This window comes from Amphiura filiformis, chromosome 5 (genome assembly GCF_039555335.1).
Source record: "Amphiura filiformis chromosome 5, Afil_fr2py, whole genome shotgun sequence".
Classification (NCBI taxonomy): domain Eukaryota; kingdom Metazoa; phylum Echinodermata; class Ophiuroidea; order Amphilepidida; family Amphiuridae; genus Amphiura; species Amphiura filiformis.
In genome coordinates, this window is record NC_092632.1 from 70,689,352 (window position 1) to 70,798,453 (window position 109,102).

General features: G+C 37.7%; 2 protein-coding genes across 2 annotated transcripts; both read right to left on the minus strand.

Annotated features, from left to right (window-relative positions):
- Positions 1 to 4,709: 4,709 nt before the first annotated feature.
- LOC140152366 (DNA helicase B-like) lies at positions 4,710 to 21,779 on the minus strand. Its single transcript, XM_072174670.1, has 7 exons — positions 21,560 to 21,779; positions 18,165 to 18,303; positions 15,972 to 16,222; positions 15,210 to 15,379; positions 9,216 to 10,878; positions 8,173 to 8,269; positions 4,710 to 5,049 (listed from the first exon to the last, which is right to left on the minus strand). Exons 1-7 carry the CDS (start codon positions 21,777 to 21,779, stop codon positions 4,812 to 4,814), a joined length of 2,778 nt encoding a protein of 925 aa, XP_072030771.1. The 3' UTR covers positions 4,710 to 4,811.
- A 21,504-nt stretch (positions 21,780 to 43,283) lies between these two features.
- On the minus strand, positions 43,284 to 99,973 carry LOC140153650 (inositol-tetrakisphosphate 1-kinase-like). Its single transcript, XM_072176450.1, is given in 11 exon segments — positions 43,284 to 50,434; positions 51,214 to 51,382; positions 53,209 to 53,276; positions 54,667 to 54,826; positions 57,186 to 57,229; positions 70,906 to 71,010; positions 75,951 to 76,062; positions 78,174 to 78,208; positions 78,211 to 78,298; positions 78,833 to 78,857; positions 99,752 to 99,973. Coding segments are annotated over 11 exon segments (1,179 nt in total). The 5' UTR covers positions 99,829 to 99,973; the 3' UTR covers positions 43,284 to 50,138.
- Positions 99,974 to 109,102: the final 9,129 nt, after the last annotated feature.

Below are 109,102 nucleotides of genomic sequence, written 5' to 3' on the forward strand. Positions count from 1 at the left end.
AGCAGTGGCTGTATCATTGTTATCAGCAGTGGCTGTATCATTGCTTGCAGCAGAGGCTGTATCATTGCTTGCAGCAGAGGCTGTATCATTGTTATCAGCAGTGGCTGTATCATTGCTTGCAGCAGTGGCTGTATCATTGCTTGCAGCAGTGGCTGTATCATTGCTTTCAGTAGCCGCTGTATCATTGCTTGCAGCAGTGGCTGTATCATTGCTTATAACAGTGGCTGTATCATTGCTTATAACAGTGGCTGTATTATTGCTTGCAGTAAACGTACCATAGCTTTCATTCTTGGCGGTAGCAGTGCTTACAGTAGTGGGTGTACCATTGCTTGCTTTATTAGACTTTGTTAAACACACAGATCCATTTTCATTTTTACCACTCCCTGTTTCCGAAGTGCTCCTATCTCTGTCTGTAGATATGTCCAAGAGAGAATCCCCCTGATTGGCTTCTTCCTCCATCTTCAAAATACATTCCATGCGATCCTGTGACCAATCCTCTGACATTTCCTCAATGTGCTCTTCAAATGGTCTTACGTCAATATCAATTTGATCACAGCCCAAAGATCTACCAGGTCCTTCATTTCCATTGCCATCTTCAGCATGATCCATAGACAAACGTATTGTCTTGTCACTTTCTGAAGTTGGTATTTTTGATCCATTGGGTAATTCTGATGGACTTTGAGAAGGACGTTTTGCTGGACTTACGGATCTAGAGCCACTGGGTAATGCTGAGGGACTTTGAGAAGGACGTTTTGCTGGACTTAAAGATCTAGAGCCACTGGAGCCACTGGGTAATTCTGAGGGACTTTGGGAAGGATGTTTTGCTGGACTTACGGATCTAGAGCCACTGGGTAATTCTGAGGGACTTTGAGAAGGACGTTTTGCTGGACTTACAGATCTAGAGCAGCTGCTCTGCATCTGTTGGTCCTGGATTCCAAAACCACCAATGCTACTTCCAGTATCGTCCCCTGACTTAGCATGGCTGTTATGTTTACCTGTGCTTACATTACATATCTTATCTTTCTCATCTGAAATGGTCAACTTTGGCGTTAAAGCCTCATCATCCCCTGACGCGTGCTGTTCAAACAGTCTTGCGATAATATGTGTTTGATCTGAGCCCAAAGATCTATCGGGTCCTTCAATACCATGATATATACCCTTGCCTGTGTTTCTTAAATTGCTAACTTCAGCAGGATCTGATAAGATACCTAAGTTTTCTGAAGTTGGCATTTCTACACGACTAGACCTTTTCACCTTCTTTTTGAAATTGAATTTTTTCTTCTCACTCATCGGTGCTGCTACACTTGTGTCCCCCATTTTGCTATCATTATTGCCCAAGACAGGAGATTGCACTTTATTTAGTTTCCTAATCTTGGGTTCTTTCATAAAGCTTGGTGAATTTCCTGTACTTTTTGATCCACTAGGTAATGTTGAGGGATTTTGGTAAGGACGTTTTGCTGGACTAAAGGGTCTAGAGCTGCAAGGTATCCATTTGCCCTTGGCTTCTGAATCAATGGTACAGCCAGTATCAGCAGCTGATTTTGCATGGCTGTTATGTTTATCTACGCTTACATTACATATCTTCTTTGCCTCATCTGAAATGGTCAACTTTGGCCTTAGAAACTCATTACCTGACCTTTGCTCATCAAGAGCATCTGCCTGTTGCTCCTGCTCTTTACTGATGAGCAATCTTTCTTGCTCCCCACCCAACCTTTGCTCAAGAGCATCTTCCTGTTGCTCCTGCTTTTTACTGATGAGCAATCTTTCTTGCTCACCAAACCTTTCTTGCAGAACAGTGTATCTTTGTTGGGGAGTTTTCTCTATGGCAGTTTTTAAATTATCCTTTGTGCCGATGATGATGACTTTCCGTTTGCCTCGTGTCACTGCTGTGTACACATGCTTCCAACTTTGAACTTTTGACTGTCCTAGCCAGTAAACCACCACATCAGATTCAGATCCCTAATAAAATGATAAATACAAAATTGTTGTGTATTAGGATTGGATTTTTGCATTGGTTGGTACTGTTCTGATATTTCTAGGAGACATTTTTCTGTGTAAAATCTGTGACCACTTGAAAAATCTGTGAAAAATCTGTGTCTGATTGCAGATTTTTCACAGATTTTTTTAAACCGATCACAGATTTTTGTCTCCTAGTGTATTACTCTGGATACCAGAATATAACTAAAATTATATTTTCAAATAGATAATTACAAATCTTGGAGCATTTTGGAAAGCTGTTTAATATTTATCGTTTACTGTGTTCTGTGAATGTAACATAACATGTCTAGTTTTGAAATTAAGGGACAAAAGTGTGTATTTTGACATTGATTTCTATTCACTGCACAAAATCATAAGATTGAAGTAGAGCCCAAAGTTCTCCGTTTTACAGCAAACATAGAAATTTCACGGAATTTCAAGTAGAAAACAGAAAATGGACTTTTGCAACAACATGCAAAATTTAAGCTTATTTGGGTCTAATTTCCAATGTAAATTCAACAGAATGCACAAATCGATTAAATATTTCACTGAAATTTACTTCAAATTTATCATTACTTGCTTTTAGGGGTCATATATTTGCATTTTTATGACTTTTTTTCAGCTATACATCACTGAGAAACTTTTTATCAGTGTTTTTAATATGAAAAAATTGAATTTCCAAAAGTCCTTTTAAACATTAGTTACTACGAAATACATGATACAAATAAGTTTACAGTTACAAAAACAGTGGGTAATGGTGATTCCAACGGACGAGGACACAAAACACATCAAGGATCAATAAGTGATACAAGAGGATACCTTGAACATCAGGAAAGTAAAAAAGCAAGGTACACCAACTTGATGTGGGGAAACAAGTAAAATGCAGACTAGACAGTACGCAGGGGGACAAAACAGTTACAGTTTACTTTGGTCCAAATCCTTAATCTCTGGGTGTTATATTATAGCAACTATCACTTTTACCTGGTATGTGTGTATGGTACGTGCCCATGCATGGCGGATATCTGACAGATTTCTCAGCTCATCCATGGGTACTGTGAATGTCTCTAGCCCTCCATCAGTAATTGTCACTTCTTGTGTGATGAGTCTGTTTCTTTCATCTCTCTTGTCATTTATCTGCAACAGAAAAAAAAATCTGTAATTCTGACATAATTCTGTACAGCATTGAACCTGGCTCTGAAGATGGCACTCGCTAGAGTTCAGAAAGCTCAGCTCTCTGAAAAGGACTTCTCTAGGGAAAGATTAAATCTTACTCATGTTTAGCGTAGAACCTTCTTAACACACAAAAAACCTGATAACACAGTTTTTTAAGATCCCGAGCATAATGCCCTTATACATTATGGCAACATGATAACACATTTCCTGTTAGCACAACATGAACTAAAATCGGAGGCCCTGGCAATTTCATGTTAATGAGGAGAAGTTCTACTCTATATTCATTGAACATTCAGTATTTCTTTCAAGCAAATTTTTACTCTGCCCACAACTAAACAATTAGATGTTCATGTCAGACCTTTGTGCTGGATATCCTATTTCAGGAAAGTGTACGTACAATAGAGGCCGTCGGCCTTTTCCACTGGATCTGCCATCTTGTGGGTACTGCCATTCTACATGTCATGTGTTAGACATTACGCACCCGATTACGCGGAAGTCGCAGCGCATGACGCACCTCTTCAGTCAAGCGTCAACTTAGCAACAAGGCACTCCGTACCCACAAGATGGCTGCGTTGACGTCACAATGACTACCTCTATACTTAAAGGTGGGTGGTCCCATTTTTATATGGCATTTTCTACCTTTAATACATGACACCAAAATAAATCAGAATCCAAGTTTTGTGTTAAATTTCTATTCATATCTCAGGCCAATAAATTTTAAAGAAATATATAAATTTTAAATTTTTTTGAAGTTATGAGATAAAAAAAATGAGATTTGATCAGATGCCAAAATCTCAGTTTTGATGAGAGTTAAGTTGGGGAATGAGGCTGTGATTTCAGACATTAATTGGGAGTACAGTTAGGGTGAGGGTATGGGTATAGGCAAAACAAGGTTGGCAGGGATACAATTAGGGATTCAATCATGTTTCACCGTTGTTCATCACTGTTTAACAACGATGCGTTGCTGTTGTCTGTGTGGTTTATTTGCGAGGGCAGCTTTAGCTGCCCGAGCTAAGTAAACTCACGCAGACGCTGCCGGACGCGAAGTTGTTAAACGGTGATGAACAACGGTGAAACATGATTGAATCCTTTCAACAACGAAAAGAAGCTAAAGATCGTATAATTCACGATTATTTCACGGGAAATGTCAGTTAACCATTGTCAGTAAGCCTTACAAAAACTTCGATGATTTCTCTGTTAATATCATCAATAAAACTACAGAATAAAACAGCAAAATTTAGCCGCTATCTGAAAATACTGAATTCAACTTGTAAGCTTACATATGCACAAAGGTTCCAGGCATGACGAATCTTACGCGCTCTCGCGTAACCTCGCTCGCGTTCGCGTATACGCTACAGTAAAAGTGTGGATTCATCACGGATTAACAACGGTATAGGAGGAGTTGTTGAATTCCAAATTACACAACAGTTTTTTTCAATAATCGGTAACTAACTCCCAATACAATATCCTGTTCAAACATTAGAAATTTTTCTCCCAATTTCCATACCAGTTTTCACAAAGTACAACTTACCTCCTTAATGAAGAATATTTCACCATTACATATACGTCTCAGATATGGAGGTGATTCTTTCTCTTCTTCATGATCATCATCATCATCAACATCTTCTCCAGATGATCCCTCTGACTCATCTTGTTTATCTTCATCTTTCTTTCCTTTTTTCTTGAAAACAAGTTTTGGTTTTTTCCTTCTCTCTTTTCTCCGCCTGCTTCTCATCATCATATGCCTGTTTCTTTTCAATGTCTGTGACGTTGGCATTTCGTCCGGGGCAGATTTTGTCACCTGCCTGGAAATTCAGCTTATTGTCATCGTCGTGCATTTTGTGGTAATGTTTAGCATAGATAGGGCAGCACCACTCATTCAGCTCCTTGCAATCGTCCCTATAAGAATATAATTATGAAAACAAAGGATGTATCGTTTTTATTTATATTAGTTATCAATACATCAACATGGAAGAAATACCAAGATATCCATTACTCTAAACTTGCCTAAAAATGACATTAGTAAGACTCATTCCCTACCTAAAATGACCTCAGGTCTTAAGGGGTGGGTATGAACGTTTGGACAATATTTATTGTGGGACATTAGAGCATATCAGACATTCTGAATACGAAGAATGTCCTTCTGATATCAAATAATTTTGATTTTGTGAAATTTGCAATGTAATACACATTTTATGGCAAATGATTAAAAATTGATATTTTTGATATTTAACAGTACTCAAAGTAAACTTTATAAATCTGATGATTTATACTTGAAGTGTATGTAGGTGGGATGAAAAGCCGACAATCAATTGAAAATTTTGACCTTTCGTATTGAACATATGGATTTTTTCCCAAACCACCAAAATAAATTAGGTCTTTTTGGAAAAAAATCCATATCTTCAATATGAAAGGTCAAAATTTTCAATTGATCATCGGCTTTTCCTCTCAGCAACATACATTTTAAGAATATGTCATTAGATTTATATTTATAAAATTTACTTTGAGGACTGTTATATATCAAAAATGTGAAAAATGTCAAATTTTAATAATTTGTCATAAAATTTGTATTAAATCGTGAATTTCAAAAAATTATTTGATATCAGAAAGACATTCTTCGTATTCAGAATGCAATTCGATATGTCTGATGTGCTCTTATGTCCCACAAAAAATACTGTCGAAACGCTCAAAACTCTCATTCCAGATCCGTTAAAGTATGTGAAAAGTAAGAGCAAGTCTACCTGACCTTCAAACAAAGGGTCAAACATACTAAGAATGTTCAAATATGAAATACAGTCTGTCTATAATTTAGTTCGCTTCAAGTTCGGTAGTGACGCTTTTACGCTGTAGTGCACCGCAAGCATGTCAATAAAGCGCTCTTGTACGCATGAGTGAACACTGCGTGATTAACTTTATGTGAGCAATTCACTATTGCAGCCAGCGAAATATGCACATATGTCACCACCAACTTGAGGTGAACCAAATTACATTTCTCCTGCTGTGAACAGCCCTCGAATTAAGGATCTGAAGGGGCACGGCAACTTTTTTAGGGCAAGTTGAAAATTGCCTTGGATTTTCACTTAAAAGGCAAGGCAGTAGGGCAGTTTGTAATATTTCAAGAGGGCATCATGGCAACTGTTGAAAATTTGAGAAGGGCACCAAGGCAATTTCTCAAAAGTGAAGAAAACACACACAAACATAGATAGATGATTTTATACCCGGTGGGTTTAGTTTGTATTTAAAGGTAGGACGTATGACCGTTCCAGGATTTGAAAATGACCCCTATTTCACGGGGAATCGAGGACATTTGCAGCAATTTTACCCCTATTTTATGCGTGAAATCAAGGAAAATTTGCCCCCAAATACCTCCCCTATTTTTATCATTTCAAGGACGCATTTTCATTTCACCCCCTTATCACGAGGAATCGAGGACATTTTCCCAAAATAAATACCCCTATTTTTACCATTTCAAGGACGCTTTTGAATTTTCCCCCTATTTCACGGGAAATGAGGACAATTTTATCGGAAAATATACCCTATCAATTTTTGTGTGGAACTACTAAAAAACGGACAGAAAAAATACAAAAAACAAAAACTGTAGCGGTAAAACATGGACGAAAGTCCTAGAAATACACCCTATTTTTCATTTCAAGGACAATTTTGCTCCAAAACACCCCTAATTTGGACAATCATGAACAATTTTGTCCTTGAAAATTCGCATGGACATTTCTTGAAAAGTACCCCTAATTGGAACCATCATGCGTACACATTGTCAGTGAAGACTGAACCCACCGGGATTTTATAATGAAGGGGCAGGGCTGGGGCACAGACAGCAACTTCATTAGAGGGCACGGCAAGTGACTGCCTTGGGTAAAGGACATATTTTGAGGGCATTACGGCAGTGGGGGTGGGCACCCACGGCAAAATGCCTTGGGTGCCATGGGTTAATTCGAGGGCTGGCTGTGAATGGTGTTGAATGTTGGGCCCTTTAATGAGGAAGACTTGTTGCGTTCATAGACTAATACAGACTATTCTCCAATAGGTTAAGTCCCAACGAATACATGTAGGGGTGTATGTGGGTGGGTGCGTTTGTAAAATGTGTGAAACAGGGATACATTTGTGTTCCGTCCCGATAAACTGGGGATATGCCAGATATCTCCAATTTCTTACTAATGCTAATGGGGCTACATGTATATAACCCCCTAATCCCCTATTGCACAGTACAGAATCAGACATATACAAATATGGGATACACACACATGATTTTTTTACCCAACAAAGTGGGGACATATCCACACATGCATAGCAACATAGCATATAGCCGCGGTTAGTCCTAGGTGGATGGCTAACACAGATGTCCCCGATTCACACGTTTTACAAGTACGGGTGTGTACGGGGGTATCAAAAAGTTTTAGAAATCGCCCAGAAGTGAAAGAGCTATATCAATGAAATTTTGTCAGTGCAATAACTGGTCCTTATGTACACTATGATGCAAAAATGGTCTCATAAGAATGTTTACTTTTTTTTACAGGCGCTAGATGTCAGTACCTGCCTATGTAACCGCATAACCAGCAAAATGGAGAAAATTGAGACATGTAGCATGATTAAGTTCCATTTTAAGGGTTACCGTGCCCAATCTGTGATGAAATAAAAATTCATTTTCCAAAAAGCAACAGTGACAATATAACAATCACCACCGAAGATAACTTTCATTTCATCATCGATTTTCTAGGCACTGCAACCCTTCAAAATGCAGGATCTTAATAACACTGCTTGCCTCAATTTCCTCAATCTTGCAGTTTATGCGCAGTAACTGGGGCAGCAGGTTATTAGCATCTAGCATCGCCTGTAAAAAAGTAAACATACTTATGAGACCATTTTTGCACCATAGTGTACATAAGGACCAGTGATTGCACTGACAAAATTTCATTGATATAGCTCTTTACTTCTGGCGCATTTCTAAAACTTTTTGATACCCCCTCAGTATGTTTAGGGTATGTCTACCCAGAATTTATGACTTACTTTTTGAAAGAGACAAACTGGGATTTGTGATCATCTTGCAGATCTGGTTCCTTTTGAATCAGCTTCTTCAAAAAATTGTTCTTCTTGGTATGAGTTGCTGAAAAGACAAATTAAATATTGTATAAGTAGGAATAATAATAATAATAATAATACAATCGTATTTCCGTATACAAAAGATAGAAACATAAATTGACAATTCGTATCATTATCAATACCTTTAATATTAATCATATCTTGAGCCACTGTTTGAGAACCCTTCTGGTCAACTTTCAGTGAAATGGAAACATCCATTTAAGTCTCTACTTCCTAACAAATGAATGGACTAATTACACTGGAAACTCCAAATGTCTTAAATTGGAAAAATCGTCCTTCTTTTAATACCCTGGTTGAATGGGGAATTAGGTGTGGCTGACAATAGAACACACTCAAAAGAAGGACCAAAGCAAGCTCAAATTAAGACCAAAATAAGCTCAAAGTTGGATGAATGCACTTGAATGTTGGATCAGTCAATACAGTCACAATAGGAAGAAGTACTTCACTCAAGAGGGCACTCAAGTGAAGTGGATTCAGTAAATTTGGCTTGAATTGGTCTTACTTTGAGCTAGTTTTTGAGTGGTTCAGCTTATTTTGGTCTTACTTTTGAGTGTTTTGGTCCAACTTTTGAGTGTTTTTTATTGTCAGCCAATGCTAATTCCCCATTCAAGCTGGAAGATTAAAAGAAGGACGATTTTTCCAATTTAAGACACTGTGTGTTAACATTGACTTTGTTTTCAGTAAGTCATTGACACTTCACAATAAATTGTTCCACCTTTGAAACCTAAAGCTACTAGACCGGGTTCTAGACTGGGTTCAAAACCGGAGCAGAGAATACAACCTTTCTGCATCTTCTTCCTTCCTATCTGCTTTTCTTCCTCTTAGGCAAAAAACAGAAAGGAATTCTAAACAGCAATCTTGTACCTTTACATATATTTTATGTATGTAGATGAAAAAAATACTTCAAAACATAGTTTTTCAAGTGGAATAAAGCTATAAAGAAACTGTACCTTTGTCCGATAATTTGATGAGCCTGAATGTCTTATCCTTCAAGTCTGGCATCTCCTGGTTAGAAATCCTAATGGCGCAGTTATTAATATGCTGCGATTCTGCCCTGTGGTTGGTCTTCAGCTCTATACAAACATCAGCTTGTTGTTTGAAGTAACCGTAGAGGTCTTCCAGCAGATTTCCTGCGTCGACCGCTGGAAGCTGCCGATAGTCACCCATAAGGATGAGTTTCTTCAGTTTGCCAGACCTCATCAAGGCTTGGAGGACCTGTGACAGGAGAACCACTTCCACCATAGAACATTCATCTACCACAAGGATTTCAGTGTTTCTAAATTCCCATGGTGTATTTGTGTGACGAGCCAAAGCTCTTGTGTAGAGAACCTGATGAAGTGTCTTAGCTTTAATATCCCTACCATTCAGTTGCTTTTCACCTTCAAATGCCTTTCTCAGATTGGAGGCAGCCTTTCCTGTCGGAGCAGCCATTACAATTGAGGCTCCACAGAACTCTTTCATCATGTGACACACTACATGTGTTTTGCCGCACCCACCCCTGCCTATGATGAGAGTGAAAGGATTCTCACGTATACTTTTAGCAGCAGCGTGCTGATCTTTGTCATTCCCAAATGCCAACTGGTCTCTTTCTGCTTGTCTTTCTAACAATTCTTTTTCAATGTTTTCAGGCATGTCGCCTTCTTTTGATGGTAAAGCGGTATCATCACATTTGTCATTTTTCTTTGGAGTCATTTTTGACGTTGAGGGCTGACACTTGATATCCTCACATTTGTCATTCTTCTTTGGAGCCATTTTTGACGTTGAGGGCTTACACTTGATATCACCATCATCACATTTGTCTTTCTTTAAGGGAGTCATTTTCGACATTGGGGGCTTATGCTTTGTATCGTCACATTTGTCATTCTTCTTGGGTGGAGTCATTTTCAACACTGACGGCTTGTGCTTGGTATTATCACATTTGTCTTTCTTCTTTGCGGTAATTTTCGATACTGGCAGCTTACGTTTTCTATCTTCACATTTGTCTTTCTTCTTTGGAGTCATTTTCAATCCAGATGGCTTACGTTTTGGACATTCTTCAAAATCATCATCATCACTCCATGCAAAGGGCTGTTCTGCATTGCTGATACACCCTCTTGTGGTTTCCTCATCAAGACATTCCACCATCTCAACATCCTCCTCCTGACCTTGTTCTGATCCATCAACAGTATCCATGTCACTCGCTCTAACACTGCAATACTCACAGTGGCCACATTTCTTCAAGTTTTGCTCTGAATTCATGATTTCCATCACATTTTCTGCGATACCCTTTTCAGCATAGTAATATTTGAGCAAAAATAGTCTGTTGTCACTTCTCCAGATATTATCAGGAAAGATTTCGGGTTTATCCAGGAAAATAACTTTCACAATTTTTTCCAGAAAGTTCCATACTCTCTTAAAGTCTGCTACATAGTATTCTTTCTTCTCCTCAACAAAATATTTGAGTCTGCTTTGCCATCTATATGTATCACCATATTTTTTACTTTTCTCCTTCAATGCAGCATAGACAAACAATGCATCCTTAATGTGCTTTTGCATATCTTGCAAAAGTCCTGCTTCTTCAAACGTTTTGTATGTTACCTCTGAAAGCAGCAAACCTGTTTCTCTACGTAGTGCCTGTAAGCGTTACAAATGAAAAATATCAAAATAATGTTAATTTTGTTGAGGATGTTGGCACACATCTACAGTAGAAATTTCAATTGAATGAACAGAGCCTGACATAGCGAGATGTTTTTTTTAATATACTGCGTGATGTACGCCAGCGTATGCGATTGTGCGTGGGTAACGCGGAAGTAAATCAAACCATGCCAACGCACTCGTGATTGGTTAGTATCGTATCCAAGGTTGTGCGTTCGTGTTGTAGTTTAAAATATGCAAAATATGATCACGGTTGGATCGAATACTGCTGTTGAAAGCTGCGTTCATTCAATTGGAATTCCCACTGTAGATCGTTCTGTATTTTCAACAATATTTTCCTTAGATCATTTTTGATACAATCCATATACACCAGGCACAAAAAGAAACTCGTCAGTTATATTCATCCTTGCTGTTCAATAACTTGATAATTTTGGATTATTCTAAAATATACATTTTGTTAATTGGACTTTTCTTTCTCATTTGACACCCTGTTCGTGAACATTGAGCAAGAATTGACCAAGATATGCGCCTCAAACTCTCAAACCCCAAAATGAAAAGTTGCAATTTTAACGATTCAATTGTGCCTGTTACACTGTGTGCTTTATTGATTGGCCCGTGGTGCTTGTGTGCAATACAACGATGCGTTCCCATTGAAAATCGTTGAAAATGCAACTTTTGATTTTGAGGTTTGAGGCTTTTGGAGGCGCATATCTTGGTCAATTCTTGTTCGTTTTTCACGAACAGGGTGTCACATGAGAAAGCAAAGTCCAATTAACAAAATGTATATTTCAGAATAATCCAAAATTATCAAGTTATTGAACAGCAAGGATGAATATAACTGATGAGTTTCTTTTTGTGCCTGGTGTACTACCTACACATCTATTCAAGGGTATACAATGGTCTATCGGTTAGGGAGCTTGACCCATGAACACAAGGTTGTGGGTTTCAAGTTACATCAGGACTAATGTTTTGTGTCCTTCCTTCCTTCCTTCAGCAAGACACTTTAGATCGCTTGTTTAACTCCACCCAGTTGTAACATAGGGAGCTGTAAATATGGGGTATGCATACAGATGCCAATATTGTTGGCAGCCAAATAGTCATAGTGTGATATACATAAAGTCTTATTCAGATTCCCTTTTACAAATTAAGCGTACTACTAGCCGTCCAGCGCGTATTATTTGCACAAGGTCCAATGCACACGCTTGACGTCGCGCGCGTATACGCGATGATTAAGCTGTCAAATGAAATCTGAATAAGACTTTAGTGGCAGCGGAATCAATGCAAAGCGCTTTGATATCCATTCATAACCTCATGAATATACCCGATGCGTGAGATCCAATCATATTTCATTATTTGTAAAAACGTGAATGCAAATAGAGGTATATAGATCTCACAATTGACGGCAAAATAAGTAATTGTTCCAACGTAAATATTAGTAACCTCCTTACTTACACGCTGTGTTGTGCATTGAACAAACTGCTCGCGCCATGGCCACCGTATTTGGATTGTGCCCCACCTTATTTGCACAGATTGTGATTCGCACTTCTGTTATTGGCCATCTTGTTTTAGCCTGTTTCGATTTTTGGAAAAAAAAATTAAATTTTTTTTATTTTTACAAACTTTTTGTGTTATTTTTGAAAAGTGAAGAGAAGAAAGTGACGGTTATCAATGAGGTTAATAATTTTGCATCGGTAATGTGTCAGGCATTGTGAAAAATCTAAACATTTTACTTCAGACCTCGGAATATCCTAGGGATATTCCTCGGTTCCAAAGGTAAAATGTTTCGACTTTTCACAATGCCCTCCAAATATCCGAAGCGCAAATATTAGCCTCTAATTAAATTTAAGTTCATACATACTCACGATATAACGACGTTTCTGATTGGATTTGCGCCCTTTTTTGCTGGTCATAAATACCGTTTATGACCAGTACGCAGGGCATAAACAAGCTGCGTCACGCAGCGTTGGAACCCAATTAACACGATCCACGATTTGCTAGTGTTATGCGTACACGCCAAGCATGTCACCGCGCCCATCTCACGCGGGCGCAAAAGATGACGCGTATCACGCTGCGTTGACTTACGGCCGTTGACCTCATGAGCCGAGCTGCTTCCTGCAAGTAGGCCTACTCATTTTCTTCCAATTTATGAAGGAAAACGATATGGAAATGTTATTTAAACTTGTAAACCCTTATTATTTTCATCTGTATTGACTTGCTAAGAATGTTGGGTATGTATGAACGGGGTTCATTCATAGGATTTCGGGCATGATCACTGTTTATGCCCTTGGCTCACGCCTCGGGCATAAACAGCGATCATGCCCTCAATCCTATGAATGAGCCCCTAAATCTTAGAATAGATGCTAGCTATATAAATTCCCACATTCATTTTATACGCAACTACTGCGTATCACATTTACATACTATATTTACTTGCATTAGGCAAAAAAAAAGTTTGTTTCCTGTAGTGCGCGCATTTCGTTTTTGACGGCTTATGTGCGCATTTGAATTTTTTTTCACTTACAAAGAAAAAAACGAAAAAAATAAAACAGAAAAATCGCAAAAAAATAATATAAAACACTACTGGAGTAAACATATACACATTACAACACAAATAAACAATATAAATATTCTTGAATATGAAGAAATATGATTTTTTGTGTGTGTCAGAGAAACCCACTGTAAATTCCCATTCCAATTTGCAGCGAAAAAGGTTTTTTTTTCCATTTCAAGATATGGATTAAAAAAACAAAACGCATTTGACTTTTTGGACCTGCTACAGGAAACAAACATGTTTTTTTTTTTTTTTGTCTAACACACGCGTCGCGTCACGTCACGTCACGTCACGTCGCGTCGCGTCACGTCACGTTGATATCTTCTTAAAAGTTACAAACAAGTCATACGAATTCAGTTCACGATTTCGTTTAGTTTTTCCCGGGTGTTTCCGCGCCGAACCCGTCATTATCCCAGGCCCACAGTGAAATGGTTATCGGCGTGGCGATTGCTGACGGCCGCACACCACCAAATAAGCCCCATCGAAATTATGCACGTAAAAGGGCAAACAGATTCGCGATTTTACCTTCCATGAATTTCCAGACACGATCATTTATTTAAAAAATGACTTTTTTCTATGGCAAAATATTTACTTGTATTTGTATGAAAAAATATTCCTTATTAATTTTACTTGGCCTATACAAATGTAGGTCCTACCAGCTTTAAACCACGATGAGTAGGTCAAAGGTCAAATTAGGGTCATGGTCACACAACATTAATGGGGGTGGTCAGTGATTATTGTGACCAAGCCTGGTCAAAATCCGATGTAGTATACGGTGCTAGACTCATTTTGAAATGTTGCCAGATAGAAGAAAAATCACCTTTGACCCCTTATTTGTGTACATCCTATATGAAGCATGAGTAGGGGCTTCTTCTAAAATATTTTGGTGGAAATCGGCTTAATCGTCTAGAAGCCTTAGTATTTTTGTGTGAAAAAAATCACATTTTCAACTATATAATCAAGGTCAAAGGTCAAATTGGGGTACAAACCATAAATGGGAGTGGTCAGTGGTCATTCTGACCAAGTTTGGTTAAAATCCAACTTAGTATGTGGATGTTATAGCGATTTGAAATGTTGCCAGAAGAAAGAAATGCGGGTGAAAGAAAGCATTTGGCAACATTTGTTGCCAAATGCAAAAGGGAGCAAAAGACAACCGAGACGAGAGCAAATATCCCTACTGCGAATTATATGACCAGCTATTTACACCGCCATCAAAGAAGACCAAATAATACCGCATCATATACCTCACAGATTCTGCAAAAATGGCTAACGTGTTTTATAAGTCTGAAACACGCGAATGAGGTAGCTTATTTTGTTTTGATAGGCCATTTTCACGTGTGTTTCAGTGGGAGCATTATTTAGTGGTGTGCGCACTGTACGTAGCCTCCGTCGCAGGCTACTCGTGTTTTTATCACACTCATAGTTTGAGAAAAGCGAAACGCACCGCCTGCAAAAGAGGCTACACTAAACTAGGATACGGGCTGTGGTTTAAAAGTAGTTCCAGCAATCCCGATTATTTTATTCATTGAAGCTTTGCTGTGCTTTGCGGCATTGATGAAAAGCTGGAATTCCATGGACTATTTCACGGACTATTTATCACGTAGGGAGATAAGGGTAATTGCGGAGTTAATAATTTATTATGAACTTTTGATAACATTTCAACGTGACGCGACGTGACGCGACGCGACGTGACGTGACGCGTGTGTTAGATAAAAGCCTTTTTTTTTGGCCTTATCCACACTTAGTTTCTGCAACTTACGGTTTGGAATCCAAAGAGATACGGTCTACTTTTCAAGATTCCATCCAACTTCAACAACTTGCTGAGTGAACACCTTTCTAGCAATGATGGTAATTTATTGGGTAGAAGTAGTGGCAGCTTTTCCATCAGAGTTGGGCATTTCATGGCATTAACCATAACCCTGTAGTGAACTGTCAAAATGATAAAGTACAAAGAACAACAAAAAATATTTTACATGCTTTCTCGCTCTGAAATATTCATATCATGAAAAATAGAAAAAAATAGCAGCATCATGTTGTATGTTTAATAACATGACCATGCATACAAATCGTTAAGAAAATAACCCTGTTAGAAATAACTTGCTTATTATCATTTTCATGGGGATCCTTAACATGTGTGTTTTGAAATGTAATATTATTTATTTTAAAACTCAAAATTTAAAACTTAAAAAGATGGTTTTCTATACATTTTCACAATGTATAAAATTGAAATTCTGTGCAATAGTGAAATTGTCATCTTTTAATGCTGTTAATACGAATAAATTCAATAAATCTAATGAATGAATGAATGAATGAATGAATGAATGAATGAATGAATGCAATCAATCTGATTCAATCAATCAAATCATAATTGCTTTCCAATCCTGTTTATTACAAATTGAAAAGGTTAATTTTAAAAGTAATGTTGGTATAACCTTCTTGAACTCAACAACCACTATTAATTTGATATATTTTAAGGAATTTATTATTTTACAAAAGTGCCTGCAACAATAAAGTACCTTACCAGACTTCAAAAGTTTTCTCTTCACATATTTGCACAATGATTTCTTGTTCTTCTGCTCCACTTCCTCACATGATTCAATCACATCACAGAGCAGAGTAAAATTGACTATCTCATCTCTCCTCTTGGCTTCCTCTCTCAGATACCTCAAGAAATCTCTCCTCTTTTTTCGCTTGTGAATTTTACATTCGTTCAAAAATATAGCCATCACTGAGCCATCTTCACTGTGATCCAGTTTGTTGTCTGAACGTATCCTGTTGGTTTGGGAGATAAAAAATGTTATACTATTTAGCAGACGATGGTGGCCCACTTCATATCCATGCAGCAACAGCCAAAAACAGATATGCGACAGTAACACTGCCAGCCGTTAAACGCAATATTTGTTTTCGACATTTGTTTTTGCCTCTTACACCCGGGGGGGGGCACTCCCTATCTGAAATGGCAGGGATGTGCCTCGGCCATGTTAAAAGTAGGGGGCATTCAGGTCAAATGTACAATTACAAAAATATGGGGTCATTCAGTACACAACCTAAAAAAAATGGGGTCATTCGGTATTAAACTTTTAAAAAACGATGGTCATTGGGGTAACAAATTGTAAAATGGGAGTCATTGGGTACAGGATTGCCAAAAGAATATCATTAAGTACATATAAATACATTTGTAAGTGCCAAACTGCGAAAAAACAACTTGGCCACCTTGGAAATTTGAGAAATCTCATTATTTCTGGAGGAGAACACAAATGCCACCTAAATTTGGGAATTAAAAAGGGGGGTCATTGGGTAGCAGGAAATAGAAAAAAGGGGGTCATTGAGTACATTTTTAAGGGGGTCATTGGGTAATAGGTAGGACCATAACACAAAAAAGGGGGTCATTGGGTACAAGCCAGTTTGAAAAAGGGGGTCTATCCCGAGGCACATGATGCATATCTGTTATGGAAGTGCCCCCCGGGCTCTTACACAGTATTGTTTCAGAAAAAGGGGCACAAAATAAAGAAAATACTTCCCAATGCAATACAAGCTGTATCAAAATGATTGGTACCCAAGCTTACATTGATAATGGAATAAATGGATGAGTCTGACACATCAAAATTCAACATAATATCCAAATATTTTGTAGATTAATTGTAAAACAATTTAAGTAAGAAACTATACATTCTGGACATTTCAAGAGTATCCAATGTTGTATAAAAGGCACAGGCTTTTCAATAAACATCAAAATTGATGGGTACCAATCAATTTGATACACCCTGTATGTAAATGTTCACATGAAAATAAACAATTTTGGGTTAAAGATGGATAGGAAAAAAAAATAACAAATATTCTCCTGCCAAGGTTTGAACTTGGTTTCCATGCTTGATAGGCATGAGGTGTAACCACTGGACTATCGTACCCAATGCTACTCAAGAGGTAGGAATTTTTAGCCTATAACATTATGTGACCAGCTTCAACAAAACCTGGAACAAGTCACCAGACATGTTTTTGAGTAATAGGCCTTTAAAGATGACATCCCCATAAAAAAAAATTTGAATTCCTAATTTCATGGTATTTGACTATGGACTAAGTGGACTTTCAAATTATTGAAAGTACTTATTAAAAAAAGCTTTATTTAATCAATAAATAACATTTGAACTATGATAATCCCTATTCAATCATGTGAAAGGCAGGAAACTAATTGGCCCATTACTCAGAATAGCAATTTGGCAAAAATATCAAGGTACATGTACAAAATTATCCATATCTTGAAAAGTATTGATGGTATTTATATAATTTTGGTATCATTCTAAAGTTTATGGTTTAGTGATTACAATTTTATCAAAATCATGAAATGTCAAAAATGTGACTTGTTCCTGGTTTTGTCAGAGCAGGTCACATATTGTAGCCACATTCAAAAAAGAGTGAAAACCATTCAAGCTGTACATTTTAATTACTTATGCTTGCAGGGACATATTGAATTAGTATGTCCTATAATGTTTTATTTCACAGGGATCCACAACATGTTCATCTATCAGGGCACCTAGTTCTTTAATCCCAATACATTCGTACATTCATTGAATGTACCTTAGAAAATTTGGGTACAAAAACTCATACTCTGCAACTTGAGGTCAAATTTTGCACTATGAGTCTTTAATTGAGGTTATTGAACTATGCCATTGGGATGAGATGAGGCCATTGTAGTCCATAGTGTTTATAGCCCTACCTGTACACAGGTTTCCCTATGCATTTGTTTCTTCCATAAGCAGGTTCTGTTTCTACAGTCACTTCCCACCATGGCTGAGTGTACATGAATTCACCTTCAACATAACGCTTTTCTCCATTCTCGAGACTTTTGATGCAAACTATATACAAATCAAGAAGAAAACAAGAAAAGGAATTCAAAGTATACTTCAGCAGTGTTGAGATGCATTGCTGCTATATACATTGGTCAACCGGGGCTACTTAGCATGTTTTCTTTCTGCAAGTTGCATTTTTTGTTAGCACCTTTAGCCCCTTAACCATGAATTTTTATCTTTGGGAAAAATATTGCTATCATATCTTGTATTGTTTTCTTTTGATAAATGGGGGGCCAAAATAACCCCACCTTTGGGGCTATTTCGGCCGCACTATATAAAATAGGTGGCCGAAATAGCCCCAATAATAATACAAATACTAATACTATGGTCACAATTGCAAAATTGCTATGTCTTTGTGGTTTATCAAACTACATGTAGAAACTCCCAGATTTCCAATATAAATCCGTTTGAAATAGCCCCTCAGATATCATAATTTTCAGGTGGCCGAATTATCATTTTTGGCTATGGAAATGGAAATCACTGAACCAAGACATTAGTTGATCTAATCATTTTAGTTTAAATACTATTAGTAACAGATAAGGTATGCAACCATGGCATTCCGACTTTTTATGGGCAGGCCAGACCAAATTTTTGGAAGTTTTTTTTTGCATGTTCCAGGTGTAAAAAATAACAAAAATTCCTGTAGAGTCCAGTGTACCCTTTCAATCATGTTGATATACTGCATGGTAAACTAGAACAACAAGGGCCTATAACCATACTTAGAAAATAAAAGTAAATAGTTGCTGTTTACAAATCTTTTTTCAGTGGCTGAAATAGCCTTGTGGTGGCCAGACTGCAGAGTAGCCACAGTTTATGGTACAGTACCACTACATGCATTGTGATGGTATAAGCCCGTTCGCAATTTCAGATCATTCATGGTGCATTATGGGTAATATTTGCGGATTGAATTGGAGATAAACACGATGAGGCTACTGTACATTTTCAATGGGGTGAACTTTGACGTTTGCATAAAAACGTTTTGTAGTTTTGTACTGGAATTTCGCTGACAGTTTGGTCTTCATTCTTTCACAATATTTCACAGGAAATACTAACATATATGTAGGAATGAATAAAAAACGTTTTACAAGAAAATGTTTTTGAAGGAAGTGCAAAGTTCGTCGCCATTGCAAACACACTGCAGCCTCCTTGTGTTTATCTCCAAAAATCGGCAAATATTACCCATAATGCATCATGATTCTGGAATTGCGAAAAGGGCTTATTGTCTAGCTGAACAGGCCCGTAGCCAGCCCTCCGAGTTAGGGGGTTCGTTTTTGCAGATTTCTGTTAGGTATAACTGATGAGTAATGGCCACAAGGGAGTATCGCGCTTGCATGAACATGGTATGGCGCAGAGGGTGTCTGAGGGGGATGTTCCCCCTTCAGAAATGGGAGAATTTTGACAAATGAAGTCCCAATTGAAGGCATTTGGTGCACAATTTTTACATTATTATCAGAAATATATGGTTTCAATTTATTATTGCAAAGAGGCAAATTAGCACGGTTAAAACAAGAAAAAGTTGCAAATCAGGCATACGGGGGATCAGAGCTGAAAAATGTAGACCCACTGGAAGGCATGGTGCACCATTTTTACATTATTATCAACATATTGGTTCAATATATTACAGCAAAGACGCTAATTAGCGCGGTTAAAACAAGAAAAAGTTGCAAATCAGGCGCTGGGGGTGTCTGAGGGGGATGTGCCCCCTCAGAATTGGAAGAATTTTGAAAAATGAGGTCCCAATTGAAGGCATTTGGTGCATTATTTTTACATTATTATCAGGAATATAATGGATATATTATAGCAAAATTAGCTCGATTAAAACAAGAAAAAATTGCTAATCAGGTGCGTTATTTCATCACAAATAATATCAATTATCTTATTTTCCTATGTTATATCACTCCCTTCATCTCTGAACTAAGCTTTCTCGGTTATCGTTTTTTTGCACACCAAATATTTTTTTTAATCTTCAAATCTAGATGAGACAAAGAGGCAAACAATGACTCTGCTGTATTTATAGCATTAAATTAAGTCATAGGCCTACATAAACTGGGCGTCGGGGGATTTTTCAAATCGTCCCGCTAATCTGAGCCTAAAAGTAATAGGAAAATTCGCGCGAAGCGCGAGAAAAATAAAAAATTTTGTGCTAAAATGGTCATTTCAACCACATTTCCCATGTTCTCCTTTTTTTGTGTCAAAATTTTAGGGGGTTCGATCGAACCCCTCGAACCCCCTGGCTACGGGCCTGCTGAATCAGTACTGAAGCACAGGAAGTGCTCAATCATGCATTGATGCACAAAAGATGTGATTGTCACTTCACTTCAATAAGTTCAATAATGATAATTATAACCCAATGTCAATCAAGCACAGACATAGGCCTATAATAAACCTGTTCAATTCATTCAAATGGTAGAAGAATAAAATCTCAGCATGAATGGAGCCGTATTGGTATTATTGTTGTAAGAATGTATTGCCACATTTATCTACCAATACTCCAAATAAGTTTTTGGTTCAGAATAATCATTGATTTTTGTTTTTAATTTGTGTTTCAATAAAGTCACAGATTTGATTGACATGTTTTAAAAATTGATGAGGTAAACAGTTGGAGAAAGTAAAGCTTGATGACTCAACCACGACAAGATGTGATAGGAATGACACCATCCATAGAAATTAAGACTACCATACTTGAGTTTTCATTATATTGTACGTGTGCAGGGAATTGACTTTCAAACTGGCAACAATTTGTTGTACTCATTAGTACATTCATTATCTTCCCTTAAACCCTGATGTGAACAAGCAGCAGGGCTCGCTGAGTATATTACACACTGATATCAATAAATGAACAATCAAGAAATCTATACTGTGTGGATAGAGAGCTACGGTACTTCAGTCACTCAATCATCACCAATTTTCAAACGTATTTAAAGTGAAGTTTAATAATGCTTCTGAAATTTATTTTGATGATTTATCTCTATCTTCAGAGCAAAGTTTGCTCATTTTTATGAGATTAACCATGCTGATAATTCAGTGTCACTTGAGCAACTTTCTCGGAAGCTATAGAATACCCGTCGTGATCAGCGTGGTTTACTTTTTGAATTTCTATTGCTTTACATGGTGTCATGCTTCACTGACTCCGACACGTTTTGAGACAGCTCCAAGTTCTATCCTCATATCCATTCCAACGTCGATTATCAGTGGCCAGTGGCCTGGATTGAGGATAGACTTTTTGATCAAATGAACAATGACTTTTAAAATTTAAGCTTACCTGTTTGACTCTTCAGTTTCTTTGCAGGAATACTGACTGCACTACTCAACATAGCCTCCATTTCTTCCGCGTCAAATGCAGTTCTTTTTTCCTCATCATTTTGTTCGTTTAATTTTTCATCTTGACCTGTTATAGATTCTATATTCTTGTACTTATCAGTAAAAATGTAGCCTCGAAATTTGCGACCAACGGAGTCAACGTCTTTTCTGATCCCCGCCATTGCTTCAAATGATCGATGGGACCGGTTATTGAACGCCCGTCGTCCAATTACTTAGGCGATCATTGCAAACTTCCGGGTTTGCAGGAAAACAAATTACGCAATCATTTCCTCCATCCCGGAAGACAAAATTAACAAAACAAGATATTCCTGAAAAAAATTGATGTCAGTTCAATCGGACACGGTTATTATTATTATTCAATTGCGTGAGATAACAAACAGACTTTTAATGGAAATACATGTATTGCAGAATTTGTATTGAATGACTGGTTTGCATTCATTTCTTTTTATTTAATTTCTTATTTAACCTTAGGGATTTTCAACTGAAATGTTTATACGTTTATCTTGTACTTTATCTGGAAATACTAGTAATTACAACATTAAATGAGAAACAAACAAACAAAAAAATTTTAATTAAAAAATAAAAATAAAAATAATAATAAAAATAAATAAAATTTCTTAAAAAAGAAAAGAAAAAAAAGGAAAACAAATTCTCCCTTATTCACAGTGAAGCTATGCAATTTGGTAGATTGAAATTCACAATGTGCAATTTGATTAGGGGAAATCTATTCCAGAGGGAATACATGTATGTAAATTAAATGACACAGCCATTTAAAGCGGGAGTATGTAAATGAAATGGAACAGCCATTTCAAAGGGAGTATGTAAATTAAATGGAACAGCCAATGGTCAATGGGTATGTAATTTAACTGGAACAGCCTAATTGATATCGATATCAATATTGACGTCACAGATTCGATTTGTCACACGATCGCCAAACCTGAATTTGATAGATTGAAGTTCACAATATCATGCCATTTGATTAGAGTAAATCTATTCCAGAGGGGGTATGTAAATTAAATGGAACAGCCATTTCAGAGGGAGTATGTAAAATTAAATGGAACAGCTATTTTGGGGCCATTATTTCAGAGGGAGTGTGTAAATTAAATGGAACAGCCAAAGGACAATGGGTGTGTAAGTTAACTGGAACAGCCTAATTGATATCGATATCAATATGACCCGTCACAGATTCGATTTGTCACATGATCGTCAAACCTGAATTTGATAGATTGAAGTTCACAATATGCAATTGATTAGAGGAAATCTATTCCAGAGGGAGTATGTAAATCAAATGGAACAGCTATTTTGGGGCCATTATTTCAGAGGGAGTATGTAAATTAAATGGAACAGCCAATGGGTATGTAATTTAACTGGAACAGCTTAAAAGGGCATTTCATCATCCACAGCCTCATCCCCCACTTTTCTCAAAAAAAGTTGAGATTTTTATATCACTGGAAACCTCTGGCTACATAATGTTTATGTACAAAATATTTCTTGCAGATTAATTCGTTTAGCAAAGATATCGTGAAATTTGAATTTCGTTCTGGTGCACCAAATTAGTTATGTAGGCCCTGAGACGAATATACCTACCTGTAGGTATATTCGTCTCAGTGTAGGCCATAACTCAAATTTTATTGCAAAGTATTAAAAATTGATAATTTTTTATATTTTTTGCTATCTACTGAAGATAGCATTTAGCATCCCATTCCCATGCATCATCCATGTCTACTGCACTAGTCATGTTCACATTATTTTCTCTATATTTTCATTTCATCACGTAGCTGCGAATTTTGTTCTAGCCTATCTAGTACATCAATCCCGTTCATAGAATTTTAAACTATATTATAAACTCATCACGTTCCGGAAATAACTATAGGCCTATTTCCCTTTTATTACCTTTTTTTATTAGCTCAGCATTAGACCGAATGCATATTTTAATGCGCACGTGTTAGAAAAGGGGGTAGGGTAGGCCTGTATTTTGATTTTTCATGTTTTTTTTCCTACAGTACTGAATAGCATTTAGCATCTCATCCCGATTCATCAGCTCTAGTCATGTTTTACATTATTTTCTCTATACTTTTCAGTTCTCACATAGCGGGGAATTTTTTTCTTCTTTCTAGTAGTAGCAATCCCCCTAAATCAGTCCCGATCAGAAAATGTTAAGCTATATTGTAGCCTCATCACGTTACGGACCTACTGTATTTTATTTCCTTTTTTAATTAGCTCAGCATTAGGCCGAATGCAGATTTCAATGTGCGTGTGTTAGGAAAGTCTTACATGTAGCATTTAGCATATCATCCCGATTCATCAGCTCTTTCTATACTACATAAGTCATGTGTTACTTTTACATTATATTTTCTCTATTTTCAATTCACCTCGTAACGACGATTTTTTTCTTTCTTTCTAGTAGTAGCAATCCCCCTAAATCAGTCCCGATCAGAAAATGTTAAGCTATATTGTAGCCTCATCACGTTACGGACCTACTGTATTTTATTACCTTTTTTTAATTAGCTCAGCATTAGGCCGAATGCAGATTTCAATGTGCGTGTGTTAGGAAAGTCTTACATGTAGCATTTAGCATCTCATCCCGATTCATCAGCTCTTTCTATACTACATAAGTCATGTGTTACTTATCTATGCCCGTGGAACGGTGGCATAGATATTGTATTTGTTGTGTTTAGTCTTCGGCTTCTCCTTATCTATGCCCGTGCAACGGGGCATAGATATTGTATTTGTTGTGTTTAGTCTTCGGCTTCTCCTTATCTATGCCCGTGCAACGGGGCATAGATATTGTATTTGTTCTGTTTAGTCTTCGGATTCTCCTTATCTATGCCCGTGTAACGGGGCATAGATATTGTATTTGTTGTGTTTAGTCTTCGGCTTCTCCTTCTTCTCCTTCTCCTTCTCAAGATCAGTCCTTTGCACCCCTCTAGCTCAGGAACTAAAGTAGCCCCTGGGCCCATACTTGGTACAATGATGGCCCATGACCCCTAGATACATCCTAGGGCACCCCCCGACCCCAAAGGTCAAAGGTCATGGGCTACAGGGGCAATATGTGTAAAATTTCAAACAGCTCTAGCTCAACTACTATAGCGCCCTCAGGGTTCATACTTGGTACAATGATGGCCTATGACCCTAGAAGTATGCTATGCTAGCCGCAACCCCAGAGGTCAAAGTTCATATGCTTTAAAAAAGCAAAATAGGTACGACCGGTTAACACAGTGTATCGCAATAGGTAGCATTTTGGTAGCTACCTGTATTTGCAATGATGAAGGCTTCAAATATACGTCAAGACGTACAATGGGGTTAAGAGGTTAACCGCTTAAAGGGACACAATGTTTTGGGATTAAAGGGGTATTCTCCAGTCTGGTGGTGTTTCAGAGAGAGTGAGGGTATGATGGAGTATAAGAGAGAGTGATGGCTTGGTGGGGTATTAGAGAGAGTTTGGGCCAGCCTGGTGGTGTTTTAGAGCGAGTGAGTGTCTGGTGGATTATAAGAGAGAGTGAGGGACTGGTGAGGTATTAGAGAGAGTGTGCGCCAATCTGGGGGTATTTTAGAGCTAGTGAGTGTCTGGTGGAGTATAAGAGAGAGTGATGGCTGGGTGGGGTATTAGAGAGAGTTGGGGTCAGCCTGGTGGTGTTTTAGAGCGAGTGAGTGTCTGGTGGAGTATAAGAGAGAGTGAAGGCTTGGTGGGGTATTAGAGAGAGTATGGGTCAGCCTGGTGGAGTATTAGAGAGAGTGAGTGTATAGTGGAGTATAAGAGAGAGTGAAGGCTTAGTGGGGTATTAGAGAGAGTACCGGTATGGGTCAGCCTGTTGCTGTTTTAGAGCGTGTGAGTGTCTGGTGGAGTATAAGAGAGAGAGGGGGGTCTGGTGGGGCATTAGAGAGAGTATGGGTCAGCCTGATGGTGTTTTAGAGCGAGTGAGTGTCTGGTGGAGTATAAGAGGGAGTGAGGGTCTGGTTGGGGTATTAGAGAGAGTGCGGTCCAGTCTGGTGGTGTTTTAGAGCGAGTGAGTGTCTGGTGGAGTATAAGAGAGTGATGGTCTGGTGGGGTGTTAGAGAGAGTGTGGGCCACGGGCATAGATATTCGTGTTTGGTCAAACACAACTGTGGTTTCTAGTTCTCCTTATCTATGCCCGTGCAACGGGGCATAGATATTGTATTTGTTCTGTTTAGTCTTCGGATTCTCCTTCTCCTTCTTCTCCTTCTCCTTCTCAAGATCAGTCCTTTGCCCTCCTCTAGCTCAAGAACTAAAGTAGCCTTGGGGCCCATACTTGGTACAATGATGGCCCATGACCCCTAGATACATCCTAGGGTACCACCGACCCCAAAGGTCAAAGGTCATGGGCTACAGGGGGGCAATATGTGTAAAATTTCAAACAGCTCTAGCACAACTACTATAGCGCCCTCAGGGTTCATACTTGGTACAATGATGGCCTATGACCCTAGAAGTATGCTATGCTAGCCGCAACCCCAGAGGTCAAAGTTCATATGGTTTAAAAAGCAAAATAGGTACGACCGGTTAACACAGTGTATCGCAATAGGTAGCATTTTGGTAGCTACCTGTATTTGCAATGATGAAGGCTTCAAATATACGTCAAGACGTACAATGGGGTTAACCGCTTAAAGGGACACAATGTTTTGGGATTAAAGGGGTATTCTCAAGTCTGGTGGTGTTTCAGAGAGAGTGAGGGTCTGATGGAGTATAAGAGAGAGTGATGGCTTGGTGGGGTATTAGAGAGAGTGTGCGCCAATCTGGGGGTGTTTTAGAGCTAGTGAGTGTCTGGTGGAGTATAAGAGAGAGTGATGGATGGGTGGGGTATTAGAGAGAGTTTGGGTCAGCCTGGTGGTGTTTTAGAGCGAGTGAGTGTCTGGTGGAGTATAAGAGAGAGTGAAGGCTTGGTGGAGTATTAGAGAGAGTATGGGTCAGCTTGTTGGTGTTTTAGAGCGAGTGAGTGTCTGGTGGAGTATAAGAGAGAGTGAAGGCTTGGTGGGGTATTAGAGAGAGTATGGGTCAGCCTGTTGGTGTTTTAGAGCGAGTGAGTGTCTGGTGGAGTATAAGAGAGAGTGATGGCTGGGTGGGGTATTAGAGAGAGTTTGGGTCAGCCTGGTAGTGTTTTAGAGCGAGTGAGTGTCTGGTGGCGTATAAGAGAGAGTGAGGGTCTGGTGGGGTATTAGAAAGAGTGTGTGCCAGTCTGGTGGTGTTTTAGAGCTAGTGAGTGTCTGGTGGAGTATAAGAGAGAGTGATGGCTTGGTGGGGTATTAGAGAGAGTTTGGGTCAGCCTGGTGGTGTTTTAGAGCGAGTGAGTGTCTGGTGGAGTATAAGAGAGAGTGAGGGCCTGGTGGGGTATTAGAGAGAATGTGGTCCAGTCTGGTGGTGTTTTAGAGAGATTGATGGTCTGATGAGGTATAAGAGAGAGTGAAGGCTTGGTAGGGTATTAGAGAGAGTATGGGTCAGCCTGGTGGTGTTTTAGAGAGAGTGAGTGTATAGTGGAGTATAAGAGAGAGTGAAGGCTTGGTGGGGAATTAGAGAGAGTATGGGTCAGCCTGTTGGTGTTTTAGAGCGTGTGAGTGTCTGGTGGAGTATAAGAGAGAGTGGGGTTCTGGTGGGGCATTAGAGAGAGTATGTGTCAGCCTGATGGTGTTTTAGAGCGAGTGAGTGTCTGGTGGAGTATAAGAGAGAGTGAAGGTCTGGTGGGGTATTAGAGAGAGTGTGGTCCAGTCTGGTGGTGTTTTAGAGCGAGTGAGTGTCTGGTGGAGTATAAGAGAGTGATGGTCTGGTGGGGTGTTAGAGAGAGTGTGGGCCACGGGCATAGATATTCGTGTTTGGTCAAACACAACTGTGGTTTCTAGTTCTCCTTCTCCTCCTTCTCCTTCTCCTTCTCAAGATCAGTCCTTTGCACCTCTCTAGCTCAGGAACTAAAGTAGCCCCTGGGCCCATACTTGGTACAATGATGGCCCATGACCCTAGATACATCCTAGGGTACCCCCGACCCCAAAGGTCAAAGGTCATGGGCTACAGGGGGCAATATGTGTAAAATTTCAAACAGCTCTAGCTCAACTACTATAGCGCCCTCAGGGTTCATACTTGGTACAATGATGGCCTATGACCCTAGAAGTATGCTATGCTAGCCGCAACCCCAGAGGTCAAAGTTCATATGCTTTAAAAAGCAAAATAGGTACGACCGGTTAACACAGTGTATCGCAATAGGTAGCATTTTGGTAGCTACCTGTATTTGCAATGATGAAGGCTTCAAATATACGTCAAGACGTACAATGGGGGTTAAGAGGTTAACTGCTTAAAGGGACACAATGTTTTGGGATTAAAGGGGTATTCTCCAGTCTGGTGGTGTTTCAGAGAGAGTGAGGGTCTGATGGAGTATAAGAGAGAGTGATGGCTTGGTGGGGTATTAGAGAGAGTTTGGGCCAGCCTGGTGGTGTTTTAGAGCGAGTGAGTGTCTGGTGGATTATAAGAGAGAGTGAGGGTCTGGTGAGGTATTAGAGAGAGTGTGCGCCAATCTGGGGGTGTTTTAGAGCTAGTGAGTGTCTGGTGGAGTATAAGAGAGAGTGATGGCTGGGTGGGGTATTAGAGAGAGTTGGGGTCAGCCTGGTGGTGTGTTAGAGCGAGTGAGTGTCTGGTGGAGTATAAGAGAGAGTGAAGGCTTGGTGGGGTATTAGAGAGAGTATGGGTCAGCCTGTTGGTGTTTTAGAGCGAGTGAGTGTCTGGTGGAGTATAAGAGAGAGTGATGGCTGGGTGGGGTATTAGAGAGAGTTTGGGTCAGCCTGGTGGTGTTTTAGAGCGAGTGAGTGTCTGGTGGCGTATAAGAGAGAGTGAGGGTCTGGTGGGGTATTAGAGAGAGTTTGGGTCAGCCTGGTGGTGTTTTAGAGCGAGTGAGTGTCTGGTGGAGTATAAGAGAGAGGGTCTGGTGGGGTATTAGAGAGAATGTGGTCCAGTCTGGTGGTGTTTTAGAGAGATTGATGGTCTGATGAGGTATAAGAGAGAGTGAAGGCTTGGTAGGGTATTAGAGAGAGTATGGGTCAGCCTGGTGGTGTTTTAGAGAGAGTGAGTGTATAGTGGAGTATAAGAGAGAGTGAAGGCTTAGTGGGGTATTAGAGAGAGTATGGGTCAGCCTGGTGGTGTTTTAGAGCGTGTGAGTGTCTGGTGGAGTATAAGAGAGAGTGGGGGTCTGGTGGGGCATTAGAGAGAGTATGGGTCAGCCTGGTGGTGTTTTAGAGCGAGTGAGTGTCTGGTGGAGTATAAGAGAGAGTGCGGGTCTGGTGTGGTATTAGAGAGAGTGTGGGCCAGTCTAGTGTTATGAGCATTACATGTATATCAAATGAAAGTTTAAAACAAGGGGTTTCACATGGTGCTCACCAAGTTTTCATTTGTGAATAGGGGACGGGGTTAGGTGTGGTCATCACGGGCATAGATATTCGTGTTTGGTCAAACACAACTGTGGTTTCTAGTTCTCCTTCTTATCTATGCCCGTATGCCCGTGCAACGGGGCATAGATATTGTATTTGTTCTGTTTAGTCTTCGGATTCTCCTTCTCCTTCTCCTTCTCCTCCTTCTCCTTCTCCTTCTCAAGATCAGTCCTTTGCACCCCTCTAGCTCAGGAACTAAAGTAGCCCCTGGGCCCATACTTGGTACAATGATGGCCCATGACCCCTAGATACATCCTAGGGTACCCCCGACCCCAAAGGTCAAAGGTCATGGGCTACAGGGGGCAATATATGTAAAATTTCAAACAGCTCTAGCTCAACTACTATAGCGCCCTCAGGGTTCATACTTGGTACAATGATGGCCTATGACCTTAGAAGTATGCTATGTTAGCCGCAACCCCAGAGGTCAAAGTTCATATGCGTTAAAAAGCAAAATAGGTACGACCGGTTAACACAGTGTATCGCAATAGGTAGCATTTTGGTAGCTACCTGTATTTGCAATGATAACGGCCTGAATCGTACGTCAAGGAAACTGATCACTTGACAAAAACTCCCTTAAAAGGGAATGTGTAGGCATTTTGATTTTGGTTCCTTGGACCACCTCAATAGGTTGTCATGATGGGACAAGGAGTGTGGTTGGTTAAGGGGTGGGGTATAAGAGAGAGTGTGGTCAAGTCTGGTGGTGTTTAAGAGAGAGTGAGGGTCTGATGGGGTATAAGAGAGAGTGAAGGCTTAGTAGTGTATTAGAGAGAGTGTGGGCCAGTCTGGTGGTGTTTTAGAGCGATTGATGGTCTAATGGAGTATAAGAGAGAGTGAAGGCTTGGTAGGGTATAAGAGAGAGTGTGGGCCAGTCTGGTGGTGTTTTAGAGAGAGTACGTGTATAGTGGAGTATAAGAGAGAGTTAAGGCTTGGTGGGGTATTAGAGAGAGTATGGGTCAGCCTGGTGGTGTTTTAGAGCGAGTGAGTGTCTGGTGGAGTATAAGAGAGCGTGAGGGTCTGGTGGGGTATTAGAGAGAGTGTGGTCCAGTCTGGTGGTGTTTTAGAGAGATTGATGGTCTAATGGGGTATAAGAGAGAGTGAAGGCTTGGTAGGGTATAAGAGAGAGTATGTGCCAGTCTGGTGGTGTTTTAGAGAGAGTGTGTGTATAGTGGAGTATAAGAGAGAGTTAAGGCTTGGTGGGGTATTAGAGAGAGTATGGGTCAGCCTGGTGGTGTTTTAGAGCGAGTGAGTGTCTGGTGGAGTATAAGAGAGAGTGAGGGTCTGGTGGGGTATTAGAGAGAGTGTGGTCCAGTCTGGTGGTGTTTTAGAGAGAGTGATGGTCTGGTGGAGTATAAGAGAGAGTGAGGGTCTGGTGGGGTATTAGAGAGAGTGTGGTCCAGTCTGGTGGTGTTTTAGAGAGAGTGATGGTCTGGTGGAGTATAAGAGAGAGTGAGGGTCTGGTGGGGTATTAGAGAGAGTGTGGTCCAGTCTGGTGGTGTTTTAGAGAGATTGATGGTCTGATGGGATATAAGAGAGAGTGAAGGCTTGGTAGGGTATAAGAGAGAGTGTGGGCCAGTCTGGTGGTGTTTTAGAGAGAGTGAGTGTATAGTGGAGTATAAGAGAGAGTGAAGGCTTGGTAGGGTATTAGAGAGAGTATGGGTCAGCCTGGTGGTGTTTTAGAGCGAGTGAGTTTCTGGTGGAGTATAAGAGAGAGTGAGGGTCTGGTGGGGTATCAGAGAGAGTGTGGTCCAGTCTGGTGGTGTTTTTGAGAGAGTGAGGGTCTGGTGGCGTATAAATGAGAGTGAAGGCTTGGTAGGGTATTAGAGAGAGTGTGGGCCAGTCTAGTGTTATGAGCATTACATGTATATCAAATGAAAGTTTAAAACAAGGGGTTTCACATGGTGCTCACCAAGTTTTCGTTTGTGAATAGGGAAGGGGGTCAGGTGTGGTCATCACGGGCATAGATATTCGTGTTTGGTCAAACACAACTGTGGTTTCTAGTTCTCCTTCTTCTCCTTCTTCTCCTTCTCAAGATCAGTCCTTTGCACCCCTCTAGCTCAGGAACTAAAGTAGCCCCTGGGCCCATACTTGGTATAATGATGGCCCATGACCCCTAGATACATCCTAGGGTACCCTCGACCCCAAAGGTCAAAGGTCATGGGCTACAGGGGGCAATATGTGTAAAATTTCAAACAGCTCTAGCTCAACTACTATAGCGCCCTCAGGGTTCATACTTGGTACAATGATGGCATATGACCTTAGAAGTATGCTATGCTAGCCGCAACCCCAGAGGTCAAAGTTCATATGCTTTAAAAAGCAAAATAGGTACGACCGGTTAACACAGTGTATCGCAATAGGTAGCATTTTGGTAGCTACCTGTATTTGCAATGATGAAGGCTTCAAATATACGTCAAGACGTACAATGGGGTTAAGAGGTTAACCGCTTAAAGGGACACAATGTTTTGGGATTAAAGGGGTATTCTCCAGTCTGGTGGTGTTTCAGAGAGAGTGAGGGTCTGATGGAGTATAAGAGAGAGTGAATGCTTGGTGGGGTATTAGAGAGGGTTTGGGCCAGCCTGGTGGTGTTTTAGAGCGAGTGAGTGTCTGGTGGATTATAAGAGAGAGTGAGGGTCTGGTGAGGTATTAGAGAGAGTGTGCGCCAATCTGGGGGTGTTTTAGAGCTAGTGAGTGTCTGGTGGAGTATAAGAGCGAGTGATGGCTGGGTGGGGTATTAGAGAGAGTTGGGGTCAGCCTGGTGGTGTTTTAGAGCGAGTGAGTGTCTGGTGGAGTATAAGAGAGAGTGAAGGCTTGGTGGGGTATTAGAGAGAGTATGGGTCAGCCTGTTGGTGTTTTAGAGCGAGTGAGTGTCTGGTGGAGTATAAGAGAGAGTGAAGGCTTGGTGGGGTATTAGAGAGAGTATGAGTCAGCCTGTTGGTGTTTTAGAGCGAGTGAGTGTCTGGTGGAGTATAAGAGAGAGTGATGGCTGGGTGGGGTATTAGAGAGAGTTTGGGTCAGCCTGGTGGTGTTTTAGAGCGAGTGAGTGTCTGGTGGCGTATAAGAGAGAGTGAGGGTCTGGTGGGGTATTAGAGAGTGTGTGCCAGTCTGGGGGTGTGTTAGAGCTAGTGAGTGTCTGGTGGAGTATAAGAGAGAGTGATGGCTTGGTGGGGTATTAGAGAGAGTTTGGGTCAGCCTGGTGGTGTTTTAGAGCGAGTGAGTGTCTGGTGGCGTATAAGAGAGAGGGTCTGGTGGGGTATTAGAGAGAATGTGGTCCAGTCTGGTGGTGTTTTAGAGAGATTGATGGTCTGATGAGGTATAAGAGAGAGTGAAGGCTTGGTAGGGTATTATTAGAGAGATATGGGTCAGCCTGGTGGTGTTTTAGAGAGAATGAGTGTATAGTGGAGTATAAGAGAGAGTGAAGGCTTAGTGGGGTATTAGAGAGAGTATGGGTCAGCCTGTTGGTGTTTTAGAGCGTGTGAGTGTCTGGTGGAGTATAAGAGAGAGTGGGGGTCTGGTGGGGCATTAGAGAGAGTATGGGTCAGCCTGATGGTGTTTTAGAGCGAGTGAGTGTCTGGTGGAGTATAAGAGAGAGTGAGGGTCTGGTGGGGTATTAGAGAGAGTGTGGTCCAGTCTGGTGGTGTTTTAGAGCGAGTGAGTGTCTGGTGGAGTATAAGAGAGTGATGGTCTGGTGGGGTGTTAGAGAGAGTGTGGGCCACGGGCATAGATATTCGTGTTTGGTCAAACACAACTGTGGTTTCTAGTCCTCCTTCTCCTTCTCCTCCTTCTCAAGATCAGTCCTTTGCACTCCTCTAGCTTAAGAACTAAAGTAGCCTCGGGGCCCATACTTGGTACAATGATGGCCCATGACCCCTAGATACATCCTAGGGTACCCCCCCGACCCCAAAGGTCAAAGGTCATGGGCTACAGGGGCCAATATGTGTAAAATTTCAAACAGCTCTAGCTCAACTACTATAGCGCCCTCAGGGTTCATACTTGGTACAATGATGGCCTATGACCCTAGAAGTATGCTATGCTAGCCGCAACCCCAGAGGTCAAAGTTCATATGCTTTAAAAAGCAAAATAGGTACGACCGGTTAACACAGTGTATCGCAATAGGTAGCATTTTGGTAGCTACCTGTATTTGCAATGATGAAGGCTTCAAATATACGTCAAGACGTACAATGGGGTTAAGAGGTTAACCGCTTAAAGGGACACAATGTTTTGGGATTAAAGGGGTATTCTCCAGTCTGGTGGTGTTTCAGAGAGAGTGAGGGTCTGATGGAGTATAAGAGAGAGTGATGGCTTGGTGGGGTATTAGAGAGAGTTTGGGCCAGCCTGGTGGTGTTTTAGAGCGAGTGAGTGTCTGGTGGATTATAAGAGAGAGTGAGGGTCTGGTGAGGTATTAGAGAGAGTGTGCGCCAATCTGGGGGTGTTTTAGAGCTAGTGAGTGTCTGGTGGAGTATAAGAGAGTGATGGCTGGGTGGGGTATTAGAGAGAGTTTGGGTTAGCCTGGTGGTGTTTTAGAGCGAGTGAGTGTCTGGTGGAGTATAAGAGAGAGTGAAGGCTTGGTGGGGTATTAGAGAGAGTATGGGTCAGCCTGTTGGTGTTTTAGAGCGAGTGAGTGTCTGGTGGAGTATAAGAGAGAGTGAAGGCTTGGTGGGGTATTAGAGAGAGTATGGGTCAGCCTGTTGGTGTTTTAGAGCGAGTGAGTGTATGGTGGAGTATAAGAGAGAGTGATGGCTGGGTGGGGTATTAGAGAGAGTTTGGGTCAGCCTGGGGGTGTTTTAGAGCGAGTGAGTGTCTGGTGGCGTATAAGAGAGAGTGAGGGTCTGGTGGGGTATTAGAAAGTGTGTGCCAGTCTGGTGGTGTTTTAGAGCTAGTGAGTGTCTGGTGGAGTATAAGAGAGAGTGATGGCTTGGTGGGGTATTAGAGAGAGTTTGGGTCAGCCTGGTGGTGTTTTAGAGCGAGTGAGTGTCTGGTGGAGTATAAGAGAGAGTGAGGGTCTGGTGGGGTATTAGAGCGAATGTGGTCCAGTCTGGTGGTGTTTTAGAGATTGATGGTCTGATGTGGTATAAGAGAGACTGAAGGCTTGGTAGGGTATTAGAGAGAGTATGGGTCAGCCTGGTGGTGTTTTAGAGAGGGTGAGTGTATAGTGGAGTATAAGAGAGAGTGAAGGCTTGGTGGGGTATTAGAGAGAGTATGGGTCAGCATGTTGGTGTTTTAGAGCGTGTGAGTGTCTGGTGGAGTATAAGAGAGAGTGGGGGTCTGCCCGGGGTCTGGTGGGGCATTAGAGAGAGTATGTGTCAGCCTGATGGTGTTTTAGAGCGAGTGAGTGTCTGGTGGAGTATAAGAGAGAGTGAGGGTCTGGTGGGGTATTAGAGAGAGTGTGGTCCAGTCTGGTGGTGTTTTAGAGCGAGTGAGTGTCTGGTGGAGTATAAGAGAGTGATGGTCTGGTGGGGTGTTAGAGAGAGTGTGGGCCACGTGCATAGATATTCGTGTTTGGTCAAACACAACTGTGGTTTCTAGTCTTCGACTTCTCCTTCTCCTCCTCCTTCTCAAGATCAGTCCTTTGCACTCCTCTAGCTCAGGAACTAAAGTAGCCCCTGGGCCCATACTTGGTACAATGATGGCCCATGACCCCTAGATACATCCTAGGGTACCCCCGACCCCAAAGGTCAAAGGTCATGGGCTACAGGGGGCAATATGTGTAAAATTTCAAACAGCTCTAGCTCAACTACTATAGCGCCCTCAGGGTTCATACTTGGTACAATGATGGCCTATGACCCTAGAAGTATGCTATGCTAGCCGCAACCCCAGAGGTCAAAGTTCATATGCTTTAAAAAGCAAAATAGGTACGACCGGTTAACACAGTGTATCGCAATAGGTAGCATTTTGGTAGCTACCTGTATTTGCAATGATGAAGGCTTCAAATATACGTCAAGACGTACAATGGGGTTAAGAGGTTAACCGCTTAAAGGGACACAATGTTTTGGGATTAAAGGGGTATTCTCCAGTCTGGTGGTGTTTCAGAGAGAGTGAGGGTCTGATGGAGTATAAGAGAGAGTGATGGCTTGGTGGGGTATTAGAGAGTTTGGGCCAGCCTGGTGGTGTTTTAGAGCGAGTGAGTGTCTGGTGGATTATAAGAGAGAGTGAGGGTCTGGTGAGGTATTAGAGAGAGTGTGCGCCAATCTGGGGGTGTTTTAGAGCTAGTGAGTGTCTGGTGGAGTATAAGAGCGAGTGATGGCTGGGTGGGGTATTAGAGAGAGTTGGGCTCAGCCTGGTGGTGTTTTAGAGCGAGTGAGTGTCTGTTGGAGTATAAGAGAGAGTGAAGGCTTGGTGGGGTATTAGAGAGAGTATGCGGCAGCCTGTTGGTGTTTTAGAGCGAGTGAGTGTCTGGTGGAGTATAAGAGAGAGTGAAGGCTTGGTGGGGTATTAGAGAGAGTATGGGTCAGCCTGTTGGTGTTTTAGAGCGAGTGAGTGTATGGTGGAGTATAAGAGAGAGTGATGGCTGGGTGGGGTATTAGAGAGAGTTTGGGTCAGCCTGGTGGTGTTTTAGAGCGAATGAGTGTCTGGTGGCGTATAAGAGAGAGTGAGGGTCTGGTGGGGTATTAGAAAGAGTGTGTGCCAGTCTGGTGGTGTTTTAGAGCTAGTGAGTGTCTGGTGGAGTATAAGAGAGAGTGATGGCTTGGTGGGGTATTAGAGAGAGTTTGGGTCAGCCTGGTGGTCTTTTAGAGCGAGTGAGTGTCTGGTGGCGTATAAGAGAGAGGGTCTGGTGGGGTATTAGAGATAATGTGGTCCAGTCTGGTGGTGTTTTAGAGAGATGGTCTGATGAGGTATAAGAGAGAGTGAAGGCTTGGTAGGGTATTAGAGAGAGTATGGGTCAGCCTGGTGGTGTTTTAGAGAGAGTGAGTGTATAGTGGAGTATAAGAGAGAGTGAAGGCTTAGTGGGGTATTAGAGAGAGTATGGGTCAGCCTAGTGGTGGTTTAGAGCGAGTCTGGTGGTGTTTGAGAGAGAGTGAGTGTATAGTGGGGTATAAGAGAGAGTGAAGGCTTGGTGGGGTATTAGAGAGAGTAGGGCCAGCCTGGTGGTGTTTTAGAGCGAGTGAGTGTCTGGTGGAGTATAAGAGAGAATGAGGGTCTGGTGGGGTATTAGTAGAGAGAGTATGGTCCAGTCTGGTGGTGTTTTAGAGCGATTGATGGTCTGATGGGGTATAAGAGAGAGTGAAGGCATGGTGGGGTATTAGAGAGAGTAGGGCCTGCCTGGTGGTGTTTTAGAGCGAGTGAGTGTCTGGTGGAGTATAAGAGAGTGATGGTCTGGTGGGGTGTTAGAGAGAGTTTGGGCCACGGGCATAGATATTCGTGTTTGGTCAAACACAACTGTGGTTTCTAGTTCTCCTCCTCCTCCTCCTCCTTCTTCTTAAGACCACTTCTTTGCACTCCTCTAGCTCAAGAACCAAAGAAGCCTCGGGGCCCACACTTGGTACAATGATGGCCCATGACGCCTAGATACATCCTAGGGTACCCCCGATCCCAGAGGTCAAAGGTCATGGGCTACAGGGGGCAATATGTGTAAAATTTCAAACAGCTCTAGCTCAAAAACTATAGTGCCCTCATGGTTCATACTTGGTACAATGATGGCCTATGACCCTAGAAGTATGCTATGCTAGCCACATCCCCAGAGGTCAAAGTTCATATGCTTTAAAAAGCAAAATAGGTACGACCGGTTAACACAGTGTATCGCAATAGGTAGAATTTTGGTAGCTACCTGTATTTGCAATGATGGAGGCTTCAAATATACGTCACGACGTACAATGGGGTTAAGAGGTTAACCGCTTAAAGGGACAATCTTTATAAACTTTTGGATTTGGCGCCCAATTGGGCGCTTTTTTATTTAAAAGGTGCTATGAGGATAATACTTATATCAATTAAAGTTTATAACAAGGGCTTCCACATGGTGGTCACCAACTTTTGGATTTGGCGCCCAATTGGGCGCTTTTTAATTTTAGGTGCTATGAGGATGATACTTATATCAATTAAAGTTTATAACAAGGGCTTTCACATGATGGTCACTAACTTTTGCATTTGGCGCCCAATTGGGCGGTTTTTTATTTTAGGTGCTATGATAATGATACTTATATCATTTAAAGCTTATACCAAGGGGTATAAGTTTTCATTTTGTGAATAGGGGAAGGGGGGTTAGGTGTGGGCACGGGCATAGATATTCGTGTTTGGTCAAACACAACTGTGGTTTCTAGTTTTACATTATATTTTCTCTATTTTCAATTCACCTCGTAACGACGATTTTTTTCTTTCTTTCTAGTAGTAGTACATCAGTCCCGATCATAAAATTTTAAACTAGGCATATGATATAGGCCTACTCATCACGTTCCGGACCTACATATCTCTCAGTGTTCTAACCCTTTTAATGTGGATTTTAATTCGCGCGTGTTAGTAAAGTCTTAGGGTATTTATCGATATTTTACGGTTTTTTCACTATCTACTGAAGATAGTATTTATCATCTCATCTCGATTCATCAGCTCTTTCTACTGTAGAAGTCATGTTTGACATTATTTTCTCTATAAAATTTTAAAATATTATTAACTCATCACGTTCCGGACCTACATAATATATATATCTGTTTTTAGCTTCTTTTTTTATTAGCTCAGCATTATATAGGTCAAATGCATATTTTAATGCTCGCGTGTTAGGAAAGTCTGAGGGTACGTTTGTATTGAATGACTGGTTTGCATTCATTTCTTTTTATTTAATTTCTTATTTAACCTTAGGGATTTTCAACTGAAATGTTTATACGTTTATCTTGTACTTTATCTGGAAATACTAGTAATTACAACATTAAATGAGAAACAAACAAACAAAAAAATTTTAATTAAAAAATAAAAATAAAAATAATAATAAAAAATAAGCTATGCAATTTGGTAGATTGAAATTCACAATGTGCAATTTGATTAGGGGAAATCTATTCCAGAGGGAATACATGTATGTAAATTAAATGACACAGCCATTTAAGCGGGAGTATGTAAATGAAATGGAACAGCCATTTCAAAGGGAGTATGTAAATTAAATGGAACAGCCAATGGTCAATGGGTATGTAATTTAACTGGAACAGCCTAATTGATATCGATATCAATATTGACGTCACAGATTCGATTTGTCACACGATCGCCAAACCTGAATTTGATAGATTGAAGTTCACAATATCATGCCATTTGATTAGAGTAAATCTATTCCAGAGGGGTATGTAAATTAAATGGAACAGCCATTTCAGAGGGAGTATGTAAAATTAAATGGAACAGCTATTTTGGGGTCATTATTTCAGAGGGAGTGTGTAAATTAAATGGAACAGCCAAAGGACAATGGGTGTGTAAGTTAACTGGAACAGCCTAATTGATATCGATATCAATATGACCCGTCACAGATTCGATTTGTCACATGATCGTCAAACCTGAATTTGATAGATTGAAGTTCACAATATGCAATTGATTAGAGGAAATCTATTCCAGAGGGAGTATGTAAATCAAATGGAACAGCTATTTTGGGGCCATTATTTCAGAGGGAGTATGTAAATTAAATGGAACAGCCAATGGGTATGTAATTTAACTGGAACAGCTTAAAAGGGCATTTCATCATCCACAGCCTCATCCCCCCACTTTTCTCAAAAAAGTTGAGATTTTTATATCACTGGAAACCTCTGGCTACATAATGTTTATGTACAAAATATTTCTTGCAGATTAATTCGTTTAGCAAAGATATCGTGAAATTTGAATTTCGTTCTGGTGCACCAAATTAGTTATGTAGGCCCTGAGACGAATATACCTACCTGTAGGTATATTCGTCTCAGTGTAGGCCATAACTCAAATTTTATTGCAAAGTATTAAAAATTGATAATTTTTTATATTTTTTGCTATCTACTGAAGATAGCATTTAGCATCCCATTCCCATGCATCATCCATGTCTACTGCACTAGTCATGTTCACATTATTTTCTCTATATTTTCATTTCATCACGTAGCTGCGAATTTTGTTCTAGCCTATCTAGTACATCAATCCCGTTCATAGAATTTTAAACTATATTATAAACTCATCACGTTCCGGAAATAACTATAGGCCTATTTCCCTTTTAATCAGCATTAGACCGAATGCATATTTTAATGCGCACGTGTTAGAAAAGGGGTAGGGTAGGCCTGTATTTTGATTTTTCATGTTTTTTTTCCTACAGTACTGAATAGCATTTAGCATCTCATCCCGATTCATCAGCTCTAGTCATGTTTTACATTATTTTCTCTATATTTTCAGTTCTCACATAGCGGGGAATTTTTTTCTTCTTTCTAGTAGTAGCAATCCCCCTAAATCAGTCCCGATCAGAAAATGTTAAGCTATATTGTAGCCTCATCACGTTACGGACCTACTGTATTTTATTACCTTTTTTAATTAGCTCAGCATTAGGCCGAATGCAGATTTCAATGTGCGTGTGTTAGGAAAGTCTTACATGTAGCATTTAGCATCTCATCCCGATTCATCAGCTCTTTCTATACTACATAAGTCATGTGTTACTTTTACATTATATTTTCTCTATTTTCAATTCACCTCGTAACGACGATTTTTTTCTTTAGTAGTACATCAGTCCCGATCATAAAATTTTAAACTAGGCATATGATATAGGCCTACTCATCACGTTCCGGACCTATATCTCTCAGTGTTCTAACCCTTTTAATGTGGATTTTAATTCGCGCGTGTTAGTAAAGTCTTAGGGTATTTATCGATATTTTACGGTTTTTTCGCTATCTACTGAAGATAGTATTTATCATCTGATCTCGATTCATCAGCTCTTTCTACTGTAGAAGTCATGTTTGACATTATTTTCTCTATAAAATTTTAAAATATTATTAACTCATCACGTTCCGGACCTACATAATATATATATCTGTTTTTAGCTTTTTTTTTTATTAGCTCAGGATTATAGGTCAAATGCATATTTTAATGCTCGTGTGTTAGGAAAGTCTGAGGGTACTATATAGTAGTTTGATTTCTTACCACAGGACTTACAAAAGTATATATGTGATATCTGAATTCTTCTACACGCTCGGTAGTATATTATGCCTGAATTCTTCTACACGCTCGCTATGAATTGAGCAATGCAATTTTGCTAAAGCTCACTACCATTCGCAAGATGCTGTGAACTACATTTTTTTGTTGCTGCTTTGACCAACAATACATCGTATTACCTTAATTAGCTCAGCATTAGGCCGAATGCAGATTTTAAAGCGCGCGAATGTTGGAGAAAGTCTTTTGGTATATTTTGATTTTTAATTTTTTTTTTGCTATCTACTCAAGATAGCATTCAGCACCTCATCGCGATGACTAACAACATCGGCAGCTGAAATGAAGAGAAGACTGGCTATTGCAAGGACGACTGTGCAAGGTGTGACAAGTATAATTATGGAAATTGCTGTCATATGATTTTCAGATGTGGTGTTTACAGGAAGCTTCTGCTAGTGAAACGGAGAAACAGGAAAACAAATTCCTGGACCCTATAGATAGGTACAGGTTTAACCATCAGAAATGGCATATTGGAGAGAATGCTGAAGTACTTTTACCATATTGTTGTGAAACACGGAAGAGAAAGGCCAAAGTTTGCAAGGAGCTATGGAAGGCTGTCGTGGAAGGGAAGGCGATATCCATCAACATTTTGGACTAATGACATGGTTTTTAACCAAGGAATGCATGGTGCAACACACTTGGCATCAGATCGAGGGAAACTGCGCACACTTGTACAATAGCACCACCGGACAGAGAGAGAGAGAGATACACACATCCCACACAAACGGACATAGAAAAATAACACAAAAACAATAAGTGTATGATAAAAAGTACTTTTATTATAACTTCTTAATGATCAATATCAAAAGCATCAGATATCTATACAATGTATACATACATTATTCTTTAAATCATTATACATTTGAGGAATCAACTAGTTTGCATGCTGATCCTACAACAAATAATAACCATTAACCCCATGTGCACTACTTCCTTACAGAGCCCTTGATTGGTTAATTTCATGGTGTAATCATCTGAATGACCAATCAAAATCAAGCTTTCAGATCTCTTCGCAATTTTAAGTTCAATACGCATCTTTAGGGTTTCTCTACCGGATGTCAATTTGACCTGAAATTACTTGGTACTCTAGGTCGGTAAACACAAGTAAGGTTTGATCTTTCCCTAGAGAAATCCTTTTCAGACGTTGAGCTTTCGGAACTCGAGCGAGTGCCATCTTCAGAGCAGATGTTGATTTGTATCTAAATTCCTTCCCACAAGGTAATAGGCATATTGCATAACAATAGATACAGTTCAGAGGTTAACCCATCTCCTTTGTTATGCAATACGCATATTGCATTGTGGGAAGGAATTTCGTACATATCGACATCCTGTAGAGAAACCCTTAAGGTGCGTATTGAGCTTAAAATTGCAAAGAGATCTAAAGGTGTGTATTCCCTTTAGCTTGAATGAATATTCTTACCGCATATCTGATTGGCTCAATACATCGATAAAACCCTCTTTGTAACCAATCAAAACAGTTCTTAGAGGCTGATAATTCGACCAGTAGTGCTCATGCGGTTTATCTAGTCAGTCATTAAGTTACAATTAGACCCCAATAAGCGTTGAACAACAAAATAAGATTTGAATATTTGCCCCAGAGCAGCGAGCGCATAACAATGAGGACAAAAACAGTGCATAGTTTGTGTGTGCTGGCTGCTATAGGGAAACATTAAAAACATGTTCTTCTTATCAACCAAGAGAATTAAGTATAACAATTTCAGAGTTGATTTTAACCAAAATAAAATAGGTCAATAAAAATAGGTCAATAGAAGTAAAACTAACCAGAATCCAAATTATGCAGTTGACTACATGATGAACTGCAAAATAGATGAATTAAACATGTGGGGGAAAATACCCATATAGCTTCAACAAATATACTTTGTTATGGACAATCAAATAGGAAACCAAAACCAAAATAAAAAACAGGAAGGGATAAGTTTCCAGGTGTTTTTGATTTTGTAAGTGACATAGAACTGTAGGATGCAACCAGGAATTGTTACACCACTTAGATTACAAACATTATTGGTACAAATAGTTAGAGCTAAAAAGCCCAAGTTGTACAGCATTATAAATGAAAGACATGAAGGTTTCAATGTTTGAATATTTTGTGCTTGTTTTGTTCGTACATGCAGTGGGTAATTCCCAACGGACCAAAAATGTCACAACTCTTGTGTCGTTTCTTTTAAAAAAAAATCAACGACAAAACAAGGAAATACGTAGGTGTCAACAGAAAATCCTGAAATGCTGGAAAATAATCCTGCAAATCTGTATATTCCTATACTTTTGGACAGGGAAAGGGAGATAAAAAAATCCAATCCTGAATTCAGGATTAACCCTGAAAACTTGATAAGTTCAAAGAAGTTTGCTTTAATTCAAACTAACAAGTGTCAGTAATGGGCTATTCCATTTAAAATCCACACTACCCCTGTGGAAGATTTTGGAAATATCTTCCACAGGGGAGTATGAATTTCAAATTGAATGAACAAATCAAGCAGCTCCATTTGAATTTCATACACCCTTTGTGAAAGATTCAACCTGAATCTAGCACTGAGGGAGGGTGAGTTTCAAATGGGCTTCCTTAATGTGTTCGTTCCATTTGAAATTCATACTCCCCTTGCATTTGTGGAAAGTATTTCCAAAATCGTCCACAGGGATAGTGTGGATTTTAGATGGAATAGCCCAATAGCTTTGTAACAAAGATATGAACACATCGCTAATCACAACCATCGATAGGATTTTATAATTCTGAAACCTATAATCAAAGACAAAATTAAAAGACTAGTTTGCATCTGACGTCATCTGTCAATCAAACTTGGGCTCCGGTTTGTTTACAAGTGTCGTGATGATGAGTTGCTGAACATGGTGGTCAATGCATTGCCATCACTGCCACATCAGGGTTTAAAATGGTATAGCAATTGGCACACTGGAGTGGGGTGAGTGGGTAACACATTAGGGCATGTACCACCTTCAACAACTTGGAGGAGGTGGAATTTGTAACATTATTTTTTGTTCTTGAAAATTTGAAACTTTTACATAACATAATAAAAGTCTATCAAGAAGTCCAACAGAAGGCAATTAGTTAAATTTAAAAATAATATCATTGCTGGACACTCACAATCAACTTACAAGTTTTATCATGTAAATGAATTTCATTCACAAGTTCCTGGTATTCAAAAGCAGCATGATGTTATGTAGATCAACAGGGCCGGCGTTAGGGTCTGCAAACTTTGGGTTACTCCTTCCTGTAAGAAATCATCCAAACTAGTCTAGTGTGAAAACTTCATTGGGGGATAATAAGCTTCATTGCATATAATCCCTCAAAAGTCTTTACTCTAGTCTAACTCTGCATGTCTTACATGAAGGATACTGTAAAAGTAGAAATTTTCGCGAGGTTTTTATTTTCACGAATTGCGGGAGTGGACATAAAATCACAAAAATAAAAACTCGCGAAAATAACATTTTGCATTAGGTTTCTATTGTATCAATATCAAAACTGCGAAATTTAATTCTTGCGCAATTGACAAAATCGCGAAAATATCTTCTCGCGAAAATATTGACTTTTACAGTACATCAAATTTTGTTGTAGCCCCAGGCACTTGCCCTTATAGCCGTTTTTAAAAAGCCCTGCAGACATATCATACATAGTAATACCCGGCAAACACAAAAATGTTTTTAGAATGTTACAAACATGTTTTGTGTTGGGTCAAAATACATTATTTTAAAAATGTTGTGAAAATGTTATTGCAAAATATTTTTTGGCACACATTTTTGCAAATATTTCGTCAAAACTTTTTTAAACATTTTGTTTTGATATTACGTTAGAATATTTTGCATCAAGTTGTCATAAATGTTTTCTCAATGTTATTACGATGTTTTATACCCTTTCCACAGCCCAACATTTAAACATTTTGTGAAAACGTTTTGTATTTGCTGGGCAAGTACTTCTGATCTAAATCTTTCGACAATTGTCTGAATCCATCAACTTATTTCAAACAATACATTAATATTCAAAATGGATCACAGTCACAAGTATAAATTTGCATAATTTGAGTCACATTTCAAAAGTGTAATCATCTGAGTGACCAATCAAAATCAAGCTTTCAGATCTCTTCGCAATTTTCAAGTTCAATACGCACCTTTCTCTACCGGATGTCAATTTGACCTGAAATTACTTGGTACTCTAGGTCGGTAAACACAAGTAAGGTTTGATCTTTCCCTAGAGAAATCCTTTTCAGACGTTGAGCTTTCGGAACTCTAGCGAGTGCCATTTGTCGATTTGTATCCAATTTCCTTCCCACAAGGTAATAGGCATATTGCATTCTGAGATAATCTGTCTCTTTTGTAATATGCAATACGCATATTGTATTGTGGGAAGTAATTTCGGTACATGTCGACATACGGTAGAGAAACTCTAAAAGTGCGTATTGAGCTTAAAATTGCTAAGAGATCTAAAGGATGTGTGTGTTTCCCTTTAGCTTGAATAACTGTTCTTATCACATCTCTGATTGGCTCAATACATCGATATAACCCTCTTTGTAACCAATCAAAACAGTTCTTAGAGGCTGCATAATTTGAGTCAGATTTCAAAAGTGAATGCGCAATAAAATGTTATGCATTAAGAGCCAATAAGTGCTAAAATTAACTTAATATATTGAGCAGTTGCACTTAAATTTATGCAAAATTTGCACATACATCTTGGAATAGATTCATCAGGATCGTAAAGTCAAATTAAGTTCAATAATTATGCAGACATATCCAAAATTCTACTCGCTGTTGAACAGTTACGTCGCCAAAGTAGGGCGACTTCCTCAGTGATGATCCGCCGGATGATTCTCATCCATAGGGGCAAAGCTCTCAACAGTAGTCCCTACGGATGAGAATTAACCTGTAAATACATGATCAACATGAATTGAGACATCTATAGTGTTTAGAAAAATGTTGAGTAAATGGGATTTTCTACTTCATGATGCACATATGTTAAGTGTTTGACGTGTAATTTCTGTTGTCCGATTTCTCATTGGGTGCTCCTTAATATGTAGGCACTCACTTGGCAGCAGTTTATACATCAGATTTGCACTGTTCATGCCTAAATGTGCTTGAACATATAAAATAAAATAAACCTTGGGATTGTTTTTGAACTATCAGCCATTTTTCTGATGGTTCTTAAATAGAATCGTTAACTTGGTACAGCTGGTACATCTAACAAATAGCAGTTAGATTTGAAATCGCTCTAAAAAGGCACATTATATACTCGCATAACATTCATCTATGAAGCATCAATGGCGGCTACAAATGTCATGGTAACAAAACACATTGCGTCTAGGACGTGTCAGAAATCTGCACACAAAGGTGCCCCAACAAAACGTGTTTCATCCTCAATTTGCGACTCATCATACTTCATTGTACAAATATGCAAGTTGAGCAAAGCACCTCCTTGTATATCAATCATTGATTTCTGTTTACATATAAAATGAAAAATTGAACAGATAATTAATTTCACAGTAATTGTAGTTCCAAAAACTCACTTGGATTGATCTGTTTTTGTGCTTAAATCACTTACTGGGTTGATCTGTTTTTGTTTTTGTTTGTAAAAAAAAGAGCACAATTAACACTATGGACTCTTGCCCTACTGATAAGAAAAAAACTTCTTAATTAGGATTGACCTTCATTTGTGTACTCTGTAACATAGCAACCAGAATATGCATTTCTGCATCTGGTATTGCAATAGCAATTGAGTATTTCAGCATAGAGTACTGCATAGTGGTATATTGACTGCTCAGTGCCATTAGTGGGTAAGTACAATAGCTGGCATTTGTTGCTGCCATGTGTAGATGAGTACAATATACTGTGTGTAAATTGCCAAATGTTCATAGGGCAGCTATTGCACTTACCCACTTCTGGCACTGAGCAGTCGATATGTGACCAACCCGCATCAAAACATGGCAGCTGTCTTAAGGAAAAAAACAAACATTTCTAACAAATTTAAAATGTAGAATATTACTTAAATGTAGATTTCCAACAATGCCATGTTTCGATGTAATGCATCACAGTTATGCAGGATTATTGTTTAATTTAATATGGCAAATATACATCAGCTCTTGAAGCTATTACTATTGCTATTATACAAATATAAACTGCTTGTAAATCCAATGATCGGAATATCAGGTGGATTTCTCCATTTCACATACTTGTAATGATATAACCTATCTTTGACAGCATGATCACATCCGGATCACTGAATATGTGGAAAACAGTATTTGGCATATTATTTTCCGATTGGAATTTTTACATCGGTTTGTTTAGTGGCATCAATAACTTATCCTAGTCCAAAGATTCCATTTTAACTGAATTTGAGAGTCTAATAATTTATGCAGTGCTATATATCCTCCCTTATTGCACACATTATGCAAATAACATAAGTCACAGGGTAGCAAACAGTTATACATAATTATAAGTTATAGCTTAAATATTATTCACTATAAGGCCAGATTATGGCTAACATGATGATGGTTAGGCTCTATTAATTTAATTGTTTGTCTCAAAGCTCCCACATGTGTTAATAAAAGCATCCACGTTATGCTCAATGAAAAAGTCACATTTCCTTTTTTTTTCTTCCATTTTTACATTTTCAGTCCAAATTTTCCAAGAAAGCAACCAAACCTGTATAAAGGTCAACATTGTATCATAATCGTATTCGCATTCTCTTTTGAATGGGCAGTACCCATGCATCACAGCCGAGAAACTGGCATTGAGTCTGTTGAGCTTTTTGAGACTGACAAGTACAAAACAGTCAATATAATACTTATCATAAAATTTTATATTAAAGAAAAAAAAGCGGAAAAAAACGCATTCTGCATAAGGTTTTCAAAGACTGAAGAGCTTTGAGACAAACAATTCAATTAATACAGCCTTACATATAGTGAGACCACAATAAGCCATTGACAGAGTAAAATGAACGAATATACATATATGAACAAAGTCATAGTAGCACCAAGACAAAGTCCCATATAAATAATTGGATATCGTAAAATTATCAGGTCGGATGTTCAGTAGATTTAAGGGTGCAAAGTTCATAAATTTTACTGGAAGTACAAATCATGTAATGAGGGGTAAGTTCAAATGATAAAAAAGAATATTGCCACTATTTCTACAGAATCGCTTGCCAATTAATTAGCAAAAACAAATAAAATACATGTTTCATATTCAAGAATGAGTTGTAGTCCTACTGTAGTCCCCCATACAACCCACATGCTGATACCATCTGTTCCATTTACCATGGTATTGTCACATAATAGACCTCCTCAATCCCTTCAGAATAAGACTATTCAGTGTGACCACCATTTTTGAATTAATTGCGTCCAATGCAATGTGTCAGGTGTCTTCTCCCTATGCAAAAACACAGCTCAGTGAGAAAGATACTGACCCATTGTAACTACAGTATCCCTATCATTCAAGTTACTCCATTTTTTTAAACTCTTGGCAAGTTAATGACGTCAGTTTGCATTTCATTGGTATAATATTTTGCAGATTTAGCATTGTATTTTCCACAAGTTCCTATACGCACGCTTGACGTCACACACATATACGCAATGGTTAACGCAACAGATTATAGCAGCTTCAATCGCAATCATTTGCTCAAAGCGTTGATATCAATGACTCGACAAGAGTAAAAATATTTGTTGTAACCTTACGACAGGTTATGTGACAAATCCCCTAGATACATCTAAAAACTTATGCAACTGAAAAATAATTGATCATATAACAGAACTCACAGCAAATTGTGTAATTTACCCAAGTACTTTGTAGATGTACTTAATGGTAAAACTTGTATTTAATTTATTGGAAAATTTTTGTTCTTTTTACAATTGGTTGGTTTCAACAGATTCGTTAATCTGACAACTATAAAACTGTCAAACTTTTGTCAAGATTAGCTTAGACTTCTTCAGGACAAATCTTTATTTGGAGTTTTTCATGTGCAAGTAGACTGCAGAAATCCTGGTAGTTTTCACGAGCCGTGGCTAATCCTGATGGAAGCTTGACAATTTCATACTTGTCCAACAGCAAACTCGTTGAAACCATCAATTTGTACTATGAGTACCCGTTGTAAAAGCCAATCATGCAATTTGTTCTTTTTATTCCCTAAGAGAATTACCACAAATATTGGTATCAGCAAACAATGTCACTGTAAGCACCAGAATTGAGTACAGTGCACATTTTCATTTCAAAGACTTGCAACAAATGCAAATCATTCATCTATTTATAAAAAAGACACAGTGGACAGTATAACATATCAATTATATAAACCCAACTTTCCACTCTGCAGCCAATTTTGAATCCCTTTACATCATCATTTGCACATCGTGTCTATATCTAATAAGGCCATTTATTTGTAAGCTATGTCATTGCAAATCATATACCGCTCACACATTACATAGGCTAGCTATATTGCCTACATTGCACCGGAATCCCAAAGCAGGTGGATTATAAAATGGCTGCTGAATGAATAGTTACTGGATTCCTATCAAATAAAAACATGTGTCTATCCTGCTTTTAGCAGGCAGCTAGATGCACTGTGTCCAAGTCATTCAGTAACTAGTATCAGGAAATGTGGAAGAATGAGGAGAAGGTATACCGTAAAAACTTGATAGTTAGCATAATGTGCTTACTATCGAGCACTTTAAAACATGCGAATATGAAGAGCCGCATCCACAATAGTGTAAAGGGTTTTGCGCAAATCATCGATATACATAGTTATATACGAACAAGTAAACTTGCAAATGTGTGTCTCAACCCCATAAGCTCAGTTGGTAAAGCGCCAGACTCTGGTATAATTTCTTGTTTTCAAAAGTGCTCGATAGTAAGCACATATGCCAACTATCAAGTTTTTACGGTATACCAACAATTTTATTCCTCAATCAGTCAATGAGACACCTGTTCCATGTCTAACCTGATCAAAGATATTATACCAAAGGATTATAGACTCAAAATTGCACCATACATAATTAATGCTATGGTAGATCTGGCATCTTGGATTGTCGCGCATGGAGGCCGGATAATGTACCGCCGGCATTTCTCGGCAAGAGCACGAAATTGAACAATAATGGGCTTCTTTAACCCTAACCCTACACATGTTTTTTGGTATCGGAAGGGAAAGAAGAAACAAAAAAGGAGAGAAGGTGAAGAAAAAAGTCACTTGGTACCCCCGGGATTCGAACCCGGGACCCCTCGCATGCCACGCACACGATCACCGACATGTAGCTGCTAAGGTTTGGCTGCCCCGGGCAGCAATTCCCCGGTATTTATGATTTAGGCTGATTGCGTCATCAAGTCCTGTGGAATGCATGCACGCAGAGTGGTTTTAATAGTGAGCTTTAGTGAGACCTAGTTGGGTTAAGGTTAAGCTTGAGGCATTTCAAAGGTTTGCGCATGCAGTGCTTAGTGCCCGTTTTTGGAAGCGTTACATGCAGAAAGCAAACAACTACAAACTTTGAATCAGTTTGCCACAAGCCCAGTGAAGTAATCCAGAGGTACGTAAAGTTGCCTCCATGAACGACACGCAAACATTGCCGAGTCTGTACTCTTTGATTCTTCCTCATTGATCCTGACACAATAGAGGCCCTGCATGAAATTATTGATTGGTTCCAAACAAAGGATTTGAGCCAGTGTCCTTCACCGTAGTTATGGCGGAGTGCAGACCATTCAATCAAATGTTGTCATCAACCTATTTTATCGTAGTGCAGGGTTATGTGTGTGAGACGAACTGTCACGGTAGATTGCAATCATGCTTTTGTTGAATGCATTTGAGTAGTCGGCCATATTTACAGGATGATGCATCACAGGCAAGGCCTCTATTGGACAAATCAGGATCTTACATCCACATCTTGTCCTCAACATTGGTTCAAAGTTACTGATGAACTTGGACAGGCATTTAATGTTCACATAATAATAAGCTTTTAAATTTTATAATACATATATATTTATATACATTACATTTTCTCTAATGTTACATCGACTTCTTTATTACAACAATCTTTGGAATCATTAGGAAGGATCAAATCAGTACTGGACAAACCCAGTTCTTTTTCAAGCCTTTTCTTCTCTTCACTGTCCGAGTCGTCATCTTTTTGTTTCTGATTTGGATGGTTTAACCTTTCTTCCACATCTTTGTTGTTAAGCTCTTTGTCCTGCTTCTCTGGTAGGCACGTGTGTTCCGTGGTGGGCTCTTGTAAGATCTTGTAGATGTGGGAGTGTAGTGAAGTTAAGAAATCTATTCCATCATACCCTATAAAAGTGAATACAATACAAAAAATTATATAAAGGTTAAACCAATGACCCGAGAAAACGTAAAAAGAGTATCAATAGTTCATTGTAGTCAAAGGTCAAGAAGGTATCATAACAACACCAGTCAGTGTCCTACATGTATGTAGATTTGTGCTACATATTGAAATTTAAGGTATGTTGAACTCCTCAACAGGGCCGGTACTGTGCTGTTGAGTTTACACCAGATAGGTGATCCAACAGGTGTTTTGCCTCATCTGAACTGAATGCTAGAACCAAAAAAGCGAAAACCCACACCACCTTATGTATTTGTCATAATCATAACATTATAATTTAAAATACATGTAGTCAATAAAAAAAAGTGCAGTGATTTATAGTGCGCTTATTGCGCTATGCACAGGCAAAATGCCTAGACATTGATCCACAAGCCCCAGCACACTTTACAGGTTGTCGATGACCACTACAGCCCCATATCATTTCATAAACCATTAAACAACAACACAGGGACTTGCAGCTAAGAAGCTAGACATTCCAAAATTGACCTTAGCAGCCAGGATCAGCTACCCAAGTTACTTACAGGTTATAACTTGCCAATTAGCAATACTTACGTTCATTGTCCATGGGTATTTCAAGCTAACTCAATTTTTTAACACAAAAGCGTATAACCACCACCAGGATTCGTACCCACAGCCTCTCGCACCATATTTGAATGCCTATATCGATTGAACTTGACTGTCTAAAAATATCATCATAAACACTCAATTCTAACAGTCCAATTCTTACCTGGGAATGCATTGATATCAATTACATAGTGTATTCCTGTGTGATTTTCAACAATGATATCCAACCCGAATAGTGACATCTTGAGTTTTCTCCTAAGCACCTGTACTAATGTCCTAAGTGTTTCTGGGCAAGGTTGTAAGCCCTCTTGGTGTTGGTCCCTTTCATCAAGCTGGAGGAGAGTGGGTTAAAGGCAAATTAACTTTATTATTATAACTTGAAGTTGGTCAACCATTTTGTTTAAGAACGTGTTCGATGAGAAGATGTGTATATTAATCATCTGTTGTGTTGTGTTGAAATTTTAATGCAACAGATTTTGCCAATTTTCCTTTAAGATTACATTTCGGTAGCTATCAACAAGTGATTCCCATAGCATACTCTCATCTAGGTCTGTGAAAAGCAATTCCTGCCTTTCTACAACAACAATTAACAATCTTATATCTTGGTGTAGATTATTCATCTAGCAGTTCAAAACGTTATTTTGTAAATTAAATCTAATATTGGAACTAAAATGTGCAACTCACTTTCCTATGTTGCATCCAAAAACTTCATCAGGCATCTGATTGATGATGTTGTGAATGAAGTTTTTGGACGCAACGTAGCAAAGTGAGTTGCAAATTTTAGTTCTAGTATTAGATTTAATTTACAAAATAAAATCAACAATCTTAGTATGGCAATCTATCTATCAATTAGCCACTTGCAGTTCCGCCATTATCACTATGTGAGGAGAGCCTCGAACTGGCAGCATACATGAAAGGAAGAATTACGTAACCTTACACAGAATGTTATATGACTGGTTCAATTCCCATTCATGTATGCTGCCAGTTCGAGGCTCTCCCCACATAGTGCATAATGGCGGAACTGCAAGTGGCTAATACTATTGACAATAGATATACAAGAATCAATCTTCTATAATAACACTAAACACAAGTGACTACTAAACACAGCATGACAGTGAAGGTTTGGCTGCTGAGTAAACCCCTGAACATATAAAATACCAGGACCCAAAAAGTTTTTTTTTTACAAAGTCTACACTGGTGAGAATTGATCTTCTAAAACAACACTAAACACAGTGTAAAGGTGAGGGCGTGGTAATTGTTTTCAAGTTTCCTGTAAAAATCGGATTTGATTACTGCTCAGCATGGTGAACGTTTCAATTGATTGGACAATTATGACCCAACACCACCTAATGAGGCACAATGTGGCAGTAGCTTGATTTGTGAGAGCAATGTGGAACAAGGTCATAAGGCCAAGTAAAATAAATAACATGTATATCGTCCCTGCCCTCACCGATTTTTTTGAGATTTTAAAATATTTGTTCTTATTTGCTCCCTTACTTTTGTTACAAAGCAAAAAGATGTACAGAAGTTCTTAGTTATCATTTATAAACACATTGCAAACACTTTCTTCAAGATATGGGCAGGACTTTGGAGAAATAATAAAAATATTAGGAGCCTCCCCATTTTTATAACGCTGACAAACCCTTTGCAATTGCAAATTTAAACAGAAATGAATGGCCAATTTGTAACAAAATAACAAATAATAAGGGCCTCCCTCACCAAATTTTGAGATTGTTGGGATGATATACATGTTATCTATCTTCTTACTATCCACTATAACAGTTTAATGCATTTGCTATCAAATCAAAGACTTAAAATCATGAAACTTTAAAAAGGTACAATTTGAGGTATTTAGACTACTTGCTATGAAGTTTTGAAAAAAAAAAAACACTTCAAAACATTAACTTAAATGACCATAAATGTGCATTTCAGGTGCTGAGAAAAGTTGATTTTGAGAGATTCACAACTTTTGTTAGCAATATAGTATAACATTGATTTTGGTATCAAAATGTTCCTTTTATATCTAAATTTTGATACCACCCTCTTTCAGCCTCATTTATTCATGATGGGTCACAATTGGTCAAAATGTTTGACATCTATTGGAAGGCAATATGCACAAGACACAAGCTATAATTATGGCTCTTGCTCCATGACTTACCTCATTAAGGAAAGACGCTGAATCTGGTTTGGACACATCATGGCTATCAAAAAATATAGTGTCTCGGTCTGAAAAATAAAAATCATAGAAATCCATTGAAAATATTGTAAAGAAAAAGCTATTTGAGCCCCGGACTTTGCATTGCATTATACACAAAGTGTCACTCAATGTATGTATGTAATACACAACAAATGCATTGTATCTACAACTTGTGTGTGTGTGTGTGTGTCAAAATGCTTCTGTCATTACATCCTAACATATAAATGGCACAAATATTTGAAACCCCTCAAATATACAGGGTGTCCCTGAAAGAACTGTATCGTCGGAAACTTAATTATTTGGCTATTTTAACGCCATAACTAAATAACTGGTGTGGTTAAGGAATAAAGCAGCTATCACATACTGTTTTGTACAAATTTGACAATTGACCACACCGTTGTTGAAATATTAGAATTTTACAAAACTCCCTGTTTTTCAAGCTTTTCCACAGATTCAAATATCAATCGATGATCTGTATTCTGTGTGCTAATGAAGGCTCATCATTAGTGCAAGAGACGTCTATTGTCATTAATAGATATTTGACTCAGTGGAACGGATTGAAAATGAGGTAGTTGGGTAAAATTCTTTTATTTCAAAAACGGAGCTGTCAATTGTCAAAATTCAGAAAGTATGTGATAGCTAATATATTCCTCAACCACATCGGTTATTTAGTTATGTATGGGTTAAAATACCCAAAAAATTCAGTTCCCGATGATACAGTTTTTTTCAGGGACACCCTGTATGTCACATATTTACAAGTATCTAGAGACAAATTCCAGACATGTGTTAACCTACTTGAATTTCTAAGAATATCATTTCTATAGTATTACTTAATACTGACTGCAAATGTGTATCAACTGAGCATTCGGTTACCTACATGTAGGAGTCAATGCCAGAACATCCACAAAACATTCTGAATTTTTCAAAACATGTCCTTGATCTTTAATAATACTTATTCAACAGAGTACCAAGTACATCAAATGGGTCATGTTCACTAATAAATAGGCTTCAAAATTAGACCAAAAATAGTAGTCCCCTACAGCCCAAGCCAATTTAAAAACTAGAAAAGTTTTTAACTCATGTACAAAAAAATACCTACCCTGATTTTATTAATTCCTAAAAAACAGTTTTTTCCTTTCAGAATTTTCACGTTTAAAAAAAAAAAAAAATGTTTTAGTATCTTTCTTTTAACACACTTAAATGTTAAACACTTCTAAGCCAATTAAAAACACAAATGAAGGGATATAACAGAGAAATTGCCCATTCAAATTTTATGTGATTTCCCCCATTCATATTTGATACAGTTTCTGATCATGATTCTTTAAACAAATTATTTCTTGGCCTTACAAATAAAGTAGTGAAGCAGCCTGTTAATAGAGTCGTCACAGCAGGATGAAAAAAACGAAAGCAATAACTCACCTCCAGCTGAGAAGTTCTTGACTGACGGCCTCTCTACTAAATAATAGTCATCTCCTACTATAAATATCTTGTGTAATAAAGCATTATGATTGATGAAAGTCTGTGCTACACATGGCGGTGTCAAATCACGAAGACCGCCCTCATTGAAAATTATTGCCATCTGAAAGTAGAACAGAATTCATGTACTATTATAGTTTTGTGGAACAGCCATCAATCAATCAAAATACAATACAACAACAACAAAACATACACATTTGAATGAGGAGATGCTCAGAAGGCCAAAAAGGCCTGAACAAACACCTCCTTAGCCTAAGTTTCATAATTTATCTAATAAAAAACAATTACATACATACAAACACCCCCGCCCACCCTCTTTCATACATTCATATAGAACTAAGCAGAAAAAAAAGATGAATAAAGAACATGCAGAATATAAGTTTAAGACAAATTAAGATTTCATAACATATGCTCACGTATCGCACAAGAAAGCTGACATTTTGTGAATATAGTACAAATGCTAAGAGATCAGTTAATTTTAAGCAATTTTTTTTAAGGGAGAAAAATAAAAATAAGAAGTAAATCCATTGTTGTACTTTTCACGATCAACACATCTACCGTGAAAATAAAAACACACAAAATGTGTTCTTTAAGCACATGTCTATCATTTGTATGAAAGCGCCATATTGTTTAATTGGCAAAAATATTAATTCAAATTACACACGCAATTTTTTTTTACAGTAACATGAATGTGTGATCAGATTTGTGGCAGATACAAACAGGGCATGAAAACCTTTTTTTGATGGTTAGAAATTTGTTGTCTTTTAACAAGAAAAAACCAACAAAGATTTCATGTTCTGAATGATCATGAATCAATATTCACATACAATTTCATGCCCTCAACAGGCCCGTGCACGGGGAGGGGGGGCGACCGCCCTCCCCAAATTTGCAAAAGTATATAAAAAGTCCCAAAATTTCAGAATTTGTGAGCATAGCGATCAAAAAAGTAAGGTTTTTTACGCTTTTTTTTTTTTAATTTTCCAAATTTGGGAAGAAAGTCCACTTTTCACAAAATTGCCCCCCCTTGGAAAAAAAGTCCACTCTTTTAAAATCTGCACCCCCCCAAAAAAATCCTACGTATGGGCCTGGCTCTCAAAGTACTTGTCCATCTTGTGCTGCAAAATTGAACTCATCAATTGAAAATTTGGCTACTTCCAAAATAATAAGTGCATCAGAATTGCAACTTCATACCCAACCCCAAAAAATGTATCGCATCACATAAAATGATGTAGTGCAATATACACTGTGTTGAATTCAGTCAATGTCTGGGAAAAGAATGTGCACAACAGTTTTCAAACATTTAGTTGTGGACTTCCTTATTTAAAGGAGGATTTCGTGATCCTAGCATCCTCTTTTTATGACATTTTTCAGTAGATATCCACGCAAAAAGCTTATTTCCAAAATTTCAGTTGATTCCGATTTTGCGTTTGCAGGTTATGCATGATTATGTGTATTACACTGCTCCATAGACAATGTGTTGTAATTTCGTTCTGGTGCACCAGAACGAAATTCAAATTTAGCGATATTTTTGCTAAGCAATTATTCTTTATATTTGGTACATAAACATTATGTAGCCAGAGGTATCCAGTGGTGTAAAAATCTCAACTTTTTTTTGGGAAAAGTGGGGGGATGAGGCTGTGAATCACGAAATGCCCCTTTAATATTGGTGTCAATCATAATCAATTATTTATTGACACAATAATATTTATTTTAAATTGGCAAAGAATCAAACTGAAACCAAACTAAATGTTAGCATCTATATTTTAGTCTTGAGCGAGATGACCCAAAACTGACCTCTATCAAGTGCCAAGAATTATTTGATTTATCGCCCCATAAACCAAAGAGCAATTAATCACATTCTTGTCATGTGAGTGTATTTTATCTTGTATGGCTGCCTTATGTGCTTTATATATTGTGTATTTGAACAATGCAGGGCTACTCTGGCCTATCACATCACTGCCAGGATCACACTGCCTGTTCAGCTTCAAAAATCAACTGCCAGAATAACTTGTTGGGCCAGTAGAAAATACACAGATGAAACAAAAATTGAGTTCTTAGTTTTGTTATTTTAACATGAATACACCAGTGGCTCTGAAACTGGGGGAGGGGGGAGGCATGGTGGCATTTTGATGGCTAAGGAAAAGTACCATTGCTCCTCCCCCAATAGCTTGGGCCAGATGATATTGCCAAAAAAAAAAAAAAAAATTAAAATCTTCTGGAGCCTCTAAACACTGTTGTTGGTTTATTCATTGCAGGGTTTAGGAACTATACAATAATACCATTACAATGTATAAACATACACAAAATTTAAAAAAAGTGTGGGAAAAATACAGGCATATACATTAGCAAATCTTGATATGTCCCCTTATTATCATAACATGGACATGAAACTAACTGCAAATAACAGCCAGCAGCTAATGCCTTATTATATACATCTATATTGCAATCGCATAATCCCTTACCTTATGTGAGTTGACTGAGCCATGTGCTTGAGAATGTTTGCAAACTGAAAGAAAAAAACAAACATATCAGACATCCTGGTAATCAAAGGCCGGTCAAATATCATCATACTAGGTACATGTCTGATGATATCTTTGAAATAATGCAATTAATTTCAACAATTTTAATTTATAATTGGTTATATGACTATTGACTACACACAGTAACCTGAACCTATCCAATATTCTGTTTTATAATTATCAACACAAAGGTCTTAATAATATTATTATGTACAATAGCCAGTACCCACTTCATATTTTCCTGGCTATCCATGTGAAATATATGGTCGAGATTGTTTCATCTCGAACTAGTATAAAATGTGTGGCTATTATAGTTTTTGGTTAGGTTCTTAAGCGGTCTGTCGATTTGACGCTATTCATGGGTTATAAACACAGAAGTGGGAATCTGATTGGCTAATTGAATCATGTCATTGCCACATCGACTCCGCATTCGTCAGTCAAGCTGTGTAGTGTCGTGTGACCTAGTTCTTTTTACGCGATAATCAGAAAGAGCAGTTGGACATCGCTGAACGACCTTGTCGAATACTATAGTGGTCAAGAGTGTACATGTAGCGATAACAATTCATACACTCCTACATGTATATCAAAGCAGCCAATCAGAAAAGCGGTTAGAAAAGTACGCAGTGTGCATTGATTGTATATGGTCATTTTCACGGTAAAGGGTGTAACTTTTGATTTTTAGGGTCAAAATTTCAAACCACTTACCGGTAAATATGTTTCTGTTTACTGAAATCATGCATAGAAGCAACTTAATTTCAAGTAAAATAATGTTTCAAGGCTTAAACCTTTTGATTTCTAATAAAAAATTTGACATTTGCATAACATTTTGGTTAAAATCTAAGAAAAAATGTATTTTACATAACCTCAGAAAATTTTGACATGAAAGCTGGAATACATGTGAAATTCCATTCCAAAGTAAGTCAACAGATATAAGTTAAATTTTATACCATGTTTTGCTATGTTTGTAATTGCAGTTTTGAAAATTTTTAACATCAAGTGTCATTTACAATGGAAATTTCCAAACCTTAAACATATTTTTTAAGTTTTAATTGGGTTCCTAAAATAATTTGAATGTCTAACTTCATGTACAAATACTACTTGATGAAAGGAACCTCCCAGCCAAGTTTCACAGAAATTGGAGTTATTTTTTAGAATTGGCAATTCAAGCGATTTGTGTTTCGGAGGCTTCAGTTAACAACACAGGTGATCATAAAAGTAAAATATTTAGCTAACTACTACAAGTTGACATAAAAAAATAGGTAAAAAATATCACAATTACCAATTTTCATGCTTTGCTTCTAAGTATTGAATTTCAGTTGTGACAAAAATTAAATTATCACAGCAAGTCATTTTTTTGTTTCGAGGCTTCATGTTAACAATTGTTAAACATTGCAGAAGTAGTTTTTTTGAAAACAACAGTGTTGGGATCATCTAAGCTGTTATTTTCTTGTGTGTATTGAATCAATGATTCTATGCGGCAGATATTGTAGATTTATCACACATTAATTTTTTCACCCATTTGTTAAGTATGGTGTTTTTTGCATGTGAAGCCTTGAAACAGGCTTTTTAAGGTATCAGTATATTTTTCAAACATTAACCATAATGTCAATTTTTTTTTTAATTTATGACATTCTGCACATATCAGGTAATAATTACAATGCAGATATCAGTATGAAACACACCAATTTAGATATGCATAGATGATAATTAAGTTTACTGTTGTTTCGGAGGCTTCATTTGTTTCGGAGGCTTCAATTGTTAACGGAAAGTTTGTATTGGGTCCCATTTTCAAACGGTGATATATATCTCCACGATTTAAAAACATGTGACTTGAGGATCTAGTTTGCTACATTTTAATAAATAGATTGGATGAGCTCTTTTATTTATATTTGCACAAGCTTGCTGAACAGTTTGTTTCGGAGGCTTCAAAAAGTTAACGGAAAAAGCGGCTATTTGAAGTCAAGATTTTATAAAATTTTAAAAGCTTGCAAATCGGCTAATTTTTGTTACCCATTTCAAGTTAAGATAACAACTGTTATGAATCAAGAAGAAGTGAAGAAATAACCAAGAATTATGAACCAAAGCTACACCCACAAAGTTTGTTAACAATTGTTAACGGAAAATGAAGCCTCCGAAACGATAAATATCGAAGTCCGGTTCTCAAAAATACAGGGCCGTTCACAATTAAATCTAATGTGGCAGTGTTTACTGAACATATGACTGTACTTTCAGGATAAGAAAAATTATCCATGAACTAACTGAAGAAAACACAGGGTTTTACAAAAATGTTACTGTTTTTATAGTTTTTCAAAATGGCAATATTAAGTACATTTAAGCCTGCTAAAACTGAACGCAGTAACTCCCAAAGCTGATTATGCTACCCAAGGTAGCTGCTAACTAGATGACTTATGTGGCCAAAAATTATGGAATTCTGTGGCTTTATTAGAACACTACGGATTAAAATGTTAAAAATCCAAAGTTACACCCTTTACCGTGAAAATGACCATATACATGTAATGTGCACTCTGTGTACTATGTACAGCTTTCAAACACATTCGCGTCCCGTAGGATCAATTCATTTTTTAGGCGGGTTGATGCATTTACATTATATATCAGGTTCTATTTTCCAACATTTTAGTGATAATTTTGTTATAAAAACAGCAAAAAATCACATGTTTTTTCCTTCACGTGTATGAAATAGGTTAATGAACGCGTATTACTTGTTTCCCTTTGGGGTTTGTGCATTAGACGCATCAACATCAGCGCGCATGCATTATTTTGTCTAATTTCTCTCCCAACAAGTAATATGCGTTCATCAACCTATAAGCGGGTATCCACACTCCACACCTTCAGTTCTCAAATGAAATCAGATCAAATGCAGTGGTCAACATGAAACATTATACATACACAATGTACATTGTAAGCCCTGGCAAAAAATTGCATTGTAAGCCCTGGAAAAAAATCTCAATTTTCCATGTCACTCTCACCCATACTCTGCATAAGCAGCATACATGATATTGGATCATCCCATTAAATTAGGGGTGGGCACACAAGGACTTTTTTCTGCAAAATTACACAGGAACCAGTTTTTCTATGGCCAAATTGCATCAGGAAAAAGAATCTGTCAAAAAAAATTTCACCAGATGAAGTCTTATATCGGGTTTTGACGAAAATTCAAAATGGCCGCCAAAATAGGTGGTTAATGGGATTTTACCACTATTAGTATAGTTTTAGGCCAAAAGCACCAAGTAATATGTCTTTCTATATGTTTTTGAGGCTGCTGATTCCATATCTGCCATTAATATAATGGCCATATGAATATCTAGATGGCTAAAATTCAAAATGGCCGCCAAAATAGGTGTTTTTTTCAAGATTTTGCCACTTTCTGTATAGTTTTAGGCCAAATGCACCAAGTAATGTCTTTATATGTTTTTGAGGCCGCTGATTCCAAATCTGCCATTAATATAATGGCCATATGAATATCTAGATGGCTAAAATTCAAAATGGCCGCCAAAATAGTTTTTTTTTTCAAGATTATGCCACTTTCTGTATAGTGTTAGGTCAAATGCACCAAGTAATGTGTCTTTATATATGTTTTTGAGGCCGCTGATTCCAAATCTGCCATTAATATAATGGCCATATGTATATCTAGATGGCTAAAATTCAAAATGGCCCCCAAAATAGGTGTTGTTTTTCAAGTTTATGCTACTTTTTGTATAGTTTTAGGCCAAAAGCACCAAGTAATATGTCTTTCCATATGTTTTTGACGCCTTGCTGATTCCATATAATTTATATAATGGTCATATGAATATCTAGATCAAATATGGCACAAATTTTAAATGGCCGCCAAAAAGATCACCTTTTTTAAAGAATTTGCTGACAGGGACCCATTTATATTGAGTAATAAAAATATGTCTTTTAGGTGTTTTCATGTCGCAGACTATGAATCTCTACTTGATAATAATCACATTTGATTAATGATTGTGGCAATATCTGATAATATATTCATAATGGTACAAGAGGCACCATTATGGCAAATGTACTGCACCAAGGTTTTTTAGTACGCACAACTGTATGTCAATTGTGTAATTTCAGGTTCACCATAGCAGCTCAAAAACAAACATGAAGCCACAATATCGCTATTTAAGTCTTGCTGGGTTAGCGGGTAGATCAGCCCTACAATGAGGAATGCAAGTTCAAGCGTATCGCTAATTTAAGAAATGGATGCTTGAATTGTGATCGGTAGAGTGATATTTCAGTGTCAAAGAGACAGTAGCCAATATTCGCAAATAATCAATGTCAGCCAAATTGTGACAAGTGAACTAACAGAGGACTGATTCAAGAAGAAAGTGTTGCTAAGAGCCTGCAGATGCAGGATGCATGCCTTGAATCCAATAAACAAGTTGATATACCCTGACTTCAATATTTTGTCAGAGTTGAGCACTTTGAATGCCTATACACTAGCAATTAGACTACAAGAAGCATGCCATTAAGGTTAAACAAAGTGTTGAAGGGCATTACCTCCAGAAAAAATATATTATTACCTTATACGTAAGAAAATATGTCTACTTATCATGTGAAATAAAAAAATCCGGAAAAAATTGTGTGAAAATGTGTTTTAGCCTATTTTTTAGCTGTTATCAAGCACTATTATTCGATTTGTTTACAAGCGCCAAGCAACTGTCGCTGGGAGAGTGATTGACATCTTTATTATTAGAGAAGAATGGAATCTGTATAGTTCATGAATATTCATGTAGTATTTACACAACCTGTATCCCAGCCATTTTGCCTAGTTATCGTAATCGTTCATATAAGACGCCCATATGATCCATGGTGTTAAACTGATATTCAACAACTTTATATCTCTCGATCTTTGCGATCCGAAATATTGAATTTCAACTTTAGGCACATCTCTAGCAAGATAATAAATACCCGTCACAAATAGAGGTCTTGACATGTTACTTGCAACGTTAAAAATGTGAATAGAGAACAAATCGGGTTCAAACATGCTTCAAAAATATGAAGGTAATTGTCAACGCCTACTACCAGAATAGCCGGAAGAGGGCAGACTTCATAAGGGAGTGTTCATATATTTTAGTGGGGGACAAAGAATTTGGAACTTATTTCGGGAAATTTCCTGGGTTTTTGGTTTTGTTTTTTTATTTTATCTTCCTGTTCGGGTGTTTCGGTTGACACATTTTCGGGGCATTTTCATGCACTTCACAGGAGTTTTTCGTGGTTTCTCTGTAGCTAGCTGCCGTGTGTACTTTTCCCCACGTACAGGGTATAAATCCCGGGGTATAAATAAATAAATGAATAATAACATATAAAAAAAAGAATCTGGAACTTCAACGTCAAAAAACAAGACAAATTGTACCCTGCTAAAAATATCAACCCATATCCTCTCTGAGAATAAAAATAATAAGACTCCAACCTCACCTGCAAAAAAATAGTTTTTCGGGGATAATTTGGGATAAGTTCGGGCCTATTTTATTGCGACAATTTTCAAAATCTATATAAGGTGAAATGTGTCGTGGGGATGTGCGGCAGATTTGGGGTGCATTTTCAGCCATTTAGTTTAGACTCTGTTGTATTTTTAGCCATGATTTTATTGACCCTCAGTGTCATGAAAATTAGGTTCAAGAAGGGTATTTTCAATAATTTTCTCGAAAAGTAAAATTTGCGAAAACTTTCAGTCCAAAAGTTGATACAATTTTGGGTCTGTTTTCTCAAATTTGGTTTAAAATCGTACCGTAGTTTTTCGAGTCACAGCCTCACATCCTTACCCAAACCAGCTTGAGAAGGTTCCCCGGTGTGTGCAAATTTGTAATTTATAGGCCTACACTCGTTATTTAAGCCTAAAATCAAAGTGTTAATACCATTAACACTGCCATGGCCCGCTTTTGTCGTGATGACTGGCTTCCAAAATGTAGGCCTATTTTAAATTATAAATCTGGTCCCGCTTAGAGGTGTGTTTTTACCCATGGAGGTCTCTCCCTCGGGTTCGTGGATGTGCCACAGTTTTGGGGTAGGCCTACCTTTTCAACGACTATGATGGGTGGGTTTACAGCGAAGACCAACTTTTGGGCCTATTTTGGCAAAAGTGCCCTTAAAAAAGCGTCAAATTAGGCCAAATTTGGATGACTTTGATCCCCGCGGTACAAATGTTTTGAAGAGACCCGCCCGAGGTGTTTTTATTTTAAAAAAATGGTCGGGCCTGCTAAAAAAACCTCCCGGAATCAAACATGGGTAGGCCTACCAAAATGCCTTGAGACCCCCCCAACCCAGCGCCGGGACCTACATGACATGATATTCTCCATGAGTCCACCAGAAAATATAAAAATACAACATTTTGATAGGCCTACTATATTTGTCTGTATAAAGAGCTAGGCGTGCGGATTTGCCGACTCAATGTTCATTTTGAACCATTAATATTTGAGCCACGGCTCGGGAATGTGAAAAGCGGGGTAGGAGCAACAAATTATTCAGGACGATGCGTGAGATTTTACTCATTTTCCAGCTTTTTATGTGAGATTTATTACCTAGGCGTGAGATTATACTACCTTGACGTGAGACCGTGAGAAAGTGACCCAATGCGTGAGACTCACGGCCAATGCGTGAGAGATGACAGCCCTGCTTGTAGGCCTACCGCGTATGTCTACAGTGATGACAGTAGCGTAGCTGCCGGGGGGCAATTGCAAAATTGCCTATTTGGGCCCCCCCGCCCCTAGTGCAAGGAAAAAAGAGGGAAAGGGGGGGGAGAAAGAGGAAAAAGAGAAAGAGAGGGTGAGAGGAGGGGCAGAGAGATGGGGAATCCAAACGATATGCAATACAGCTCAATAGGCCTACCATATACGATTATGATAAGCCTGGCAAAATTGTCTATTTGGGCCCCCGCCCCAGTGGGAAATTTGGTGGATTTGGGCCCCGCCCATAGGGCCTACAGTCTTGCCCTCCTGGAAAAAATCCCAGCTACGCCTGGCTGCGTGATGATGTTGCAAAATTGCGAAGTTCATTCATAAATTTCCCATTTCCACTCGACAACAACAGACCAGCACGCAGCAGCTGCAGTAGCTAATCCCCGAGCTAATCAGAGACATGTGCGTTTCTCTTTCAACAGAAAATAATGTGACCATGTGACTGACACGATGTACCGGGGCGGTACGCTTCAAATAATTATGCTCTCGGCGTCAAAAGTATGATAATGGAAAATATTTATAATGAACACTCCCTTATTTAGCCACACCTTTCTCGTGTTGCCTGGTATATCAGCAAAATCCTACACTATCGCCTTCCCTTGGTAAAATCCCTGATAAAAACTCGTGATATTGAAATTGAATTTCAGCGCCAGAACTTCCGTCATTCTAGCATCATGGATGTATATGCAGTGGCGCCGCTAGGGGGGGCAGTATTTCCCCCAATATTTTTTCTTTCTCATCCAGTTTTTAGGCAAAATCCCCACAATTATGTAATTTTCCACTTTTTGCGGCAATTTCAAGTGCAATAAGTGCCCCGCCTCAAATTCACTTCCCCGGCCCCATGCCCGGAAAAAATTCTGGTTCCGCCACTACGGATATGGCCATAGCTAGGGGCGCCCCCCCGCTGCCCTTGGTTATGCTGGACGATGAGAAATTTAGAGCTTGTTCAATTCCGCCAATTTTAGAAATTTTAAAGGTAGGCCTATATACAGTGTAGGCATGTATATAGCCTATAGAAAAACGGATCACAGTCAAATAAAAATATAAAAATCGTAGGCCCAATAATTTTACTAATGGCATTTATTGAGCTGCTCACTTCTTGAAAATCCTATGGTTTAATATTGATATTATATAATTGAGCTCCTTGTCAAGCTCCTCAGTAGGCCTACACATAGGAGAGTGACTAACTGAGCTCCCGCTATTTTCAGAAATGAAGGCCTGGCCTATTAAATGAATAATTAGGATTGAGGCAGCCTTTTGTTTCATTTTACAGAACTTTTTTAATCCCCCAAAATTAGTGGTTTTTTTTAATGGGGAGTAGGCTTTTAAAACGAAATTCAAATTTGGCAATATTTTCCATTGCTTAATGAATTGATCTGCGTGAAAATGCCTAAACATGTGGCCAGAGCGGGATGACTGGTATAAAAATCTTAACTTGTGAGAAAGGACGAGGCCCATGGGGTTGTATGAGGCTGTGGATCACGAAATACCCCTTTAATGTGTGCTAGGTAAAGTCATTCTTCCTTTCGACCTGCCAAAATTTAATTTTATTCCCTCCCCCCGCCCCGGCTTGCCAAAAATTGCTTTCTCGAAAGGCTGTGCAATCAGTACCGGTATTAGCCTACTAATTATAAGCCAAAATTTCCAAGCGACTCGCTAAAAATCGCTTGCCTCCCGTCTCGCCAGCCGAAAATCGCTTGTCCGCACCCCCCTGGACTGCCAAATTTTTGTGGCCCCCTCCCCCTTGGCCTGCCAAAATGCCCCATCCCCTTTGCATATAGCCTATATATAGGCATATGCCAATTTTTTGGGATCCCCAATTTCCATACCCATACCCATACCTTAAATGGATTTCTAAATATCTACCTGTTGCAAGCGCAGCATTGGCGCTGGATTTTAAGCTAGAAAATACCTAAATATTTTAAAATCCAAACTCGGCAACACCACTTGCCCTCGGCAACACCACTTGGCAAATACAGCCCGTCGCCCGTCAGATGCGTAAACAACGTGTTTTAAAAAGAAATGAGAGTGTCACTTCTGTCCAAAAAATTTCGAATTTTGGCCTTGAGCAGCGACAATCAGAGGTAAGAAAAACACAGTATGACGCAGCTTGAAATATAGAATCACTATATCAATTTTGAAGTTTGTACTTCAAAGCACAAGCCAAACGAGGTGAAATGGTTCGAAAAAAAATTGATTTCGCTGTATCTTTTATCGCGAAACTAGACAATTTGGCAGCAGCGATTCTTAAAAATAGCAAATATCTCAATTTTCTGCTATCGAAATGAAAATTTAAATAGCACCTGCATGCAGAAGAGGGTTTATAGAAATAATGTAGGTCAGAATTTTGTCTATGAAATCTTGCACGGAATTATTATTACTGGTTACAAAACGACATACAAGTGGAGGCCATTTTACTTCAAATTCGCCAACATTTTAAGCTTACATAAAAATCGAGACAACCAATATCAAGAATGAATATGCACATTCTTTTATTGACTTGTTTGTAATGTGCGTCGAAGTTCCCAACAAAATCGCCACTTCCAATGAGAAATTATGGCCGTGTTCCCAAAAATCTTGATGCTCGGATATTGAAAAAAAATTGAAATGTTTGAAAAGTACATTTTATTTTGAGCCACGTGGAAAATTCAAGCATAATAATGACCCTTACACTTTCAGCTTTTAGACGTAGTTTATGTTTTCTCTCTCCGATATTTATTTCCAGAAATAGATAAGTTTAAAGGGGACTACGTGCATCCCATTTTGCTTCTGAAAATGGCAAAATTGTGTATAACCTTAAGTACTCCGAGCTCTGTTAAGCTTTGGTAAATCAAATCCAGATAGATGGTCATGCCTACCAGACTATGAAGTCAGTCTGGATGATCTAGCACTAGCATCATATTTCACACATTGTCTTTGGTAAGGAGGAACAAGAAAATGTTGATTTTCCAAGTGACACTTTATTGACAGTGATGATGCAGAGCCTGAGCCAAACAGAGCTGATATTGCTTCCACTTGCAAACAATGGAGGTCAAATGGAGACCTAACACATATGTATTTTCAAGTCGCTGAGCCATGAACCGCTACTTGGATGACATTATCTCAATCTCCAACACTCGCTCGATAGAGCAGACAATGTTGTCACCGCAGAACTTAACGATACACAAAAGCTGCTGGTCACAAGCTCAATGCCATGATAGGTAAGTGACCACATGGTCGATGGGTCTCGCGTGCGTAACAAGAAATACAATGACCACTGGCTAATGGCTATGTCGAAAATTCAAGGCTTACATCTGCAGTCTCTTAGCAACACCTTCCTCTCTCTCTCGCTCTCTTTCTGATTCTCGCATTTTCTCTAGCCCTTCAGCCGATTCGGTTTTGGATGCTCCTTGTTTATTCTTTCGGATCCATGAGTTAGAAACAGTAGCATTGAAAGTAGCTTTGTAAAAAGTATTCCCGATGCAATTGTCCATGTAAATTTCGGTCCTTTATAGTCATTTTTGACATCAAATTCTGCTTCTGTTTCTTTTAGAAGGTATCTGTTTTTGCACATGTCAGTGTATGTCCTAAATATTTTCGTTCATATCCCAATTGAATTGCCCGACTTTATCAAACCAATCTTCAGATTTTTGAGTAGAGATTTGAATTGGTCATAGTCAGCGAGGATTCTTTTGCCCAGAGATTATGCTGTCATCAGACACTCTTCTTGATCCAGTCCTCTGTCATTGTTCCTCTGTTATTGTTCCCCTTAGCCCTTGGACACTGAAATATTATTCTACCGATCCCAAAGGATCCATTTCTTAGATTAGCGAAAGCCTTAACCATGCATTCCTCGCTGTAGAGCTGAACTACCCGGTGATCCAGCAACACTTTAGCGATATTATGGCTTCATATTTGCTTTTCCGCTGTTATATGGTGAGCTGTTATGAAGCTGTTATGAAGCTGAAATGACACAATTGACACCATATACAGTCGTGCCTACCAATAATATAAAAAAACAAATGCCTTGGTGCGGTACATTTAACATAATGGTGCCTCATGTACCATTATAAAATGTATTATCTGAGGTGATTATTGCCACTATTAATCATATCGCTTAATAAAGTAGAGATTCATAGGCTGCGAAATGAAAACACCTAAAAAGACACATTAGTCAATATACATGTATCAATATAAATGGCTCACTGTCCGCAGAAAGTCTTTTTTAAAAAGGTGATTTTGGCGGCCATTTTGAATTTGTACTATTATCTAACCTAAATATTCATTTGGCCATTATAGAAATGGTAGATTTGGAATTAGCAGCCTCGAAAACATATAGGAAGACATATTACTTAGTGCTTCTGGCCTAAACCTATACAAAAGTGGCAAAATCTTGAAAAAACACCTATTTTGGTGGCCATTTTGAATTTTAGCCATCTATATATTCATATGGCCATTATATTAATGGCAGATATGGAATCAGCAGCCTCAAAAACATATAGAAAGACATATTACTTGGTGCTTTTGGCCTAAAACTATACTAATAGTGGTAAAATTCCTAAAAAACACCTATTTTGGCGGCCATTTTGAATTTTCGTCAAAACCCGATATAAGACTTCATCTGGTGAATTTTTTTTTGACAGATTCTTTTTCCTGATGAAATTTGGCCATAGAAAAACTGCTTCCTGAAAAAAATTTGGGTCAGTGCCCACCCCTAATTAAATAGCTACCAGTGTATGTTTTCAAATTCTAAACATGTTAACTTTTTCTTTTTGTCTTTCCATAGTAACACACCCCCAAAACAATTTTATAATAAAAACTTTACAGTTATAGATCTATAATTATCTTTTTTCCTACCCTAAAGTCCATTAGACCTCATAATCTTATCATTTGTTGACATATCTGATATATTTTGTCAATTTATCAAGCTGTGTATATATTCTATGTCAATATTCCTATTTTATATTCTCATGTTCTGATGTTTAGAAAGAGAGAACTGTAAATAAATTAATCAGCTGACATTGAATTAGGTCAAGAACTCCAAGATCTTGTGAGAAATAAAGACAATAATACTATGTGCATTTACATCTTAGGTTATTGTAAACATTAATTCTAAAAACTGCTTATAGAAATTGAATATTTAAAAAGAATATGTGTTTTCAGTTAACATACACCCCCATGTAATTATTACCTTACACAAACATTAGGTCATCATAATACTGAAAACATCAAAGGTCTAGCATATTTGGTTCTAAAGTTCTGAGGTTTTGTGAGGTATATTTTCTGATGTATTTGACTGACTGTTACTCCATATTTTTGTCTTTATCTCAATTTCAAATTTCCCCCTTTGGACGGTATTTAGACACACACCCCAAATCACACACCATACAGACCTAATGCATAAACTCATGCACACACGCACCCCACTCAGATAAAAATATTGTTGTTTATCAGATACATGTACATAAGAAAAGCTTATTCTTCAAATGCTCTTCACAAAAATATTCTTAAAAGAAGTAAGCAAATTTTTAGTGTGGACTGAGAAAGAGTTCACTCCACAAAGGAGGAAATGATACTAAGCTAAAGACAGAATTCAGAAATGCAGCATTTGTGTGAGAAGTCCAATAAACTTTCAAAAGGAGTATTAGGACTGTACAAAAAGGAAGGAAAAACACCCTTCAAGCAAATTAGCTATCGTAACTACTTCAATACAGGGATGTATTTCCTGGCAACAACAATGCGGATATGGTAGGCTATGTGGCCAAGTGTTAATCCGTCCTGGTCAGAAGGAAGCACAAATTGATGCCTACATGTAAGTCTGAAATTGATCAAATTTATGATACTAAGCTAAAGACGGAATTCAGAAATGCAGCATTTGTGTGAGAAGTTCAATAATATTTCAATAGGACTGGACAAAAAGGAAGGGAAAACACCTGCCATAGCTATCATAACTACTTCAATACAGGGATGTATTTCCTGGCAACAACAATGCGGATATGGTAGGCTATGTGGCCAAGTGTTAATCCGTCCTGGTCAGAAGGAAGCACAAACTGATGCCTAAGTCTGAAATTGATCAAATTTTATTATTTCCCTCAAGTAGGTCAAAGATTTAAAAATGTTCGTTCAGGATTTGAACCAGTGACCATGGCTATCTAGCTAAGGTATTCTGGTATCTGGGTTTATACCTTTGCATATCTTTCCAGGTATCTTCTTCATGTACCCTGTGGCGGCCACAGTGTGCACCTAACATGGACAAGGATAAACATACATGGTTTTGTATTTTTCTCTGGCCTACTCAAGGATATATATCAATATCAATCAACATATCTTTAACCTTGGGTGCTTGATGCAAGTAACTAATCACAAAGTATGAATGTGTTTAAATAAAGTTTTAAAATTATTCAAAATATCAAAAAATAGGGAGGGTAGTCCCAGATAGGTCGTCCAAAGATAGGAGACAATTTTTTTTTTCATTTTCAGCCTATTTTACAAGTTGACCTCAAATGGCCTTTGACCTTCGTGTAGCTATGACCCAAGGTTGATATATAAAATTGGATCGACTGAGCCCATATTTATTAGTCGAGCTATGCGTTTTAATAATAGTGGACGAGACGTAGTCGAGTCCAATATTTTAAAACTCATAGCGAGACCAATAAATATTGGGCGTAAAGCATCCAATTTTATCAGTATTATGTGTTGGATCCAATATTTTCAAACACTTGGATTCATCAAAACATAATAATGGTTGCAATAGGATTTGAACGGTTCATGAGACCAAAATTGTTGACAGAGACACTGACATATGAGCACACAACTTGTGATGCCATAAGGTATTTTCCTTCGGACGAACTAAAAATGACCCACACCCTATTCTTTTACAGAGAGTAAAAGGCCTGAAAGCAAAAGATCTGAGAAGTCTGAAACCAGCTACAAAAAAAAAATGCATATTTTACATCAGAGTTTAAAAAAAAAGGCTGCATACTTACCAAATGGGAATGTGACACAATTTTGCTTGAGAAGAGTTTGGATCTCTATACCATCTCTTGTCCTGATTTCTACAAAGTTTGGAACCCGCACTTTACCATGGAACTCTAAAAGTAAGCAGACAAACATGTGAATGTTAAGAATAAATTGTAATATAGAAAAATTATTTAATTTGTGTACATAGTGGAACATACTCTTTGCGTGGCTGTGCGTAGTAAGCTGTTGTATACAGATAACCTCGCTAATATGTACGCGTATAGTAGCGTTGTATGCTTGTGTATTAGCATTAGTCGCGGAGTAACAAGCGAAGTTGAATGTTCCATGATGTACACAAATTAAATAATTTTTCTATAGTACTTATACATTACATACATGTGCATGTACATTGTACATCCCGAGTTCCAGACTCCAGTAAAGACTTTCATGGCAGTCAGTGCATGAAATTAGCAGTGTAAAGGGTACTCAGGTAGAATATTTTGACATAAACACATCAAAAGAAATAAGTCCCCCTCTGAACATGTCGTCATAACATTGTAAGGTTTCGTTTTGTACCAATAAAATAACTTTGAAATAATTATATGACTGTTTACTAAGTGCGGTGTGAAAATGAGAGATTTCCATGACTTCAGGGCTGAATGAGCCTAAATTGAAGGCAAAAACTGTCCTTTTCAAAAGTCACAAAGTAGGCCTACATGTATGCTTGTCACAAAAGTTGATTCATGGCTTGTTACTAATGGAAAACCCCATGTGTTTGAGTGCAGTTTAAAATCCTCACCAAGTGAACATTTACTGTAATGTGTATCGATTCTTGATCATTCAGCCATGCAAATCCCCTTGGTGCAGAGTTCAGCACAGTGAGTTGTAAGATGGCCGGTTTCATTCCTTGTCCCAATATGCCTTGCAGTTAAAACAAGCATAGGCCTTCTTTGTGACTTTTGGAAAGGGCAGTTTTTGTCTTCAATTTGGGTTCATTCAGCCATGAAGTCATGGACATCTTTCATTTTCACAAACCACTTAGTAAACAATCATATAATTATTTCTAAGTTTTATTGGTACAAAGTTTTACTTTACGATGTTATGACGAAATTTTCAGAGGGGGACTTATTTCTTTTGATGTGTTTACTATATGGTCATTTTCACGGTAAAGGGTGTAACTTTTGATTTTTAGGGTCAAAATTTCAAACCACTTAAATATGTTTCTGTTTACTGTAATCATGCATAGAAGCAACTTAAATTCCAGTAAAATAGTGTTTCAAGGCTTAAACCTTTTGATTTCTGATAAAAATTTGACATTTCCATAACATTTTGGTTAAAATCTAAGAAAAATGTATTTTACATAAGCTCAGAAAATTATGACATGAAAGCTGGAATACATGTGAAATCCCATTCCAAAGTAAGTCAACAGATATAAGTTAAATTTTATACCATGTTTTGCTATGTTTGTAATTGCAATTTTGAAAATTTTTAACATCAAGGGTCATTTGCAATGGAAATTTCCCAACCTTAAACATATTTTTAAAGTTTTAATTGGGTTCCTAAAATAATTTAAATGTCTAACTTCATGTACAAATACTACTTGATGAAAGGAACCTCCCAGCCAAGTTTCACAGAAATTGGAGTTATTTTTTAGAATTGGCAATTCAAGCGATTTGTGTTTCGGAGGCTTCAGTTAACAACACAGGTGATCATAAAAGTAAAATATTTGGCTAACTACTACAAGTTGACATGAAAAATAGGTAAAAATATCACAATTACCAATTTCCATGCTTTGCTTCTAAGTATTGAATTTCAGTTGTGACAAAAATTAAATTATCACAGCAAGTCATTTTTTTTGTTTCGGAGGCTTCATGTTTACAATGGTTAAACATGGCAGAAGTAGTTTTTTGAAAACAACACTGTTGGGATCATCTAAGCTGTTATTTTCTTGTGTGTATTGAATCAATGATTCTATGCGGCAGATATTGCAGATTTATAACATGATAATTTTTTCACCCATTTGTTAAGTATGGTGTTATTTGCATGTGAAGCCTCCAAACGGGCTTTCTTGGATATCAGTATATTTTTCAAGCATTAACCATAATATCAATTTTTTTTTACATTTATGACATTCTGCACATATCATGCAACAATTACAATGCAGATATCAATATGGAACATACCAATTTAGATATGCATAGATGATAATTAAGTTTACTGTTGTTTCGGAGGCTTCATTTGTTTCGGAGGCTTCAATTGTTAACGGAAAGTTTGTATTGGGTCCCATTTTCAAACGGTGATATATATCTCCATGATTTAAAAACAAGTGACTTGAGGATCTACTTTGCTACATTTTGATAAATAGATTGGATGAGCTCTTTTATTTATATTTGCCCAAGCTTGCTGAACAGTTTGTTTCGGAGGCTTCAAAAAAGTTAACGGAAAATCGGCTCTTTGAAGTCAAGATTTTATAAAAATTTTAAAAGCTTGCAAATCAACTAATTTTTGTTACCCATTTCAAGTTAAGATATCAACTGTTATGAATCAAGAAGAAGTGAAGAAATAACCAAGAATTATGAACCAAAGCTATACCCACAAAGTTTGTTAACAATTGTTAACGGAAAATGAAGCCTCCGCAACGACAAATATCGAAGTCCGGTTCTCAAAAATACAGGGCTGTTCACAATTAAATCTAATGTGGCAGTGTTTACTGAACATATGACCGTACTTTCAGGATAAGAAAAATTATCCATGAACTAACTGAAGAAAACACAGGGTTTTACAAAATGTTACTGTTTTTTACAGTTTTTCAAAATGGCAATATTAGGTACATTTAAGCCTGCTAAAACTGAACGCAGTAACTCCCGAAGATGATTATGCTACCCAAGGTAGCTGCTAACTAGATGACTTATGTGGCCAAAAATCATGGAATTCTGTGGCTTTATTAGAAAACTACGGATCAAAATGTTAAAAATCCAAAGTTACACCCTTTACCGTGAAAATGACCATATACATAAAACAGATTATTTTGCATGGCCAATTTTTTTGGCCAATTGGTCACAGTTTATTTTTCAGCGGCAATTAATTGTCACTAATTTTCTTGTTGTTCAACCATTTAATACATGTAGTAATAACAATTTTCGCAGCAAGTTAATTTCACGAATTTAAAGGCCCATTCAGTGATTTGCTCATCCGGACGATCGTAAAAATCATCAAAATTCAGATTTTGGTACCTTTGTAATTGGCATAGATGTGCTAACATAGCCTGCTAGTGGTTCGGTCGAAAGCCGTGTATTTTAGACAAAATAAAGCATTTGCATGATTCTGGACTTCTGATACTGACAGTACAAAAAGTCCGACTCGAGATCGAAAGAAGCTCACTCTCCACGCACCAACACGCTTGCGTATTGTTTCTACTACTTATTACATCAGTAGCTACTATTTTAAACAAAATACACAATTTTAACTGTTTTTCATATTTGAATTGACCGTTAGTTTGCCTCGGTGACCTAACTGACCTTTAATTGCTTATTTTGTTTTCTATTACAAAAATTAAACGTCTGTTTTAAATCAATTTAGACTCTACTTCCCCGTGTTAGAAACACTGGACTAGGAAGTTTTTCCAGTCGATTGGTGGCGCACTGTACGAAAATCTCGATTTTCTCGAGTCGATCTGAGTTGAAGTAGAAAACCTTTCTAAAACTTCTGTTTTTTGACTAATTTGTCGATGTATTTAGGGGAAAAGTGGTTTAATGAAATTCTGTAGACTTATTCTTTATTTCTAAGCAACTCTGACAAATTTCCATTTTTTTAATGTTCCTGTGAAATCACTGAAAGGGCCTTTAAGCCTAATTGCGAAATTCACAAAATCTAATTGCCTGCGACATTAACTTGTTTTTAGAGTATCATCCACAGAGGCAAAGGTTGTTGAATTTTAGGTCAAGTTCCCATACTTGTACATGAGGAGATTACCAGATAATGAGAATAGTTAAAATGCAGCTTTCACCAGAAAGGATAGATTTGAAATAGCTGTCACAGTTATGTTATTGGTATTATTTCTATTTTGTTGAACTACACCATAATTATTCATTTACATGAAAAATACACACTTTGAGTTTTAAAATATGGTAATTGGTCTTTATTCACATTTTGTGGTATTTTCAGAATGGTCATTCATTGCAGCCATAATGTACGATCTTTTATAATGAAAATTGTCACTTTTTTCAAATCCGATATTTTAATGTTTACAAATATTACAACATTAATTCCCCCATAGAGTGCAACATTAAACATCCAAGAGAGAATACATGTGGGTTAATATTTCATTTTTAAGTTACCCCATAATATTTTGGCTTAAAATGGAGAGAAAGCCTTCCTGGCAGTTATTACTAATATTATTTCGTCCTTTTTCGAATTTGATGGAAATCTTCATTACAGCCTTTTTTTAAAGACAAAGTGCAAACTTTTTTTAAAATCTTTCGGCAGTCGTGGTGTACATGTACCTGTATTTATTCAAATCACTTCATATAATAGCTGATTTTTTACCAAATCAAGATAATCATCAACAAATCACACACAAAAAGGCAACAAAAAATCATGCAGCCACATCTACCAACAAAGTGCAAACTTAGCACCTATGGCATATCACCTTTCCCTATTTGGCATAAGTTAAAGTTAAATCCTATCCAAGCCTTTCTGCCCATTGGTCGGCGCCTATCTCCGTTTCATAACCCTAGGCCACATGTCTGCAAGCAGAAAAGCTACAGCAGGGGGTTAGTCCACTGGTAGCCATGTGTTTAACTTTCCCTACTCCATTCTTTCAATGCCGAACGCCTGGCAAGAAGGCAGTAGGTACCATTTTAAAACCTTTGGTATGGCCCGGCCGGGATTCGAACCCGCGACCTCCCGATTGTGAGGCGGACGCTCTAACCACTACACCACCACGCCGGCAAACCAACAACAAATCTAGAGTGTCCGCATGTGATCAGACATGATTTTGTTTGTCTTTTTATTAATCTTTTTTCGGAAGGGGCGTAAATCGTAGACTTGACAATCAAGTAATGCCACTTACCATCTAGTTCAAGAGACTGTATAACTGTGTAACTTTTATTCCTATTCATCAGCTGCAGTACGGATTCTATTGGGTCTACGACAATAACACCGGGATGCTCCCTTACATATGTCTGAAAATTAAAATGGTCGGATACATGTAAAAATTCAGTGCAAGGTGTTTGATCCTGACTAGCAGTTTTTATGCACTTTCCACACTTTCTCCATTGGGTTACTTAAATGTGTTTATCTTTCGCCCCTATGTGGCTATACCAAAGAAATCTAGGTCTTCTATACTTTTTCTTTTCATAGTCCTACATGCAGCTTATGAAAACTAGAATGACATCTTTCATAATTAAGGCGGCCTAAACACATTTGTAAATGGATACATGTTCAAATTCAGTGTTTGATACTGAATAGCAATTTTTAAGTACATGTATTTTCCACACTTTCTCCATTGGGTTATATATCTTTTTCTTTTCACATAATCCTACAAGCAAAAACTAGAATAATGTGGTTCGTAATTAATATGAGGTGGCCTAAAACAAACGTTTGTGCATACACAGAATATGCAAATGTGGTCATTAATATTCATTATGTGCAAATAACATTTCAAGTTCTATTGCATTTAAGCTGCAAAGTGGAGTAATGATATTTCAGGCAAAATATGCAAATAAGAATTTTTAATCCAACATAATGCACACATCAATTTTATCTTGACCTTGGTCATGCTGAGGAAGCATCAAGTGAAGACCTCTGTACAGATGACTTTTAATCATTAGAATCTGCCAATACATTCAATGAAAACAATATTGATTACTATCCTTGGGATTGCAATTACAATATTAAGAAGATAGACACTATGATCAATAAACATGTATCTGCCATTCTTTGTCCTCTAGTGACCTCTATGAATTCAGATATATGCCCAGCCATCCATATCGTTTGATCATGGAGGTATTAAAAATATTTTTCTCCCTCCATGGTTTGACGAGCCAAAGAATCGAAGGATTATCGCATGGAGGCAATGAACTTTCAAATTTCTGCAAAGATAGCTTTATTGGCTCAATTTCTGCATCAAATTGCAACAAATGCATAAAGTTATGAGCACATTTGTGACCACTCGTAAAGTCGGCCCTTGATCAAATTTGTTTTCTTCCGTGTTTAGAAAATATATATCATAAGCTTTACAATGATATATCATTTGACTTCAAATGATACCCAGAAGTGGAGTTAAAACTTGTTAAACTTAAGGGATCTGGAATGAGCGTTTTGAGCGTTTCGACAGTATTTTTTATGGAACATGAGAGCACCTCAGACGTAGCGAATTGCATTCTGAATACTGGATATTTTCCCCAAAAGACCTAATTTTATTTGGTGTTTTGGGAAAAAAAATCCATATCTTCAATACGAAAGGTCAAAATTTTCAATTGATCGTCAGCTTTTCATCCCACCTACATACATGTTAAGTATAAATCATCAGATTTATAAAGTTTACTTCGAGTAGGCCTACTGTTAAATATCAAAAATATCAATTTTTAATGATTTGCCATAAAATATGAATTACATTGCGAATTTCAAAAAATCAAAATTATTTGATATCAGAATGACATTCTTCGTATTCAGAATGCAATTCAATATGTCTGATGTGCTCTAATGTCCCACAATAAATACTGTCCAACCGTTCATACCCCTTCCCTTAAAAGGTACATTATTTTGGCACTACATGTACATTATTTCTTTTTTTCCACATTGCTGGTATTAAATATCAAATGGTCATAATTGGCGGTCACTTCAAATCATCCCCATGTCCATGTCCTCTCATTGTTAATTGTTGGTTTTAAACCCACCACTTGAACAGGATTTAGCCAAAGCAAACAAAGACTTAAGCTTTTTACTAATGCTATACATAAGTATAAGCTTATTATCCTCTTCAACAATAGGATTAGAGATTGGTGTTTGATTGGACTAAAATGAGAAACATGTATTGATACTTCCACAATGAAATGGCCACTGCTTGGTATGGAATTTGAATGGAATGGGGGGGGGGTCTACATGTTGAAAGGAGATGTTTCAAAATATTTAGTATCTGCTTTTGAGTATGACTTTCATTTTGCTGTTGGTTGTTGAATACAAGAACTACTAGCATTCAAAATGGTAACACAACTTTTTGGGACACCCTATTTTACCTTATAAGAGCTATGAGCATTTAAAATGGTAACAGTTTTGGGACACCCTGTATTACCTGTAGATTTGCAATCATTGTTTGTGCAGTTTTAGCCCTTGGTGAGCTTGTGTGATGACATCAGTGAGCTTGTGTATGATAACTGCAAATGGGCCTTGGTCTGCTAATGGGGTCAGCAAATCAATCTGAAAACGAACAACAACATCAATTTTGGAATTTGAATAATTGAAAAACATATTTAAAGACTATACTTTGTTGTACCTCAAGTTTGTAGTTATGTCATGAGTAGCCTACCTTTATGCGTTTGTGAGATGCGATGCAAGCATGGCGACAAAACGCCATTGTAGGCATGTGTTTATGTTCAATTAGATTAGCGTGTGCGATTCAACGGACATGTGAAATACGCACCTACGTCACTACCGAACTCGAGGTGAATTTAGGTGGATATTTCTATTAAAATATGCAAATGCGCTTTCAATAAACTTAAGTTGACAAATTAACAGTGAATTGAACACATGTGTACAGCACCAGAACTCATTGTGCTCAATCACCCTACCAGGTTCATGCACTGTTGCTAAAATTGCATATGAATTAGACATGAGGGCTTGATGCCCTACCAAAAAGGTCTGCATGATCACATAGCCCACACCACATACACAGAATTGTGGTTGCCAAAATAGGTGTTACACTAAAATAGTTTTATTGCTACAAGTACTTACTTGAACTAGTTCGAATCCAGTTGCCCTACAGAAAAAAAACACAAACAAACAGAGATGGTAAAACAATGTGGGACAAGTATTTATAATGAGTGTTCATAAAATGTGGTGTGATCAAGCAAAATCAGGCTGAAGTCGGACATATCTAATTTTCAGTTTTCAACATGATTGCATCAATCATTTGGAAAGCTACATTTTGCAGAAAACCCCATGGCTATATCTGTAAATCAATATTTCCGATATCTGACTGATTTTGCTTCATTACATGAAAATGTTGATCTATTTTAGCATATATATGGTATACTACCAACAAGTACGAGGGGGTATCCAAAAGTTTTTGAAATCACTCAGAAGTGAAAGAGCTATATCGATAAAAATTTTGTCAGTGTAATCACTGGTCCTTATACATGGTCCAAAAATGGTCTCATAAGTATGTTTACTTTCTTTACAGGTTGCGCTAGATGGGCAGTATATTTTTTGTACTTCACGTAAATCATAATTTGCATCAAAATTTGATTTACAGACATACTTTTTCATCCCATTAACCAATAAATCATGAATGTCAACTCTCTGTGTAATGAGCATGGTCATTTTAAAACGGAAATTTAACCGGAAGTAAGTCCACCTTTGTAAATGAGGAAGTGAGATGAATATCACATTATTTTTTTATTTTTAGAAACACCTGGTTGGTTTTTTTGCTGTCATCAATCACGCAAATGTCCAAACTTCAGCATAATACGAGCGAAGGAGCTGTGAAGCAGCCAACGAACATCACCGACACCGAGTCCTTATGGCTGAGCAAATTTGTGCTACCTCAGACTCAGGGGGTATCAGATAGCCTGAGACAGGGCTACTCTCTACCGAGAGGCCACTGGGTGTACAGAATGCATGTACATGCAACAAATGTCAAAAGACACAATTTGAAAATATTATCTATTATATTGGGCAAGGGTGAAAATAAAAACTTTTCTATCAGGATTCAGGTTGGGAAATAAGTAAGTCCTAGTTCGCCTGAATTTAGGCGGGACCAGGACTCACTTTAGTCTAAGCAGGACTCACTTTTGTTTTAGTAACAGTCAGAATGTAAGCCCAAATGGTGTAAATATCCAATGGCACAGTTCAATAGTCTACTTTCAACAATAATTGCTCAAATTCTGGCCTCGTATTGCAGAGAAACATGAAAAAGTGTGTGAATTTGGGCTGAAAATAAATATAAATGCGGAAATTTGAAGTAACAAAAAGTAGGAAATCAGGCACAAAACAGGCATCCCTGATGCTACATAGGATATAAATTGCTCAAATTAATTCCTGACATAGTCGTTATTACTCAGTTTGGTTAAACAGAACCCACATATTTGAACACTATGTACCATTGATCAACAAATGTATGTGATTATTGATGACCAATGTCAACACCAATATATCAAAGGTTGCCACGCTCTCTCCCTCTTCATAATTTCCAAATGGTCTATCTGGGTACAGTCCATAACGCCCACACACAATGCCGATCACAGACACAGCAAAGATAACAATACAACATGTTTGAAATATCAACTAACTAGAAGAGATTATTAACTTATGAACCGATTACTAATATTGAAGCAATTTTTGGCAAAACTCAATTTATTTTAAGCAATTTGATTTAAAATACATGAATTAATTGCTGGGCAAATGAATCAATGACTGTCATGCAGATTGTGTTATGTAACGAATTGATACTATTTATAATGATATTTTATCTATAGGTAGTAATCATTCAGTTCAATGTGCAGTCATGCACTCTTGGACTTGGGACACATGGTTTTGTTAACACAAGTGTTATCTGCACTTGAATGATCCTGATTGTACGTGCTACATCTGACAGCCTTACATGTATTTTACACCTTACAATTATACAAAAATGTAAATGGCATATTGCACACAAGTTTTGTACATACTCCTAAATGCCATAACTCCTTGACAAAATATACTCTACATGTATAGTACGATTTCAGTCAAATTTTAATTTTGTTATCTTTATTCAAAATGTTGAAATAATATTAGTGCCGTAATAACTGTCGGGGAGGGTTGCTGTCCATTTCAGGTTGAAATAACAAGGTAAAGTGAAGAAATCCCACTGGTTATTTTGGCCATTTAACACGCAGTTCTATGGGAGGACATATTATCATAATTTTTTTAATTATGATAATATGTCGAACTTTGCTCTGTTGACCTACAAAGACAACAAATTTGGCCGATTCCATTTAGGTACAAGTTAGGACATGTGTAAACATTACAAATATGCAAAAAAATCAGGTTTGAAAAAAATTAACTAATTTCATATTATTAAAAGATCGTACATTAAGCCTTTAAACTCCCAGTTTCTGCTGCAGAAGAGCACTGGGAGCAAGGACTTCAACAAGATTTAGTGAATTGGGTGTGTAAGAAAAAGTTGGGTGTGCAACCTTTTAATTAGTAACTGCGGAGTAGGCCTACTGCGGAGCATGTGCACAAAGTGCACATCACAAGCGTGCAGCGCAAAATCCTATATCGCGGCCTTGGTCCAGAGGGTTGGAAAAATTGGTTTTTGGATGCTCTCTGGTGCAATCTGAAAAATTGTTTCCCCCTTCTCGGCCTGAACATAAGATTCCTGTCACATGTGTTATATTATTACTTTGTGAAATATTTGTCAAAATAACTACCGGTAATAGTAAAAAAACAACACTGTTCTTGCCAGAGAATCCCCAGAAGTTTTGTCCCATTTCTGATCTTATTTTCAGGCCAAAATGTCAATAGATACATGTAGACAATACATTTTGTAGTGCTGGAAGTGGACAGCCTCATACATCTTTCTGAATGGACAGAATATTGGGGGCTGTGCAATAAAATGAGCGGCTGTGGTCACCCTCCATCGCACTGCCTCAAATGCTCTCGAGGAAAAAAAATGTTGAAATTGGATGAGTATTTTTGCGTCAATGATTTTTCAAAGTCAAGGTTTTTTCGTCCCCGTACTTTGCGGAGACAGCCCATTTTTTGTAAGTGTTTTTTGAGCCAAAACTACATAAATGATTATGTTTGTTTTAAGCAAGTGTGAACCTGTCGCCAACCTGATAAACTGGGCACCCAAACATGGAACAAGAAACCCTGGTAGACCACCCCTTACATATGTAGATATACTCAAGCAAGACACGGGACTGGAAGCAGCATCTGACCTGGGAGCAGCGATGCAGGACAGGAGGATATGGAGAGCTGTCGTGGTTCGGGAAAACCACCCGAAATAAGCAAGCAAGTAAGCAAGTTTTAAATTATTAAGGTTGGTCTGAACCATGGAATTATGTTGATCTAAAGTGTGTTAAGTATGTACATTGTGTAGGCCTAAATATTTCCAATGGAAATTACCTTACGAATCCACTGGTGACGTCAGATTAATTTAAAAATGCTCAATTTGGGAGAAAATCATCAAAAACCGTGATTTGACCCAAAAATTTATGTAAACCGTAAATAATTATTTTTTCAGTAAAAATTTTTTTCTTATTGATTTTCAAAAACTGGGTATGAAAATCTAGGATCAGTTTTTTTAAATTTTTTTAAATTTTGACCATCTTTTAGAAATATTCGATAAAAATGGAACACCTTGAAATTGGACAGTTTCAGCCTAATTTAGGTAATACTGGTGTTTGTTTTTGACGGAAATTTAAAAAAATGAAAAAACGGCTCCTGGAGGAAAAGGAGCTGTACACGATAAGACCAAAATCTTACCTTTATTTTCTATAATGAATCTGTTAGCTTGAATGAAAAATTGAAAACATGCACGAAAATGAACACATTTTTTAAAATCGCTGTTTCGTATTAAAAGTGGCAGTAAACGGCAATCAAACATTAAAAACAACAACCCATGTTTTCAAATGTGATCATCTTGATTACTGCAATTCACGCAGCTCGTAGTCGTAAATATTTTCCATAAAAAAGAGGAGGATCAGTCCATTTCAAATCACCTAATGGGTTGGCTGGTCACCCTCTCAGATTTTGTTTAAATCACTTATAATATCATAGCCCTACATGTATGTGCCAAATGAACACATTTCAAACGGTAGGTCTCTACTCCTTGTCGTTTCCGAGAACCGGCATATTGAAAATTGGGCCAGACCCCCCTTTTTGGGCCCGTGTGTTGCGACATTAATTTTCTTCCGAGTTTAGACATCCATATCTTCCCCTAGGGGTAAGCTACAGGGCTACAAATTGGAATCTAGGGTGTCTTTGACCCAAATAACCAGATTCTGGACTCATAAACAATGTATCTCACCCCCATTAGCTGATATACATGTAGACATATAAAAATGCATGTACGTGTTGACGCACATGACAAATTCCTGTTTTTGACCCCCCCTCCTCTTCATCCTAGATGTCAGACATCATCTATTTTGCCTTTAATAGGAAATATAGGTTCAGGTGTGACCCCCTATAGCAGGGTAGACCACTCATTGGCTTAATAAAAATTTCACAGGGGCTCAAAGATGACTCCTCAGCCAAAAGACCCCCCGTTCGTGACCCCATTTGACCTTGTGGGAAATAATCCACCATAACCAAACTCACACAAATTCAAAATACTTGCATGATGTTCCTCTGTACCAAAAATCTTAGTGGTGTCAAGCCATCTTCATGGTTAAATTAGTGTTTGAATCTCTCATTGAAATACACAGTAAATTGATGAACTTTGCATTCTGGGAATTAGAACATTACTGTGTATTTCAATGCGATCTCCAAACAGTCATTTAATTGCAATTCTGGGTAAAAACCACATGTGCCTGCTAACGGTCAAAAAAATTTTATCACATGAGGTGAAAGGGTTTTGGTAGTAGGTTACAAAAAGTCACATCAAAAATTTCTCCGGAGCTTGTTGCCATAGCAACGGCAGCTTTTATGATTTTGGCGATTTTTGCTTATTTTGGGGTGAAAATAAGGGAAAATATGTACTTTTTTTAATCGCTCCTGACTTTATATTTGAGGTCACATTAAAAAAGCAACCTTACCACCATAAAGTAATATCTTTGTGCTTTTCCCAGATGCAAAAAATATTTCAATAATATTTCCCTATGTGCAATTTTAGGGCTGGGCAACATTGCCAATTTAGTACTTTTGAAAAAAATGCAATTTTACCCTATATTTGAAGTCTAAAACTAATTTTGCTTGAGCACCTAGAATTATTTCCTCTTTGTTGGTACTTGGGCAGACATTGCCCCTTCAAATTTGGTAAAAAATCTCTGGGGCTATTTGACCTGTAAAGCCAGTGTTGCCAGAAAGTTTGATAATTTTCAAAAATGCATTTTTCAAATAATGCATTTTCTACATATTACTCATGTAACATTTAATACCACCAACTTAATTGAAATATTTGCACACTTTGCACACATGATTAGACACACATTGCAACGGAAGCAACACTTTGAAGCTGGGGACCAGTCCAGTCCTGCAAAAACCGGTATTGCCAGAAAATCTTACTTTATTAATCCAAATTTCCAATTTGTGCGTTTTACAAGTATTTTATTCCGTGAAGGTTATACTATCAATGTTAGTTCAATAATTATATAATGTGCATTTAAACATCATCTGATACAATAGAGGTTCAGACACATGGGCAAGTTTCTCGACAGGTGGCTTAGTAAGCCTTAGGCTTAGGTGACCTTGCGGATACTAAGCCTAGTTTGACCAAAAATAGTAATTATTACATGGGAAATTTAAAAATACGCATCTTGGAAAGTGTATCAGCTTATTAAGATGGATGTTTAGATCAAAAAGGTAAATCACAACATCTTTCTGTGACCTATGGTTTTTGACCTATGACCTCTTGGAATTCATACGTAGGCCTAAAATGCAGGTTTTTAATGATTTTGGTCATTTTGGGCAAAAATTGACCCTTTTTAACCATTTTTAGCCATTTTTTGTATTACAAAAGTTTAAACTACACTTAACTTTATTGATAAATAGGACTTCTTTAATTTTAGGCTATTGAGAGAATTCAACGAGTATGCAGTTTCCATGGCAACGGCCATGAATGCTCATTTTGAAGCAAATATCTGTAAAATAGAGCTAATATTTCCCAGTAAAATTAACAAAAATGGGTTTAAATGGCTGTTTCCATGGAAACTGTCTTCTCTTAGAATTCTCCTAATAGCTTAAAATGTTATGCCAATCAAACAATTTTTGTAGGCTTTATGATAATCCTTTTTGATTTTAGTTTAAAAAAGCCAAAAATTTGTAAAATGAGCGGTCCATGAAGCCTTTCGTGGATAAGTTGGTTTTTTTTCCTATTATTGTAGGCCTATAAATGGTGTTAAACATATATTGACAAATGCGCGAAAGCAGGAGCGAAAATAGCCACTTGTGCCATTTTTTCACTATTTAAACAACCCAATTTACAAACCTTGAGACTCGCATTTACTAAAGCATGCATAGATCGGTGAAGTCCGTCTTAATACTGACTTTGGTGGCAAAGTGTAACGGGCCCTGCATATTGGCGGGTCCATAGTAATTTTCACATGCTTTTAGGACGAGGACCCGTCTTCAAACAATGCTTAAAATAATCGCCTTTCCTCCCTTTTCTCTTCTCTTTTTCCCCTTCCCCTTTCTCTTCTCTTCTCTCCTTTCCTGGAAGGCTGGAAGGAGGGGCCCCCATCCCCGCCTGGGCCTTGGCGGGGATATGAAACTACATTCCATCAATGCCCAATTGGGCAGTAAGAACACCAGTTTGGTGCAGACGGGACCCAGTAATGGCCGACTGAATTGTGACCATCACTTGGCTCAATGAATTCTTCTATGCCCACTTTATTCGCCCCAAACCCTCAATGTGGACCGGATTGTGACCATGATCAAGGCCAACATACATAAATATTTTTCTGGTATGCAGGATTTGGTAAATCTTTAGATCCTTCATGTTTTATTATAAAGACCATCGAATGTTATCTTCCACAGTTGATCACATCCTTACATCCCTGATCCTGGGCATCCCGGGAGGAGGAAAAATTTAAATTGTGAGTCTTTCAGGGCAAATGTTAAACATCGGACCTTTCAAAGGGAAGCTAGCTAGTAGATTTAGTAGGGGCATGGAAGTAAGCGAGGTCTTCTTTTGTGTCAAATGTTATTTAGGAATTTATTATTCATCAGAGGAAATTTGAAATTTGACCCGTGCATGATGTATGACCTGAAGTGACCTCTGCTGTGTTTTTAACACGTTCCCCTTTCGGTTTACATTCACCAACTTTGAGCTCAATCACAGGTATTTTAAATTCAACCCCTAAATGACCTTCAACCTCAACATCCTTTAGGGTAATATGTATTATATCTTTTCTCCCTTCCACCCAATGATCATACCATGATACTTTGATACCACCGACATGATAACATGATACATGGCAATTTTAACCAAATTGATAGCATGCACACATACGGGTAGAGATTTATCTTGAGGATTGTGTTAGAAACTAGGGAAAATGGGGGAAAATAGGGAGTGTTTTAATTGCAACAGCCCATCAGGCCTCTAGCTTCGTCACCAGTTGGATTTTTACTTGCATTGTAAACATGATAAATATTGTCTGCACGGTTGTTTCGATGTGAACACATGTGATGTTACCTTTCCACCCTGGACAACAGGTCCTGTATCAACGTAAAAGTAGAAGTAAAATCGAAGGCATCGGAACAACAAACGGATGTCTAAATTTAGGGAAGAAATTAAATAAGGGTGTCAAATAATGCAAACGTCAATATTGATGCCCCCATGGGAGTTTGAAGTTTTTATTGTGCGTATCATTCATTTTACCAGGCTACATTTTTAAACAAATGCACGCATGTTTTGACGAACTCATAAATTACGGGTATGGGGAAATTAATTGTCATATAATCTGGTAACACCATCATTGCCTATGTTTCAAAACCTGTTTGAGATGGTGGTTAAAAAGGGTCCATTTTTGCCCAAAATGACCAAAATCATTAAAAACCTGCATTTTTATGAATTCCAAGAGAGGTCATGAGTCAAAAACCATTGGTCAAAGGAAAATGTTGTGATTTACTTTTTTGATCCAAACATCCATCTTACATGTAAGCTGATACACTTTCCAAGATGCATATGTCATTTTTCAAAACAATTTCCCATGTAAAAATTACGGTACTATTTTTGGTCAAAACTAGCTTAGTATCCTCAAGGACGCCTAAGCCTAAGGCTTACTAAGCCACATGTCGAGAAACTAGCCCATGTGTCTGAATCTCTATTGTATCAGATGATGTTTAAATGCACATTCTATTCAACTAAACATTGATAGTATAAAATTAAGCGAATAAATAATTGTAAAACGCACAAATTGGAAATTTGGATTTATAAAATATGATTTTCTGGCAATACCGGATTTTGCAGGACAGAACTTGTTCCCAGCCTCAAAGTGTTGCTTCCGTTGCAATGTGTGTCTAATCATGTGTGCAAAGTGTGCAAATATTTCAATTAAGTTGGTAGTATTAAAGGTTACATGAATAAAAATGCATTATTTCGAAAAATGCATTTTTTGAAAATTATCAAACTTTCTGGCAACACTGGCTTTACAGGTCAAATAGCCCCAGAGATTTTTTACCAAATTTGGAAGTGGCAATGTCTGCCCAAGTACCAACAAAGAGGAAATAATTCTAAGTGCTCAAGCAAAATTAGTTTTTAGACTTCAAAGATAGGGTAAAAATTGCATTTTTTCAAAAGTGCTAAATTGGCAATGTTGCCCAGCCCTAAAATTGCACATAGGGAAGTATTATTAAAATATTTTTTGCATCTGGGGAAAGCACAAAGATATTACTTTATGGTGGTAAGGTTGCTTTTTTAATGTGACCTCCAATATAAAGTCAGGAGCGATTAAAAAAGTACATATTTTCCCTTATTTTCACCCCAAAATAAGCAAAAATCGCCAAAATAATAAAATCTGCCGTTGCTATGGCAACAAGCTCCGGAGGAATTTTTGATGTGACTTTTTGTAACCTACTACCAAAGCCCTTTCACCTCATGCGATAAAAAAATTTTGACCGTTAGCAGGCACATGTGGTTTTTACCCAGAATTGCAATTAACCATGAAGATGGCTTGACACCACTTTGATTTCTGGTACAGAGGAACATCATAGAAGTATTTTGAATATGTGTGAGTTTGATTATGGTGGCTCATTTCCCACATAATAAAATTTGGGTTGGTATTTAGGACAATTTTGTGTGTATTTCAATGAGAAGTGGACAAATTGCGTTAAAAAAACATCAAATATTCAACGAGCCATAACTCAGAAACGACAAGGAGTTGAGACCTACCGTTTGAAATGTGTTCATTTGACCCATACATGTAGGTCTATGATATAAGTGATTTTAAAGAAAATCTGAGAGGGTGACCACTGACCAGCCAACCTTTTCTGAAAATTAGGTGAGTTGATATGGAATGACTCAGGAAATTGATAATGATATAGTGTGTGTACATGTACAAATAATTACAATTTATGTTACAAGACACAATTTTGCACAAAAACACATACCGGGTAGTGGCGGGTACATGTACTATGCAATGCATAAATGTTTTCTTACTGGTTGATAAATGAAAATTTAACAATATTTAAGGGGGTACCGTACTACACCCCTGGAAAATGTTGTGCCTATTTTTGCATTTTTCTCAAAAATTATAGCGCATCGGTGACAAGTAAGATATGTATATTATAGGGGCAAGAACTACAACTACTGCATTGAAAATTCAGCAACTCAAGGCAAGCAGTTATTGATTTATCGATCAAATATTGGTTTTCCCTCATTTTTGACTGTAACTCCACAACTGTTGTCTGTGTTGAAATAAAATTTCCAGTGCAGTAGTTCTAGTCCTGCCCCTATAATACATGTTATCTTACTTGTCACCGATCTTATAATTTTGAGAAAAAAAAACAAAAAAGGCATTAAAACGGGCAGGGGTATGTAGTACCCTTAATTTATCTTTATCTTTGTATCCGCAGTATTGCAAATTGGTTTAGGGCCCATTTCACGGTTAGGCGCCACTTTTGGTGAAAAAAACTCGAAATTTTCAAAATGGATTAAATTTCATTTAATGGGGGTTTTCTTTTCCAAATTAGACCAGATTTTCATAAAAATATCATTTCCCAGCTTAAATCTCTCTACTTCTTGAAGAAAATTATGATTTATTATCTCATGTTATGTAATTTTTTAACAAATTGGATAAATATTGAGAAGTGAATATTTATACTTTGACTGTCCAATACATATATAATAGATATTTAAAATAAACAAGTGTGTCATAGGCTCTCTTCTGACCAAATTTTGACAACTTTTGTTGTGTAATGACAAATTTATGGCCACTTAAATGTAATTTTTGTGGTAAAAAGGAAATTGACATGAAAAGGTTTACTCAACAATTTTAATAATCAAGGAATGACTCTGATATTCCACAGCTTTGAAGGTCATAATATGGGTAATGTTCACAAATAATATCAGCCAGTTTGAAAACACAGGTCAAATTCAAGATTCTGATGTTTGTTCAATTTTGGATGTGACTGATGTCAATGTGAACGGAAACCACACACTCTAAAGCAGAGTATATTTCAGAAAATAATGCTCAACGAGTTTTCACACCCCCAGTAAATTAAATGGGATATACTGAAACATATCAACCTGTGTTAGTGTTCATTTTAAAACATTGTTTACAATTTATAGAAGCGGATGTGACATTTTCAATTGTGAACAGAATATTTCATTATTACAAACAGTTTGCTTGTCAAAAATATAAGCTTTAAGGTTAAACAAAGTGTTGAAGGGCTTTACCTCCAGAAAAAATATATTATTACCTTATACGTAAGAAAATATTTCTACTTATCATGTGAAATAAAAAAATCCGGAAAAAATTGTGTGAAAATGTGTTTTTTAGCCTATTTTTTTAGCTGTTATCAAGCACTATTATTCGATTTGTTTACAAGCGCCAAGCAACTGTCGTCTGGGAGAGTGATTGACATCTTTATTATTAGAGAAGAATGGAATCTGTATAGTTCATGAATATTCATGTAGTATTTACACAACCTGTATCCCAGCCATTTTTGCCTAGTTATCGTAATCGTTCATATAAGACGCCCATATGATCCATGGTGTTAAACTGATATTCAACAACTTTATATCTCTCGATCTTTGCGATCCGAAATATTGAATTTCAACTTTAGGCACATCTCTAGCAAGGTAATAAATACCTGTCACAAATAGAGGTCTTGAAATGTTACTTGCAACGTTAAAAATGTGAATAGAGAACAAATCGGGTTCAAACATGCTTCAAAAATATTAAGGTAATTGTCAACGCCTACTACCAGAATAGCCGGAAGAGGGCAGACTTCATAAGGGAGTGTTCATATATTTTAGTGGGGGACAAAGAATTTGGAACTTATTTCGGAAATTTCCTGGGTTTTGGTTTTGTTTTTTATTTTATCTTCCTGTTCGGGTGTTTCGGTTGGCACATTTTCGGGCATTTTCATGCACTTTACAGGAGTTTTTCGTGGTTTCTCTGTAGCTGCCGTGTGTACTTTTCCCCACGTAGGCCTACAGGGTATAAATCCCGGGGTATAAATAAATAAATGAATAATAACATATAAAAAAAGAATCTGGAACTTCAACGTCAAAAAACAAGACAAATTGTACCCTGCTAAAAATATCAACCCATATCCTCTCTGAGAATAAAAATAATAAGACTCCAACCTCACCTGCAAAAAATATTTTTTCGGGGATAATTTATAAGGTGAAATGTGTCGTGGGGATGTGCGGCAGATTTGGGGTGCATTTTCAGCCATTTAGTTTAGACTCTGTTGTATTTTTAGCCATGATTTTATTGACCCTCAGTGTCATGAAAATTAGGTTCAAGAAGGGTATTTTCAATAATTTTCTCGAAAAAGTAAATATTTGCGAAAACTTTCAGTCCAAAAGTTGATACAATTTTGGGTCTGTTTTCTTCAAATTTGGTTTAAAATCGTACCGTAGTTTTTCGGTCACAGCCTCACATCCTTACCCAAACCAGCTTGAGAAGGTTCCCCGGTGTGTGCAAATTTGTAATTTATAGGCCTACACTCGTTATTTAAGCCTAAAATCAAAGTGTTAATACCATTAACACTGCCATGGCCCGCTTTTGTCGTGATGACTGGCTTCCAAAATGTAGGCCTATTTTAAATTATAAATCTGGTCCCGCTAGAGGTGTGTTTTTTTTATTTTTTGAGGTCTCTCCCTCGGGTTCGTGGATGTGCCACAGTTTTGGGGTAGGCCTACCTTTTCAACGACTATGATGGGTGGGTTTACAGCGAAGACCAACTTTTGGGCGCATTTTGGCAAAAGTGCCCTTAAAAAGCGTCAAATTAGGCCAAATTTGGATGACTTTGATCCCCATGGTACAAATGTTTTGAAGAGACCCGCCGAGGTGTTTTTATTTAAAAAATGGTCGGCCTGCTAAAAAACCCTCCCGAATCAAGCATGGGTAGGCCTACCAAAATGCCTTGAGACCCCCCCAACCCAGCGCCGGGACCTACATGACATGATATTCTTCGCGTGTCCACCAGAAAATATAAAAATACAACATTTTGATAGGCCTACTATATTTGTCTGTATAAAGAGCTAGGCGTGCAGGATTTGCCGACTCAATGTTCATTTTGAACCATTAATATTTGAGCCACGGCGCTCGGGAATGTGAAAGCGGGGGGAGTAGGAGCAACAAATTATTCAGGACGATCGTGAGATTTTACTCATTTTCCAGCTTTTTATGTGAGATTTATTACGTGGCGTGAGATTATACTACCTTGGCGTGAGACCGTGAGAAAGTGACCCAATGCGTGAGACTCACGGCCAATGCGTGAGAGTTGACAGCCCTGCTTGTAGGCCTACCGCGTATGTCTACCGTGATGACAGTAAGCGTAGCTGCCGGGGGGCAATTGCAAAATTGCCTATTTGGGCCCCCGCCCCTAGTGCAAGGAAAAAAAAAAGAGGAAAGGGGGGGGAGAAAGAGGAAAAAAGAGAGGAGAGGGTGAGAGGAGGGGCAGAGAGATGGGGAATCCAAACGATATGCAATACAGCTCAATAGGCCTACCATATACGATTATGATAAGCCTGGCAAAAATTGTCTATTTGGGCCCCCACCCCCGTGGGAAATTTGGTGGATATTTGGGCCCCTCCCCATAGGGCCTACAGTCTTGCCCTCCTGGAAAAAAATCCCAGCTACGCCTGCTGCGTGATGATGTTGCAAAGTTGCGGAAGTTCATTCATAAATTTCCCATTTCCACTCGACAACAACAGACCAGCACGCAGCGCGCAGTAGCTGACTGACACGATGTACGCTTCAAATAATTATGCTCTCGGCGTCAAAAGTATGATAATGGAAAAAATTTATAATGAACACTCCCTTATTTAGCCACACCTTTCTCGTGTTGCCTGGTATATCAGCAAAATCCTACACTATCGCCTTCCGTTGGTAAAGTGCCGGATGAGAACTCGTGAGATTGAAATGGAATTTCAGCGCCAGAACTTCCGTCATTCTAGCATCATGGATGGATAGGCTATGCAGTGGCGCCGCTAGAGGGGGCAGTATTTCCCCAATATTTTTTCTTTCTCATCCAGTTTTTAGGCAAAATCCCCACAATTATGTAATTTTCCACTTTTTGCGGCAATTTCAAGTGCAATAAGTGCCCCGTCTCAAATTCCACTTCCCCGGCCCCATGCCCGGAAAAAATTCTGGTTCCGCCACTACGGTTGTCCCCCCCCGTTGCCCTTGGTTATGCTGGACGTATGAGAAATTTAGAGCTTGTTCAATTCCGCCAATTTTAGAAATTTTAAAGGTAGGCCTATATGTGTAGGCATGTATATAGCCTATAGAAAAACGGATCACAGTCAAATAAAATATAAAAATCGTAGGCCCAATAATTTTACTAATGGCATTTATTGAGCTGCTCACTTCTTGAAAATCCTATGGTTTAATATTGATATTATATAATTGAGCTCCTTGTCAAGCTCCTCAGTAGGCCTACACATAGGAGAGTGACTAACTGAGCTCCCGCTATTTTCAGAAATGAAGGCCTGGCCTATTAAATGAATAATTAGGATTGAGGCAGCCTTTTGTTTCATTTTACAGAACTTTTTAATCCCCCAAAATTAGTGGTTTTTTTTAATGGGGAGTAGGCTTTTAAAACGAAATTCAAATTTGGCAATATTTTCCATTGCTTAATGAATTGATCTGCGTGAAAATGCCTAAACATGTGGCCAGAGCGGGATGACTGGTATAAAAATCTTAACTTGTGAGAAAGGACGTAGGCCTATGGGGTTGTATGAGGCTGTGGATCACGAAATGCCCCTTTAATGTGTGCTAGGTAAAGTCATTCTTCCTTTCGACCTGCCAAAATCAGTAATTTTATTCCCTCCCCGCCCCGCTTGCCAAAAATTGCTTTCTCGAAAGGCTGTGCAATCAGTACCGTATTAGCCTACTAATTATAAGCCAAAATTTCCAAGCGACTAAGCTAAAATCGCTTGCCTCCCGTCTCGCCAGCCGAAAATCGCTTGTCCGCACCCCCCTGGACTGCCAAATTTTTGTGGCCCCCTCCCCCTTGGCCTGCCAAAAATGCCCCATCCCCTTTGCATATAGCCTATATATAGGCATATGCCAATTTTTGGGATCCCCAATTTCCATACCCATACCCATACCTTAAATGGATTTCTAAATTTCTACCTGTTGCAAGCGCAGCATTGGCGCTGGATTTTAAGCTAGAAAATACCTAAATATTTTAAAATCCAAACTCGGCAACACCACTTGCCCTCGGCAACACCACTTGGCAAATACAGCCCGTCGTAACAATGTCGAATGCGTAAACATGTGTTTTAAAAAGAAATGAGAGTGTCACTTCTGTCCAAAAAATTTCGAATTTTGGCCTTGAGCAGCGACAATCAGAGGTAAGAAAAACACAGTATGACGCAGCTTGAAATATAGAATCACTATATCAATTTTGAAGTGTGTACTTCAAAGCACAAGCCAAACGAGGTGAAATGGTTCGAAAAAAAATTGATTTCGCTGTATCTTTTATCGCGAAACTAGACAATTTGGCAGCAGCGCGGCGGAAAGATAGCAAATATCCCAATTTTCTGCTATCGAAATGAAAATTTAAATAGCACCTGCATGCAGAAGAGGGTTTATAGAAATAATGTAGGTCAGAATTTTGTCTATGAAATCTTGCACGAATTATTATTACTGGTTACAAAGCGACATACAAGTGGAGGCTATCATACTACAAATGCGGCCAACATTTTAAGCTTACATAAAAAATCGAGACAACCAATATCAAGAATGAATATGCACATTCTTTTATTGACTTGTTTGTAATGTCGTCGAAGTTCCCAACAAAATCGCCACTTCAATGAGAAATTATGGCCGTGTTCCCAAAAATCTTGATGCTCGGATATTGAAAAAATTTGAAATGTTTGAAAAGTACATTTCATTTTGAGCCAAGTGGAAAATTCAAGCATAATAATGACCCTTACACTTTCAGCTTTTAGGCGTAGTTTATGCTTTCTCTCTCCGATATTTATTTCCAGAAATAGATAAGTTTAAAGGGTGCTACGTGCATCCCATTTTGCTTCTGAAAATGGCAAAATTGTGTATAACCTTAAGCACTTCTAACACATATATTTTGTGAGATTCTATTGAATTGAGCAATGCTAAAATGTTTTTCCTGACCCTTTATATTTTTGACAAGCAAAATGTTTATAATACTGAAATATTCCGTTCACAATTGAAAATGTCACATCCGCTTCTGTAAATTGTATACAAAACTGACCCCTAAAGACAATCAACAAAGCCATGAAATAATCATATGTGACATGTATGAAATAATAAACCTATTTTAGAAAGTCAAATATCATGTTGTTTAAGTATTTTGACCTAAAAACTACTAATTTTGAGGATGTGACATGTGAATGGAAATTGAAGCTTTTTGAGTCCCCTGTCACAATTAAAGAAGGCATACTGAATTAAAGATTTGTTGTGCCTTTTGATCCCCCACAAACCTGTAATGAAATAACTTCAAACTGGCATCCTAGTCCCATTCCTGTCATAGTTCTTTGAAGAAACTATTTTGGATGTGACAGGTACCATGGATGTGACACATGTGAACGGAAACTTTGAAATGACATCTGTAAGCTAAGTTGATGAAGGAGTTTTCATTAAATGGTGTCATTAGATAGCTCGTAGCAGGAGATTTTAAAAATCAAGGAGAAAAATTCTGCCACTTATTTGTTAATAAATTATACTATTTGGAAAATTAATCGGATGTGACAAAACTGTGAACGGAATTTGTTGGCAAAAAATCAAAATATCGCTGTATCTGCATATTAAGAGCAACAAGTGTAATTTGTTCAACAAATAGTAACAAGACTCTGAACTTTACTAAAACACACTAGTTTGCCATTCATGTAAAGTATTAGTTGATCTATTCCACATTGAATAAGGTACATAGATGTGAGCGGAAAATGTCACATCCGAATTCAGAAATTTAAATGGTTCTCATGCTAGTTTAACTGACAACTACTACTTTGTTCATGTATGGCTGTATAGTGCAACTTGTTCACTACATAAAAACAACAAAAGCAGCTGGTAGGCTCAACATAGTTAAAAGTGGCAGCATTGGAAAATAAATGTCTGTTTCCAGGTTGCTAGTAAAATGTGGTTTTGACCACTTCTTACCCCTAATGCGCCCTGAAAGATAAAAGCAGAAAGGCCGATTAAGCTAGTGGAGGTAGGCCATACAGAGACAATGAAAAATCACCAACAGTCAATTCTGTAACCCCATTATTTTTTACACACCAGGCCAGATATGTTGAAAATCAAAAAGTGGCGCCTAACCGTGAAATGGGCCTTAGTGAAAACAAACTCACTCTTAATCTGAGCAAAACTAAGTTGATGCTCTTTGGTACACTGCATAATCTTGATAAATTCAAAAATATTTCCTTGGTATATGATGGCGAAAACATCGAGAAAGTTGATCATTTTAAATATCTTGGTATTATTTTTGACAGTAACATGACTTGGTCTCATCATGTTGATTCAATTGCTTCAAAATCAAATGTTTCCAAAAGATGTGGTGTAATTCATCGTGTTAAATAATATCTTCCAAACCACATTCTGAAAAAACTTGCTGAAGCTCTTGTTATGCCTCACTTTAGTTACTGTAGCCATGTTTGGTCTAATTGCTCACTATCTCTTTCCAGCAGGTTGCAAGTTCTTATGAACAATCTCGCAAGAATTATTCTTTCAGCTGACATAAGAACTCCAATTAACACATTGATGAATGATCTTAAGGGCATACTACACCCATATATTGGTTTGATTGGTCTAAAAAAATATTTTTTCATTTATAGCGAGGCGATATATGCACGGATAAAGTAAAATTAAAAAAAATTTAAAAAGGTGTTTTTAAACCATTGTATAGTAAGTCATTTTAGCCCTATATATTTTTTGTTTACCGTATCCTGGTAACTCAGATCGTGTTTCATAACAAACCATAATTTATTCTTTTCAACATGTTCAAGTAGGGTACATGAATAGAATACATTAAATCCTTTGTTATACTCTCTATAGAAAATCTAGTGGTGCTTGCAAAATATATAACACTGAATAAATTAAATAAACACTTACACAATAGATGCATAGTCATTAGTCAATTTGATATTGATGTTGTTATTGATGTGTTGTTAGGAGAAGAAAAGGCTATTAGGTCACCGTATGTCAGGTTATAGGTCAATTGGTTCAGGTCAAATTTAAGCATCAATTTTGAATACACTGTATGTGAGAGTCTGTGATACAAAATGTATCATAATGAGGAATAATTTTGATATTCTGTCTTTAACTGGATATATATCGAGAAGTGCAAGGTGGATATACTAATATACCTTGGGATGTAAATGGTGAGTACAATTTAGAATGCCTAGTTGAGATGGATTTCACAAATAAATATAAAATAGTTACCAAAATCACAAAAGCTAAGCTTACGGAAAACTACCCAATATGGTGGTATAGGTGACAAGAAATACAATTTTTTCAACATTGCTGTAGTATGGTTGTGGTAACCTGTTACCTATGGCTTAATTAAGTTTCAGTGAAATAATGTCGCAAGTTAAAAATACAAAATATAGCTCAACATTGAAAATAGAAGCATTTTAACCAGTTCCTTTTTTGATAGTTGTGGAGCACCAAGTTCATGAAGTCATAAAAGAAATCAGGAACCACTTATTCCCATTTTACATATCAACTTTATTTCCCTAACGTGTTAGCAACACATATCCAAAATTTTAACGAAATCCGTTGATATAAGCTTTCCAAAATGAAGTGAATTTAAATCATCAGTGATGTACCACCTTTTGGCTTCTACTTTTAAAAGCATGTAAGCTACGTTGATACCGATGCCACCAATAAAGCGAGAAGATTTGCCCTTCATTTTGCATACCACTTTGTCCAATTTTTTTTGTAATTTCTTCACAAAATGCAAAAAATGCAAAAAAAAAAATCAATGGGTGTAGTACCCCCTTAAGTGGCTTAAATTAGACCAAAGTTGGAACAGCCATATTCTTATTACATGTATGTTAAATTCAAATGTCTCACTGGTAAAGCTCCTGATTATCTTAGCTCTAGATTCAGTTTTACTAATTCTACTCATGATTATAGTACAAGAGGTAATTCCTCAAATTCACTTGTTGTTCCCCATTTTAAGAGCAACTCTGGTCTCAGAACTTTTCATGTTAGAGCAGCTAATCTCTGGAATAACTCTGTTGATGTTCATACACGCTCAAACTTTGATTCAATGTCTCTTGGTCAATTCAAACACTCCATTAAGGGCGATTGATCATTACTAGTATATGATTGATTCACATTTATATTTGTTTATTATATTTGTATGTTATTTTTCCATTGTATGATACTGTAAATATTTTTCAATTGTATTCTTATACTTTGTAACAGGGCCCCCTAGAATAGCAGTGCTTTGTTACTGAAGGGGCTACCCTGTATAATGAAAGCATAAATAAAATAAATTGGATATAAACAATGGGGTATACGAGTCTGGAGAGTTTAGCAGGGTTCCCGTTAAGGTTTTAAAAATGTGCGTCCGTAATGACGCAAGTTTGCTGACGAGGTTGCAAAAACTTGCGTCCAGACAGATTTTTGTGCGTCCATCTGAAATTCACGATTATGACAATACACACATACCCCGGGTCTACACCTCATCAAATGTTGATTGTTAAAAATAAAATAAAAGTGCATTTTCGCCGTGACATTCCATCTCTATTCGCTATGGTAATTTTTCTCATTTCTGCGTCAGTTTTGGTTCGGAAGGTGGTCAAAAACAGGTGCAAAAACATGAGCAAAGTCTGTCAATCTGGAACTAATTTTTGTTCGTAATTTTACTTCCGCATTTCTTTTTTTTAATTAACGTGCTGTTGATGCTACAAAGCTAAAACTAGTGCGCTGCCACAAATAATACGAAAAAGGGTTATCATTTGAATTTTGTCTTTAAAATTGCTTTTATTCATTGTAACAATAATACTAATAAAGGAAACCTAGATTATTTATGAGAAAATAAACTTAAAATATTAAAAATTGAATATTGTCAGGTTGTGAAATAATTAAATAAACATTAACCGCACGTTAGCGGCACGTGTTCAGCTTGTAAACAAATCAATCGGGACTTCCCCAGGCCATCAAACAACGATCGTTTCCTGACGTTGCATTTACAAATATTGCAGAATTTACTTCAATTCTTAGCAGGTGGGTCAAAATTTTGGGGCTTTTATTATCTTAAAAATATAAAAGAATACAACTTTCTTATTTTTATCATCAAGTTTTGTCTGCGTCCACATGCATGTGACATGGACGCAAAATACTTGATTAGCCATGTGAACTTGCGTCCAAATTTGTAAAATATGCGTCTGGACGCAATGACGCACACTAAACGGGAAGCCTGGAGTTTAGTATGTTCAGAGAAGATGTTACTTTCCTGGTATGTTACACAGAAATGGAACACACCTGGGGAACACATCATGATACCGATAAATGATGTGTCTGTTTTGCTCAGTTTTTTAAAGCCATAAATGTGTGATTTGCTTCACAGGCTCACAGCGACGCCCTCAATTTTATTCGGATTTCCACTTTTTGCATAATTATAATGCCCTGTGGTGTGCTAAAATACCACGTAAAAGACTAAGCCTGAAGTGCTTTATAACAGTAAAATTTAACCTTTTATATTAAAACCGGGTCGACCCGGTTTTATTCAGAGTTCATCGCTTGCTAACATCTCCCGTGGATGTCAGCTTACACATGTATGAGTACACATGCACATGACACGTCAAGCGTGATGCTCCGTGCAGTATTACATGTTACGAATACGATCGGCGAGCGTAGTACACACATGATTGTAGCATGTAGAATGAAATCGCAATTTTCTTCGTTTATATACCTCATTTATTTCGCTCAAAATTAAAAGGGGATAATGTGATCAGTGAAAACAAACATTTAAATATGAATCTATTCTTAATGCAAATCACACATTATTGCTTTAAGTTTGGGTTGCGAACTAATGATGTTGACAGTGTCAGTGCAGTGTGTCAGTGTACATCGGCGTCGTGCAGAGTACGCCACGGTACTACGCAAAAAAAAAGTCACGCTATTGAAAGCTGCGTTCATTCAATTGGAATTCCTACTTTAATTTATAATTATCAAAGTTTAAAGTTTTTAAACCACCACACTTTTATCGATTTTCCGAATTTCAACATTATTACAATCAATACATGAAATGAATGTAAACACAGTCAATGAATTATCCTTTCTGCTGCATGCTGTGTGGATGTGTGTGTGGTGTGCACCTGAAATTGAATACGCCTACCTGCACAATGCTCCAAAAGAATCAAAGTTAAGCTTCTTTCGCTTCTTCTCCGTCATCCAGTAGCCGACTTTCTTCATTTCGCTGAGTATGTAGTATACCTCCTTACACTAAAATGTCCTTTTCAGCGAAGAACTTCGTGAAAGATTGCAGATTATTACTTCTACACTGTGCTGCCATGCCAGAATATCGCAGTTTGTGCCATAGGCGGTAGTTGGTCCCAGGATAGATTTCCGACCCTGGTTTCATTCATATGCGAAAAGAGCTATAATAGCGATTGGAACTTATTTTAGTCTCCTGCACAAACTGGACCAAAGTTCAACAGTAGGGACCAGTCAATGGAAGTAAGCCTAAATCATGAATAATTATTTGAACATTTAAAAAAACAAACATAATAATTATTTCAATCTTTCTGTATTTTTACTTATTTTTCAATTTAAAAGACGAAACACACTCTCAAAGAATAATGGAAAAAAAAAGAACCACAAAAACATCCGGGAAAAACATCTCCAAAGATTGCATACAGAAAAATTAGGGAATGTGCATAAATGAGCTCAAGGGTAAAAAGGTAGGCTAAATAGGCCTAGGGGTATGAATAATTTTGGGGCACACATTCATGGGGTACATTTTTTAAATCAGGAAAACCATTTTTGGCAAGATGTATGGAAATTTACAGCTAATGAGATCAAATATCTATTTCAGACATTTCTAATTTAGGGTCACTATTGTAAAATTGCAATAGGCATAAAGCAAAATTTCACCAATAAATAACCCATACACCCCTGGGGAATAGACCTACTGCAACACTTCAGTAGGCCTACCAATCATAATTATTCTGAATTGACGAAAAGAAACCCACAAATATACTTGCATTCATATTCAAATTTATGAAACTTTGCCCAATTCTGGAAGAAGTTTTGCAAATTTTTGCTAAGGGTTGAGCAATTATTATGGTTTGGGTTGTCACTCCCATTTCTTGAAACTGCAAAAAGCTATAGTGATTTGAAAATGACAGTGACATGTTTTGCATCACTTTATGGTTGTCGTTGCCACCAAATTTTATGAACTTCCTGCAACAATCTATGGTGATATCAATTTTCCCCCATGATTTCGAATGACTTCAAAATGACCTTGCCATTTTTGCGTCACTTGGTGGTAGTTCGGCAACTTCCCACCAAATTTCATGAACCTCATTAATAATCCAAAATGACAAGACATTTTTTTTTGTCTTGCTTTGGTGCTCATTCCAAACAATTTCATGAACCTGCATGCAACATAATAAAGGGGAGGTAAATTTAAGTAGGCCTACACCATTCAGGCTGCCAAAATATTGAAAGTTTGCCCACCCCTTTGCTCATGCCAAATTGAATTTGAATTCCCTTTTCCCCCACTCTCTGAAAAAGTGCTAGCCTTACGCCACTTTGGGAATTATTAAAAATGTGCCCCGTAAATGTGTGCAAAAAATCACTCCCCCTTTCAACCTGCCAATATCATTTTGCTTCCACCCCGTCTGCAAAAAATTGCCCCCCCGATTGCCAAAAATTCTTTCCCCACCCCATAGATTTCTAGTGACTTCTCCCTAAAGTTGGATACGTGCAGTGACCTTGAGAATTTTTGTTATCAGTTTTCCAGAATGTGGTAAAGACTAGCGAGTTCATTCATCAATCAAAAACCGATGGAGGAGGTTCATGTGATGTGATGATCAGTCGGAGGGCCATCATGCGCGTTTTCCGTTAAAGGTCAAATTATTAACGTACGCGACCTTTGCAAAAATGACCGTCGCACTCTTGGGTATGCTTTTTTACCTTTCCCGCGGAAAATTTTGATTCGAAATGTACCGTATTATGTGAAGCCAATCATCTTGGGCAATTTACAAATAACTTGTATTGAACATATCTTCACAATTCTCTACTTGATTTCCATTTTGTCTACTTTTGTAGTTAGAATTCGTGATTTTTGCGTTTGCTTTAACTTCAAATTTATTTTCGTTGCTAAGGACTTCTAACCCGGATATTTTCTGTCTTAACGCTTTAATCATTCTATATTTTAGCCAGACAAGTAATTTCAACCTTTATCTATCGATTATTCTTTGTTCCAAATTTTGAACTTAAAATTCTAAGTTGTTATAATGGTTTAAATTGGTTACCCAGGTTAGGCCCATCGACGAAAATTAAGTTAACAACTTCATAACAATACCGCGTGACTTGACACCATGAACAAGTACACGCGCGCGACTTTGTTGCGCCCAAGCGCGCCATTCATCTGCGTTCAGTGAAATACGCGCGCGCAGTTTAACACTGCTCGCATGAACCTTCTCAATGTTGTTGTCGCATGGCCTACTGAATACTGGTATTTTTCCGTCTTGTAAAATACCCTTTTCATCCCGGCAGGTTTTTGTCTTAACCAACCAAAAATCTTGATTTTTTAATATGAGGATAATAAGCCATGTTTCTAATCATATGCAAATTCCTGATTTATGAACTCGCACCATTTTTAAAATAAAGTAGTTTTTGTTACTCTTTTATCTCAATTCATGAACAAAATTTGTGTTTATGTGCCCATATCATATTCCTTGCAAAGTTACGGTATTTTTTGTGAACATATATGGAATGTTGAAAGCCTTTCTTGTAGTTATATATAAAATATATAGCTATTATACTGAAATGCAGTAAACCTTAGACGAGCGCGTAGTGTAAGGATACATCGCATATTTACTGCGTTGCACGCACTTGTCTCTGATTGGCTGCTGAGGCGATCTGTTGTTGCCGAGTGGAAATTTATGAATGAACTGTGCGCCGTACGCGTTGTTAGCGCCGAATTTGCAACATCACGGTAGTCGCGCTCGTAAAAGGTTTGCTGCATTTTAGTATAGGAGTTGTAGTGCGAATTTTGGAAGCTTTTAAAACTGCAACCCAAACCAAGCGAATTTAAATTTTCGTTGTGTGCGTATTCATAGCGTACAGTTTAATAATAGCGCGTCAAAGTTGAATGGCCCTCCAACTGATGATGTGTCTATCTGATCTACAATTCTAGACGATTTTATGGTATGTGTAATTTTGAAATAAATATTAAAATTATGATGCAATTATATGTAATTAGTTTATCCTGCTATTGGCTTTGTGTGTGGGTGGGCAAGATAGATACACGTTGTCCGCTCCTTGCACCTTGCACCTTTTTATTTTTTAAGCTTACTAAAAAAAACCCACTAAACATGCTTTAAAACAGTAAACACTCAACATGCTCAAGCAGTGCTCTGCAATGCATTCTCTCGGTCGGACATCCTGGTACATTGCCCCTTTTGCACAAGCACGCATATATAATTAAAGACAGAGATAAAAACAATTTATCGCGTCTGATGTCACTGTCAATTACGATCCTTGATTGGTTTACACAGGTTAATCAGCGCATAAAAAAGGAAGACCGATCTATCTGGTGCTGATCGGAGAAAAGGAATAGCAGCAAATGGCGAAAAATTATGTACTTTTACAAGGCAAAAAGCAGCTTTTCTAGGCATTGTCATTGTGGACATGGTGCCTTCGGTTAGGTTAAGAAAGTTTCCTACTATAATTTAAGACCTAACTTTTGAGATGGTTTGCATGTTTCAATTGCAAAATTAACAAATACGGCGCCCGGTTATAAATCCGCGTTCAGCAAGTCATCATCACGACACTTGTAAACAAACCGTGCTCGAGTTTGATTGACAGATGACGTCAGACGCGATAAATTGTCTTTATCTTTGTCTCGATATGTCTTTCATTTATCATTATAGTGCTAACCAGCTCGAGGAAGGGTGAACTGCACATGCGCACACTGGTTTTACAAGGCTTTTTCCTCTGTGTGACGTCAGCCCGACCGAGAGATGTAGGTATGAGAGGGAAACGTCAGTTAACACATAAATTAATAGTCAGCCAAAATGGCCTAACCGGCAATACAAATTTACATTGAAATTTTAAAGAACCGCTTGCTCAAGGAAACCTACACAGCCCTCGAATTAAGGATCTGAAGGGGCACGGCAACTTTTTTAGGGCAAGTTGAAAATACCCTTGGATTTTCACTGAAAAGGCAAGGCAACACGGCAGTTTGTAATATTTCAAGAGGGCATCATGGCAATTGTTGAAAATTTGAGAAGGGCACCAAGGCAATTTCTCAAAAGTGAAGAAAACACACACAAACATAGATAGATGATTTTATAATGAAGGGGCAGGGCTGGGCACCGACGGCAACTGCATTAGAGGGCACGGCAAGTGACTGCCTTGGGTAAAGGACATATTTTCAGGGCATTACGGCAGTGGGGATGGGCACCCACGGCAAAATGCCTTGGGTGCCGTGGGTTAATTCGAGGGCTGATCCTACATAAATATGTTGTCTATACTTCACTTGACCCATATATGATTTTTTTTGGTGATGAGAGACTCGCACATGGAATTTCAGAGGGATTTTGATAGCAGTTACATTAAAAAAAGCTGCTATCGTCATGAGACTAAGATCTAGAAACACCCCAAAATGCTTTTTTGGGAATTTTGCTAGCTGAATCTTTTTGATGAAAGTCAATCTTTGACTAGATGTAACTTTGCTATGGAAAGTGCTATGACAAAAAGGTTTTCAGTGTTGACTTTCTTTACTCAAGGGCTTTAATTTGATATATAAAATGATGCAGTTTGATGCCAAATTTGAATTCACCTGGCATACCTAGAGAATGCCTGCACGATTGATCGAGATAGGTTCAATATTTTGAGCTGAAAGTTCATTCATTTGAAAGAGAATCAAATTACCTACATTTGTAAACAATAAGGGGTGGTGAATTCTCAAAGTGGTCTGCCAAAATTGCTTGCCCCCCCTCTGGCGTGCCAAAAATCTTTGCCCCCCTTTTGGCGTGCCAAAACCTTTGCCCCCCCCTTTTGGCGTGCCAAAAATCTTTGCCCCCCTTTACACACTAAAATTTGGGCTATGCTTGTTCTTTTCTCAAACAGTTGAATATATCACATTATTAGCATACAATTTAAAAACATTTCGGTGAAAATGCAGTTATGTGTTGAAAGAACACAATAATCGTATCTTAGTTAGTTAATTGAAATTCCAGTGAGTTAATTGAAAACAAAACCTGGGTTTTACCTGACAACAAATCAAATTTTATTGTAATGGCAACATCATATTGGGTACTGAGCATGCGCAGATTGTAAAAAGTGTATGAATGAAAATGCTGTGGTATCTTATATCATGTAAGTGATATGCTTAGCCTGGGTCGCTTGTCCTATCTCGAACAAAATCTACATGTGTAGCTGTTAAAGAACGAGTGGATTCGCTGTACTATCACAACAATTTTTGACACTGAGATAGGGATGATGACGCTATGCGTACCCTCCTCAACCTACACTGATATTAAGCGATGATGGATATGAGGCTGTCTCAAATCGCATTAGAATCAGAAAGCATTTAACACCATGTAAAGCAATGGAAATTTGGAAGTAAACAACACTGATCACAACATTGAATTGGATATAGTCCCAAGTAACTGAGACCTGACAAGATTATTTACATTATCTGATAGTGTCTGAACAAGCTCAATATAACGTCCAAATATAGGGTCCAAACTTAGTTTCTACATAGATGGTTACTACATGTAGGACTATAATGCCCGAAAAAGTAAAGACATGCCGAGTGAGTGGGGGGTAGATGGGGATGTGCTGCAAATGGGTCGCATTTTTGCAAGAAAAAAAACGTAAACATGGGTTCCGATTTGAAAAAAAGGTGGGTCAAATCAGCTGTTTTGGGTTAAAAAAAATGGGTCATGTGTCTTGATGCGAATACTGTCCAACTCTCCAATATGGAGTCAAACATCCAGGGTCCCGATTTGAGAAAAAATTCCTTGGCAATGGGTCCCGAAGAACACTCTAGATAGATATCCACAATCCACATGTAGTAATAATAGTGTCATTGGGGTTGTACCAGGGTGGGTACGTACATGTACATGGTGTTCTAGAAATTGCCATGTTCATATTTCTTTTAATTTATTGAAAAGCATAAAATCTTTCTGTTTATTTTTTTCTTTCCTTTGCAGCTAGTGTACCACAAATAGAAGAAGATCCCAATCAACCCCCTTCTACAACCAAAGATGAACTTCCGTCAGCGAATGGCATGGCTGCTTGTACTTTTCTTCCTGGCAGTCAGTGCGCTCTTTTCTTATTATTTATTTGAATTCAGCGACCAATACAATGACTTGGCTTTAGACAATGTCCAGACCTACTCGGACACGGTCAAGAACAACCCACACCTTCTTACTTTCTACCTGAAACTGACTCGCTATCTAGTGACACTACCATTCTGGTTATGGATTGTGATTCTAATGATACCCTACCTCCAGGTTTTCTGTCTTTTAGTAGCGTGCACTAAAAGTGATCCGATGAAAGTCTCGATAGTCATGGTACCAATGTGTCTTTGCTTGAAATTATCCAGCCTATTAGGCAAGTCTTCGAACAGTAGCTCCAAGAGAACTGACATTTTAATACACACGGAAGCTTCAAAATTACCAGATGGAACATGATGCGGAGGATCATAACGGAAAACAGTGCTAATTATTTGCTCAAGCCTTGGGTGCGAGTCCTATGTGTACATATGTATGAATTGTGATGGGTGCAATGAGAAACTTCATCAGGGCTTCTTTCAATTTTATATGAAAGGCACATGTAATTTTATTAAATGGATGGCTTTGAGCATGATATGAGAATACCGTTAAGAAACGTCTGATGGCGCACATGGGTTTCTTTGCATTCGAGTAAATTTCATGCACCCCTTATTTGCCTGTGGGGATATTTACCAGAGGGCACTTATGGTTTGTGCCTGAAATTCCAAAATATGTTAAGGGGGCCCATATGCGTCATTAGGCGAATCTTTACGATATGTACCTCATTGGTGTTCTTGTATATATGTGGCACAGTGTAAACTTGTTAACACAAACACTGTCCAGGGTTTAACACACAAAGTTTTGATAACACAAAATGGTTTTAAAGCCCCCAGCCTGGGCAACTTTGTGGTAATGAGTTTCCACTGTATATTCTTTTTTTGACATTAACCCCATGAGAACTACCTGCCGTTTGGTTTAAAAAGAAGTTTTCATTATCACTTGGACCAATCAGCAACATTGTTAAAATAATTTCACCACGCAAAAAAATTGGGGTGAATTATTTGCAAAGCTCCATTCTGATTGGTGATTAAAATGAAGATATCATGTAATTGACCAATCAGAGGCAATGTTAGAGGGGTTAAACATCATCCAATCTAATCATGTACATGTAATATGAAGCTTATCTGAGCTTTTATATTGGTAAACACAAATATGTTGATTTTCATCATGCACACTGGCGGCCAAATTAAAGATGGCCCTACAGCCCAGAGTTAAAATGATCGATGTCTAAGCCAGGGCATAGAGAAGATTTTAACAGTTCAAGGAACTTTACTCAAGTCACCTTCAAGCACTGTAAAGTGTGCTGAGGCTTGTGGATCAACGTCTAGGTGTTGTACCTGTGCGTAGCGCACTATAAATCACTGCGCTTTCTTTTTTATTCAGTGGTGTAGGCAATCACTGCTCATCTTAACTCTTTCTATGCGGGTGTCGACTACAGACGACAAGTTTTGTTTTAATTCAGAAATGTCAGAATTGTACATTTTCATGACCATATTTGGAACCGGCATGAATGCATTAGAATGAGTACAAACAGTATTAGTTCAGTGGTTATTGAGATAGCTCTTGATATTTTGAAAAAATATCTTTGAACTTGGGGACTTTTTATGTTGAAGCTTATGGCCAGTACAGTATGCAGAGCATTACAAAGGATTTTCCCAAACCACCTTCACTGAGTGTTAATGTATAATACAATATGGACTGCTTACTCCTTCAAAACAGTAACTGCACCGCAACACCGGTTATCTACCAATGAATACTCACTTTTCCATTTTGCAAGTTCTTGAAAAATAAAAAAGTTTAAAAAGTTTAATTTAAAAGTATGTGAAAGCAAAATATTAAAAACTGGACGTTTCATATTTTGCAAAAAATTCTATGTGACTTCTTTGCACATTTGCACTATTACCAGTAAATGTTGTAAAAATATTTTACAGCATACATCAAGGGTTCAGCGCAATAATATCTTAACATTAACTCCAATTTGGGCAAAAATGAGATTTTGGTATATATTCTAGTAATTTCTAGTAATGTTTTCTGATTTTAATGTAAGGGCAATCCTGCAATTTATTGTGTAATCAATATTGGTTCTGCCTGGCCTTGTGCCAAATGTTATAAATAAAATATTCACCCAATACACAATATTGAAAATCACTGAAATCAGGCTTACTGAATGTGTCCGAGCAACAACATCTTCCATCGAGTTTGCATTGGCTCTGCCGGGGGTCTTTTTCAATCAGTTGCCACAAAATTGAATTACAATGTTGTTCCCAAAATGGCAATTTTAGAGTTTTAGATACTCTTGCCCTGAGCCCTCGATATGTACATTTCACTACATGTGCATTATACCAAATAATTCCATATCAATTCCAGACAGATCTGGACCTCTTGGGAGATCAGAACTTATGTATTGAAAGAGCTTACCAGAATAAAGATAGATTGAATGAATGAATGAAAGACTAATTTCCAAAAGTATGAACACATAAAAATGCAACAAGAATTGGTTATATAAGTAAGAATAATAAGAATACATTGTAATGTACATTTAATATTATGAATGATTTGCAATAAGAATACATGATTTGCGACAAGAATACATTACCGTATCATGAATGATTTGTGACAAGAAAACATTATCAAGAAAAGCGTAAAGAGTACATTGTAAAGCATGATTGTGATAAGAATACTTTTTCACAAATGATATGATAAGATTTAAGGGGTGGGGTATTAACGTTTGGATAGTATTTATTGTGGGACATTAGAGCACATCAGACATATCAAATCGCAGAATGTCCTGATATCAAATAATTTTGATTTTTTGAAATTCACAATGTAATACACATTTTATGGCAAATGATTAAAAATTGATATTTTTGATATTTAACAGTACTCAAAGTAAACTTTATAAATCTGATGATTTATACTTATAATGTATGTAGGTGAGATGAAAAGCCGACGATCAATAAAATGTTGACCTTTCGTATTGAAGATATGGATTTTTTCCCCAACACAACAAAAAAAATTAGGTCTTTTTGGGAAAAAAATTTATATCTTCAATATGAAAGGTCAAAATTTTCAATTGATCATCGGCTTTTCCTCCCAGCTACATACACTTTAAGAATATGTCATTAGATTTATAAAATTTACTTTAAGGACTGTTATATATCAAAATGTGAAAA

Excerpts from the sequence above, each read along its gene's own strand:
- LOC140152366 (XM_072174670.1), bottom strand. The coding sequence starts at position 21,779 with ATGGCGGGGATCAGAAAAGACGTTGACTCCGTTGGTCGCAAATTTCGA. Across the intron at positions 15,380-15,971 it reads GAGAAAACTTTTGAAGTCTG|TTCACTACAGGGTTATGGTT; the intron begins GTAAGGTACTTT and ends TCATTTTGACAG. Across the intron at positions 10,879-15,209 it reads ATCTCTTTGGATTCCAAACC|GCACTACGTAGAGAAACAGG; the intron begins GTAAGTTGCAGA and ends TAACGCTTACAG.